The sequence below is a fragment of the Haliotis cracherodii genome, unplaced genomic scaffold, assembly GCF_022045235.1.
Source record: "Haliotis cracherodii isolate W230 unplaced genomic scaffold, xgHalCrac1.p SCAF_8, whole genome shotgun sequence".
NCBI classification, from domain to species: domain Eukaryota; kingdom Metazoa; phylum Mollusca; class Gastropoda; order Lepetellida; family Haliotidae; genus Haliotis; species Haliotis cracherodii.
In genome coordinates this window covers 48,128,107-48,272,285 of record NW_027266341.1, presented here as the reverse complement: position 1 = coordinate 48,272,285, position 144,179 = coordinate 48,128,107, and the positions used below count along the sequence as shown (strand labels likewise).

At 40.9% G+C, this 144,179-nt stretch overlaps 1 protein-coding gene and 1 pseudogene across 2 annotated transcripts; both read right to left on the bottom strand.

Moving 5' to 3' along the window:
* Nucleotides 1-19,582: 19,582 nt before the first annotated feature.
* Nucleotides 19,583-32,771, bottom strand: LOC139451028 (serine/threonine-protein phosphatase 6 regulatory ankyrin repeat subunit B-like; annotated as a pseudogene).
* Nucleotides 32,772-50,657: 17,886 nt separating this feature from the next.
* On the bottom strand, nucleotides 50,658-113,718 carry LOC139450480 (Krueppel-like factor luna). Of its 2 annotated transcripts, XM_071232190.1 has the most exons (9): nucleotides 113,564-113,718; nucleotides 113,145-113,184; nucleotides 105,948-105,987; nucleotides 77,348-77,917; nucleotides 69,574-69,682; nucleotides 63,773-63,863; nucleotides 61,742-61,923; nucleotides 56,260-56,434; nucleotides 50,658-53,452 (listed from the first exon to the last, which is right to left on the bottom strand). In XM_071232190.1, exons 1-8 carry the CDS (start codon nucleotides 113,685-113,687, stop codon nucleotides 56,262-56,264), a joined length of 1,329 nt encoding a protein of 442 aa, XP_071088291.1. In that variant the 5' UTR covers nucleotides 113,688-113,718; the 3' UTR covers nucleotides 50,658-53,452; nucleotides 56,260-56,261. The 2 variants fall into 2 exon arrangements, with proteins under 2 accessions (XP_071088291.1, XP_071088292.1); XM_071232191.1 differs by lacking the exons at nucleotides 105,948-105,987; nucleotides 113,145-113,184; nucleotides 113,564-113,718 and adding an exon at nucleotides 79,945-80,208.
* Nucleotides 113,719-144,179: the final 30,461 nt, after the last annotated feature.

The window sequence follows — 144,179 nt, the reverse complement described above, 5'->3', positions numbered from 1 at the left end:
GTAATATTAGTTTGGTGTTGGTGCACCGGAGCACCTGGCCCAACCCCAGCTAGGCTAAGGGTGATATTAGTTTGGTGTTGGTGCACCGGAGCACCTGGCCCAACCCTAGCTAAGCGAAGGGTAATATTAGTTTGGTGTTGGTGCACCGGAGCACCTGGCCCAACCCCAGCTAGGCTAAGGGTGATATTAGTTTGGTGTTGGTGCACCGGAGCACCTGGCCCAACCCCAGCTAGGCTAAGGGTGATATTAGTTTGGTGTTGGTGCACCGGAGCACCTGGCCCAACCCTAGCTAAGCGAAGGGTAATATTAGTTTGGTGTTGGTGCACCGGAGCACCTGGCCCAACCCCAGCTAGGCTAAGGGTGATATTAGTTTGGTGTTGGTGCACAGGAGCACCTGGCCCAACCCCAGCTAGGCTAAGGGTGATATTAGTTTGGTGTTGGTGCACCGGAGCACCTGGCCCAACCCCAGCTAGGCTAAGGGTGATATTAGTTTGGTGTTGGTGCACCGGAGCACCTGGCCCAACCCTAGCTAAGCGAAGGGTAATATTAGTTTGGTGTTGGTGCACCGGAGCACCTGGCCCAACCCCAGCTAGGCTAAGGGTGATATTAGTTTGGTGTTGGTGCACCGGAGCACCTGGCCCAACCCTAGCTAAGCGAAGGGTAATATTAGTTTGGTGTTGGTGCACCGGAGCACCTGGCCCAACCCTAGCTAGGCTAAGGGTAATATTAGTTTGGTGTTGGTGCACCGGAGCACCTGGCCCAACCCCAGCTAGGCTAAGGGTGATATTAGTTTGGTGTTGGTGCACCGGAGCACCTGGCCCAACCCTAGCTAAGCGAAGGGTAATATTAGTTTGGTGTTGGTGCACCGGAGCACCTGGCCCAACCCCAGCTAGGCTAAGGGTGATATTAGTTTGGTGTTGGTGCACCGGAGCACCTGGCCCAACCCCAGCTAGGCTAAGGGTGATATTAGTTTGGTGTTGGTGCCCCGGAGCACCTGGCCCAACCCTAGCTAGGCTAAGGGTAATATTAGTTTGGTGTTGGTGCACCGGAGCACCTAGCCTAACCCTAGCTAGGCTACGCGTGTCAGACTGACCCAGAGACCTTATAGTTTAACCCTAGATAGGCTAAAGATGGTACCTCTTTCTCTTTGTTTCTGAACTAAGGCTTATATACTCTATATAGTTGAACACTAGTATTGCCATGGTCTATTGACCTGGGTCTGGTCCCCTTATATCACGGTAATGAACTTTCATGTAAAGCTACCAACTTTTTGTTTGTTGCTTAGCGCTGCACTCACAAATATTCCAACTACACTCTTCAAAATAAGAAACGCACAGGTACGTTTATAGTAAATTTATTGTGCCTAATAAAGGTACATAAGTTTTGGGTGTGTTTGGGCGATTGATTCTCAAACCTTTTGTAACAATATTCGGGATTGAAACCAACGTGTCCGTATTTCAATGTTATAACGAGTCTCTTGTTCGTCAGTTTACATCAAAAGTTAGGTTATTTATGTCTATCATCGCCAATCTTAATAATTGAAAAGTACATTCCTCTCGCAGTTGTGAGTAAATTTTAACATTGTTTCTATTGGTTGAATTTGACATGTGACATAAATAAAATATGTTATCTCAGAAAATGAAGAAATAAACAAAATGACTCTAGCAAACCAACTAACCCCAACCCCGCCTCCCTGATATCAAATGGTACGCCCCTTAAGATATGCCGTGGGCGAACTGGGTGAATGGGGTTGTCTCCCTTCATTAACAAAGTCCAACAACTTGCACCTTGTTTCAGCGCCATGGCAGACCGGGTATTGAACGAAACTGATATATTGTGTTTTAGCTTTGAATGAAACAATTACATCTTCATAGTGTATTTTTTTTATAATAAATTAACATTCAATGCAATGCAAAAGTACATACTAATGCATCCCACAGGTAGAATAGATTATTTAATGTATTTATGACCGACCTTGCTGACGAGTCATAATACGACTAATAATGTTGATCGATACTATGAGAGAGTGAGTGAGTATGGTTTTAGGCCGCTTATAGCAATATTCCTGCAATATCACAGCGGAGGACACCAGAAATTAGCATCACACATTGGACCCATGTGGGGAATGGAATCTGGGTCTTCGAACGAGCAAATGCATGCCAATCCGTGGCATTTAATTGGTTAACCAAGCAAATATTTTCCACGCCCACTAATGGGTACTGTTTACTGATCGGCTGAAAATTGGAAGGGCGGAGCTTGTTGCATGATTGTGCTGAACGATGTCACTGACTTCGTCATGTTGTCTTTAGTGTTTTGTGTGTTTATGAACAAAATGCAGTCTGTGAAGTTATTGCTGTTGATGTAATTTTTTTTATAAGAATTGACTTCTGTATGTTATAAACGTAAACACCGACGTCCACACTTTGCGTTATTCATCTACGATTACAAAGCCTATACACTGAAGTACATTAGTCGCGTTCAAGATTATTTCATTTACATAACGACTTGCATGCAAGTGTGTGTGTGGCTGCTAGACTTACTCCGGTTTTATGGCGCTAGCCCACGGAGATTCCACGCTGCAATTTAACCTAGGTACGCAACTTCGACACAGTATACGGACTCCGAGCCGACCAGTTCTTGTTTTATCCCCGTAATGTCGAGCGCCAGGCAGGGTAACAACAAACACCACGTCGTCTGGCATGATTCACCCAGAATTCCGTGTCTCAGTAATCTGCGCACAAGATCAGCATCAGCTCTGTTCTATGGTAGTTGCTGTATGGTTTGTCGTCCGTGGCGGTAGAGGGCGGTAGTCACATTGGAGACCCGTGAAGATCCGGGTTAGAATTGGTCTTTAGCAACCCATATTTGCCATAAAAAGGCGACAATGCTTGTCGTAAGAGGCGACTAACGGGATCGGGTGGTCAGGCTCACTGACTTAGTTGACGCATGTCATCGTATCCCAATTGCGTGGATCGATGCTCATAATGTCAATCATTGGATTGTCTTCTCTAGACTCGATTATTTACATACCGCCGTCATATAACTGGAATATTGCTGAGTGTGGCGTTAAACAACAAACAAATATAAGCCCCCTCCGGGCAGGACCCTTAATCCCCATCGCTATCCATGAATGTCAAATCACATCTCCTTACGTCGCCGGATCTAACGTATGTTCATGACGTGGGTCACTGACGTTGCACCACTATACATAATACCTCTACCTACAAAACCATGGACATGGTCAATCAGAGAGAGGGCCCAGGTCAGCGATGGAAGCGGACGGATTGAACGTCTAGTCTCTCCAACGATTATGTCGAGGACGTAGAATCGCGGTCCGACTTCGTGCTGTGTTTTAGTGAAAAAATGGGTCTCCGCTCCTCCTGTGTTTTTGTGACAGAACGGGTCTCCGCTCCTCCTGTGGTTTAGTGACAGAACGGGTCTCTGCTCCTCCTGTGTTTTAGTGACTGTACAGGTCCCCGCTCCTGCTGTGTTTTAGTGACAGAACGGGTCTCCGCTCCTCCTGTGTTTTAGTGACAGAACGGGTTTCCGCTCCTGCTGTGTTTTAGTGACAGAACGGGTCTCCGCTCCTGCTGTGTTTTAGTGACAGAACGGGTCTCCGCTCCTGCTGTGTTTTAGTGACAGAATGGGTCTCCGCTCCTGCTGTGTTTTAGTGACAGAACGGGTCTCCGCTCCTGCTGTGTTTTAGTGACAGAACGGGTCTCCGCACCTGCTGCGTTTTAGTGAAAAATTGGGTCTCCGCTCCTGCTGTGTTTTAGTGACAGAACGGGTCTCTGCTCCTCCTGTGTTTTAGTGACAGAACGGGTCTCCGCTCCTGCTGTGTTTTAGTGACAGAACGGGTCTCCGCACCTGCTGTGTTTTAGTGACAGAACGGGTCTCCGCACCTGCTGTGTTTTAGTGAAAAAATGGGTCTCCGCTCCTGCTGTGTTTTAGTGACAGAACGGGTCCCCGCTCCTCCTGTGTTTTAGTGAAAGAACAGGTTTCCGATCCTGCTGTGTTTTAGTGACAGAACGGGTCTCCGCTCCTGCTGTGTCTTAGTGACAGAACGGGTCTCCGATCCGGCTGTGTTTTAGTGACAGAACGGGTCTCCACACCTGCTGCGTTTCAGTGAAAAAATGGGTCTCCGCTCCTGCTGTGTTTTAGTGACAGAACGGGTCTCTGCTCCTGCTGTGTTTTAGTGACAGAATGGGTCTCCGCTCCTGCTGTGTTTTAGTGACAGAACGGGTCTCCGCTCCTGCTGTGTTTTAGTGAAAGAACGGGTCTCCGCTCCTGCTGTGTTTTAGTGACAGAACGGGTCTCCGATCCTGCTGTGTTTTAGTGACAGAACGGGTCTCCGCACCTGCTGCGTTTCAGTGAAAAAATGGGTCTCCGCTCCTGCTGTGTTTTAGTGACAGAACGGGTCTCTGCTCCTGCTGTGTTTTAGTGACAGAACGGGTCTCCGATCCTGCTGTGTTTTAGTGACAGAACGGGTCTCTGCTCCTGCTGTGTTTTAGTGACAGAACGGGTCTCCGCACCTGCTGTGTTTTAGTGACAGAACGGGTCTCCGCGCCTGCTGCGTTTCAGTGAAAAAATGGGTCTCCGCTCCTGCTGTGTTTTAGTGACAGAACGGGTCTCCGCTCCTGCTGTGTTTTAGTGACAGAACGGGTTTCCGCTCCTGCTGTGTTTTAGTGACAGAACGGGTCTCCGATCCTGCTGTGTTTTAGTGACAGAACGGGTCTCCGATCCTGCTGTGTTTTAGTGACAGAATGGGTCTCCGCTCCTGCTGTGTTTTAGTGACAGAACGGGTCTCCGCACCTGCTGTGTTTTAGTGAAAGAACGGGTCTCCGCTCCTACTGTGTTCTAGAGACAGAACGGGTCTCCGCTCCTCCTGTGTTTTAGTGACAGAACAGATCTCCGCTTCAGCTGTGTTTTAGTGACAGAACGGGTCTTCGCTCCTGCTGTGTTTTAGTGACAGAACGGGTCTTCGCTCCTGCTGTGTTTTAGTGACAGAACGGGTATCCGCGCCTGCTGTGTTTAAGTGACAGAATGGGTCTCCGCTCCTGCTGTGTTTTAGTGACAGAACGGGTCTCCGCTCCTACTGTGTTTTAGTGACAGAACGGGTCTCCGATCCTGCTGTGTTTTAGTGACAGAACGGGTCTCCGCTCCTGCTGTGTTTTAGTGACAGAACGGGTCTCCGCACCTGCTGCGTTTTAGTGAAAAAATGGGTCTCCGCTCCTGCTGTGTTTTAGTGACAGAACGGGTCTCCGCTCCTCCTGTGTTTTAGTGACAGAACGGGTCTCCGCTCCTACTGTGTTTTAGTGACAGAACGGGTCTCCGCTCCTGCTGTGTTTTTGTGACAGAACGGGTCTCCGCTCCTGCTGTGTTTTAGTGACAGAACGGGTCTCCGCACCTGCTGCGTTTTAGTGAAAAAATGGGTCTCCACTCCTGCTGTGTTTTAGTGACAGAACGGGTCTCTGCTCCTGCAGGGTTTTAGGGACAGAACGGGTCTCCGCTCCTGCTGTGTTTTAGGGACAGAACGGGTCTCCGCACCTGCTGTGTTTTAGTGACAGAACGGGTCTCCGCACCTGCTGTGTTTTAGTGAAAAAATGGGTCTCCGCTCCTGCTGTGTTTTAGTGACAGAACGGGTCTCCGCTCCTGCTGTGTTTTAGTGACTGAACGGGTTTCCGCTCCTGCTGTGTTTTAGTGACAGAACGGGTCTCCGATCCTGCTGTGTTTTAGTGACAGAACGGGTCTCCGCTCCTGCTGTGTTTTAGTGACAGAACGGGTCTCCGCACCTGCTGTGTTTTAGTGAAAGAACGGGTCTCCGCTCCTCCTGTGTTTTAGTGACAGAACGGGTCTGCGATCCTGCTGTGTTTTAGTGACAGAACGGGTCTCCGCTCCTGCTGTGTTTTAGTGACAGAACGTTCTCCGCTCCTGCTGTGTTTTAGTGACAGAACGGGTCTCCGCACCTGCTGTGGTTTAGTGACAGAACGGGTCTCCGCTCCTGCTGTGGTTTAGTGACAGAACGGGTCTCCGCTCCTCCTGTGCTTTAGTGACAGAACAGGTCACCGCTCCTGCTGTGTTTTAGTGACAGAACGGGTCTCCGCTCCTACTGTGTCTTAGTGACAGAACGGGTCTCCGCTCCTGCTGTGTTTTAATGACAGAATGGGTCTCCGCTCCTGCTGGGTTTTAGTGACAGAACGGGTCTCCGATCCTGCTGTGTTTTAGTGACAGAACGGGTCTCCGCTCCTGCTGTGTTTTAGTGACTAAACGGGTCTCCTCTCCTCCTGTGTTTGAGTGACAGAACGGGTCTCAGCTCCTCCTGTGTTTTAGTGACAGAACGGGTTTCCGCTCCTGCTGTTTTTAAGTGACAGAACAGATCTCTGCTTCTGCTGTGTTTTAGTGACAGAACGGGTCTCCGCACCTGCTGTGTTTTAGTGACAGAACGGGACTCCACTTCTGCTGTGTTTTAGTGACAGAACGGGTCTCCGCACCTGCTGTGTTTTAGTGACAGAACGGGTCTCCGCTCCTGCTGTGTTTTAGTGACAGAACGGGTCACCACTCCTGCTGTGTTTTAGTGACAGAACGGGTCTCCACTCCTGCTGTGTTTTAGTGACAGAACGGGTCTCCGCTCCTGCTGTGTTTAAGTGACAGAACGGGTCTCCGCTCCTCCTGTGCTTTAGTGACAGAACGGGTGTCTGCTCCTCCTGTGTTTTAGTGACTGTACAGGTCCCCGCTCCTGCTGTGTTTTAGTGACAGAACGGGTCTCCGCTCCTCCTGTGTTTTAGTGACAGAACGGGTTTCCGCTCCTGCTGTGTTTTAGTGACAGAACGGGTCTCCGATCCTGCTGTGTTTTAGTGACAGAACGGGTCTCCGCTCCTGCTGTGTTTTAGTGACAGAATGGGTCTCCGCTCCTGCTGTGTTTTAATGACAGAATGGGTCTCCGCTCCTGCTGGGTTTTAGTGACAGAACGGGTCTCCGATCCTGCTGTGTTTTAGTGACAGAACGTTCTCCGCTCCTGCTGTGTTTTAGTGACAGAACGGGTCTCCGCACCTGCTGTGGTTTAGTGACAGAACGGGTCTCCGCTCCTGCTGTGTTTTAGTGACAGAACGGGACTCCGATCCTGCTGTGTTTTAGTGACAGAACGGGTCTCCGCACCTGCTGTGTTTTAGTGACAGAACGGGTCTCCGCTCCTGCTGTGTTTTAGTGACAGAACGGGTCACCACTCCTGCTGTGTTTTAGTGACAGAACGGGTCTCCACTCCTGCTGTGTTTTAGTGACAGAACGGGTCTCCGCTCCTCCTGTGTTTTAGTGACAGAACGGGTCTCCGCTCCTGCTGTGTTTTAGTGACAGAACGGGTCTCCGCTCCTGCTGTGTTTTAGTGACAGAACGGGTCTCCGCACCTGCTGTGTTTTAGTGACAGAACGGGTCTCCGCTCCTGCTTTGTTTTAGTGACAGAACGGGTCTCCGCTCCTGCTGTGTTTTAGTGACAGAACGTTCTCCGCTCCTGCTGTGTTTTAGTGACAGAACGGGTCTCCGCACCTGCTGTGGTTTAGTGACAGAACGGGTCTCCGCTCCTGCTGTGTTTTAGTGACAGAACGGGTCTCCGCTCCTGCTGTGTTTTAGTGACAGAACGGGTCTCCGCACCTGCTGTGTTTTAGTGACAGAACGGGTCTCCGCTCCTGCTGTGTTTTAGTGACAGAACGGGTCTCCGCTCCTGCTGTGTTTTAGTGACAGAACGTTCTCCGCTCCTGCTGTGTTTTAGTGACAGAACGGGTATCTGCTCCTGCTGTGTTTTAGTGACAGAACGTTCTCCGCTCCTGCTGTGTTTTAGTGACAGAACGGGTATCTGCTCCTGCTGTGTTTTAGTGACAGAACGGGTCTCCACTCCTGCTGTGTTTTAGTGACAGAACGGGTCTCCGTACCGTGAACATATGGGCCACTCGGTCCCGGTGTGCGTTCCGTCACGTGATTGTCATTACTTTATCTTTTCGACCGATATTCCCCATCAACTCTAAATATGGCGGCTGTCGTCTAAATCTCACCCCTGAGTTTTTGTTTTCCGTCATCCCCCTGAGCTACCACCCGAGGGCAAAACGTACGCCCTTGGACAATAACTACTAGAGCAATGAGCACGAGTGTTGATAATCTATAATCTTGACCATCTTTAACTGTACTGATTCAGGGTAATAACAATCTCATTAAAATAAGATCTGAGTTCTTGCTACCGCTAAGATTTGTCTGAGACAGAACTGAGATCAGATTTTGATGACATTGAGGTAATAGTATCCTATAATCCAAGTATGGTTCCCAGTTTTTTAAGTTTTATATTAAGACACAGTAACGGCAGTCGTATGCAAAGATTGCTTAAGGGAACGATAGCTGCTAAATCGTATCAATCACTGGTTTTTGTCTCCATTATTTACAGGCACCAATAAAGCGGGACTACTGCCGAGTGCTGTGTTAATTCGGGACTATGCTCCGTCTTCTGTTGTCATTTCCAGTCTAGATCTAGACGTCATTAGTCATCAGTCAGTGCCTGCATCATCAGTAAAAACTGCTACATTGACACACACAATACATTCTGAACTAGCAGACAACGTGGTGTTTGAAGGTCTTGAATCACATTTGCCGGACCCGATCTAACGCCCCCTTTAACAATAAAAATAAACTTCAAGTTTACCAAACGGTTCATTTGAAAATCTATTTGGTCAAAAGTAATAGGTATCAGTAAGTTGAGCTGCTGGTTACTATTCCGCATGGGGAAAAAGGTCCGGCGGACTCATGAGATCGTCCTCAGGACGGTCAGTAAGACCACGTGAGGTGGAATGGGGTTTAACGGCGTCCAAGGTTATTGCACTTATACAGCGACGTGTATGCACGTGTGTGTAGCTGCTTGTACTAGTCCGGACTGATGCCGATTTATAGTGCTAGCCCACTGAGATACCATGCCACAGTTTAACATCAATACCCCACTCAGACACAGCATACTGACTCCGAGCCGACCAGTCCTTGTTTTAGCCCCTTAATGCCGAGCTCCAGACAGGGTAACAACAAGTGCCATCTTTTAACGTCTTTTGGTATGACGCGGCCGGGGATCGAACCCGAGACCTTCGGCTCTCCGGGCGGCCGCTCTACCACAAGACAATGGAGGCGGTAGTAAGACCACATACATCCGTATACATAACGATTCTGTTAAGAACGTCTAGACTATGATTCTGTGAGGAACGTCGAAACAGTGATTCTTTAATCTGGGCTTTCTTTATCCAGGATACTACACCGTCCGGATAAACGGGTCTCACTGATTATTCATCTACAAGCAGTGGCAAAGATAACACTGCATCCGGGGGAAAGGTTGAAGAGTCGAAGCAGCATTTGACAAAGTATCTCCTATATTCTACCGACAGAAATAAGGGAACTAGTGATTTCAATGTACTTATCATTGAGGTGCACAGTTACAATACCGTGGCGCTGCATCTGAACGCAACATCTAATCACGTACATGAGTGTAGTGTGGCGCGTAGCATCCGTGAACGGCACGTGATGCACGTGCACACACAAGCTAAAGGTTAGCACTTATAGTGAGTGAGTGAGTTGGGTTTAACGCCGCTTTTAACAGTATTCCAGTTACATCACGGCGTGTCAGCTTAATGTGGGAGGAAAGCCCGAAGTGATGCAGGTCTCAGACATTTACCACTCCGGTGAAACCCACGAGCACGGGTATGGTGCTGACAAACCTTGAAACATAATTGGGGCGAACCGGGATTCGAACCCACAATCATAGGTTTCTGGCGTGCCCAAGGGACGCAACTCTGCACAGCGAATCACGGCGCCTTAGACGACTGGGCCACCCGTGCCCCCTTAGCACTTATAGGGGAACTCACACTCACTAATGCACTTGGGCTAAACACACGCTTAAAATGCATCCGAGACAGTATCTCAATGAACAGGGAAAATGGTAATTGTGGGTACGAAAGAGAGGAGAAATATAGAATACTAAACGAGCTCCCGTGCAATACCAATTTAATGAAATGAGTGACTAGTTGTGGTATCTGATGAGCGAAAGCGAGTCAGATACCACAACTATTCATGAGTTTCATAAAATTGGTTTTACACGGGAGCGAGTTTAGTATTTTATTTATTACTTGCCATTTATAACGTTTTTAGAATTATACTGTTGAGCATGAATAGGAGGACACCTACACGATCCAAGGCATAGTCCAATTGTATTTAACAGAATAATACTTCAAAAGCGTCAAAAGTTGAAACGTATTAATTTAATACCATACAACGGTCCATCTTTAGAATTCAGGGGTCCGTTCCACAAAACTATCGTAGGGCTAAGACTATCGCAACTCACATACTTTACTTAGAATAACGACTGTCGTTGCGCTACAAAACGATCGCCTTGTAGAACGAGCCTTGCACCTCAAAGTTTACAATCACGATGACGTAAATTGTGGAATTTTGTTTCAAGATCCATCGGCGAAACAATGCCATGTGACGTCAGCCTAGCAACAAGGTTGCTGGGGTCATCGAGTGTGCATAAGCTCCTCTCAGTGATCTATCAACTCCACACGCAATGTCGTTGAATAAGCCAAGGGATGTTGAGAGCTTTCAATATTTGTTCGTGAAACGATATCTTCACGGGAAAGTAATAAATAGAGAATCTCACCCGAGTGTCTTTTGATATCAAATATATCAATACGAGTTGATAAAAGTGTAAGAATTCCGAGGCATGCCGAGGATTTTTGCCACTTTTATCAACGTGTGTTGATATATTTGTTATCAAAAGACACGAGGGTGCGATTTTATTTATCATCCAACATCATTCTTTCAACTTTTTCAATTTGTAGACAGTAATTAGCAGTGTCTTAAGTGTAAAAAGTACTGCAAATAGCTTCAATACCAGAGCCATTAGTGATGTGATTTGATTGTGACGTCATGGTAAACAGTGACGTCCATGTAATTTCATTGCAGCGATATCTATAGTGTAGATATCGCTTGATCTCATCCAAGCGATATTTCCTGTGGGAGCCAGTTTTGGATGATAAACGTCAATATCTCACGTTGCCCGAATGCTGGCTAAGCAAACGGTGTAATCTTTCCACTGTAGGACAAGTACCTTCATATGGGTGGGGCTGCAATGAGATCTGGGCGTGACTGGCCTAAAAGACACCTAGACAAGATCGTCTCATTACGTTATTGCACTAAGCAATAGATTCAAATTTGTCCTGTTATCAACTGAGAAATCCGTACAATAACAGGAAGGCAAATATCAACCACTGAAGACTGGCTCTGTGCAGCCCGCCTGAAAGCAAGGCGCCCTGGGAAGAGTGCCACCCGAATAGCTAACCAAAGGCAGCAAAGATTTGGGTTGACCAGGCAACCGTGTCGTGGGACGTGTCGTGGACCACTGGCGTTACACCATGTTGACAGACGAAACACAGATAGCAGAAGACGTCACTGGTTTGTCAAGGCAACAATTCTTGACTATCATTGGTATGTGGGCGGAAGTGTCATGGCAGGCGAAATGTGAATGTACACTGACTGAACGCACGATATGTTGACGAAACTTTGCGTCATGTCGTTGTTCCATTCGCAAGAATTATCGACAGAAATTATGAACTGAAAAGAGACAATGCCAGACATGGTTCCCAGGTCGTCTCGATTATCTCCGACGAGAAGGCATACGCACATATTGCACAGGTCCGCCGAGTTTCCTGACATGTCCCCAATAAAGTATATGTGGGGTTTCTTGGGCGGAGAGTGTACACTGTAAGGGTACAGGCGGTCTGTAAGTAATCGGGTATGGACCAGACAATCCAGTGATTCACATCACGAGCATCGATCTACGCAATTGGGATGCGATGACATGCATCAACCAAGTCAGTGAACCTGACCACCCACTCTTACGACAAGTATAGTCGCCTTTTACGGCAAGCATGGGTTGCTGAACCTATTCTAACCCTGGTCTTCACGGTTTCAAGTATATCACTGCAATCTGGATTCCGAATTCAAGCATCGTCAAATCTACAAGTATTAACCTGGCAAACCATGGACTGAACACATGAGCAACGAACCTGGCAAACCATGGACTGAACACATGAGCAACGAACCTGGCAAACCATGGACTGAACACATGAGCAACGGTCCTGGCAAACCATGGACTGAACACATGAGCAACGATCCTGGCAAACCATGGACTGAACACATGAGCAACGAACCTGGCATACCATGGACTGAACACATGAGCAACGATCCTGGCAAACTATGGACTGAACACATGAGCAACGGTCCTGGCAAACCATGGACTGAACACATGAACAATGATCCTGGCAAACCATGGACTGAACACATGAGCAACGGTCCTGGCAAACCATGGACTGAACACATGAGCAACAATCCTGGTAAACCATGGACTGAACACATGAGCAACAACCCTGGTAAACCATGGACTGAACACATGAGAAACGATCCTGGCAACCTATGGACTGAACACATGAGCAACGGTCCTGGAAAACCATGGACTGAACACATGAGCAACGATCCTGGTAAACCATGGACTGAACACATGAGCAACGATCCTGGCAAACTATGGACTGAACACATGAGCAACGGTCCTGGCAAACCATGGACTGAACACATGAGCAACGGTCCTGGAAAACCATGGACTGAACACATGAGCAACGATCCTGGCAACCTATGGACTGAACATATGAGCAACTGTATTTGTACACAATCAGAGTCTGAATGCACACAATCAGACAAGTCATAGATTTATACTGAGGACCTAGGGACCGCATCTCCTCCGGTTCCCCTGACATGGTGACAAGCGCCCCCCAAATTGAACAAATTATATATACTGAACAAAATAAGTTATGAATCATGACTCCTTTGTAGTGAAGACTGAGCACACAATTTGCTTGCTTGGTGATTTACTTTCAACACTTCACTCAGCAATGTTTCAGCTTTTTCAAGGCATCTGTAAATGACTAAAGTCTGGACCAGACAATCCAGTGCTTGACATGGCAATGATCCACACAGTTGGGTTACGATGACATGCAATCAACCAAGTCACCTAGTCTGACCACTCGAGCCATTTAGTCACTTCTCAAGACAAGCATAGGTTGCTGGTGAGCTTTAGTCTTACCCGAATTCCTCACTAGTCTTCACATTTGGTAAGGGTATAGAAGAAAATATCCTCATGGAATCCGCCTCTAGCAAAATCACTGCCTTTATTGCATGAAGAAATATGTGTTTACTGTGCATACTGAGGAAAGACCTGTTACCTGTATACAGATCAGAGAGAGTGCATGGGTAAAACTACAGGTGCCTTGTGTCAATATTCCAATCACATCTTTGCGCTAATAATACGACAATGGGTTTCACATATTGTCCAACATACATCAAGCAACGTCTGACACTATGTTCTAAACGCATTCAACTTGAAATATTCTTGTATCCGTTAAATATTCATGAAATACATTATTAATGCAAATAATGAAATGACTCAAAAGGCATTCAGATCAACAATTTATTTTACAGAAAATACTTGAAAATGACAAATAATCAAGTCTGTGACACACAAGCCACACAACAATAAGGTGTGTGTTGGGGGGGGGGGGGGGGGGGTGTGTGCCATCAAACAAGGCTCCGTGCCTGACCACAAAATAATCCATTTCAAAATCTTAGTATTTAAATTAAGTGGAAGGCAAAGGTCATCTAAGGTGCCGCAATTTGCTGTAAAGAATTGTGTCACAGATGATAGTGAGTTCCCCCAATTATGTTTCTAGTTTTGTCAGCACCATACCTGTGCTCGTGGGTTTCACCAAAGTGGTTAACGGATGAGACCTGCATCACTTTCCTCCCACATTTTGCTGACACGACTAACTGTTCAAAGCAGCGTTGAACGTGACTCACTCACTCACTCAAATTAAGTGAAATACATTCACTTTAGTGACATCTTTCCAACAAAACGGCATACATATAGATATAATCCTGCTAAAAACAGAGAATTGTAAATGAGGGAATGCTGTTGAGCGCCGAAGTCATCATCAGTCCAGGCAAAATAAGGTTTCACTTGGAACAAATTGCAACAGAATTTATTTTACCACAATACATTTCTACAAGGTCCCGAAAACAACATACTAAAAGTCCTTAGCAATCCCAGTTTGGGAAATATGTATAATTTGCATAATCCAATATGGCCACCAATTATCAATATATCTTCCATATTTTAGATTTGGTTTGAATTCGAGAAATGCCCCAATAAGGATCTTTGGTTTTAAACAGAAGGTTAAATGGATACCCCTCTATCACTTCCACACTCAGTAGACTGTGATTTAACCAAGGATTGTTCAGGACTCACTTATTCATGACTCACAATCAATCACTGGTTTGTCTGGTACAGCAACTTGGAGTATTTTTGACTGGTGTTAAACAACATTCACTCAAACCAACAAAACAAATATTATCATCATACTAATATATATATATATATTTATAACATTTCAACTTTGACACTGAACAATCCTACATGCACCATAACCACACTATTCAATGCTATATACGCCACTACAACACTTTACAATGCTATAAACGCCACTACAACACTATACAATGCTATATACACCACTACAACTCTACACAATGCCATATACACCACTACAACACTATACAATGCTATAAACGCCAATACAACACTATGCAATGCTATTTACACAACACTATACAATGCTATATACACCACTATAACTCTATACAATGCTATATACACCACTTCAACACCATACAATGCTATTTACATGGCATTATTCTTATCAATGCAATGCAGGTTAAATGAATAAAATGCCTCACACAAACACACAATTTTACATCTTTCATATCAAGTAAAAATAGACATATATTTGGTCATCAATACTACTTCACTAATAGTTATACAAGGTAACATATACCATACACCTGAATTCACACTACAAGTATGTCTAAACCATGTGAGGATATATTCACTATCATAGTATATTCACTATCATAGATCATGATAGACAAAGTAGAAAAATCAAACATGTGGTATGCTGTCTACATTACACGAGAAATACGACATCATATGGTAATCCAGATGAACCACCCTATCTAAATATATACAGCTGATTAATAACAGGTACATCAATCTAGATGGTGCTGTGGTATATACAATATATAGAGGTTATCACGCGAGTGTGTTTGGGGATGGTAAATATCCTGCATTAGGAATAAACATTGTATTTAGCGAGCCTTGGGATAGTGTTTATTCCTAATACAGGATATTTACCATCCCCAAACACACAAGCGTGATAACCTCTTTATCATATAATGTCATTCTTTAATTCTGTGCTTCAAAATTGCTTTCCCTCTCTCACAAACATTACCGAAACATTGCGAGTTTTCCTGGAATGCGCGCATTAATATATATTACGTCATAGGGTAAGTGATGTGTCAGTCGGACAGTGACAGTAGCCAATATAGTTCCAACTGAAATCTGTTTCTTATACAGTGGCGAAGGAACATATACGCAAAACAACAATTGTTTTTATTTGCCTTGTGCGGCAATCCATCGGTCTGTCCACTAGAGTAACTGCCCTTTGTCAAAGGGAAGCTACTCTAACCCTTGTCTATGAGACGTCATGGCCACGGTCAGACGTTGTTGACCATCGGTCTGTCATAACGTTAAGAAGTGTAGTCAGATGTACACACAGCGACAAAACGAAACAAGGTAACAATTCAAACATATTTGGTTCCAAATCCAACTATTTTAATTTGTGGAGCCGCAGAGGTTTTACAAGCACAGATATGCCTACTGATCCCGCTTGGCTAGGCCTCGTGCCCTCGCAAAATTGTTTTGAAATTTATATCTCCAAAGTTGCCCAAACTTATAAAATGCCTTAGCTACGTCACAGATAGACACTGATTTTCAGAATATTAGACTGTTCTTTGGATAATGATAGCAATTATCCCTGTAGTTTATCCAGATTCCCGACGGTTAATTCTGACTCGATCGTCAAATGACGAGGGCGACGCCATGTTTGTTTATAAACAGTGAAAGTAGTCCCTACTTGACCTTTGATATTTGCATCTCTATCCGCATATGACCCCAACGGATATCGTTTTTATCCGTTGGCTTTATCCTGCCGAGAAACCTACTCATTATATGATAAATGGCGTTATCACTATTTAACATTATAGCTAAAATGGATAGAATTGTCATTAAACCGCCCGCATGTTATCAGAAATGAGCGGGCCACTGTAACTTGATAATGCCCCCATATTGCTTGACGACGGGCCATTATCACACTCGTTGTTAGGTGACGTCATAGGATAGGGATACGTGACGTCACGTTCAATAGTGACGTCATCTGGTTTGTTCTTTGACGATTCCACATTTGGAAAAGTTGGTCAGTGACATTCGTATTGATTGCAGGAAATGTTTCAAAAAAATATTGTTGTTTCTTTCTATTTGATAACAAATTCCATTCCAGTTTAGCTATAATAACGGTAACGCTATTTTTCAGGGCATTATCATTTGCAGAGGCCCGAGGTCTTCCATTAACTGCCCGACGAAGGAGGGCAATTGAAAAGACCGAGGGCAATTTAATGCCCTGAAAAATAGCGTTACCCTTAATATAATCCATAAACACATGCTTATGATATAGTTGGAATGCAATATATACCACTACAACACCAAACTGCAGTAAACACCACTACAACACCTTACCGCTGTATACACCACAACACCTTACTGCCGTATACACCACTACAACACCATACTGCTGTATACACCACTACAACACCAAACTGCTGTATACACCACTACAACACCTTACTGCTGTATACACCACTACAACATCATACTGCTGTATACACCACTACAACACCAAACTGCTGTATACACCACTACAACATCAAACTGTTGTATACACCATTACAACATCATATTGCTGTATACACCACTACAACATCATACTGCTGTATACACCACTACATCATACTGCTGTATACACCACTACAACACCAAACTGCTGTATACACCACAACATCATACTGCTGTATACACCACTATAACACCTTACTGCTGTATACACCACTACAACACCTTACTGCTGTATACATCACTACAACACCAAACTGCTGTATACACCACAACATCATACTGCTGTATACACCACTATAACACCTTACTGCTGTATACACCACTACAACACCAAACTGCTGTATACACCACAACATCATACTGCAGTATACACCACTATAACACCTTACTGCAGTATACACCACTACAACACCTTACTGCTGTATACACCACTACAACACCAAACTGCTGTATACACCACTACAACACCTTACTGCTGTATACACCACTACAACACCTTACTGCAGTATACACCACTACAACACCTTACTACTGTATACCCCACTACAACACCTTACTGCTGTATACATCACTACAACACCATACTGCTGTATACACCACTACTTCACCATACTGCTATAAACACCACTACAACACCTTACTCCTGTATACACCACTACAACACCAAACTGCTGTATACACCACTACAACACCTTACTGCTGTATACACCACTACAACATCATACTGCTGTATACACCACTACAACACCAAACTGCTGTATACACCACTACAACACCAAACTGTTGTATACAACATTACAACATCATATTGCTGTATACACCACTACAACATCATACTGCTGTATACACCACAACATCATACTGCTGTATACACCACTACAACACCAAACTGCTGTATACACCACTACAACATCATACTGGTGTATACACCACAACATCATACTGCTGTATACACCACTACAACACCAAACTGCTGTATACACCACAACATCATACTGCTGTATACACCACTATAACACCTTACTGCTGTATACACCACTACAACATAATACTGCTGTATACACCACTACAACATCATACTGCTGTATACAGCACTCCAACATCATACTGCTGTATACACCACTACAACATCTTACTGCTGTATACACAACTACAACACCAAACTACTGTATACCCCACTACAACACCTTACTGCTGTATACACCACTACAACATCATACTGCTGTATATATCACTACAACATCATACTGCTGTATACACCACTACAACATCTTACTGCTGTATACACAACTACAACACCAAACTACTGTATACCCCACTACAACACCTTACTGCTGTGCACACCACTCCAACATCATACTGCTGTATACATCACTACAACACTTTACTGCTGTATACATCACTACAACACCATACTGCTGTATACACCACTACTTCACCATACTGCTATAAACACCACTACAACACCATACTGCTGTATACACCACTACAACATCATACTGCTGTATACACCACAACAACACCTTACCGCCGTATACACCACTAAAACATCTTACTGCTGTATACACCACAACAACATCTTAATGCTGTATACACCACTACAACACCTTACTGCTGTATACACCACTACAACACCAAACTGCTGTATACACCACTACAACACCTTACTCCTGTATACACCACTACAACATCATACTGCTGTATACACCACTACAACACCAAACTGCTGTATACACCACTAAAACACCAAACTGTTGTATACACCACGAAAACATCATATTGCTGTATACACCACTACAACATCATACTGCTGTATACACCACTACATCATACTGCTGTATACACCACTACAACACCAAACTGCTGTATACACCACTAAAACACCAAACTGTTGTATACACCACGAAAACATCATATTGCTGTATACACCACTACAACATCATACTGCTGTATACACCAATACATCATACTGCTGTATAAACCACTACAACACCAAACTGCTGTATACACCACAACATCATACTACTGTATACACCACTATAACACCTTACTGCTGTATACACCACTACAACACCTTACTCCTGTATACACCACTACAACACCTTACTGCTGTATACACCACAACATCATACTGCTGTATACACCACTATAACACCTTACTGCTGTATACACCACTACAACACCAAACTGCTGTATACACCACAACATCATACAGCGGGTATACACCACTATAACACCAAACTGCTGTATACACCACTACAACACCTTACTGCTGTATACACCACTACAACACCAAACTGCTGTATACACCACTACAACACCTTACTGCTGTATACACCACTACAACACCTTACTGCAGTATACACCACTACAACACCTTACTGCTGTATACACCACTACAACACCAAACTGCTGTATACACCACTACAACATCATACTGCTGTATACACCACTACAACACCTTACTCTTGTATACACCACTACAACATCATAGTGTTGTATACACCACTACAACATCATAGTGTTGTATACACCACTACAACACTTTACTGCTGTATACACCACTACAACATCTTACTGCTGTATAAACCACTACAACACCTTACTGCTGTATACACCACTACAACATCTTACTGCTGTATACACCACTACAACACCATACTGCTGTATACACCACTACAACATCTTACTGCTGTACACACCACTACAACACCTTACTGCTGTATACAATACTACAACATCTAATGCTGTATACACCACTACAACATCATACTGCTGTATATACCACCACAACACCTTACTGCTGTATACAACAGTAAGAGTCGTATCTGCACCCTGAGATACAAGGAGATTATAAACATCATAGTGTCCTCTTCCCAATGTCATCATTACTGGTGGTTGTTTCAAATATCCTCCCAACCTGTTTCACACTGTAGATATGTACCTCCCGTAAATGCCATCAGCCAGTCGCTGCTGTCATCATGAGTAATGGTCAGATCTGCACCCTCAGACACAAGGAGATCATAAACATCATCGTGTCCACTTTCCAATGCCATCATAACTGGTGTTTCTTTATAAGTTCCTCCCTGCCTGTTGATGTCGCATGTTTTCATTGACAAGACATGTTTCACTATAGATACGTTACCTCCCTCACATGCCAACATCAGACAGTCTCTGTTGTCATCAGCAGTAACGGTCAGATCTGCACCCTCAGACACAAGGAGATGATAAACATCATAGTTTCCTCTTTCCAATGCTATCATAATTGGTGAATTATTAAAATATCCTCCCTGCCTGTTGATGTCACATGTTTTCATTGACAAGACATGTTTCACTATAGATACGTTACCTCCCTCACATGCCAACATCAGACAGTCTGTGTTGTTTTTATCAGTAAGGGTCAGATCTGCACCCTCAGATACAAGGAGATGATAAACATCATAGTGTCCTCCTTCCGATGCCATCATAACTGGTGTTTGTTGCAACACTCCTCCCCGCCTGTTGATGTCCCATGTTTTCACTGACAAGACATGTTTCACTATAGATATGTTACCTCCCTCACATGCCAACATCAGACAGTCTGTGTTGTCATCATCAGTAAGGGTCAGATCTGCACCCTCAGATACAAGGACATGATAAACATCATAGTATTCTCTTTCCAATGCTATCATAATTGGTGTTTGTTGCAAATTTCCTCCCTGCCTGTTGATGTCACATGTTTTCATTGACAAGACATGTTTCACTATAGATATGTTACCTCCCTCACATGCCAACATCAGACAGTCTGTGTTGTCATCATCAGTAAGGGTGAGATCTGCACCCTCAGATACAAGGACATGATAAACATCATAGTATTCTCTTTCCAATGCTATCATAATTGGTGTTTGTTGCAAATTTCCTCCCTGCCTGTTGATGTCACATGTTTTCATTGACAAGACATGTTTCACTATAGATATGTTTCCTCCCTCACATGCCAACATCAGACAGTCTCTGTTGTATAGATTAGTAAGGGTCAGATCTGCACCCTCAGATACAAGGACATGATAAACATCATAGTGTTCTCTTTCCAATGCCATCATAATTGGTGTTTGTTGCAAATTTCCTCCCCGCCTGTTGATGTCACATGTTTTCATTGACAAGACATGTTTCACTATAGATATGTTTCCTCCCTCACATGCCAACATCAGACAGTCTCTGTTGTACTTATCAGTAAGGGTCATATCTGCACCCTCAGATACAAGGAGATGATAAACATCATAGTGTCCTCTTGCTGCTGCCTTCATAGCTGATGTTTGCATTAAATATCTTTCCTTCTTGTTCACATTAAACATGTTCAGCGAAATCAAAAACCTCACAGTTGACAGATTGCCATTTTCACTCGCCAAGTGCAAACAATCTGACATGTTATAGTCGGTAAGCGTTAAATCGGCTCCTTTTTGTTTCAGGAACTTCAGGATCGAAAGGTGATCTGCTTTGGCACAAAGCATTGCAGGTGTTAAACCCACAAAACTTATGGAATTTAGTAAAACAGGATGCTTTCCAACCACCTTTCTAGTCAACGCCATACTTCCTGATTCACAGGCATAATGTAAACAGGTGTTTCCTGTCCAGTCCGTCACTGAAATATCAGCACCCTTCTGGATGAGGAAGTTGAACACCTCTGACTGTCCTGACTGGGCAGCCATGATCAGAAGGGTTTTCCCGTCTATGGAAAATTCAACATCGAATTCTCCATGTAGACTCATGATTGTAACGAGGTGTTCCAGGTGTTTCAGTTTGCCGTGAGTAACACAGGCTGCCACACAGTCATATAGATCAGTTGATGTGTCACCCTGTCTTACAACAACTTCTAATGACTTAGAAAATAGAAAGTAACTCTCAGATAGGGAAGCTAAATACAAAAAGCATTCACTTGAGTCCCTATCCTTTTGTTCAACAATTTCAACAATGTTATCTTTAATCTCTGTCCATAGTAGGGCGGCAATCCTCTCATCACGGAGAACTGGATGTTTCACTGTCCAAATGAAGCATCCTTGTCGAATACCTTTCCCCAGTCTGTCCACTACTGTTTGGTGTAGTTCGGGGGTGATGTAGATCATGTTTGTGACATCTTCAATGTCTGATGACTGTATACCTTTACCAAGCCTCACTCTTTCATACATGAATTTCAGGGAGCAGTGTTCCAGCAGCAACACGATATTGAGATGTCCTACAGCACAGGCTGCAGCATCGTATATGGAAGGGTGAGAGAAAGATGCGATGTGATCCTCGACTTTACAGTAGACCCCAGTAAAGTTTGCGATCTCCTTGGCAATCCCGGTGCTTGTACAACAAGGAACTACGTCTTTCACAGCATCAAACATGACATGTCCAGCTTTCCGTGACTGCAAAGAAACAAGGTTCAGGTTTCCATCACACAGGATGAGGAGGAGGATGGCTGCTGATCTATTGCTTTCTTCCCGTACAATGGCTTCAAGGTCACCTCTCAGGTAGGTCAGAGGATTAATGAAGAAGTTTACATTGTGCATCTGGAAGACTGCATGAGTGAAAAAGAGTCTGCTGATAAGAGGGAATCCAAATATGTTGTGTTTTGAATCTGTGATGCTACAAATATCCTTTTCAGAGATATCACTTTTAGGATGTTTGCTCTTGTAGGAACGTAACATACGTTTCTTTTCTTCAACCGTGAGATGGTCTTTAGTCATATCAAGCATAGCTTCTGTTTTAAGTAGATCCACTTTGTACTGATGTAGTCTTGAACACCCCTCCTTCCAGATGTATGTCCTAGAGGTAAAAACAAGCTTCAGTCTGTAGATGGGGGTTTCTTCATTGGATTGTTCCTTACCTTTTGATTGTTTATCTTTCTTCTTCTTGGAATCCCGCTCTTTATCAGCGGCAGTTTTAGCAAGATCATCAACCAAGGCACTGAACAATTCATGTTGTTTTTCCAAATTCGAACTGAATGTGACAGAACCAAATATATCATCAAAAACAACCAGCATGTGTGATTGTCGTTTAGAAATTGTATCAACGTCAAAACGTTCAATGTTTTCCACAAACACTGTTTCATATCTCTTTTGTTCATATGCCTCACAGATCTTCAGAGCAATGCTGGTCTTCCCATCTCCAGGAGCTCCACAGATGCTGACATGGCCATGCTTCTCAAGGAGCTGTTGGGCTGTCTGGAGGGCATGTATGTCCACAAAATACTCCTTGAGCAGTTCCACCTTTTGGCAGTAACGTTCTGTGGGAAAAGGGGAAACATTGATTGTGTGAATGTTAACTTGGTCTACATATAATCAAATCTGGACCTGCGGTAGAAAGCATCATTCCAGTCAGAATAGACAACACAAAAGCAAGGCAGAGTTTAAATCAAGCCACACATTTTTACCACTTGGATCTGATTCAGGCTTTTCATACAATTATCACAAAAAATTTAAACCTTGTGCTGAGTTTTTTCTTTGCCTGCCTGGTATTCACCATTAAGGGGATAAAACAAGGATTGGTCAGTTTGGAGTTAGTATCGGTGGACATCCGTATTGAACTGTGGCATGGTGTCTCAGTGGCCCAGCACTATAAAGCCACAATATGCCCAGACTAGTACAAGCAGCCATACAGACACATGAATGCCCATCGCTATGCATGTGTAGTAATCTTCAACATGACTTTAAGCCCAATTTCACTGTCATTCTGAGACAGTGCTGCTTACCAGGTACAATCAAAGTGAGCTGTATAATAATGGTCCATAAAAAAAACAAATAGCATTTTATACACTAAGTTTCAGCTTTGTCTATGCTGAGATAATAAAACATATTGTATGTTCAATCTAAAGATGAATCACAATCTTAATCTCATTGCCAATGATTAAATGTGCATCCCATTTCACGTGATACATATCCTACCAAAAAGTCGACTTTCCCAGCATTTGCATTTTTGAGATGATCATGCTTAAATATGTTTCTCAATTAAGAAAAATATTTTTGTTCTACAGAAAAAAACGATATGGTCCAACACATCATCCTACACACATGAATCTGAGAAGAAACATTCAGTCAGTGAAACCACAGGTACAGAAGCTCACCTTTATTCAGTGATGTAGCATTTAATGGGTGAAGATGTGCCGAACGACTTATTTTGCACAAAAGACATAATTCCAAATAAATGGTTAGTTTTATTAATGAATAATTTAAGTTATTAAGTGATATGTTTTCTTAATGACTCTATATCCTGTTTATAAGCTTGCAAAAGAATGATGACTACAAAGTCATATTTCTCTGACAGTATCTATGAAAGTCATTGAATATCAATTCTTCTCTCTTTCTATCATAACCTATAGTCTCTGGGTGATGACACATCTGCAGGATTACAGCTACTGTTTACACATCTCAATTCGGTTGACGTCAGTTGCTGCATGAATCCCTGAGAGATGATTTGCTAGAAACGTTTGGAAGCAGGTTTTCTCATTGGAGATATCTGATCACTGATCACTGCCATGCTATCTGTCCAATAATATACAAATGATATACTCTTAAAAAACAGAAACGCAAAGCCAGATTTGTGTGAGGTAGGGAAATATATTTATGCGAGGAACTGTACAAAGCTTTGAGCCAAAATGTTGTGGAGAGAACACTTGGTGATTGTAGTCATCTCAGTTATCAGTACATAGGAAAAGTCCAAGGTGAAGGTCAGCTACCATCAATAACGTGTATGTCCCCCGTTGGAATCAATAGTGGTATGACATCTCTGGCCCATGGAAAAGACGAGTAGGCAAATCACATCCTGGGGAATTGTCCAACTGCTGCAACGTCTGGGGTTATGGTTGACATCAGCGTAGCTGTCTATCCAATCCAATTCATCCCACAGGTGCTCCATCTATAACGCTACCCTCACCAAACCTGTCCACTTCCTGTACACAGTTTCCGGCGTAACGTTCTCCCCGATGTCTGTAGGCCCGTGCTCTTCCATTCCCTCGACGGAGGAGAAATCTTGATTCATCTCTGAACCAGACATCTATCCATCGCAGTTGAGGCCACACCCTGTGTCGAGGACACCAATGCAGTCGTTGTTGACGATGCTGTCGACTCAGTATGACCCGTCGAACAGGACATTTTGCTCATAGACCTGCGGATCTGAAACGGTTTCATACAATCTGGTCAGAGATTCTGCCCAGTCCGGGTATTTGGGATGAGGTTGACGTGGCTGTGGTCATCTTTTCAGATAGGTGGCGCAGTTGGATGTTGCAATCTTGGGCGGGGGTGGTTACTCTTGGTCATGCCGGTCTTGGCTGATCTATGTGTTGACCCATGCTGTTGAAACTGATCCCATCGCCTTGTGATGGTGCTGGGCGGTACATTGAAAACCTTGGCTACAGCTGATCGGGATTCCTCTTCCTGCAAGCGGCCTATGACGTTGTTTCTTTGCACTTCTGTTAATCTTGGCATGTTGTTAACTGTCAGTGTTCGATTGACACAGATGCCAGGCAATCAAAAACCCTTCACTTTAATACCGTTCACCGTTCATAGTGTTGTTAATGCACTGGGTGCTTTTTCAGAATCATAAGTGTTTCCCATATAATGGTTTGCTGTCCTTGTTGTGATCATTTTGATTCGTAACATTTGTCACTGACACTATAACACTTTAAACCTCTTCACTCTGCACCTCTTAGTTTTGCTTTTGTGGCCAAAAATATCCGTTTTGCTTTTCTTTTTTTGAAGAGCATATTTAGAGCTCTATCTCTTAAGAGTCATGGTACTAGTGCGAACAGTGAGCATCGCTGCGGTTAGTTCCATTCTCATCTTTCCGAGCAGTTTACTGACTTTAAAAGTCCAGGGCCTAGATTTTCGAAACGATCTTAGCTAAGATGAATCTTAACAACTTACATTCAAAGATAAGATATCTTAAGGTTAGGACAAGATAGATTTTCGAAACTCTCGTAAACCTGTCACAGATCGTTTAGAGCTACGATATCTATCGTAACTCTGACAGAGAACTCATTTGTGTTAGAGATCGAAAAAGTGGTTGTTTCCCAATGACGTCATGGGGATTTCCCAGCTGCTGACAATAACAACAACATAGATAAATGACACGGAATTCATGATCACATTGTCAGGTCACATTGTTTAACATGCACATATTTGAGTGAAATTCTGTACAATCCTACATATGTCCTACATTTAGACGTGTTGTTCTTATGATAAAAGATGCCATGACTAACCGAACACAAAAAGCATTCGTGGGCCAAAAAATGTTATAATCAATTAGTATAGTGTTACCACACTTTACCTATTAGATTGGAAATAATGTGCCAAAAGATACTTCACTATTTTCCCTTCAAATGGTCCTCTCGTGACCGCGCACAACTTTATGGTATAAACACATCGCGTACAAAGTCAAGGATGAAAGTAAGGGACGTTATTCTAAATGACAATGACGAGACCTTTGATCGAACTGCATATGCGTTCAGCATTTAACATACGTGTTAAGTGATGTATACTATATATATGTTTGTGTTTATGTCAAAAGTCAAGTTTATATTAGTGTAAACACCACCATTATACGTGGAAACACTCAAAACAAAAATTGTTCAGGAAGCAGCGCATCCCCAGGCAATTTTTTTATAATAATCTAAGTTTGTTTTGTTATTTATGTAGCCAATATATTTCACGAATTAACAAAGCTATAAGTATTTAGATGATGAAATTATTTTTTATCAATCTAGATCCATAATTCTTTTCTAAATATAAAAGTGACACTAATTTTCATTCGCAAAGAGAGATAATTTCGGAATTGTCAAGTTATGTTGTCTCATGGAACACGCCACAAGTTAACGTAAACATACATATAATGTAGTCATTTTCTATCCTTTTAAATTAAGTAGAGCTAATAAACTGATTTGTCTGATTTCATTTAAATCTGACTAAGGAGCGAACTACTTTGTAATGTGTCAAATCTATTCCAGGACGTAGTTCAATAATGTTTGGCTTGTCGAACAGAATTGCTGAGAATCATTTACTAATATTTGTCCGTTGAACCTATAAGTTACAACGATTTTATTGTCTCAAGTATATCTATATTTTTTTCAAACATAAAACGGGAAGATGTAGACTTGACTATTAAAAAGACGCAAATGTTTCAAAACCGGTTTATTGAATGCTAAAGCGCTCGGTTCAAAATTATAATAAAGAGGTATCTATTCTACAGTGGGACTACATCAAATTTCAAAACACAGTAGGTTTATCTCCTAATTGATCAGTAAATTTCATTCAATAAACTTTTTTTCTGCGAACATATATTGGAAAGTGAAATTTGGACACTGTGCAGTCTATGCTACATTTTGACATAACCCAAACGAGCATGGGGACGATTTTTTTATTTAATTTGTCAATACGAAAATCTATGCTTAACTTTTGCTATCAAAATTTCAGTTAATTGTTATATTTAATGGAATACATGCCGTTAATCACCTGTTTGTAAAGAATGCAATTGTTCAACAGACAGTTTGTTAATCACTTTGTATCAAATATTTGTCTTTCAAGAGGACATAGATAACATAGGTATTGAATTTAAAACGAAATACATAATTACAATTACTTTTGCAAGAAAAATATTAAATATTGTATACAAATATTTGATCACATGTATTTCCTTGTTAAGTCAATAAATACTACACTGTATAGTCAAAATTAAATTATTAAAACCACCCGTCCCACACGATTTTAGATGTAAAAACTTATGCGAAACCTTTATGGGTTTTTTATACATATGTATATTGATATAATTTTATAAAATGCTAAATAAAATAAAGAATAAAGCATTTACACAAATGCGATCCAGAATAGAAAACAGCGGAACTCTGCGCTTTATGAAAACTGTAACATTGAGCAAGGTGTCCCGGGCGAATACAAAGGGAAACCACTCTCAACGAGAGTTTGAACTAAGATTAGCTCCCCCTGAGTTATCAATCAGGTCACGGTCATTACTGTAGCCTGCCGACACCTTCCGTTTTTATCCTTCCCAAATTATCGAAAAGGTATGCTGTTTCACCCTTTTTCAGCATAGACTCGGATAGAAATATATTGTAAGCTATCGACTCCACAGTTATGTGCGATTAAGAACATTTTTGGCGTGAAATCCTTGATGCGTTCTTTGTGTTTTCGAAGCGTCAATTTGAATCACTCAGTTTTACAAAATGAAATGTCAATGTTTGAACGTAAAGCAGACTAATAGTTTGTCAAAATATCTATGGAACAGTATGCCGCCATCTTGGATGAAGATAAAATAAACTTACGACAGGTATAGGGCTATCTTAGCTTTACGACAAACTTAAGATATCTTAGGGCTACGATAGTTTCGAAAATATGCTACGAAAGCCTACGATTTCCTTACGATAACTTTACGATAATCTTAGGGCTACGATCGTTTTGAAAATCTAGGCACAGTTTTCACCCTTGCCGAACTTGGCTTTCAGTTGCAGGTTCATCTTGTTCAAGATTTAAACTTTTCAATTCCTCTGATTGCTCTCCTTTTGAAATTGTGGCCATGACTGAGTAAATGTTGCTGATCCATTTTGTTAAATGGAAGCCACCTTACTGGCATGGTTCACCCACATTCTTTACAAGATGTCTCCCTCATCTGTAGGCCCAGACTTGAAACAATCGTCCACATAAAAGCTCTTTCTTATCACTACTATTGACTTCTCTGAAAAGTCATCTTTATAATGATTTGCCGCTTTCAAGCAGCTTTGTGATGATATTGAGCCATACAAATGTGCCACCATTCCATAAGATGTTGGGAATAGATGTACATTGCCTTCCGGACACAGGTAGTATCTGAAGAAATCAGTGTCATCTTTTGCTACTCCCACCTGGTGGAACATGGCTTCATTATCTGCCATCATGGCTGTATGTCCCTGTCTGAAACGCAGAAGGACGCCTGTGAGATCATTTGTTAAATCTGGTCTCTGCAGCAGCTGACTGTTTTGGGATATACCTTCATATGCTGCCGAGCAGCCAAACACAACCCGCAATGTATCAAGTTCCCGAGGGTGGTACACACCATGGTGTGGCAAGACCGATAGTACCCATCACCTCATCTGCAGGTATATTCTAAGCATTGCCCTAGTCAACAGGTTTAGACACGGATCTTCATATTCTTCCAATAACTTAGGATCTCTCTTCAGTTTCACCTGCAGTTATTCTAGTTTCTTTAGGACTTGGGTCTGGTTGTCTGGAAGCTTCACCTCTGCTTTCTTGAATGGCAGTTTTATGCTGAAATGACCATTCTCCAATGTAATGGAACTGTTCAAGTTTTGAATGAATATCCTATCCTCCTCTGAATTCTCTTTCCTGTCGTGAATAGATCTTTCTGGGAAATGAAGATGGATTGATTGTTTCACAAGTCTTTCCAGCTCGTTCAGTTCATCTACGGCTACTACTTCGGTCCTGTTCAAAAAGGTTTGTCGCCCAACTCCACTTGACCAGTCTTCCACACTATCCATCCGAGCCTAGTTGGTGTCGCATGTGGACTTCCACTTGACCAGTCTTCCACACTATCCATCCGAGCCTAGTTGGTGTCGCATGTGGACTTCCACTTGACCAGTCTTCCACACTATCCATCCAAGCCTGGTTGGTGTCACATGTGGACTTCCACTTGACCAGTCTTCCACACTATCCATCCCAGCCTGGTTGGTGTCGCATGTGGTCTTCCACTTGACCAGCCTTCCACACTATCCATACGAGCCTAGTTGGTGTCGCATGTGGTCTTCCACTTGACCAGCCTTCCACACTATCCATACGAGCCTGGTTGGTGTCGCATGTGGTCTTCCACTTGACCAGCCTTCCACACTATCCATCCAAGCCTGGTTGGTGTCACATGTGGTCTTCCACTTGACCAGTCTTCCACACTATCCATCCGAGCCTGGTTGGTGTCGCATGTGGTCTTCCACTTGACCAGCCTTCCACACTATCCATCCAAGCCTGGTTGGTGTCACATGTGGTCTTCCACTTGACCAGTCTTCCACACTATCCATCCGAGCCTGGTTGGTGTTGCATGTGGTCTTCCACTTGACCAGTCTTCCACACTATCCATCCAAGCCTGGTTGGTGTTGCATGTGGACTTCCACTTGACCAGTCTTAGTCTTCCACACTATCCATCCAAGCCTGGTTGGTGTTGCATGTGGACTTCCACTTGACCAGTCTTCCACACTATCCATCCCAGCCTGGTTGGTGTTGCATGTGGACTTCCACTTGACCAGTCTTCCACACTATCCATCCCAGCCTGGTTGGTGTTGCATGTGGACTTCCACTTGACCAGTCTTCCACACTATCCATCCCAGCCTGGTTGGTGTCGCATGTGGACTTCCACTTGACCAGTCCTCAAATCAATCGTCCTGCATGCATGTCCCCAATCAACAAGTAAATATCTGCTGAAGCTTGTGGCATCCGAACGTCATGAAGATGCGGCCAATGACAAATGACTGCATGCATTGGGATATTACACCGCGAGACAGTGATCTTGTCCTTTGTGTAGACCCTGGATGGTTCAATTACATTCTGTGCATCAATATCACGCACTTCTTTTCACACTGATTTAAAGTTGAAGTGAGTTGAAATGGGGATTAACTTTGTGTTCAAGATTCTTGCACTTACATAGCAATGTGCATGCATGTGTGTGTGTCACTGCTTGTTCTAGTCCAGACAAATGCCGATTTTATAGTGCATGCCCACTGAGATACCATGCCGCAGTTTAAAAGCAATACCCCACTCAGACACAGTATACTGGCACCGGGTGGACCAGTCCTTGTTTTAGCCCCTTAATGACGAGCACCAGACAGAAGAGCAACAAGTACCATCTTTTAGCATCTTTTGGTGTGACGAGGCCAGGGATTGAACCCCCGACCTTCCACTCTCCAGGCGGACACTTTTCCAGTAGACCACTGTCAGGATCTTTAAACTTTTTGTAATATTTGAATTTTTAAATGTTAAATATACTTCATACAAAAAAACATGCAAACCAATTACACCTACTTATAATAACATAAGAAGTCAAGCAGTATCAGACGAGAAGATCTCTAAAAGTATTCTAAAAGGGCAAGGATCCGTCTACTGCAAAGGTCATAGTTGGGGTCATCGGGCGTCACAGGGTCATGTACCCTTTTAAGTCCTCCGTCAATAGAAAGTTACCCATCTTTGAAGTACTGTGGGACTTAGCCCTTGACTCAACAGCTGAAGTAATTGGCAAAAACGTTTGTCTGCCATTCGTGGACAATTTGGTCCTGCTTGAACTTTTACTATTCATTTCCTACATCAAATTGTGCATGAAACTTAGCCTGAGCCACCCTATCAACTGCTTCTCCCAAAGTTGCTGGAACCATTTCCTTTTTTTTAGTTTGCTTTCCATGAACAGTATTCCAGATATAGCATGGCTTAGTGTAGGAGGAAATCCCACAGTGAGGCAGGTCTCAGACATTTACCACTGACGCCAACAAGCACGGGTCCCATGTGCTTCCAAATGAATGCAGATAATTTGATGAAACATGATGGCATGCTAGAGTGCGGTGGAATCTAGGATATGGTTTCCAATTTTGAACCTACTTTTGATTTTTATTGCCCATGAGAGCGTCTTCACTTGCATGACACTATTTTCATGATAATGAAGTAACCTATTATGACTACGATTGACAGTCATATTGAAAAATATCACATCAGGATTCTGTGATCAAAATTCAGTTCAGTGGGATCAGTTGGCAAAGTTTCAGTTCATAGGTATTGTCGTTTCTGGGATGTAAAAAATACAGTAATACTTGAAAATTGGGAATGTAAAAGTGAAAGGTCATAAGTGGGTCAAAAATATAAATTTGTCAAAAAATGCATGTAACTCCAAAAGATACATACTTGCTGCATATCAAATTTCATAATGATACAAGCAGAAATGCTGAAATAACACCAAGGACATTTTCAAGATGGCCACCTTGGGGGCCATGTTTCATAAAATCAGATTGAAATCATATGAGCATATTTTAGAGATAACATAGCTAGGATCATTCATACAAGTTTCCCATTTTATTCTTGGACAATTTGTTTGATACATTTCCAAGCCCTCTCCCAAATAACAATTGGTTGCTCCTGTAGCATGTTTGAATCATGCTAAATTATCCTCTCTTATTTCATATAATAATAGTTGTCCTCTGCATCAGTTTATCAGCATGTGCATGCCGGGTGGCATCTCACCTTGTGACAGACATCCTCTAGCTCCTTGTTCCCCCACGGAGACGGAGGCATTGGTAGAATTGGTCAAGTCCACATGAGACAATGGACCACCTGCAACTAAGAAAACCTCTGGTCTCATTATTGTCAGATACATACAAGCAACAAAACCCTTCCACAATCAGGAGACATCTCTTACATGGAAAGTTTTAAAAAGGTAGGGCTGGGACGAGTCCATATTTACTACCCGGTGTAACCATAGAGTTCTAGATATTTTTTGTCATTAAACAATATATAATGTGACTAACCATGGATCCAGGTAGTCCTGTGGGTACCCGGATCATACTCATTACCCACCCGAGTAACCCGAAAGGGCATACTTATGGTGTGTTTCTTTTTATGTTTTACATATATCATTCCACATGTCATGCATATGACTTCCTGTAATTTGTTGGATATCAGACAATCTGATACCGATCCTACTCCTTCTGTTCTAGCTGTATGCATGACTGTACAGGTTTGAAATGCTCACTGTAGTTGTGCTGTATTGCAGATGTGGCAGTAGGTTGTCTCCCTTGTTCAGTTCTCCTCAGTAAATCAGCTGCTTCCTCTGTGAGGCGTCTGGTAATCTGATGGCCCCCTGAGTCCGGATTTCCTTCCATTTCTCACTGTTCTGAAAGAAGACCATAGTTACTACCATCGATACTTATGACTCGGGACATTGATCAAGCAACACCAAATTCCCCAAAGCACAATAAAACGTTTTCAACTGTTATCATTTACCAAGTCTCAGGATTCTACACATAAACGTACAAGAGTAACTGGCAATGAATGATACAACGTACAATCTTTCACAATAACCTCAATGATGACCTTGGCCTTTGACAGACTGTTGGAGAACCTTGATAGATAAATTGTCAGAGTAGGATCTCATCCTAAAGAAGATGTATGTAGAAGTTTAATGATAACTGCATTTATACTTTTTGAGAAAGAGCATCCACAATGTTGTTTCAGTGAGATTTTCGCATACCCTTGACCTCTGATTCCCAAGGTCAACGTGGGATAAGTTAATTGTAGGCAATCCTTCAATACTAATACTCAGGGGTTTTCCAGCCAAGCGGTAGTCACGTCAGAATAGTATATATTTTTATGGACCTACATGTAATATCATTCATTTATTAAATCTATCACATTTCACAATGTCTGAATTTCATTTCAATTGATCATTTTTATCGATAAATTAAAACATTATTCACTATTTCCCGCGATGTTATTGAAAATAAAATTCTCGTACACACATTTCGACAACGGGTCCACATCGAACACGTCAGAGAGCAAAATAAAGACGTTTTAAACAAATCTTTAAATATATTGTACAAAGTAATATATCAAATCAACAAAAATATATATAAAAGTAATGAAACTTACATCTAAGTTATTATTTCCATCTTTTCGTGCGGTCGTGTGTAATTTAAGTCAAATGACATCTCCGCTTTCGTCGCCTTGAATTCTCGGCTCGGACACGATGTTTAATGCAAAAATATATGCATGAAAAATCTTTGTCACAGCTCGTAACCTAGCACGATAAATTCACGAAGTTCCATATTTTTTATATATATCGTGATTTCCTGCTTAAAACGTTTAGAATAACACGATTTAACAAAAATCTTTCGCCAACTTCTGAAATTTATCAAACACGAGCTTAGTATCACAGCTGTAATTTTATTGGCTGCCTGATGTCACGTGCTCAAAATTGACCAATCACGAAACTTGTAGCAGAATTCGGCAAGAAAGCGTCATTAGAAACCAATTTTAATCCAATGAAATCGCTTGTTTTACCTACGAAAAAAAATAGGCGATGTAACGAAAGCGCGAATACGAAATTTCTCTCAGCTAATTTATTGTACCATTTTACCAGTAGTTAGACATGTAGACAGTGATAATAATTTCCAACATTTACTTGCCTCCGGACAAGTTAAAGAAAGTGTTTTTCTTGCCCGACCTCGTATTTCTACTTGCCCCGGGAGTCGGGAAATGGCAAATTTCCACCCCTGTAATACTCTTTACAAGTGAACGAATAATACAAAGTTAGAACACAGTTGTAATACAGATCCATGATGAGGCTAGAACTTGGTTGTAACACACATCTAGCCTGGTTGAAAATACAGGGCATTGATCTAGACCAGGAAGTGGTTTATCTTTTCTGGCTTTAGAGTTTATACTTAAAAATTACGGTAGGCCCAGCATTACGAACGTCCTGCTCCCGTGTTTTCCAACCAGTCTGTTAAACGTGAAATGTCACGGACGTGCATATAGCAGCAGTTACAGCATCCCCCTCAGCGGTTTTTGTTTTACATCCGAGTTCGAACTACTTTTGGAATCTGAGACACTCCTAAACAAGTCATGGCACTGTTTTACACCCATCGTGTTCTAACCTTGTCATGACACCGTGTTACAAGCACCACATACATATAAAACGCTCACATTTCGTCAGTTGAACATGCTGAAGGGGCTGTGTGAGGCTTGTCTCATCGACTTGCATCAGGAATTTAGGTGTAGGAAATATCAACTTTCGTTCTCGCCTTGGCAAGGGATGTAAGTATATAATATACGCCATTAGTGGTATGCACATTATGTAATTCTACCATCAGTGAGGATTACCTCCCATGCTTTGTCTCATGGCAAGCTTGCATTCGTCACCACTCGCCCCTTTCCGTAACCTGCTTGTCCCGGAATAACACGAGTTGGTCACGAATGGGCAAGCTTGGTCTCATGGCAAGCTCCTCACAGCGATAGTACGTTCCCGTAGCTCTCTATACTGGAGTGTAACGAAGGTGTCACGCGCAGGGAAGGAGCTTGGTCTCATAGCAAGCTCCTTCCCAGCGCGTGACACCTTCGTTACACTCTCAGTATAGAGAGCTCCGCGAACGAGATATCGCTGTGAGGAGCTTGGTCTCATGGCGCTTCAACAAACATAGATACCCAGCTAGCACACCTACATCGGGCCGACGTTGGCTTTACATCGGCAACCGCCGGCAATATCGGCATCGGCAAACTGCAGCGGTCCGCTGTCGGGCCAATGCTGTTGATTGGCACTGACATTGAACCTGATATATAATTTGATTTTGTTATGATAACATAAAAGAAATAACACATTTGTCGATTACAATGTGACAAACCTTAGATCAAATATAATTACGAACAATACAATAATTCTATTCGAACTCAAAATATTAACTTTATTTTTAATTTTTAAATGAAATAGATCAAGCACATTCACTGACCATTTTTGGCTGCACAGATACAACAGAAAGAGAATATACAGACGGGATTCGTCACATCTTTCAATTCATTCAGCAAAATACAAGATGTTGGCAAAAGTTTGGAATATCGCGATCCGTTATGTTCCGTTGGTCCAACGTTTTCACAACATGCTTCAAGGGAAGCTACTCTTGTAATAGAGGGCGCTGTTACTCACGCGCGTCTTTTCAAGCAGACGACGAAAGGATGATGCGTGGAGGACTGAGGGAAAACCTATTTTGCGGTAAGTGTTTACTTCATTTCTGTATTTACGAGGGGTTAATTTCATTTTCAAACCTTACAAACAGTGTTCATTCAAAAGTGTCAACGTGAGTAGAGAAATCTAGGCATGTGTGTTTTGAAAGTTCGAGAAACACTGTCTACGTCAGTGACAAAATCCGTGGAATATGTCGTGACACTGCATCCTCACTAGATTCTCTATTTATATTTTTTAAACACCATATACATATTTCTAGCAAAACGCGGGGACAAGGGCAAATACAAAACATGACAAGATATGTTTTATTTCCATGTAGATTCAGCGATGTTCAACCAACGAGTCGCAATCTTGGAGTGAGAGATATTACAGCGGCAAGCAAATGAATAGCCAAACAATTACTTACATTAGTATTTTTGAATGAACATTGCTTTATTTGTCATTGTCACAGGCGTATTTGTTAAGTGTGGGGATGGATGAGGTTAGGAAATTGATTACAAACTCGAATTTACAAATCAATGTTGTGATTGCTGTCAGCGCAAAAAGCAGTGAACATGAAATTCATAACGAGGCTTTCGGAAACTTTCAGCATTGCGATCCAGCTAATGTTCCTACTGATCGACGAACGGAGCTACACTGCGGAGTTCGATTTTCGATCACCCAAAAGTTGAAATGAAAAAAGAGTAAAATTGATGTGTTTTAATGTCATAATTACTTGCGAATTTTGAACATTTTCTGGATAATGGGCGAAATGAAAGGACAGCTCTTTTTGTAAACGATCAATGCGTATTACAGGTGTGGGCAATTTTATCAAGATCTACTTGGATACCTCACATAGACATAGACCTATATATTGATCAGAAATCTTATACCGATGTATGGTATCTGTATCGATCGATTAAGGTTTTGAGATATGGCTAATTCAGAATGGATTTTATTTTTTTATTTATTAATCTTTTTTTTTGGGGGGGGGGGTGTGGGGGGTGGGGGTGGTAGTATTATCTACTTAAGTAATTTATGATGTACATTTGTGATGAAATACTGAATTATAAATTTATTAAATGTACTATTTCAAAGGTATGATGCTAAATATATATTACAAGACAATTTAGAATGTCATTTATTTAATCAAAATTCAAAGGCAACTATGCTTGTCGTATGGGATGAGGCGACTAATGGGATCGGGAGGTGAGGCTCTCTGACTTGGTTGATGCATGTCATCGATCCCAATTGCATGGATTGATGCTCATGATGATAATCACTGGATTGTCTGGTCCAGACTCAATTATTTACAGACCGCCGTCATATAGCTGGAATATTGCTGAGTGAGGCGTTAAACAACAAACCAAACCAACTGATACATGTTTCTGCTTGAAATATTTATAAGCATATATTTAATATCATGTTTGCCCTATTAAGGGCCCCTGACACTTACTATGGTAATCTTCCAAATGAAATTTCATGCTGACTTACTTTTGATGGACATACAAGAGAGAATGCACACCTAAAACTGTTCTCCAGCAAGATTGGAGGAGGGGGGTTATCATGTGGTTATTGGGGATGTTTATTGGGCTAAATTAATAGGGTGATATGTCAGTCATAAAATCATTTTTAATTGACATAAGAAACAGATTAGGGATCTACCATGCAATATTGTGAGGGGTTATGTTATTTGCGTATATAATTACACATAATTCAATTTACTTATTTACACATATTATAAACTCATCAATTTACTTACTGGGATTCCGATAATTCTAGGGTGGGGCCTTCTGCTTTTAGCCCCTAAATTTGGAAAAAGGCTCACATTTTCAAATACAATGGGACATTTTAACATTGTGCTGTATGGGCAAGTGCATGTGTACCTAGGGAATATATGAAATTGTCACATAAAGGGCCCATGGCAGAAAATTCCTTGAGTGAACCCTGTATTTATTAACAGGTGTCAATACTTAAAATAATATATACACACATATGTAAGGTGGTGCATGTGAACAGGGTATTTCTTATTCTATTATTCCATTACGTTATCAATAGCTTGTTTTGACACACTTGTGAAGTCCATTACTCGTAATTGTGACTTATATCATGCTTTTTTTGCTATCATTTGTAAACAGAAGCTGAGGAGGAAGCCTGCAGCTGGGCTCTTACAAGCCACTGACAAGTACATGGTGACCTGTGTAAAAGAATGGCTTCGAGTTCCAGGAGCAAGGCTTAGAAATGGCATAAGGAAAACGCGTACTGAAAAACAGATGTGTAGATTGAGAATCTGCAAACAAAAGTGCTGAATTGCAACGGAACAAAGAAATCCAAAAAGCTGGTGTTGACAACATATTTTTCACAGGGTTATGACCCTTGTTTTTGAACTTGGAACATATACTGCCAGCTTCTCTTGGACACTACTGAAGTTAATAAATGAAACTTTCCGTGCTTATCTAAGGTACAAACTCCAGAAGATGGTTATAAGAACTTATTTTGTATGGAGTTATGGCCTTTGCTTCATGTTTTTTTAACTTGATGAAATAGGAGGGAAAAGTTTGTCTCGCAAACGAATTTGAAGCCACATAAATGAAATTTTGCAGGCCAATATGAGGGGTATATGTTTAGACTGTGTTTTAAAACCGGTTTTGAGAATATATGTTTCACATCTGCCTTGTTGCAGGTAGTAACACTGTTTTCTTGTAAATAATAATTAATTAATAATAAAGTTTATTATTCTATTTTGCTGTTTGTGTTTATTTATAAGTATTAACTACACATGTATTAGGGTACATAAAAAATAGTACTGTAACTAGTGTAATCATTTCGATTGTTTTGTATAGCTAGAAGTATATATATTACTTACATTTGGTTTTCAAAGTATTAACTATGATAAAAAAATATTATCTTTTTAAAAATTCAGTATTGTTAGTTTTACCTTTTATCTTTGTAACTTTAACATCACAGCTAGGTTGCAGCTTTTAGAAATGTTTAGTTTTATGTACCCTAACACTACAATTGGAAAAGTTCTATTGTGGCATCATTTACATGAAATATTAAGATGAGATGTTGTCAGTTATGACTTCTGATGACATCGGCCTATTTAAAACAATGGCAGATGCTGCGCTGATAATTGTTGTCGACATTGGGCCGATGTCCATCCGATGCTGATTCCATAACAGTTGCCTATTTCTGTCCGAAGGCTGGCCAGATAACTATTTACGACGTTGTGCCGATGTCGATCCGATGAGCAAAACTTCATCGGCCCGACAATGTTTGCCGTCGCTGAGCCAATGCTGGGCCGGTGCATTGCCGATGCAGGGCCGATGATGTTTGCCGGCGTTGGGCCGATGTCGATCCGATGAGCAAAACTTCATCGGCCCGACTTTGTTTGCCGACGCTGGGCCGATGCTGGGCCGGTGCAGTGCCGATGCAGTTTGCCGACGTTGGGCCGATGTCGATCCGATGAGCAAAACTTCATCGGCCCGATGCAGTTTGCCGACGTTGGGCCGATGGTGTAGCCGACGTTGGGCCGATGCAGGGCCGATGATGGCATGCTACCTGGGTAGTGATTAAGTAAACTCCTTAGTCCTTACTGGCGTGGTGGCAGCGACAAAGGGCCCATACGTCGCCACTCTTGGTGCTTATTTCTCCGTCACATACCCCTGCGCACCTGAGGACATATTAATTTTGTCAGTCGAATCACCGGAATAATAGGGTGAATCACTGCAATAAAATATCGCAATAGCAACAACACACAGATTCTCAAAGCAAGTGGTGTCTCACTTGACAGGAAACTGGACGTCCTTTGAGAATTGGCGCCAGAATCTATACCGAACAGCAAAAGGAATGCAAGCTCATATTTTGTTAATAATGACTGTATACACACCATTTTGTCTGAATACATTGGAAAATGCCGAAATGACGTATCAACTTGCGTCATGCAATGTGGCGTCCATTACACACATACACACAGACACAACCAACCAAAACCATGAATTGTGCATGTGCTGGCATAAACCGGGGTAAAAGCGCGAGCAAATATATTTTTTATAAAGGTGAGTATCAAGGTTTAGTAGTATTCAAACGAGAAGGTCTAAAGTTAACGTCAACGATGCCTAGACTCCCCTCTGTGCAGAGAGGAATGGCTCCCTGGAATGTTGTAGGCCGGTAACTCAGTAACAGTTCTAGCCAGACAGTTTGGATGTCAACACACCACTACCACAAGACTTGCACAACGTCAGCAGTTAAGGGTCCGTTACTGACCGACCACGTTCTGACGACCCAGAGTTAGAACACCTGCACAATATGGCGTTCCCAGTCCTCAAGCTGCAACAAGAACAGCAGCTGTAGTTCAGGAGCCACGGGGCTGTCAACGTCCGTATGTCGGACCAAATTTGACACTGCAACTTCAACAACGTTTACAATGGGTCCGGCAACATCAACGTTGGTGACGTGCTCAGTGGTGTCAAGTCTCGCCACCATCTTTTTCATGCTTACGGTCGTGTATGTGTTTTGCTGAATGTTACGCTGATTGCTGTGTCAGTCAGGCCAACAGATGGGATAAATCAGCTACAACATTAGGTCGCCATGTCCCCATTGGTCTTCATGCATTCCTTCAGACCCATGTCTACTCGACGAGGCGACGTTGTACCGCCTGTGTGCTAGCCCAGCTATGGGGCATGGTACCGAACCCAGATCTGATGCCCTTGCCTCTATCAAACCTGAAATGTCACAAGCTCTAGACTCTCTTCTGGATAAAGTGCAATCATCAGAGGGTGCAAAAGTAATGAGCGCGGCAACATTTCATGTAGGCAACTCTCACATAACTCCCTACTCAAGTCAGTAAGGACTTGGTAGTCAATGTTTTCAGAAAACATCTTGAGTATGTTTCTTGTGTGACGTTCCAACACATACCACTATCTGAGTGGTGGTTTATTTCTGCCTGAATCTCACTGGAAGTACATGGCCCGCGCTCGCCAAATCTCTCACAGTCTGACGAAGATGCTGTTGGACAGACTGTTCCGTGTGAGACTGCAGCCAGTGCAACGGAGTCTGTCAGTACTTCCCGTTCCGCTTCCACCCTCCGCGGGACAAATATTCGAAGATCCATGTGAATTTTTAGGTACACTTGCTGCTGACATTCTGAAATGTGAGACAATTAATTCTTAAGAAATGACTGTCACTTTGTGTGAGTTCATTGGATTATGAGTGTGTGAGAGTTGGGTTTAACACCGATTTTAACAGTATTCCAGTTATATCGCGGCGTGTCAGCTTAGATTTAAAAATTTAAAAATTCCTAAATAAGCAACCACTAAACTTCTTATATGTTTTACGTTACTGTTTTATACCTCGAGGGATGTTTGAAATTGGATAAATAAGATTATGTTTTGTAGAGTGGTAATTCTTTTTATGAATTGTTTAAAGTAAACGAATGTCGGATGTATGTTGCTTAAACCAACATGGGGATTATCCCTTGGCTAGCTGCTGGACAAGTAGAAAGTCGCCGTTATTGGTACCCAAACAGAATGTTAGACATAAAACATATCTCCTCACTTTGCCACCACCCATTGTTCCCAGTATGACAATCAGTCAGGCATGCTAATTGGTTAAACAATAGAAGGCACCAGGGGTCATCTCAAAATTTTGATATATGATATGCACAAAAATTTCATTATTATATTCTATATAGCACTTCATATCATAGCATTAAATAACATTACATTTAGCATTTTTATACATTCATACACATATTTACAGTCCAATGAGATGTGACACTGAATCGGCATACTCAATGGATGTTTGGGTGCCAGCTAGAAGGAAAGTCCTTTTCTCTTTGAAGATGCTGGTCTAGTTCTCTGTATTTCTTCTTACGTGGATGCTGACGTCCACCTGCTCGGAGTTGGCTGATGATCATTTCAGTATTGGATTGTTCTTTCTGGATGATGTTGATGAACTTGAACAAGTTGGGGCGGGAATGTCCAGTTTTATTCATTTTGGCATGCCAGCCCTCAACGTTGTTAGTTGTTCTGGCACCGTCGTTGTTGAAGTGGTTCCACATGGAGGTAAGCTCAACTCATGCATACCATTTAACTCTGAGAGGTAAATTGAAGGAATGGATCTGCTGTCCTTCTTAACCATGTTCTTCACTGATCGACAAACTTATCAACAGCAATTTTGGTATGGTTTGCGTCATGGTTGTGGATGCTGATTTGTGGTGATGAAGTCGTTCGATGTGTTGATGGTAGCTGGGCATGTTGATAAGCAACATTTCCAGTGGATGCTGGTACCTCTTCTTGCAGTGAATGAACTGAAAATTAACCTTCTTATATAGCAGGATCTACAAACTGAACGTTGATCGTTAATCAGTAATTTATCAAGAAATAAGAAAATTCGCTCAGCAAATTTCAGCACCTTCACCTGGACATTGAAATGCTTTCTACGAATGTTATGGGGATTTGACATAATATATCTAGGACAATTGATATTTGCATCAAAATCGTAATATGTGGCCTTCATTTCCCTGCAGTTGATATGAAGGTTCTTCTCTCCAAGATCCCTGTACCGTATATATATGGGTTCCCCATTCCGAATCTGAAGCGTCTGTGAATAGATGGTTTTATGGCATCGGAGAAGTCAGTGCGATGCCGCTCATCACTTGCTCTCTGTGAGTCCTCCAGTGAAGGTCTCGTACTAAGCTGGGAGGCAACTGAGTCTGGAACTCTAGGCTGTTGGATTGTATAGAGTTGATCCATGTCTGTAGAGGACGTAACATCAGCCTTCCTCTGAAGGTCATATCGTGTAGTACGTGCTGCTTGCTTGGGATCCGCCGGTTGATGGAGATCATAGGTAAGCCCAGTGGCTGGACGGTCGCCAAAGATGCGGCGAGTCATGCTACGTCTCCAGTGGCGACTCCTCTTGTAGCTGGCCAAGTTCAGCCCACCTGGTCTGCTGTCTATGACGTTGACGCACACATCTCCCTATCATGTCCCGGGGGTGTTTTGTAGGGAAATGGTCTGGGCTCTTTGCTGGGAGGACGTTGTGCTGCTGGAGGTGAGCATTGACGATTCGTGCACGATGAGATCGGGCGTTGTCTTCCCGAAAGACAAAACGCCACCCACACACCTTGCAACCAGGACAACAAAGGAGTGAATGAGTATCGTTTAACGCCGCTTTTAGCAATATTCCAGCAATATCACGGCGGGGAAATGGGCTTCACACATTGTACCATATCGGGAATCGAACCCGGGTCTTCGGCGTGACGAGCGAACGCTTTAACCACTAGGCTACCCGACCGCTCCTGACAACAAAGGATGTCATGATGTTAAATGATCGTGAACTCTTGTCATTGACCTGTGACACCCTGAACGGGGGCGGTCGTCAACATTTGGGTTGCTTGGTACCTATTCCATAGTCTGTTCACCGGAGACGGTGAAACTGTCCTTGCTTGCACGGACCGCCTCCGTGGTCTAGTGGTAGAGCGTCCGCCCGGAGAGCGGAAGGTCCGGGGTGCGATCCCCGGCCGCGTCATACCAAAAGACGTTAAAAGATGGTACTTGCTGTTATCCTGTCTGGCACTAAGGGGCTAAAACAAGGACTGGTCGGCTCGGAGTCAGTATACTGTGTCTGAGTGGGGTATTCATGTTAAACTGCGGCATGGTATCACAGTGAGCTAGCACTATAAATCGGCATCAGTCCGGACTAGTACAAGCAGCCACACAAATACACACACGTACATGAACATCTTGGACGCGACATTAAACCCCATTTCACCTCACCTTGCTGGCACAGTATGGAGTGGGGCTCGCTCAGTCATTGTGATGCCACCCCATGCACACCATACCCGATTCGCCGCCATTATTTAATGTCCTTATAGATTATGTTGACATTGGCTTGACGTCCATCTCGACGTCATCAGACATGACCACGCTTATCAAAGCAGTTCAAAGTTAATCGGAGTAATCTGAAAACATGACACGTGACGGGCGACGACTACTCCCGTTTCGACGTTGTCTACACCATCTGTGGGTGATAGGTCTGGCGATCGTGCTGGACAAGGCAAGGTGTTGTATGGGGCCTTGTGTTATCTTGTTCAAACAGGGCCCGGGGACACTGTTGCAAGAACGGTAGTACAAGTGGGTTGAGAACTTGGTCAATGTATAATTGTGATATCTCCTTCCAAAATCACCAGACCTGTCTTGACTTTTCCATAGATGGTGCCCCACACCTAGCCCTGTCTCCAGTCTGCACATTCTACAGCCACACCTCATTGCGACGTATCGTACTAACGGCTTGTTCTCTCTGTTTTGGCATGCTTTTTGTCACTGTTCAACCGTTTGGGAGTGAACAGCACCTCATTCCTTTTATATTCGTAATTATGTAGGTTGGCTTGCTGCATCTGTAGAAGCATTTTTTCCTTCAAACTCAATTTCCACTGGTCTGGATACACTGGCATGTGCATGATTAAGCAAATGGTGTAGTGTTTGGGCGATTGATTCTCAACCATTTTGTAACACTATTCGGGGTTTGGACCCAACGTGTCCAAATTTCAGTTTGGTAACTTTTTTTCTGGTTCGTCAGTTTACATCAAAATGTTATTTATGTCCATCATCCCCAACGTTATTAATTGAAAAGTACACTTCTCTCGCCGTTGTGAGTAAATGTTAACATTCTTTCCACAGGTTGAATTTTAAATGTGACAAGAAATATCTTATCTAAAAACAATGAAGAAAAAAGACAACTAACAATATGGCTCTACTATGGAATACTGTAAGGGTCATTCTCGAGATCTCGAATTCTCGATTTTGGGGCATATTTACCTCGTTTCCAAAGGTCGAGATCGCGAGAATGTCCTTTACAGTATTCCATACTCTACCAAACAAACTGGGGGCACGGGTGTCCAAGTCGTCTAAGGCGCCGCGATTCGCTGTGCAGAGTTGCGTCCCCTGGACACGCCAGAAACCTATGATTGTGGGTTCGAATCCAGGTTCACCCCGAGTATGTTTCTAGGTTTGTAACCACCATACCGGTGCTCGTGGGTTTCACCGAAGTGGTTAACGCCTGAGACCTGCATCACTTCGGGCTTTCCTCCCACATTAAGCTGACACGCCGTGATATAACTGGAATACTGTTAAAAGCGGCGTTAAACCCAACTCACTCACTCACTCCCAAACAAACTTCCCCTAACCTCCCCAATACCAAATGGTGAGCCCCTTCAGATATGCCCGGGACGAACTGGATGAATAGGGTTGTCTCCCTTCGTTCATAAAGTTTAACAATTTGCACTTCATGGGAGCGCCGCTGCAGACCGGGTATTGGATATTGTGTTTTAGTTTTGATTGAAACAATTACATCATATTAGTGTATATAAATTAACATTTATATTAATGCAGTGCAACAGTATATATACGTATGTAGCCCACAGATAGAATGGACCTGTTAATTTATTTATGACCGCCCTTGCTGACGTGTTATACAATTCATTTGTTAATCGATACCCGGAAAGAAAAGTAAACGTATAGAGAATCTCACCCGATTGTCTTCCGAAATCACAAATATTTCCAAGCAAGTTGATAAAGTAACAAATAACCGAGGTTTTCCGTTTGCCATCTTTTTCAGTTTCTAAACCGTAATGAATAAATTGCATGTGCATATAATTGTTTAACCAAGTAGATATTTTCCACAACCCACTAATGGATACTGCTTCCCGATCGGCTAAAACAGGAAGGGCGGAGCTTGTTGCATGATTGTGCTGAACAATGTCACTGTAAAGCCTATAGTGTGTTGTGTGTTAATGAACAAGAAACAGTCAGTGAAGTTATTGTTGTTGAGATATTTATTTATAAGAACTGATTTCTTAGAAACTTAAACAAGTTTGTACACTGTAGTTGATGTAGCGTTCAAGATTATTTCATTTGCATTGCGACTTGCATGCAAGTGTGTGTGTTTGACTGCTTGTGCTGGACTTACACTGAGATTCCATGCAACTTATCATGGATACTCCACTTTGACACAGTATACGGACTCCGAGCCAACCAGTTCTTGATTTATCCCCTCACTGTCAAGCGCCAGGCAGGGTAACAACAAGTACCACCTTTTAACGTCGTTTGGCATGACTCGCCCAGACTCCGTGTCTCAGTGATCTTCGCTCAAGTTCAACATTGGTCCCGTTCCACAAAGCGATCGTAGCGCTACGATTGTCATAAGTCTATGTTATAGTATGTGAGTTACGATTGTCTTAGTGCTACAATCGCTTTGTGGAACGGGCCGTGGCGGTAGAGGGCACTATAGTCAGAATGGAGTAAGTGGTCATGAGCAATACCCGGTCAGGTTTCTTCAAGAGGATGCAGTGTTCCTTGATATATATCTTAAGGTTGAGATGTCCTTCAACAGTACCTGTCCTGTACCTCGCCTACTATGAGATCAGTGTAACATATACTCACCTTCCCCTAGCCCTGCCCAAGTCATGAGGGAGATGCACTCGAGCCGACACCACTTGTCCACAGATATAACCATAACAAGTTTTGTTTACCTAAATGAGTTCCCGTGGGTAGAATGTGTTTCCAGCACCCCATTGCTGGTCGCAAGATGCGACCAAATTGGGCTGTCCATGAAGATAAGGTTAAAACCGATCTTCAGAAAACCATGCTCCTTGTAAGAGGCGACCAACAGGATCAGGTGGTCAGGCTTGCTGATTTGCTTGATGCATGTCATCATATCTCAGTTGCATAGATTGATGGTCATGATGTCATTCACTGGATTGTCTGGTCAGACTCCATTATTTTCAGACCGATGTCATATAGCTGGAACACTGTTGAGTGCTACGATAAACAAACCTAAATGTGTCAACTCATTTGTGTCAGTCTTACTCAGATTAGTAAATTAGCTTAACTGACCCAATTGCTTCGATATATACCTTCCATAAGAAGTAGGGGATCATGAAATGTAAATGTGATAGTTTGTCGGAAGAGTGAGTTGGGTTTAACACCGCTTTTCCAGTTATATCACATTGTGTCAGCTTAATGTGGGAGGAAAGCCCGAAGTGATGCAGGTCTGAGACGTTTACCACTTAAGTGAAACCCAGGAGCACGGGTATTGTGCTGACAAACCTAGAAACATAATTGGGGCGAACCAGGATTCGAACCAAAAATCATTGGTTTCTAGCTTGCCAAAGGGACGCAACTCTGCACAGCGAATTGCCTGGGCAACCCCCCCGCCCCCCCCTACCATTTCATTTGGCCATAAAAGGGATATGTTTGATTATGATGTCCAAGATGTCTAAACACCTTGTGGTTTGAAAAACAAAGAGGATTGGTGGCAGCAGTGGCCGTAATTATGCTAAAACAATTCCTAAAGCTCAATCACCATTACATCAAATTACTTACTTTAACACCTTACACTACGGAAAGACAGTTTGTCTTGAGTACAAGGCGTAGCCTTAAGTGTTCCCTTGTTAAGCCAAAGGCCTGGTTTCAAATCCCCACATGGGTACAATGTGTGAAGCCCATTTCTGATGTTCCTTGCAAGTCTATTGCAGGAATATTGCTAAAAATGGCATAACACCATATAAGGACATTTCCTCACTCACTTGACAGGCCACAAGGTCTCTTCCCAGATCTGTCAAGTAGCTGTCAGTCAGATAGCCAAGTCACACACTCAGTCAGAAACAAGGAGAAGGTTTGGGCAAAACTGTGTTTATTTCTTGGTAACTTTATGGACAATGTTTATGTACAATGGTATTCAGATGGCAAGAAATGGATATATAGAAACATATAGATGTGGGAAAGTAACAATAGCAATGTTCACAGTATTTCACAATTCATGAGATCATACACTATCAGATGACGTTCTACTTCAGATAGGAAATAATAAGCAACTGCAATCCAGCACAACTCCATGGCACACACTTCCCAGCACGGCCCAGTAAAGGAAATCGTGAATAAAAAAAATCCTAAAATAGTCAAATCTTGAAAAAATTCCAGATAATCTTGATAATCTTCTATGTCCTCAATTCCATTTGACCAAAGTATCGGTTATAGTTTTTCACAATAATAAACTTTATTTTTTCATTATTGACTGGACTGGGTTCACATTCAGCATCTGCATTGTTTCTGCCATGTAATGATGACGACAAGTTGTCAATAGATCAAAGTTATATTCAAAGCAATCTGTAAAACCCAGTTTATCACAGTAATATAATTAATAATTCTTGACAGGATAAAAATATCAAAAACAACACTGAGCCTACATAATGTCATGCCATGGAGTTGGAAATTAATTTAGTATTTTATCTTCTTGAAAAAATATAATTCCTTTGGAATTTGTCCACGTACAGTGTGAAGCAGCCTTGAGTTCTATTGGGAACACAGAGTGCATCCAGGTTTTAACTCCCAACACTTCACAATCTTATTTTCATATAATGACAATTGTGATATAGTAAGTACTTCGAAACCTTTCAGAATTTACATATTGCACATTTGGTTAAGTAAATCTAACGATATTCCCACGTTGTCCATCAACTTACCCATGTCGTGACGACATTGTTAGTTCCATTCATAAATCAATCAGCTCAACAAACGTAAATAATTAATTTCACAATGGCAAATAAATAATGTTTCGGAACGAAACCAGATTATTAGAAAACTGTAGTAAAAAATAACAACAAACTGTTCAAACAAAGAGGACCTTGCAGCAGATTTGTAAGCATATATAATGACATGTCATAACAACTAAGGCTGGATAAACAAAAACTAAATTGGTTGTCAGGCAAGGACATCTGAAAAACGTGTACCCTTTTTAAATAAGGCTATCCATATATGTTCCTCATCTCCAACCTGAACCAGTTAGACAGCGGGTGGGCAACAATAATAAAAAAGAATTAAAAAAGAATTTACTAATAGTGTAACTTATTTGATGACATTTTGAAACTTAGACTCAATGCCATTTTTTTCATGATGTAGTTAGAAATTCTTTTGAAAAAACGCAACTGAAGAAAGATCAAGCTGAACTTTTTTTTAATGAGTGTGCAATGGTTGGAGTATTTTTCCCATCACATCAGGGCATAAATTTCCTCAGGAATGGGGAAAATTGAGGATAGAAAACCTTTTATCATTTCCCATGGGAATGAAAGTTCTAAGCGTGTGGGAGATGGGAAACACAGACACAAATATGGACAGCGTAAAGGATGCTTTCATTAGGAGTGATGTCATTATGCAACAGTGCCTGAGAACCAAGGGTGTTTTTTAGCCTAAGAAAATTGAATATGTTTTCTAAAGTTATTGTTAAACATGATACATCAAACTGTAATGTTTAATAACAACTGGAAGTGGCTGATTCAACATGTTTTGAATCCTTAATCCAGTTTCAGTATATGATACTGGAACAAATAAATATTTCCAAACAAGAAACTGCTTATAAAAGAAAGGACTGTCAACTTAGAATTCTAAAATGAATTTTTCAACTCAAAAAGAAAAAAACAACCTTACTGAATGTTACCATGAGCCTAGAAGATGTCATTTTTCAAAATTAAACCATGTTGAGTTTTCAGCCTCAATCAACAGTTCTTGGTAAAGGGAGACAACTTGCCAAACCTCAATAAAACTGGTGTTCGAGGAATTAACCTGTGGTAAGGAATCATCCAGGAGACAAACATCCTTACCACAAACTAAATATTGACAATCCGCTTGGCTTTGAGACGGCACAGCTATCCTGGTCAGGTCGGGTTGTAGAGAACTGTATTCCCGGTGGCATGCAAATATCGCTTGCTTCACAAATAGGTGCAAGAGGCAATGACAAATAGTAAGCTTCTCGCCCAGCTTCCGGCATGGGGGCTAGCCCTAATGAGCTGTTTGATAGCTCACCTTGGTGGGGACCAAATCATAGAAAAATTCACAAATTTTACAACCAAATTAGTACCGTATAAAATTCACTATCAATAGGATCAAAAATTGTAAATTCACATTTATTATATATACGAAACTAAAATAATCTGTTACCTCTTAACATGTTCTCATGAACAAAGATTTTAATTTTAAAATAAAATTATTGTTTATACCAACCCTGTAAGATAAGTAGGGCCCTGCCTTTTTTCATCTTGTGATATTTTCAGCACAGCTTCTACTATATGCTGCTACCTCCCTTTAAATCCCAGACCACACATTTACAAATTATAGCATTGGGTAATTGATACCTGCTTTGTTTAAACTGAAGTCAATTCAGTGAAAGCTTGACTCCATTTTCTCCTCATTGTACAACCTAGGCACACAGACTTGGTGAGTTTAGAATGGGCGCGGCATCATTTGCCGAAGTGACAGGATATGTCGATCAAATACACACCCCTGGAGGAAATCTTCTACAAATTTGTTCAGGGCCAAACCCACTCTTCTCACAGGTTTTTCAGAACATTGGATGAAACCTGTCAATCTGCTCTGCCTTCCTCTTTGCACAAGTCTGCATGTCGGTGTAAAAATATAAACATTCCTCATGCCAAATATTTTAGCGGAATTAACAGCTTCATTGTGACATGCACAAAATTAATAGATCACGTCGTGATATTTTCAGTGATAAATACAAATGGCAAAAAAATATTTTCACAGAGCCTTTATCCTGAAACTTTAACCCGTTTTAGTTAATTTATCCATAAAACATCTTGAATTTTATATGAATACATATATATATAGCAGCAGTAAATATTCGGAAGATTTTTTGCAACCATCACAAAAAGAAGGTTTTGAACAACAGTAACATACGCAAACATAATTTTCCTTGTCTTAAAACATATCTATCCACAAAACAGCAGAAATATGTGCAGAGGTTTTGTGGTTGGTAACACTTTATATTCATTAGTCCATAGTGTAAGAAATAATGATATAAGCACGCATCAGCATCTGAACATTGCTCTGAACAGTTATGTAACTTAATAATATTAATCTGTCCACCACATTGTACACTGAAACTGCAAAAAGCATAAAGAAAATCAAACAGGGAAGTCTTATTTGTCAGCAGAAATACACTTGGCACAATAGTTATCTGATTTTCTTAATACATGTATACAAACTGTCTTAAAGGGAGATAACTCTGTCCTCCATATCTTCAAAGGAAGCCTGCAAGTTCGGACAGCTCTATATGCAAAATATTGATTGCATAAAACTACAAAGCAAGAACTGACTTTAATCACCATGGCAAGATTGTATGAGACAGTTTACCATGTATCTTTTCATTCTCAATCATAATTCATCCTTTAAAACCACATCCCATTAAGGAGTCCCTGTTCCTAAGAGCAATAATGGTGGTTCCAACATTTGAGTAGTTTTGATTTGATGAAGCAATTCATGAAATTATTAAAGTAAAATCATTTCAATTATTTTCATATACATTTTAATAATATTAACAATAATATTATACAACCGTTAATTTCAGTCAGTTGCCATCATAATGTTGATAGAATGTCAAATATCGGTTGACATCTCCTGTGCTGAATACATGTACATATACAACCCTGTTGGGTTAACAGTTTGACTAGCGCACTCATTACAATGATACAAAGTTTAACTTAATATCAAAAAGGTAGTATTTCTCAAGGTGACTATTTTACAATTCTGTCCAATTTCACATTTAAAACCTCCATGCAAACCTACTTCAGAAGTTCAAAATGTGAAATATTGTCTAGTCTTGCACATTTTCTAGATAGTTCTTAAAACATGCTGTTGACAACGCAACCATAATGGTTATGACCACTAAATAATCCTTGTTAATCTGTAAAAGCACTAAATGATCGCTAGTATTTATCTTTTGGGTTTAGTTACACTTTTCTGTTTTTCTTTAGTCATTTGTAACAATGAACATTCTCTAATCTGAGCTAATTCAAGCTTCTAAATTCCAACTTAAAAGGAAGCATCTGCAATTAAATTATGGATACAAAAAGTGGTATAAAAAGTGGACCAAACTGTGTACAACCATGAACATTTTGTAACATATCACAATAGACAGATATATATCTACATTGTATACAGATATATAACAATGTTGTCATGGTTTGATTGACAGGTCAGATGTCAGCACGGAAATGTACATAACCATGTGTAATCACATAACACACCCATCAGAAATTAGACAATACACAACAGATGATGTATTACATGTATATATCAAAATATCATCCCTTGCCCCTTTAAGTACATCAGATGAAGGACACAGACACGATGCTGAAGCCTGTCAGTGGTTAGAGCCAGGACCTTGGCTAGTGAGTGAGTGATTGAGCTGTTTTTCGACTTTGACTGGTATTTGTGGTCTTATCATTGTTGGCTGAATGTTGGAGGAAGCCCAAAGTAGAGAACGTTATAGACATTTACTACTATGGTGAAATCCTTAAACATGCGTTTTCTGCCAACAGACCAAGGATCACTATTTGGGCTAATCGGGGATTCATACCCATGACCATGGATCCAGGCATGGCCAAGGGACACAACTCTGCACACCAAATTGTGGCACTTTAGACCATTGGGATATCTATGTTGTTGTTTCAACACAAACACACCGTACATAAACATCTCACTTTTAGGATACAGACGTTACCATCCAAGGAACATTATGTCAAAACATCTAAGGAAGGGAGTGCATAAGCCAAGTTCTTGGTTCTAAACATTAACAAGTCGCATCAAGTTCTTGTGAGACTTTAGACATATGATGGATTATCATAGATGGGTGAAATACAGGTGTTTAGACAGGTTCCTCAAGCTAAGTTCATTCCAAATTTTACACAGTATCACAGCTGCACGTGACATTTAACATGGGGAACATGTCAAAGGCTATGACGACAATTTTGCTTCTGCCTTATAAAAGAATCCATCTTTAGAAGGAAACAGCTCTTAAACCATTTTTTGCAAAGTGAAATCTCCAATCAATAATAAATAAATTCACCTTTCTAGCCTTTGATACAGTCCTCTATTTTCAACGGGCATATGAATGTGATATTCCATTGTATCTTTTTCTCACTGGGTCAACATATTCAGCATCAATATTGGTCTTGGCGAGTTCACATGGTTCAGTAATATCTCAGACTCGAAATTTCAATGACATCCGAGTTCATGAACTTTCTCTTTGGCATCAATCTAGCTGGCAATATGTGGTTACTGTTAGTCTTAAGCAGTTGATATATTGAGCAGTTTGTATAATTTCCCATATTACCATTACCTGAATATGTGGCAATGAATTTTTCACCTCTACACAAAAGAATACATTAGTCGTGAGACATTATAATGCCAATGTACAAACTATCCTTGCTCCCAATAAGACAAAACTCAACTCCAAATACAACAACTTACTTCTTCAAAAAACAGGCTGAGGTTAGAAGATGATGTCGATATTATCTCTGCTTATATACTTCAACAAATAGATTATCAAACAAACTGGTTAGAACTATCCTTGTGTAAAACTCAAATGGAAGCAACCAATCAGCAGCAGGGTCAAAGGTCACTCATGTCAGCCATTTGTCTTTCATGGCGAAAAAAGCAGGCAGTGTCATCACAAACGATAGCTGGTCCACCATCTTGGAATCACAGACAGCAGTAGATAATGTTTTCCTCATGACTAAGTTCCAGCAGAAGAAACTACTTTCTTGATCACTAATCATAGGGGCTCTGGACTCCAGTAGAACCTGGCAGGTGGTCCAGTGAGGTTATCACGCACGGATGACACCTAATGTTGACCATCCTCAAAGTTGGGTAACAAAGTCTCGATTCATCGATACTATGAGAAGAGGAGGCAGCCATTTTGTTGCGGTCATCCTGGGCAACAGACTGGTAGGTCTGGATAGGGGTGATGCACAGCCAACAGGCTTATTTACACAACCTGAAACACAAATAATTTAATTAAATACTAAGAAGGAACAGATCAACAAATTGAATTTAATAAATATATCATATCTATTTCATGGATTACAGGGACATTATTAGTACTATTTAGTGTGAGTCTGGTTTGATGACACTTTGAACATGATTTCAGTTACACCATGGTTCTATTGACTACCGATGAGGATATTACATATATTGTACCTGGCATAAAAATGTACAGATCAGCAAATAACAATTTAGATGTATTTAATTAATCAGAATTTTTCGTTTATTGTTAGTTGTTATAAGGTGAGAGGTTTTCAGATTACGCATAAGCATACAACTTCATATCAAACAACGCGGCCTGGTTAGTGTAATAGAAGGTAAGGGAAATCAGAACTCTAAAGAGAAGACCTCAGGCCTATTCTGCTAAAAGGTCACTCAAGGAACAGGGGTCAGGTCACCCAAACACTGGTCAAGTCCTGAAATGGGGAAGTGTGTTGGTTGAGTGGGGAAGCCGCCTGATTAAATCTGTGCACACTGGATAACAGGGTGTTGCCATCTAGTCTGTTGTCTCAGAAGGGTGAAGGCTATTGTCTGGACGTGTCCGCAACAGTGGTCATCAACAACTGACCTAATGAGCTGTGCTCAACTCCCAGCACCACTGTCAACATTTGGACAGAAGCACGCACCTCCACAAATCGCCTAAGGCAAAACCTTCACTGCCCTACAGCTTTCACACAATGCATTGTGGGTGGGGAAACGTTGGACTAAACATCAATCAGGGACCAATTATAATCACTCCAACGCTAATTCTAAACCAATTATTTATCCCAGGAAGATAAAACAAACAGGATCAAAGCCAAGGCAGGGGAAGGTAACTCTCTGGGTCAAATAGGGAGGGACCACCATGCTGGTCCAAGAAGGGTGTGACGGGTGAGTTTGCATCAATGAGTACAACTTGGCACACCTGCAGTCTGCTGCTCAGATTGTAATTAAATGCACACAAATTCCGGGCAAAAAACAAACAACAACTCGTTGCCTAAACCATGTTTCATTTAGACCTGCCATGTTCGTCTTCCCATTCTAAGTCTCAACATGATTTCTGGGACATTTTGACACAGCCGTATTTGAACATCCATCACACCTGTGAACATCTGTGTATATCCGAGACACATGTCTCGTAAAAGTTCAACAAACATGAATACATGGATACATTTTTTTCAATGTGCACACTAATACTGATCTTATTCTATTTTTCAGTCATTATTTAACTGTGTTAAACAGCATGAGGGTCTAATGATGGTTGGGTGTGGTCCTGGTCTAAAAAATGTCTTAAGAAGCAAAGAAAAAGCTATGAGATTAGAACACTTAGTTGAGTTGATATCTCATGAGCTAACCCAACGTGTTAGTCTTTCATTGGTTGGTTTGTTGTTTAACGCAGCACTTAGCAATATTCCAGCCATATGATGGCGGTCTGTAAATAATCGAGTCTGGACCAGACAATTCAGTGATTGACAACATAAGCATCGATCCACGCAATTGGGATACGATAACATGCATAAACCAAGTCAGCGTGTCTAACCACCTGATCCCGTTAGTCGCCTCTTACAACAAGCATAGTCGCCTTTAAAGGCAAGCATGGGTTGCTGAAGACCTATTCTACCTCAGAGCTTCACAGGTCTCGTTAATACCAACCCCAGAGCACATTTTTAAAAAAAACAGTATTTTTTAATACTTCAGTCTGCAATGTCATGCCAAGTTTAATTCTTGCACAGGAAAACCACTCTGAATATGTTAAGCCACAAGATCAGTGAATGATAACAAGCAGCAATCAAGCTGACTTTATTCATGATTCAGTTGTGCCCTCTCAGTCCAACAAGATGCATGGGGTACAGGGGCCGTTGTGCCCTCTCAGTCCAACAAGATGCATGGGGTACAGGGGCCGTTGTGCCCTCTCAGTCCAACAAGATGCATGGGGTACAGGGGCCGTTGTGCCCTCTCAGACCAACAAGATGCATGGGGTACAGGGGCCGTTGTGCCCTCTCAGTCCAACAAGATGCATGGGGTACAGGGGCCGTTGTGCCCTCTCAGTCCAACAAGATGCATGGGGTACAGGGGCCGTTGTGCCCTCTCAGTCCAACAAGATGCATGGGGTACAGGGGCCGTTGTGCCCTCTCAGTCCAACAAGATGCATGGGGTACAGGGGCCGTTGTGCCCTCTCAGTCCAACAAGATGCATGGGGTACAGGGGCCGTTGTGCCCTCTCAGTCCAACAAGATGCATGGGGTACAGGGGCCGTTGTGCCCTCTCAGTCCAACAAGATGCATGGGGTACGGGGGCCGTTGTGCCCTCTCAGTCCAACAAGATGCATGGGGTACAGGGGCCGTTGTGCCCTCTCAGTCCAACAAGATGCATGGGGTACAGGGGCCGTAGTGCCCTCTCAGTCCAACAAGATGCATGGGGTACGGGGGCCGTTGTGCCCTCTCAGACCAACAAGATGCATGGGGTACAGGGGGCCTATTCACACACAGAACTATCTGGAGACCACACTGAGGCAATCAATAAATGGACAACGATTTAAGAAAAAACAAAGTGATACGTGAAGTGAAATGAGGTTTAAGGTATGCTGTTCTTATAGTGCTAGCCCACTTTACCATGTCACAGTTTAACATAATATCCCCTTCGATGTATTATACTGACTCCAAGCTTGCTAGTCTTTCTTTTAGGCAGGGCAACAACAAGTGCCATTTTTCTTGTCATTTGGCATGTTCATAATAGATTAAATTCCTTCAGAATGGCAAAAAAAGAATCTGAATGTTCTTACCTTCAGTGTCTCTTCATATGCAGTGAGAGGTGATCTGATCGTGAAAATGCTCGGTCGCAGACTTGACATTTAAAGGGTTTGTCTCCTGTGTGTTTTCTGTAGTGCCTCGTCAACTCATCAGATCGGGCAAACCTCCAGGTACAGCCCTCCCAGTTACACACATACGGCTTCTCACCTGATGGAGGAAGACACATGATATAGTTACACATCTGTCCAGAAAGACCATGGATGTCAACTGACAAATCAATATAGTGAAGACACAGTTAACATGGGTCTAAACTGCTATATTATTTTTGGGACATCACAATATAATGTATGATCTTTGTTCACGATACGATACGTATCACGATAAGCCGCTATTTTGAGGGAATGTTTACATTTCATAGGGCATACAAACTTTGGAAAAGGCTTGAAACTTTCTGAATGTCTGGTCTAATATTTGAAAATAAAAATGTGTCATTTCAATGAATACATTATTACAGATATAACTTGATTCTCAACACAATTAGGAAAAAGACTAAAACATTTATTAAAATGTATGTAGAACCCATTGTCCCAACAAAGTCATTCTATTGCTGTTTATAAATGGTCCATGTGTGAAACATCACAGGTTTAAAATAAGAATAGATGCAGGTGAGTGTGTATTGCATATCGTATCGTCTGAGAAAACTGTTAATGCATTAATTGATATATTGGTGAATCGTGACATCCATTTATTATTTCAATGCAAATCTTCGGCAGGGCTGATGCTAGTATTTTCATCAAGCAAATTACCAACAAAGGTACTAGCATCTGTACCAGCATGTGATGTTGATGAAGTGAATTTATAAATAACTTCATACATAAAATTTATCCTCAAAGCACTACATTACTGGGACGTAAATTATGTAATTTATAAAAGGAACATTATTTACAAGCAATAGGAGAATTTTATCAGATTGTAACAGACACTACAGCCTATAAAATGCCACCTAAAGAAAGAAGCATATTGTGTGAGGTTTTATTTTAAAAAAAGCCAGGGCATGACTGAGAGTTGGGTCTTCCCAGTGCACTGTAGGCTTTCTATCCATAGTCAGGGACTAATCCAATCCCTAATCAAGCCTTCACTAACATGACTGGTCATCAGGTTTAACACCACAGTGAACAGATTTCTAGTCCCCATGAAGCTCGAGGTTAGAACTTTAGTTAGATGAAAATGGCAAATATGCTGGCCACAAGAGGCAACAAATGGGATCGGGTGGTCAGGCTCACTGACTTGGTTGATTAATGTCATAGTATCCCAAATGTATAGATCTATGATAACATTCTCAATCACTATATTGTCTGGTCCAGGTTGGAATATTGCTGAGTGTGTGGCCTTAAACAAGAAACTACAAAGAGTACTTCTAGTTGGAAAGGAAAGCCCAAAGAAAGGCAGATTGCAGACCTTGACCACATTAAGCCTAAATCTAGTATTTGAATCCACCATCAGCAGATCCTGGCATAACTAAGGGATGCAACTCTGTACAGTGAACTGGTTCAGTGAGGTGTGGTGAAGATGAGTTTTATATAAACATCTTGTTCAAGATTATTGCACTTATATAGTGATGTGCATGCAAGTGTGTGTCTGGCTTGTTTGTACTAGTCCGGACTAATGCTGATTTTATAGTGTCAGCCCACTGAGATACCATGTTGCAGTTTAACATGAATAACCTACTCAGACAGAGTATATGGACTCCGAGCTGACCAGTCCTTGTTTAAGCCCCTTAATGCCGAGTGCCAGACAGGGTACCATCTGTTAATGTCTTTTGGAATGACTCAGCCAGGGATCGAACCCCAACCTTCCACTCTTTGGGCAGACGCTCTACCACTAGACGATGGAGGCGTTCACTAGAACAGTGGACAACCACGTTCCTACTTGGGGACTAAACTGTGAGGGATCCACAAGATAGGGGCAGGGAGTAACTCACTAAAATACAACAATATTCTGTTAGCACACTATGTAACTGTCACCTAGCACCCGACATCAAGTTTACATTTGAGCCCAACTCAAGCTCTTAAAGTACATAGGGTGCGGTCAAATGAATACTTCCTTTGGGCCTATTTTGGGGGCTGTGTCAATGCAAGATCTGGATGCATTACAGAAATCATGACAAAGTTGAGGCAAATGTGAATAAATACAAGCACCAGAATGTGACCCTACTTGAGTGAACACCAATCTTAACAACTACTTCACTCTTTTTCCTTTCAGCTGACAAAATCTTCACGAAAATGTTTCTCCCTCAGCTATATGCAGTGGAGATGAATGTGTACGAAATGAAGACATGATTGAATGTTAAAATGGTAATTTGTACTTGTGGAGGCGTCAGAAGACTACACATATTCAGTGTCTATTTGAGTCTAATATTTACTCAGTACACAGCAATACAGGCGGTGCTTAACTAGGGAAATTATAATTCAACAACCTTATCCCCTTAAGTGTTTAAACTACGCGCAATGAATCATGTTCGTTATAAAATGCTTTCAGTTGTGGATTTATTTCAACTGATTCATTTGGTAACTCGAATAAATAATCAATACTATTTGGGTTTAATAAGTAATCATGGTAAGAAGTATTTGAATACCACTAATAAATTATCAACATTTATTTTGTTTTATATAACACAAAAAAGGAATTGATCTGAACATACTGAATGCAAACTTTGGTTTTCCTTTTCAAAACACTACTTGTAACTAATGCAAAGTTAAAAGCTAAAAATTGAATTTTTGAAAAAAGATATTTTGTTTTCTGAATTTTTTATACAAGTACTACAATCAAAGAACTTCCATTCCTACAAACATGCATCAGAGTGTTTGAAATTGGGCCTGTATGCACAAAGAACATCATCATAACATATTTCTCGTCACTGGTGAGTGGTGACACATGTAGGTTTGGAATACTCTGTGGACATGCAAGATATAACAAATCAATTGCTTTCCGTTGTTGGCAATGGACAATAACAAGTCTGCTTTGGTAAATTAAAACCTTATTTCAACACAATTGTTCATGTAAGATATTATCAATGACACAATTTTCATATTGTTAATTATTAATATTTCTTCCCATCCACAATATTTCTGATTATTGATCTTTTTAGCAAGCCCCAATCACAGCTGTTGTAAATCTATGTCAAAGCCCAGGCCTGACAATAGTCTTAACTCTAAGATTGTTTTGTGCAAGTGGATGACTAATGTTTGGTGTGAGTTAGAGTATAAGGTCCTACATTGCAGCTGTCTACGTTACACAGACTGTTACTTGTTCTAGGCACTGAGTCCGACCCACGCAGAGTCATTGAGTTGTAGTATCACAGCTGGGACAACTGGTGTAGGAGTGACATGTGTAAATCACAGGGTGTACAGGACTGTGCCACCTGAATGGATGATACACCACGAGACAGAAGGTTAGGAGGTGTACATCCACAAAACTCCACACACTCAGCTATTGGCACGTCAATCCAAATTGGTCATCCAAAAATAGGACAATCATTAGCGGAGGGTCATTACTTTCAGTACATTAGTGCATCAAAAATCGGTGACATTTTCTTCATAGTCAAAAAACTTATTTAGGCCATAATTAATAAATTGTAAGACTTTCATCCCCGACCACTTCAAAAGACAAAAAGCTGCCTCATGTAATTTTATTCTTCCCAAGTCCCTACTGATGAAAATCACAGTATGTTGATTTCTTTCTTTACTTGATGACATACACCTGCCCATAGCCCACCATGACCAAGATGAGAAAAAACACCTTCCACCAACCTTGAAAAAGTTGGATGAAAATCTAATAATTCATTGTGGCCTTCGACTCAATTTTGGATTAAGTGTTAATACTATGATGATACTGCTACATTTGCTCATTGAACCAGTGCTGTATGTATCTATTTGTCGGCGAATATTCCCAGGGCTAACTAGGTCCTCCAACCTCCTGTTTCTCTCCAACCAACTACTCCTTGTCAGGGAATACAACAGAAAAAAATTGAAATTCTGTCACTCTCTTCCCATCTAACGGAGTCTTCCTTTGACTGTTTGTATAACCAGTTAATAATTTACAAACTAACGTCAAAGCCTTCAATTGAGTAGACATCTGTCATTCTCACTGCAACTGCTGGGGGCGTAACAGCACACAACCATCGTTACACCTTGACATTCACAGTAGATGGCTGCACAAATACATTCAACAGATACAGGGGGACCAATTCAATACAGGTTTTTTCAAGACCGCCCCTGCATACTGGCATCATTGTTAACTTGGCTGAATACCCCCTTGAAGTTATATCACACACAACACTGCTATGTACATGGGTAAAGTTTCATCTCAAATGTGGACTTGGACTTGGACTAGGTCAATTCTCAAGTTGGATTCAAAGGATTCAAAACCTGCTTGTTGATAAACTACCCTAAATTTATTGATGTGCACAACAATGTTTCAATTGCACATAAGTCACTAGTTACAAAACCTTATGGTATTTAGCTCTGAAAGGAGTATTGAGGGGCAGTAGGGTAGCCCAGGGATTTAAGTGTTCACACTTCACACTGAAGGCCTGGGTTCAATTCTACATACGGACACGATCTGGGAAGCCCCAACCATGACATTGTTGGAATATTGCTAAAGCAGCATACAACCCAACTCACTTGCTCACTTGAAGTCACACAGTCATCACATATTATACACATTCAGAATTCATAATGATCATTATTATTTTGTATTTCTCAGGTAACAAACAGAAGTCAGATATATAAGGACATCAACAGTAGGCCGCAATCTTTGAATTATTGCATTTTGAATAAAGCGACTGACTGAGTAGGTTGAGTCTAACTCTGCTTTCAACAGTCTGTAACTTTTATCACAACGTTTCAGCTTGATGTGGGTGCAAGGACAGGAATAATGCAGGTCTCAGACATGTACCAGTTTCCATGAAATCAATGAGCAATAGTGCTGGCAATCCAAGAATCACATTCAGGGTGAATCTGGGATGAGGACCACCATCATAGGATTCCTTACGGCTAAGGGAGAACTTTGCACAGTCTCTGAAACCAGATCAGGAACATTGCAGACCATCCATGAAGATCCGGTTTAGAATTGATCTTCAGTATTCCATGCTAATCGTAAGAGGCAACTTAAGGGATTGGGTGGTCAGGCTCGCTGACTTCGTTCATGCAAGTCATTGTATGTCAAATGTGTTGATCGATGCTCATGTTGTCAATCACTGGACAGTCTCGTCCAGATTTGATTATTTACAGACTGCCATCATATAAGTGGAATACTGCTGAGTGCGGCGTTAAACAACAAACAGACACAGCAGACAATCCAACATGACCATTGACATATTTAGCAATTTGCTCTCCATGACAGTTGTCAGGCGCAAATTTGTCATCGAAATTATGAAATATCATCGTCATTGCAAATTGAAAACACTATGATATCCCAGACAAACATACCGGTAATTAAAACAATGTTGCTTACCTGTGTGTGTTCTTCGATGTGCTTTTAAGTGAGAGCTCTTTGTGTACACCTTCATACAGCCCTCGAAGTCACATCGATGGACTCTGCGTTTCTTCTGACTGTCTGCGTAAGGATCAGTCTTACCAACCATTGTCACCGGGTAGGAACTCTTTGGCCCACCATTTTCTAAATATTTGAATTGCCTGAAAAGAAAATTGAAGTTTAAACACTGCTTTTGAAATTGGAGCTTATATATACCCGGCCTGCCAAAGCAAAGATCTAACAGTAATCAAAAACAAACGTGTATTCTATTTCTCTGTTTTGTTGATCAAGAGACATCAGTAGATTTTACACATAACAATTATTCGCTGGGTTTAGTACGAGTTGACAATGTATTCACTAAACGATGATTAAGCATCAACTGAATAGCATATTTTCGTTTTCTGAATACATTGTCGACTCGTAATCAACTTGGCGAATAGCTGTAAAGTGCCAACTCTTTTTTGGGGGCAGGCCTGAATAGTGAACAACTTACTAAATAAAACAGTAGCTCAGTCCCCTTAAGAACATTTGTTCAATTGCTATTCTGCTGCTGTCTTTGAAACAATACCATTTTTGTTGTGTTTTTATTGTTAATTGTCATTTTCCATTTCAGAAATACATCATATTTATAGATATTATGCTTGCAAAACAAAATATTGCCAGGTAAATTTAATGTCACATCCACTATTTGATGAGCATAAAATAGACATAAACAAATAAGAACATTCACACACAATGAACAAATGTAGAAACTTTCTTATCAACTGCCAGCCATCTAACTGGTATTCAGTGAATGGTGTCAAACCAAAGCTGCACACGTTTTTCACATATTACTTGCTGTCCTGTGACAAGGACGGATAAATCACTCATGTAATGTGTTATTTTCCTAACAAATGCCACAGCAAGACACAAATACTGCCTACCACACCTGCTTTCTTCTGTACTTGTTCACCTCATCGTTACTACACTGAACAAAATTACTTAGGGATTGGAATTGTTTTCTGTCTGTGCCTAAAGCTTTTGAGTCCACTCGCCCAAACTTTGCTCTCAGCATTATTTCCAGCAAATTTCACTGTTATCATATGGCATTTATGAGCTGATCTTACCAAACCGAACAGAATTTGACTAGACTCAGGCTTCGGACAAGTCGCTAGTCTCAGACTGTTTTTTTATTACTGAAGACTGAGCATACAATTCTAAAAAAATGTCTCCAAAAATAATTATGATTCCTTACTTTTTTTGTTCTGTATAGTTGTGTAGACACATACTATTTCTCAAATCGAAACGCTGAGAATTGTTATGACAAATCTAACTGTATTTTGAAGAGACTTCACATATTTTCATATTTACTGGAATCAGAGTAGGAAAAACAGTATTAAAGCAAAACGATTTTTTCATAATTTATCATTCAGCGTGAATCAAATATTTATCAAAAACTTTCTTTGATAGATCTGTGTAATTTCAAATTTAGCATATGCACACAGCACTGGCCACACATTAACTTATTGTGAAAAAAGGAACATTAATTCACAGTGAGAGCATATCCGTAAATTGATGTTCACTCTCTCAATGATATGTATCACAAGATCTTTTTTTAATGTCTGGTACATCGAGTGATTTCAAATAGCAATTTATATCATGTGTTTATTGTTATACACTTGCCATATAACCAGAGCGTGCATCCGAAGCATGCATCAGTGCGTTTTTATTGAACGTGTAAACATTATGTTGTACCAGCATCTTGTTTTGTTCAATTCATGAACTTCAATTCATACACTGGTGTTTCAAATTGCTTCTGAATTCAAAATTAACAATTATACAATGTATCGTGATTCGTATTGCAACAGGCCTAGTGTATCGTAAAATCCCTGTCTGACAGATGTGGTAAAAGTCAACTTTTCAGAGTTAAAACTACCTAAATATATACAAGCTTGGCTGGACTCTCTTTTCATTTCCTCTTGCACATCCACTAACTATACTGATCTGAAGAACGACAGATTTGTCACTTACTCGGATGCCTCTTTTATCCTCCTCAGAGACAGAAGAGCTGCTGAGCCGATTTTATTGACAGATTCGACAGAGACATTCGGGTGATCTTCATCTGCAAGACAATTTAATCCCAGTTACACAAAAGACTTGGTTCCATACACTGGAAATGCTTCGCAAACATCTTACAACCATTGTGTACCATATTCAACCTAATAAACACTCAGCTGTCATAAGCACTCTCCATTCAGAATACAGCAAAATGACCCTCTCACATCCAGGACAGACTGGCTTCAAGCCTGCATGCATCAGCTATGGCCCTTTATATTTCAACTGGTTTGCAGTTTTCTGTCAATCCACTAAAGTTTGGTGATCAAAATAAAATTTGGAACGCAATTAACATGATTTAAGGGTTTTTTTGTCTTTTACAAATATATTTTCATTATGACATGAACAAAAACAGACTGGGCAAGAAAAAGAAAAGAAACAAATTACGATTTCAAATCATAATTTTTTTCCACATTTGTGAAATTGAATATATTACACACAATAAAAGCCTAATAAATGCATCCAAACAGAGGCCCGAGAAATATAGCATGAGTGAGTGAGTGAATTGGGTTAACGCCATTTTTAACAGTATTCCAGTTATATCACGGCATGTCAGCTTAATGTGGTCTCAGACGTTTACCACTTCGGTGAAACCCACGAGCACCGGTATAGTGCTGACAAACCTAGAAACATAATCAGGGCGAACCGGGATTCGAACCCACAATCATAGGTTTCTGGCATGCCCAAGGGACGTAATCTGCACAGCTAATCGCGGGGCCTTAGACGACTGGGCCACCCGTGCCCCAAAATAAATCATTTAACATAATGACAGTATGATTAACTGAAGTGCACATTCACACTGTTCTGTATATTCCTCAAAAGTAAGCACTCCGAATTCTTTCCAAATCGTCATTAAAATATCACACAAGACTTCGCAGGCCCCGTTTGACAATGCTGTCAACTCTTTAGATACCCCCTTGCCACTTACCATGCGAAATATACAATAAAGAGGACATTCAAACCACACTGTCATTATATCTTTCCATACATCCTCGTATTTCCCCACACTGTATGTAATAAATGGTTATATACATGCACAAGGGACACACTTCCCTTCTATTTCAAATAATATAAGGGTCTTTTATCACATCTCTATCATAAATATCTTCAGAAGAACTAATGCACATTTGTCAACTACAAATATTCAAAGGGAATATTTCTAACAATAAATACAGTGTATATGTTCCATCTCGATCTTTTGTTCAGATCTTGGGATATTTGAAATGCAGGGTAGAGTCATGATCACTTAACCATGACAAGGAGTGGGGAAATCCTGGAGAACTGTTTGAAACCCACTGAACATCATTTTATCATATAAAAGTAGTTCCACATTTTGTATGCAGCCAATTTGAGCAGTCATTTATGCAGTCCCACGGCTGTATTAGTTCAACCACAATGACCCTTTTCATCTATAGGTACTTACTTTCAAACTCAATAATGCTATTGTTACTTTAATATGCCAAGACTGGATACAGATACATAAAATCTGTTAGAATCCGTAATGTTCTTGGTAAAACATATAACTTAAACTTGCATGTGACGTCTGACTTGTGTTAAGTTAAGGATAGTTATCTGACACTTTCAGGTATGTGACATATATCTCCCAGCCATCACAGTCAGGTATATGACATATATCTCTCAACCAACACGGTCAGGTATATGACATATATTTCCAAGCCATCACAGTCAGGTATATGACATATATCTCCCAGACATCACAGTTAGGCATATGAAATATATCTCCCAGCTATCACAGTAAGGTATATGACAAATATCTCCCAGCTAAAACAGTAAGGTATATGACAAATATCTCCCAGCCATCACAGTCAGGTATATGACATATATCTCCCAGACATCACAGTTAGGCATATGAAATATATCTCCCAGCTATCACAGTAAGGTATATGACAAATATCTCCCAGCCATCACAGTCAGGTATATGACATATATCATCCCAGCCATCACAGTCAGGTATATGACATATATCTCCCAGCCATCACAGTCAGGTATATGACATATATCATCCCAGTCGACACAGCCAGGTATATGATATATATCTCCCAGCCAACACAGCCAGGTATATGACATATATCATCCCAGTCGACACAGCCAGGTATTAGACATATATCATCCCAGTCGACACAGCCAGGTATATGACATATATCATGCTAGTCGACACAGCGAGGTATATGACATATATCATCCCAGTCGACACAGCCAGGTATATGACACATATCATCCCACCTGACACAGCCCTGTGTGTCATGCCTATATGAAGAGATGAAAAGGAAAGGTTTTCCTTAAATTTCACCACTTAACTTCTGTTTGAGTTTCGAATTGATAATAATTGCTAGTGCCCTGTCTACCAAATAAGATCATAACTTCCAACCGGTGACTGTACTAGGAAAACATTGTGACTATATCAAAAATAATTTCTAATTTATTAAAGTGAATTCTACGTAGTGATTTAAAAATCCAATGAAAATATATTAAATTGCTCAGTTTTACATATAAAACAATTTGCATTTACGACATAAATTTCATATTATCTTTGAAACTTTAATAACATAACTAATCTTTGCAACTAGTCAGTAATGATTCTCATGAGTGTATCTAGTTTAATGCCATTTTGAACAGTATTTCAGATATGTGACAATGTCAGATTATTATGACAAAGTTTTTGAAACTAGACGATATGCCACATAAACTTAAATAAAATGAAACAAAAGTACAATGTCTTGCCACAACAACCTGCCTTTCACAATTCCATAAAAATCAATCATCATTAAACAAAATATGAAAAAACATAATCAAGGGAAGTCAATTTATACCTCACAAAAATTTCAATTAAGGGAAAAGAAAAGTTTTTGTTTGTGTTTCAAAAATCAAATCAAAACAGTCTTGCCAGGAGGACAAGCAGGTGGAAGTGTTGTTTACACTGCCCAAAATAAAGATGTTTTGCTTGGACATGTTGAAAATCTTAGTCCCAATTCGAGTAAATATGTCAGGCAGTTGTTGTCAACTTATTTCAACAAGACCCTCCACTGTGAACATGCAGTCACATGCTGAACAAGCCTGAACCTAGTTCTAGATCCCTGGTCGTTCGTTCGTTCGTTCATTCGTTCGTTCGGTCGGTTGGTCAGTCATTTGTTTGTTTGTTCATTCATTCATGAGTGAGTGTAAGTGAGTGAGTGAGTGAGTGAGTGAGTGAGCATGTTGGATGAGGCTGCTATCATTGATATTATGCTAGATCATGGTGGCCTGTAAATAATCTAGGCCAGGTAATTAAAACCAGTGGTTGATAACATGAGCAACAACGAATACGCAGGAGTATGAAAAGATACAATCATGAAGAGCACACATGTCAACCACCTACTCCCTATCATTGATCACATACATCTGATATAATATCTTTATTCAATGAGGCATCATATAATCCAGGTATGGAAACATGATCCTCCACACTTTCTGTACTGGCCATACCCCAATAACTCCCAGACCAATCTGTATGTAATCCTTAAAAGTGCCTCCTTTCAAGACCAAAAATGTCCTTGACAATCTGTATTTTCCTGTATATAATGCAGATCATTTATACAAAACAGTGTGGACAAGCTAGAATGGGTATATCACCGCCTAGTAACTTTTATAAAATAAATCTGTTTCATCAACGTTGGACTAGGTTTGTTCACTACCGCATGATCTCGGGAACACATTTGACTCCTCCTCGTCCAAGTTTTGCATAAGCGCCCCCTTTGTGACTTTCAAAGCAGCCAGGGCACTTATTACAGCAATTACAGCAATTATAGTAATTATTCTTTGTGGGGAAATCCAACCAGGCATTAGCCATGAAGGATGCTTTAGCCACTAGGCTACCCACCTGCCCTCTAGACTTAGGGAGTTAGTTTTTCAGTCTATTTCTCAGTCAATAACAAAGTTATTTCACCCATAGTGACTCTTATCTGGTTGAAATGGCATTTGAAATGTACAGACAGGTGTAATAACTGTGAAGGACTACCACAGACTCTTCCAACATACCAGCTACCCAGTTGTATAGTGAGTGAGTGAGTACTACAACTACAACACCATACTGCTGTATACACCACTACAAGTGAGTGAGTGAGTGAGTGTGGTTTTACGCCGCTTTTAGCAATATTCCAACAATATCACGGTGGGGGACACCAGAAATGGGCTTCACACATTGTACCCATGTCGGGAATCGAACCCGGGTTTTCGGCGTGACGAGCGAACGCTTTAACCACTAAGCTACCCGACCGCCCACCCAGTTGTATAAGGGGTACCAAGGTGGACAATATCTATTTCAAGTTCTAGCTTCCCTAAACATGCTAAAAGGAGGTAATATGGTAACCATCAACGTTAACTGCTTCTTTAGCAGAAAACCAGCAATCAGCATCTGCTTATCCAGTCACCAAATTAACATTTCAAAACTACTCCTAAAATGTTAAAAAAACCAACCAATCTATGTCATGAAAAGGCATCACCGATATGGAATAATTCTGGGATGGGACATAGCAGTAATTTTAAGTTCCTCATCACCAAACAGTGTGAAGGGCTTGTTGGCATCAATAGCGACGGGACGGGGTGAATGGAGTAGGTGTGGCCCAGCAAGGAAGTTAACAAGCTCGGGCCGTAAACACTAGCCACTCCTATAACCTGCATCACGGTCAAGTTCCCCACTGTTCTACTGCCTCGTTTCCAATATCAATTTTCAACAACCACACACGGGACAGTTTTAAGGAAAAAACTACCAGGATTCTGCCTTCTTTTTGATTTTTGAACGAAAACTTGTTATCAACTGTTCATTAAACATGAGTAGATGACGAGTGTCTACCCTAATGTGTTAAAGTGTTACTGTTATGCAGTAATAGCAAACGATTCTTAACTTCACACAAAGTCTCACTAATCTCACAACAAAAATGTCCTTCAAGAAATCAGAAACTGTACGTTTGTAATCAGAAGATACCTGTTAACATACAAAATTTCACAGGACGTTTGGTGATTTTCAATCCACTTTGTTAAGTATTGTTAACAATCATGAATAAATTATAACTATTAATAACTAAATATGTCTAGTTGTCACATATATATCCACTTTCTTACCTACAGCGAGCTCCTATACAGATATATATCTCTACTTTGTCAGCTACAGTTACTTTTTATACAGACATATCCACTTTTAAGACCTACAGCCAGTTGCCATAACGACATATATACACTCTTTGAAAACACTGCAAGTTCCCATACAGAATTATATCCACTTCTAGAACAACTATTTGCTATAGAGATATATCCATTTTATGACCTACAATGATTTGCTACACAGAGATATATATATATACTTTATGACCTACAACTATTTGTTATAGAGACTTATCCACTTTATGACCTACAACGATTTGCTATACAGAGATATATCCACTTTATGACCTACAACGATTTGCTATACAGAGATATATCCACTTTATGACCTACAACGATTTGCTATACAGAGATATATCCACTTTATGACCAGTGATTTGCTATACAGAGATATATCCACTTTATGACCTATTCCCACAGATATACACAGTCCCACAGCTAGTTGGTTATCAGATACATGGCGTCATTATAACCTAACGCCACATTACACAGACCTACAGTTAGTTCATATACAGATAATTAACATCGACCTTAGTGTCACAGATGAACAGATAACCCACCTTTTCTTCCAACACGTAAATCCAGGCCTTGATGAACATGCATATCTGCCACAAACTCTGGAAGGCCCAGCGTTCTCTTGACAGACAGGTCGACAGGTTCGGTTTGTGGCTGCAAGAAAATAACTAAAGTTAGTTCATGCACAAGTAACAAACGTCCCAACTTCAGTCACAGACACAACACTCAGGAGAGACGAGGTCGTCTCAGAAATAATCATCATATTTATATACCATGTATGCTCACATCAGCTAGCCATGCCGGAGCACAACCCTCCAGTGAGCTTTATATTTACATGATATATTGTAGAAAGTAAGTTGGGATTGTGATAGTCACACCACAGGGGACAATGTCAACTCACATCGGCCATGGACAGTGTCTGGCGGCAAGCACACCGAGGTATCACCATGTCGGTGTGGGCAGCATATACATGAAATATTGTATTGAGTAAGTCACTCCAGGACGAGTTAGTCATTTGACAGGAAAGTGACGACAGCACAAGTGGAGCGTGATACACTTCACGGGTCGGTGGCCAGCGAGCAGCCTGCAGACTTACAGCTCCTGCTGTGCTGTGAATATGGGTTTTTTCTGCTTGAGTTTTCATAAAACTTCATAAAACTAGCACTATCAAACTCTGAGTCCTGCTGACAACCCATTACTGTGATGCAATTCCTATTCCAAGGGAATTTAAGTTAATATTTCAGTTATTTTTTATTATCCTATTTAATACCACAAATTAGACATCTAGGGCAAGGTTAAGATTTTGTCCATCCTGTTCATCCATACTATATGAGTGATATTTTATTACATAATCACCATATAATACTTAAGCTATTACAGTAAAAGTAACACTCTACCACATTTCTAGCACGTCCTTTCACACTTTACCTTTATCAAATATCAAACCAGTTCAAACATAATTCATTAATTATATATCAAAAATATTCAGTTGCAGTATAACCATTTTGAAAAAAAAAAATCACCAAAACCTACTTTTGTCTGTTGTTCCCAGTATAACCAGGCAAAATCGGCGGCTGTTGCATTAGACATGTGCATCCTCACACTTCCCTCTCGCCCTGTGAATAGGCGGTGGAAAGGTAGCCACACCTTATACATACACTACAACGGTGCAAGCGTGGATGGTATCCAAATTTACAAGGGGAGAGGCTTGGCTGCTATTAAGCGAAAACCTCGGCAAACTTCCACACACTTTTCAGAGAGCCCGACCAATCAAGCAGTCCGAAAATGGGTATCGTTGCAAAGACAAATTTCAAGCGTCTAATCAGAGGACGGGTGGTGTTGTCCCAGCCATCATGTCAACAGAGCGCGCCCCAACTGAAGGAAGTGAGCGTACAGGATGCTTGACTCGATGAAATTGTAAAAAGTTTCCCAGGATGTTATCGTCTATGACCGTTAAACATCAGACAGGGAATTGGTGAAGGTGTCAAATTGTTGTCAAACGCTTATCAAACACCAGAGAGGGCTGGTTTGACTTCTTGCGACCTGTCAGTCCAATCATGCATGACTCGGAGATCGAGACATGCAGGGGTAATATAGCTGATCTTTGTAAATATTGTAACAGGTATAGGCCCTGGTTGTCCATTACGCAGCGGTGAGGGAGTGAGGGAGATGGTTTAATGCTAAATTAGCAATATAATACCCACAGCTGGGGGTACAAGGAAGTGGTTTTCCACTGTGTAACCACACAGAAGTTGAAGCTGGTTCTATCTGTCCCACAACCCTCAAATCTAACTGAACAACTATGAGTGGCGAGTACCTAAATATACTACAGCTTGGAAGTTCATAAAAAGGATGGACAACTATTTTACTGAGGTGCTGAAACAAATTTTCATAACATTTAGTCCCAGACACAAAGTCATCTTATTTTAAAATATATACCTACACGTTAAATGTAGCATCCAAATAGAACCCAGAACAATGCTTAATTTCAGGTTTGCTAAATGTTTCTAGACTTGAGTTGGATTCATTTTTTAATTCATTTTCTAGGGACTGGGAGAAAGACTAGTATTTTGGCATCACAAGGGCATGACTAAACTCATTCACCCTAAGTCCTTTTGATGAATAGGAGCAACCAAGAGTCTAACCTTTATTTTTATCAATTCAAACAGGACAATCGCCTTTTCGCAGATTGCAGCCAATTAATAACTTTAAAAAATCAAGTATTCCTTAACAATTAACAAAAAAAATGAATTAACATGATTATTTAATCATGAGAATAAATTAATAATTAGATTATCTTGATGTTTGAACAAGAAAGGGGGTATTTATGTGCTATTTAGTTTTCATTTCTTCTATCAAACAATTATCAAATTTGTCTTGCTTGCACACATTTTTTAAAATGAATCTTAGAAATGTGTGCAAGACGCAGCCAAATTACAAACTGAGATGAGGTTGGTGGGAGGTGTAACAGGTGGGTGGGTGTGGTTGATAAACTAGTGATTTATTTCCACCGGCCTAATGTTTCCGCAATGCTATCCCATGGAGGACTGTCACTGCAGGCAACATGACATGTACAATGAATGAAACTGAAAACTCCCAGGCTATTTCCTCAACCTGAAACTACGAACCAACCACTTAACTTGTGTAGTCCTGATTCCTGAGAATAACATTAAAACAACAAGAATAGGATTAATGATATATTTAGTTGTGAAACTGATTTTATTTTTACAATAGCTAAAATTAAGATGACGGAAATAATAGTGGTAGTTAACAAGTTACAGTTTCCTTTAGTGTGTGTGAGTGAGTGAGTGAGTGAGTGAGTGAGTGAGTGAGTGCGTGTGTGCGTGCATGCGTGTGTGTTTGTGTTTGTGTACCTGTGTGTGTATGTCCATGTGCATCTGTCTGTCTGTCTTTCAAGTATACATATAGCGAGCCTGTATTTTGTTTTCTTTGATAATCTTGTCTGGAACAGACAATACAGTCAGTGATATTACATGTAATGACCCACACCGTCAGGGTAAGATGACACACAATTCACCTTTCACCGAGCCTGACAATCTGATCTATTCGCTCAGCTCTTACAACCAGCACAGGTTGCTCGGGACCTACTTCAACCAGATCCCCCAGGGCACGAACTGACTCACTAGACCTAGGCATCAGGCCGCAGACAGAGTCGTCTCACTCAGAATAGCTTAGCTGTGTGCACAAGATCTAAACCTGGTTTATATTTGAGGCAGTTTATTGGGATATATATGGTATGAGAATTTTGTAACGTTTTCATAGATGTCAAACGTGGCCTACCAGTACATTAATGCCATATGTGATAACCCACTAATCTTAGGGAACGGATGAGCTTGAAGATGTGGTCTTATGTTATATATCCAACATTTACTTGATTGATAGGTATATTACAGCCTAGACCTGATAATTTTGCAAAACTCCTGACAAGGAATTCTATTAAAGCCATTTTCCACCCAACGGTTAAAAAACACCATCTTAATGAAATCAACATGGCCTTTATATTCTGGTATATATAAGATGCTAATGCCTTGTTTCTGAGTCATATATTACTATGCAGGCGCTGACATATCACATATTCTCTAACCCACCAGTGTTTAAAGAAATCCTCACTCAAACATTTCTCATCGAGGTGTGGTCATTTTTATACAAAAACATCTCAGTGAAATGTTTGAACTGGGCAGTAGTCTTTGGAACTCCTCTGTGACAAAAAACAAATACAGGAAAGTGTGACGACCGAGTCCAGCTCCTTCCCCTGGAGATAAACACTGCATATGTGAAGTAGCCGCAGGCAGCAAGGCCTCTTGTCGTTCGTCAGCCCGTGTCGTTGTTGGCACAGCGCTGTTGACGCCGTGGCGACCACAGTTAGCGGTGGACGACACACTGACACATCGCCTACTGGGAAATGTAAGTACTAGGATCAAACACTTGAGACGAATGTCAGGGCGAAACCGACTCCCGGAGGAAATGTGTTACCGTAAACTACACAAAAACCTTGATCAATATTACAAACTGTACTTGTAACATATCAAGCTTACAACAGCAACTCATTTCACGGGGGTAAACTTGATCAAAGACGCAGAACATGATAAATAACACGGAAAATAAAAGGCAAACATTTTATGACAAAATCGTTGATGATGTCATTTTTTCATTATTGGAATGAGGCTGGTATTTGATGAACTGGTTCCTCGACTAATTGGAGACAACTGACAACGAGCCCTCTCATCACGTCCTCGTTAGGGTTCCCAGCATCATCAGGTGACACATCAAATGATGTGAAGTCCCCGAACGGCCAAGCCTCCAGGACTAGCCACAGCCAGCAAGTATGTGAAGGACGCTTGCAATTGTTACAGTCTGATTGCACATGAAAAACCCATTTTCTGGTCAACAGTTGTGACAAGTGGATATTTTTTTCTCTCTCAAAAATGAAAATGATTCTACTTACGATGCATGGGGACTAATATGCAAAGTTTCTTTTATATCTAGCATTTCACGATTATTGAGGATTAAAAAATTACCATTAACTAATAGTTCTGATAATATATCGGTTTATTTGTTTCAGTTGATGTTGGGAATCTAATATGTCAAAGTTTTCATCATTTCACAAGGTCTTTGACTTGCTCAACCCGCTCCATTGTCTACCTCATCTCTGATGCAACCCTACTCTCAAACAGATCTACTTATTTCACCTATATTTTGCCAGCTTGAGTCACATTTATTGATTTCAAGTCAGTTTTTTCACAAGCATGTGCTTGAATGAGCTGCACACTATACATGCATCTGAATATCAGCTGTCTCCTGACTACACATAGTCACACAACTAGAAACCTAATCAATCAGTGGTTGACAACTTGCTATTAAATCAGTGTATGATGCAATAGGTTTAACTCCAGCACTATGTCATGTCTTCATGGTTCTGAGCCTGGAGCAAGAAACCCATGTTGATCCACTGCACATGGAGTGAGTGAGAATGGTTTTACGACACTTTTAGCAATAGTCAAGCAATATCACTCCGGGGGACACCAGAAATGGGCTTCACACATAATACCCATGTGGGGAATGGTGTTTGTTTGTTGATTAACTTCACACTCTGCAATATTCCTGCTGTAAATATTCCACTCTGGACCAAACAATCCAGTGATTAATATTATGCGCATTAAGATCAATGCTGTGGCTGTATGATGTCACCCCATCAAGCAAGCCTCGGAGCCAGCCAACCAATCCTGGCCACCATCTACGACCAGCAAAGGTTGCTGGAGCACCAACAGGTTTAGTGTGAGTGAGAATTGTTTTACTCTTTCTCTTAGCAATATGACAGAAATATGAGAGACTAAGAAGAAGAAGGGAGATACTATTAGTGTATCAAGGGGCGGTGGGCTGCTCTAGTGGTTAAAGAGTTCGCATGTCACACCGAATACCCGGGTTGGATTCCCCACATGGGTACAATGTGTGGAGCCCATTTCTGGTGTTCCCCATGGTGATAATACAGCTAGAAGAGTGCGCAAAAATGTACTCACTCACTCGGTGTCTGAACTTAGTTGTGGATAGTTGACTGTGAAGAAGACTTCTGTTGAAAATCTTAAGATTTTTAGTGTTCAATGACAGAATTCCTGTACTTCTGGCAATGATTTAAGAGAGGTATTGTATTCGTAGGTATTATGAGGGACTAACAAGAATAGGCCACTAAGATCTGAAGGTGGGGAATAACAGGGACCGAGTGAGTGAGTTAAGTTTAAAGTCGCTTTAAACAGTATTTCAATTATACCATGAAGTGTCAGCTCGATATTTTGGGTTGGTTGGTTTGTTGTTTAACGCTGCACTCAGCTATATTCCAGCTACATGATGGCGGTCTGTAAATAATCGAGTCTGAACCAGACAATCCAGTGGTTGATATCACAAGCATCAATCCACGCAATTGGGATCGCTGACATGCATCAACCAAGTCAGCGAGCCTGACCACCCGATCTTGTTAGTCGCCTCTTACGACAAGCATAGTCGCCTTTCACGACAAGCATGGGTTGCTGAAGACCTATCCTCCCCCGGATCTGCACAGGTGCTCGATATGGAAGCAAGCCCAAAGTGATGCTCATCTTTTACCACCATTGTGAAATCCATGAGCATGGGTGCAGACAAACCTAGAAACATAATCAGGGTGAACCGGGATTCAAGCTTACGATGAAGATTTTTGGCACGCCTGAGATATACAACTCTGGATAGCAACTTGCAGCACCTTAGACAATTGTGCCACTTGTAACCCGACCAACAGAGGACTAAGGCAACAAGTAAAGAGGTTGCATTCATGTAATTGGGTCAGGGGTGTTCGGTGTGATGAGAGAAAGCCTTAACGGGAGGCTACTCCATTGCACACCTGGGTATGATGCTACATTAAACAACAAAGTAACAGCTGGAGTGAGTGAGTGAGTGAGTTGGGTTTAACGCCGCTTTTTGCATTATTCCAGTTATATCACGGCGGGCCAGCTGAATGTGGGAGGAAAGCCCGAAGTGATGCAGGTCTCAGACGTCTACCACTGCGGTGAAACCCACGAGCACGGGTATTGTGCTGACGAACCTAGAAACATAATCGGGGCGAACCAGGATTCGAACCCACAACCATAGGTTTCTGGCATGCCCAAGGGACGCAACTCTGCACAGCGAATCGCGACGCCTTGGACGACTGGGCCACCCGTGCCCCGAGTGTGCACCGTGCCCCATGCCTCGTGCCCCGTGCCTCGTGCCCCCAGCAACAGCTGGACCCCCTGACATAACCAGGTCACTGACATATTTGTCTGTCCTGGATTTTCCCAGTGAAGATTTCTAGGCTACAATCACACATTAAAAAAGCCACAGCTGGGACTCTATGGTCACTGACATATTTGTCTGTCCTAGATTTTCCCAGTGAAAGATTTCTGGGGTATGATGACACATTAACACAACCAGGTCACAGACAAATGTATACCCTCAGTTTTCTCCAAGGATAGTTTTAGGATAACGCATTCAAATATGTCCAGCCATGATTTTCCCAGGAATGACCTTGGGGCCTTGGGGACACTATAACATCAGGTCACCAGTGAAAATTGATTTTCCAAGATGGTTGCTCATTGTTGAGCCAGTCTCACTGACCAATAACAACTGGTGACACTTTTCCCCCATTTCTGTTGCATGTTATGACAAGTATGAATGAGGTGCTGCAGTCTACTCACAATCTACAAATAAAGTTTTGGGTATAAGGCTGAATGCTCTCTTTTCATGCCTGACTTAATGTCAGGCAAGGTCAATCTTGTTCCAAAAGTTACAAAAAATAATAAATGTTTTGCTTGATTTATAATCAGTTTCTTAAACCAACTTCAAATCAACCCTTGAGTAACAAATCTAATCTTTTTCTATATTTTACCCGATAGGATGAGATGGCAATATAGTTGTTAACCTTCCAGCGCCAACAGGCAGCTTGGGTTGTATACTCCCCAGGGAGCTGAGAATGATTGTTGAGGGCACACTGATCCTGTAACCGTGGTAGAAGCTCTTTGTGCATGCCCCTTTGTGGGTGGAAATATGTGCAATAAGAATGGCCTATAATTATCATCATCATCGTCGTTGTTGTCGTCATCGTTGTTGTTATCATCATCAAACTGACCAAGAAATAATCAGGCTTAATAAAAATGCATTTGGAAATCATCTCATTTTCATTGTCTGTTAGTTTCACCACACAACATGGAAGCACAATAGCTCAATAGTCCTGACAGACACCGTCTAGTCCTGAAATAAACTACAATCTGTATAAAAGTGACCTAAAGTACCAACCTTTCCATCTTTATTTCTCTTCACTGGACCATTAGTAACCGGGATATGGACGTGATCCATTTCATCGTCCATTTCATCATCATCTTCCTCATCATCCTCATCGATCGGCTCCTGTTTTATCACTACATCATCAGCACCATTTGAATTTGAGCAGTTAAAAGCCACCTCGTAGTCCCCATTCACTGCTTCCGTCTTGATGCGTTTCTTCAACGCAAACATCTGGCCCACAGTTCCACTATTGGAGTGATTCGGACTGCGGTTTGCAAACGCAGATTTGATCTGACTTAGCTTAATAAGGTTGTATCTTGCATCATTTTGATGAGATGGTCGATGTAAACTTTTGTTTAAGTTGACTGTGTTAATACTGGAATCGGCCTCGATGGGCGTGGGGGCATACACTCCCTCAGGAATACTGTCTATTGGGTAGGCGGGGTCCTCCAACCCCGGGGATAGGGACTGGGGGGTGCTGGTGCCACTGGAACCATCCATGTCGCAGTGAATGTCGGGGTGATTGTCTGGATGGGTGTGGGCGGTGGGACGGCTGTCTTCCGTCATTGTATCAAGGGAATGCTGAAAATGAGGAAAAAAACAATCAATAACTTGGTTTAAAAAGGGTCAAACTGACAGATCACTTGACTCTGATAGTTGCTATCAGTAAATGTGTAAACAGTTTGATGCATCACAAGGAAGCAAGTAGGTTATGCTTTATACTACTTTCAGCAGTATTCCAGCCATATCACACCAGATATGGGCTACACACATTGTACTCATGCCGGAAACAAACCCAGATCTTTGGCATCCACTGACGGTGATTCTGGTGAGAAAACGGGCCCCCAGCAACCTATACTTGTCATAAAGGAGATCGGATGGTCATACTCTGAGACATGGCTGATTGCATGTCATCGTTTCCCAACTACACGGATTGACATTCATGATATCAATCGCTGGATTGTCTGGTCAGGACTTAATTATTTACAGACCACCGTCATATAGCTGGAATATTGTTGATTGCTGTGTTAACCATCAAACAGACACATCTGGTTATTGTCCCTTGCAGTAGAATCTATAAATCTACAGTATGGACAGTCGATTTGAATAGGCAGGAATCAGTAGACAATAAAACTGACTACACACATAACTCGGGGGTGGGTGGGGTGGTTCCCCTTGTGTGTGTGTGTCGGGGGGGGGGGGAGTTGCAAGGAGAAGAGGTTGGGGAGGTCAGTGCTTACTGTGAGTAGGTTGTTGAGTTCTATCTGGGTGGGGGTGGGGTGGTGGTGTTTCTAAACTGATTTATCTCTTTATGAGCGGTCATATACAAGGACACTTATCTCTGCCACATATATACAGCACACTTGAAACAATTTATCCTGAAATCATTTCTCAGCCATTTCAACAATAAAACAATTATATAATATGCTTAACAGTGTACTTATACAAGGTCCTCTTTCTACAAGACTGACACACTGTCTCTTGGCATCATTTTCAGTATGTCTTAGTCCTTTATATGGACATTCTTTGCTGAGCGTACATGACCAAACATATTTTACTAGGCTCAGGCTTTTGACTAGCGTCTAGCCACTTAGTACATATGATATATCAAGGTTTTAAATAATTGACATATTTCTCATTAACAGCCTAAGAAAAATCCAAGTATTCAAGCACATGAATTCATACTATGTCAAGTTGGATGTCATATCAAGTTCATTTCTTATTCTCTGGCCTTCTGTAAACACAATTATGTCGCAGAAAATAGAGTTTATAATAAATTTATTGTAATATTTTACTAGTATCATAAACTACCACACCATATTAAAATGACTTTTTTGGAAAGTCGTCTGTTACATATATTACAGAAAGCTTTATGTTTTATCATTTTTCATTTTGAACATCTGCCACCAATAATAATTCCAAAATCAATTGCAAAAATAATTCATCAAACTGACACACAAAAAACAACATTATTTTAAGGCCAACAAACACTATAGAAACATGAATATACTTTTGAACTGTCATACGTTTTCATTTTTATTACAAAATATTTTTAGTTCATAATATTAAAGTTTAAGGTAAGTGTAAATAGATACATAAGTCTAAAATAGCTGTTTCGTACTTGATAAAAATAAATAACCTAACGAGACACACCCATTTCTCTCATTAATAAATCAAATGTGATAAAGCTGTGCTTCATCCACACCCACTCAGTATAATTTACAAAAAGAATATATAAAAATAATGAAATTATTTTATTTGTTGAAGAAATATTATGATAAATGCTTCATAGAATGTATGTATCCACTCCAACGTTCTCGAGAGGTTGACAATAATGGACAGTGTTTACATGCAGTTGGCCCTCAAACATGGGGACCCTCAGCTTTTCAAAATCTTTACCAACTAGACAGTACATGCGTTCTAATTGACAACCGTTAACTTTACAGAGGTGGTAGCGAACGTAACATCTGTTCAAATAGGCACTGAATACATAAAATCTTGCCATAACAAACGATATAAGGCCACTCCCTTGCCAAGATTTTTCATCAAGGAAACTTAAACAGTGCTACCATATTCCAAAGAAAAGCTATGTTTGGCAATATACTCACAAAAAGCATCTCTGAATAATCTCCTTCCACTAGGTATTCCAGTACAGCTTTTACACACAAATCCAAGTTTTAGTATTCAGAAAGGCTAGTGAAGACAGTGAGGCCCAGTTACGAACTGAGGTAGAGCTATACTAGTGGGACGTGCCTGCCTGTGGCTGTATGTTGTCCTCAATAGCTTAGGGGGGTGAACCAGTGAGTCAGGCTACAGTGCTGGCATGCTTGCTTGGAGAGGGGAATTGTGGGAGTGGTTGGGAGCGGCACGGAAGGCGATCATATTCACATTACATCAGAGTCGTGCCTGATGAAGTAGGGCAGATGATTGGTCGATAGCTGTGTTTACATCTGAGTGGGTGAGGCCCTCTATAGCAGGAAAACATGGCCACACAGTGCTGTGTTGTATTCGGTGCAGTCTACGCCTACTCCTCGTTATTACGCTACAAGGGGATGTTTACTTCAAATCCTTATGTCAGTGTGTTAACTGAGCCTATTAAAAATTGTTGTGCTTAAAACGAGGTAATAATGGGTTTTCCTGCCTTGCCCTTAATAGCCTAGAGTTAATATTTGACTTTAATCCATTTTAAAAGGTTAAAGAGATGGAGATTCATTACTAGACTTGAAAATAGGCTTAAAACATAAATAAATGTACAATATTCAAATTATATATGAACAAGACAGCATAATAAGGATTTAAAAATTTCAATTGTTCATAACATAAAATTTCCAAAACTATAACAGAAATATGATATCAGTGAGAGAAATGAATACTTGTGGTTGATAATGACATGAAACAACCATGGAATTATTGAGGATGTGATCATTGATCTATATTAAATGTAAGGCAAGGTTATAATTCAAAGATACACATAACGATTATATCCACTCTATCAGTGTTATCTCACTGATAAAACCCAAGGGGATATTGTGAACTCTGATGAGCGTAAACAGCTTGGGGGTGGGTTTGGGGTGGGGCTTGATGTGTGGGGGTGATGGATCTCTAAACAGGGTATGACCTGAGGGTAAAAGGAACTTATTCAGTTATTGCAGGCCTCATTGTCTAGCGTATGTTGTATGAACAGTAGAAAACCCTGTTCAGGAAGTTATGGTGGGGTTACGGGGAGTCCATCTTCCCGAGGCAAGAGAGTTAACTGACTTTATAAGTCCAGTTTCCACCCTTGCCGAACTAGGCTGGAATTCCTGGGCTCGATCATAGCGCCACCAGTGGCTATTACGAGTTATGTCCTTTCTATGCCTCTCCTATTGACCAATCAGATTCAACCTTGCATTTGCTTCAAACAAAACGGTGGCGCCCAGTCAAGACGGTCTGATCGATAATGAAGATCTATATTGTGATAAAACGAGTCTTACAATGCGAAGTGCATCAAATCACGTGAGCACCTTGATTAAAAACATGAAAAGATTTAGAAAATATCTGTTGACAACGAGTTAGCGGTGCACATGCTTTGCAAATCCTGCAGTCGACCGAAATCTGCATGACACTTTACGAACCTGATTTCAAATTTTGGTGCGCGATTTTGATTGGACTATGCATAGACTCGTTAGTCCAGCCAAAATGTTACTCCATAATACCAGCCTAGTTCGGCAAGGGTGGAAACTGGACTTTTATAGTCAGTTAACTGACTTGCCTCGGGAAGATGCAGTGTCATAAAAGGGGAAGATTTAGCTCTAGTAAGGAGGTTGTAAAAGGTATTGTGGGAGGAGGGGACAAATCCAAACTGACTCTCCCAACCTAGGGCATTGAACAGATGATCTGCCAGGTGGTGGGGTGACGGTAGATCTGGGGGTGAAGACTGTGATAGGACTGGGGTGGGGTAACGGTAGGACGAGGGTGAGGTAATACAGGGGCAGGGATGATGGTAGATCAGGGGGGTTAGGACAATTGTAGTTCAGGGGTGGGATAAAGACAAATCAGGAAGATGGAGGTGGTGGTAGGTCAGGGGTGGGGTAATGGTAGGTTAGGAGGGTGTTGATGGTAGGGCAGGTCCCTGAGGGAGGGGGTGTCCATGATGGCAGATCAGGAAGGTGGGTGTGATGGGAGGTGGGGGTAGAGGTATCTCCAAAGGAGATATTGAACCCTGGGCAATCTGAACTCTGTGACAGGTTGAGGAAGGGGTGGGTAAGGGATGTTAATTAGAAGATGCCCCTCAGGCACAGACTGTCATCTCTATTGAACTCTACTGTGAGAGGGGATGGCTTGGGACTAACTTTTTGACCATACTGCTCTTGGCCCCCTATTCATCCTATGGTGGGGTTGGAGAGGAGGAACCTCACCCAATACCCTCCAAGGGTGTATTGTTGCTTATGCCACCAAGCACTGATTGACTGGTCCAGGTTTGATTATTCATAGGCTGGTGTAATCTGTAGCTGCAATGCTGTTGACTTATAAGCATTCAAGCAGGGTTAGAAATTGGCACTAGTCCTGTAGTCCTTGCCAAACTGCCCAGTACTTAAGGTATCATAAGGACTAGTAGAAATAGGCCATTTTTAAGTGTTTTTTTATTTGTTATCATTATAAGGACTAGTGGACTAAAAATATTAGTTTCCACCTCTGATTTAAGACTATTCTCTGGCTCACCCGGTGTCTCAATTTTCCTACAATGATTTTACTTCAGTTCCTACAGAAGCATTTAGGTCATCCATGTTTTACAGTGACAATTTAACCATCAACAACATAATTTGAATATTCCAGTTGTAGCATGCCAGGGACACCGAACAAGTTAAAGTTCTTAGAGGACACCAACCTGCTTTTGGAATGTTGGATGCTATGGCCTGTTAAGTGGCATTCCTGATGCCACATAACAGTCAGTGGATGCAATGAAATGTTTATCAGGTATGCCGATTGCCAATATTTCAATGTTGAAGCGTATTTTTCGTCTTGTTTTTTTTCTTGAAAAGTGTGACAATTAATGAACTATTCAGCCCCTTGCTTATGAACTCGCAACGTCGTGCATGTGAAACTCCCAGTCCAATTTACTTGTACCAGTTGTGTGCACTGATACAATTCAAAAAGTTCTTACACTGAATGACAGACAAATGAAGTGGAAAGCTGGATGCCTTGAACTGGCACCTCTCCTTGTCCAACTCATTTGTCCCATGAACATATCAATGTATATATTTGAGAACAATTAGTCATGATTACTAATTGTTAAAACAAAAAAAACTTCTTCTTGCAATCCTAATTAAACAACAATGATTCTTAATATAGCTCAGCTGTAAACAATAGGACAGTTTCTGACATTGTTAAGGAATCAATGAAGACATCAACATGATCAATATGAAACAGGCCAACACACATGGCATTGTGGACTTGCTGTGAAAACAAAATGCTCCCAAACAAACATCCAGAAAGGGCATTGCCTGACTAGCATGGCACAGACAGTGTTGTTTAAAATGTCCAAAACATCCAACAGAAGTGTGAAAAAGTTTACACCTCTAGCAGTCTAGATTTGTTAAATTTCTTAAAATGAAGAGATCTCAGGGCTCCAATGCCACCTAAGTTATAAAGATAATTACAATAATAAAAACAAATTCTGGAGATTACCAGTAGACATTGATGATCCAGTAAGCTCCAGCAGAGTGTGTAGGGTGCGAGGGCTGGGGTTTGTATAGTGTGCATGGGGAGATGTGGCCAGGACCACTTAAGGATAAATACATCAATGAAAAGTTCCACTGCATAAAAGATGAACAAAAGAACAACCCTTAGACTAACATCTAGTCTCTGAAATGAACATATCGTCCAGAAAAAACAGTTGTTCAATTATCTTAATAAAAATATAACAAGAGTTTGCCACTAACGTGGCTATATCCCCCGCCCCTGTTGCAGAATTAAATCTAAACAAACCCTAGCCTTTTTTAACCGAGGTGGAACTTGTCATGGAAATTGTTAAAAAAAGAAGAGTTTGGAACCTAGGTCCATTTTGCTGCCATGGAAACGTAAAAAAATAAAAATTTCTAAAATTTCTAAATAGTCCATCTTGCTGCCAAGGAAACATAAAAAATTAAAATTTCTAAAATTTCTAAATAGCAAAAGGGACCACTTCAGCATGTACCTGACAGACATGCAAAGTTTGATGAAAAAATATTGAACAGTTTGTGAATTATGCTCCAGAAACGAAACGTGACTGACTGACTGACTGACTGACTGACTGACGGACAGACGGACGGACGGACGGACGGAGCCCGTTTCTATATCCCCCGCCATCTTGTTGGGCGGGGGATAATAAACGGGAGCCCAGAGACTCTCTTCATTTCCTGATATTGCAGTTATCTAGACTTGACAAACATTATAGTTGGTTGGTTGGTTTGATGTTTTACGCCGCACTCAGCAATATTCCAGCTATATGACGGCGTTCTGTAAATAATTGAGTCTGGACCAGACAATCCAGTGATTAATATCATGAGCATCGATCCACGCAATGGGGATCGATGACATGCATCAACCAAGTCAGCTAGCCTGACCACCCGATCCCGTTAGTTGCCTTTTACGACAAGCATAGTCACCTTTTACGGGGTGCTGAAGACCTTTTCTACCCCAGACGAGTCGACAAACATTATAGACTTGCATGGGCTGTATTTGATATACATATTTGTATCAGGATCTGTAAGACAGACTAAACAACCCTTTCAGAGAAATTGCCTGTTATTTTTGGAATATTGTCCATGATGGCAAGTGTTCTCTGTCAATGCTGATACTGACACAAATGTTTGATAGTCAATGGTGATTTAACATCAGTTACATATAAAATTTCAGCTGCCAGTGCCTTGTGAAGTCAAGTTTTGTTAACGTCGTCTGAATTAGATTTGAGATTTCTATCTATCAAAAGCTAAACCAGGAATCTTTGAACCAGTCTGAACACCATTCCACGGCTACCTATCTTCTTAAAGATTAGCATCCAACCCTTGTGGCTCCTGAGATAGAAAAACTCAACAGTTTCAAAGTAAGAACTGTCTTCCATTTTCCTAATGCCATGAAGAAATTGGTGCTAGACTTCCAATATAACTTCCATCCATTCAGCCAGCCATTTTGGAAAAGATGTAATTGTAAACAAAAGTCGGAGACACCATGAAATAAATCAACCTGCATACAATTCATTTCAGACTCGTGGTTTATGTAACACAAATGGAGTTTGAGAGGAAGCAAGAAGCTGACTGAGAATGTCCCTCATCTCAGGACTGCAGACTCTATACTCTATCCCTAATGACAGACTACAGTGAGTTTGATCAGTAAATCACAATGGTAGTCGGCATAATGTGATTAAACTTCACGGCTCCCAACACTGTAAGTTGTCATCCATTTTCAGCTAAAAACAAGTTAGCTCGATCACTTGAGGCACTGCTTTAGCATGTACAGACAACTGTTGACAAAACAGTGGATTCAAGATGGCCACGTTATAAATATTTTCAAGGCATTTCATGTAAATTTGTATTTCTCATTCTGTGATTTGTATGTGTGTCTGTTGTTCAATGCCACAATATTCCAGCTATGTGATAGCAGCCTGGAAATAATCATGTCTGGACCATACAAGCCATGATTACAATTATTAACAAGGATCCACGTCGTCAGGTACAATGACACACTATCAACCCAGTCATCCAGTGTGACTGGCCTGAGCCTTTACCTCACCTCCTACAACCAGCACCAGACTATCGCTTAGTCTCTGAAAACATAGAATTTTGATCGAAACAAGCAACAACATTTAAATTGAGATGTGAGATTCAGAACCAGTGGAAAATCTAGACTTGCTTCACTTAGGGCTGTAGCATTACAGTAAGGGATGGGCAGAAGGGAAAATAATATGGACTGTGAGACAGGCTAGACCAAGATAGGTTGAAACTAATCCTAACCTGGAATCCTGGTTCTGTGATTTGACACATTGTATCAATATATTGATATTTCAATTTTAATAACAGCCCTAATGGCTGAGGCGGAGGCTGAGGCAGAGGTGGAGGCTGAGGTTCAGTGTCGTCCTGTCAGGCTACATGAACCTGGGTTCAAAGAATAAACTAGGCCTATTGTACTCCACATCCAATGTACAGATATAATTCACTAGAATTTAATTGTCAAATAGCATACACAGCAGAAGAAGATACTCCTTAATGCCCATCACTAATAATCAATACGGTTGAATGATTTCAATGAATGTTATTTATGAGGAGGCTGACACGCTTCCAGGGATCAATGTGGAGTATCCCATGTAATAAGCCAGAGCTGTGACACAGCAGTCAGTGTTCAGTGCCTTTATATAAGCATGCATGCAGTCATGAAAAGAATGCTTTGGGGTTGTTTTTTCTTTGTTCATTTGTGCTTTGTCTGAAAATAAAGATGCAAGTCTTCACAAAATGTCCCACTAAAGGGGTTCCTTTGACTAAATACAATAATACCAGCACAAATATGAATGACTTTAGACCCTTAATTTCTACCAGTACAAATGGAATTAATTTACCACCAGTAACTGAATAGTGTAGATTATCCTAGGGAGACAAGGCTTGTGTTTGTTTGTTTGTTGTTTGACGCTGCACCGAGTAATATTCAAGTTATATGACAGTTGGATGTAAATAATCAAGTCTGGGCCAGAAAATCCACTGATTGATGTCATGAGCATTGATCCATGCATTTGGAAAATGCTAACCAAATGCAATGAACCAAGTCACCAACCCTCAACAGCTGATTCATTTAGTCTCCTCTTCCCATAGTTGCTGAGCGAGTGAGTTGGGTTTATCGCCGCTTTTAACAGTATTCCAGTTTTATCACAGCGTGTCTGCTTAATGTGGTAGGAAAGCCCGAAGTGATGTAGGTCTCAGACGTTTACCACTGCAGTGAAACCGGCGAGCACGGGTATGGTGCTGACAAACTTAGAAACATAATTGGGGCGAACCGGAATTCAAACCCACAATCATAAGATTTTGGCGTGCCTAAGGGATGCAACTCTGCACAGCGAATTGCGGCGCCTTAGACGACTGGGTTCCCACATTCCCACAGATCAAAGATCTAGACCAGTAAAAAGGCATGTGACTGTGGACCAAGGGTAGTTAACAAGAATCTGTTCAGCAGTAGTGTGGCTGTGTAGAACCCTGGTTGGCTAAGTAGAGAATAGTTTTACGTCACTTTTAGCAATATTACAACAATATGATTGTTGTACCCACGTGGGGAAATCAAACATGGGCCTTTGGTGTGGTGCTTTGACCACTTATAAGGCTTCCCCACTGCCCCTATTTAACTCCTCAAAGAACTAACTCTAAGACCTTGCCTGGCTGTCTTAGTGTACTTTCATACTCCGACAGCATGTATTAATCACTGCTCCTCATCACTGTTTAATTTTTCTCTACTAATTTTCACTACGAATTAGTGTTTGGTGTAACAGCCATTAAAGTAAACATTAAAGGTATGAATTGATATTTTTTTACTTAGTGTGCGACTGTGATCAATACTTGTATTGTGAAGTAAAATATCGCGATCCACCGATGCATCAGTGTATCATCCCACCACTACTGATCATCTTTCACTTCTTCAACAACATTTTCACATGATAAAGCAGAAGGCTTCCTAACTGTAATGGATAAGAAATATAGCAGAACCAAGATTTTCTAACACAAAATAAGTCGAAAGTATATCAATGCTTAACACATCCAATAACTCATGGATCTATTGAAGCTTTGTATATCTCTAATTTACAATGGCTACTGTAAAAACAGAAAATTATTTTTGTCATAAGGTGCGTCACAGGAATCATATCCACATCCGCGTAGCATGACTGACACATCCTCATTCAACAACACTACACTGTCTGACACAGATGCTTAGTAACAATGGGATTCCAGGTTGTACCAGGAAGGATATTCACACCTACACCAATTCTACAAATGTACATTTCTAATGTCATGCATGTGTTGTCATTTGACAGTAATTAGATTGGACAGAAGTACATAGAAACTCAAATTGATTATAATAAGGGCTGTTAACATCATGAATTCTATTTCAGGTAACATTATTAGTATGAAATTATAATGTCACTATTATGAAAATATTCAAATTAAATTCAATCAGGATTGACACATCTTCCCGAGACATGGGACTTAACTGACTGCAAAAGTCCACTTTCCACCTTTACCAAACTAGGTCGGAATTTCTGGGCTCAATCATAGTGCCACCAGAGGCTATTACAAGTTTTGTCCCTTCTATGTCCCTCCTATTGACCAATCAGATTCCACCTCCACCAGATATTACCTGCATTTTCTTCAAACATAATGCATAGTTATAGTCAAGACGATCTGATCGATAATCAAGATCTATATTGTAACAAAATGGGTCTTACTTTCACAAAGTGCACCTTGACTGAAAACATGAAAAGATTTGGAAAATATTGGCTCTCGCTTCGTTGACAGTAAACATGCTTTGCAAATCCTGCAATTGACTGAAATCTGCATGTTGATTTTCGTTTAGTGATGTAAATTGGACTATGCATACACTCATTAATCCAGCCAAAATATAACTCCATTATTCCAGCCTAGTTCGGCTTCATAAAACATTGCTAGAGATGATGATTTACAATTAAATGTAATAATTTCTTCATCAGCTATGACTGTAACACAAATATAAATCGGACCAGACAATCCAGTGACAATCCACTTTGTCGGGTACGATGACAAGCCATGAACCAAATCACAGAATCTGACCATCCGATCCATTAAGCTACCTCTAACGATTAGCATAGGTCGCCAGTAGGGCTGCAACGAATACACTATGAGGCGAATATGATCATAGGGTAACGAATAGGAATAATAATTCACAAATACAATAACAAGTCACCAGTTGATGCATCATTTGTCATATTCAGCATGTTCAATGAGGCAACAACAACATGAATTATTTGACATGGTATGTTAATTTTTAATATATTATTAAATATATTATTAAATTATATACTGCACTTATCCAGGTACTAGTATCTGCTCAAATACAACAATGACCAGTGACCACAGTACTGTCAAATTAAATAGTATAAGAATGTTGTCTTATGAAGAAATCTATGCATAAAATATGTTATGGGTATTTTTTTATGTAAATGCATATGCTTTCATATTCATAAATATTTGATTCTAGTGGTCAAGAATAACAAATTCAATTCATGAATGGATACGGTTCGATTCACCGAATACGCAAGTGAATCGTAACAGCCCTAGTTGCCGGTGACCAATTCTAAGCTGAAATCTGACCGGGTGATTACAATACATAACAATGAGAAAAAAGAAAGATGTGAAAACAACATTTGTGTTGTTCAGAATAACCACGACCAGTTTGTGTTGTTCATAACCACGACCAGTTTGTGTTGTTCATAACCACGACCAGTTTGTGTTGCTAGCCTGGGACCTACCACTTCATAATGGGTTTATCGTACAGCAACTAATGAGTGATACCCACATCAGTGACCACAGTTCAAACAATATATTGTTTGACATATTTTGTTTGATAATTTATAGCCTTCTCTCATCCTCACATCCTGCCAACGTGTAAGCTAAGTTTCTGTTTCACCTAACAAATCAACCCTCATGCTGTTGTTTCGGGTATCAAATCAAAAACTCAAACCAGATCACTACATGAAACCATTCAGGCCTCCAAGTTCACAATTTTACAAATTGACCTATGTCAGCTTTTATCAAAAGAATCACAAAAATTGCAATGAAAAATACCTGTTGTCAAAATAATATGTTGTTTAAGGTGATGTACAATGAGGTGAAATGGGGTTTAACAGCACATTAAAAATAACTGCACTAATAAGAGATGTGCATGCACATGTGTATATGTACAGCTGCTTTTCCTAGCAAGTGTCGGTGTTATGGTGCTAGCCACAGTTTAACATGGATACCCAACTCTAACATATTATACAAACTCCAAGCTGACCAGTCCTTGTTTCATCTCCTTAATGCTGTGCATCAGGCTGGATAACAACAAGTACCATCTGTTAACATCTTTTGGTATGATGGGGCCAGGATCGAACCCTGGACCTTCCATTCTCTGGGCAGATCACCCACTACACCACAGACGCAGTTTAACTGAGATTGTCAGCGTGACCACCCGATTTTCATTTGTGTTGGCTAACTGTGGCTGCTGTGGAATCAAGAAAACTAAATTCGGTTTAATCTAATCCACGATTGCCTTGGCTTTTAGTAGAAAACATTTTTTTCCACAGTCATGGCGTAGAACTAGTCCTTTTCGTAATACATAAGGCTCAAGTTTTCCTTCACTCAGACTCTCAGCATGACATTTTGATTGCATATTAGCAATCAGACACGCATCTTCAGTGCTCTACGCCACTATGATGAAGATAATGTCTTTATGGAAAACGATTATTAACTGCCACTGTACGTTTCACAAGGTGCCAAGGGGTGACTTGTCGCTAGTCCTAAAATCAAGTCACGTTTACAGCCACTTGGTGGCCAGTCATTTGTGCTGAAACTTTTAAGATAAGATCAGGACCATAAAGAGGGGTTGACATTGTAACCTTTTCCATCCCGACATTTTACAAGCGACTGATGAACACTGTGTTTATTATGAGGAAAGGTGAAATGGGGTTTAACATCGCTTACAATGTTCATAGCGACATGCATGCATCTGTATGTATGTGTGGCTGCTTATACTTATATAAGTCCCAACCGGTTATTTTGCAAACCCACTGAGACACTGTGAGGCATGGTACTCAGACACATTATACTGCCTCTCTGCTAACCAGTCTTTGTTTGATCCCCTGGGGCAGGGTAACAACAAGTGTCATCTTTTAATGTCTGCAGGTATAACACAGCCAGGGGATCGAACCACCGACCTTCTGGTGCTTATCACAAAATAAGTATGGACATAATTCAAGTACGAAGCAGGACTAGGGCTGAGGGCTTCTGAAGGTCACCTTGGAAATGTCACAGAGAGTCAACCGATGATGTCAGAAGGTGTTGAGAAGGTCAAGCATACACTAACTGACTGTATTAAAACTAGGATGAACAGTGAGTGAGTGAGTGAGTGAGTAACGTATTTCAGGACTGAAAACGTGATATTGATCACTGGACCATGATTCTCATCCAGAAGCAGTTGTTGTCATCTAGTCTTTGTACAGCTACATGAGTGCTCAATATTAGGAACAACGATCCTGATCTATTTAATCACGTTGTATGACAAGCACATGCTTGTGAGGACAAATGTGAAACCTAGACATTAACTCCAAGTCATTTAGGTAATCAGTTATTTCTAGCTTAATCACAATCAATAACAGTGAGAGAATATTGCTTTAAGCTCCTTTTAGCAAAATACCAGCAAAATCATGGCAGGGAAGATCATAAATGTGCTTCATGCATTGTACCAATGTGGGAATCAAACCCGGGTCTTCAGCATGACAAGCGAACGCTTTAACCACAAGACTACTCCACCACACCACACAATCACAACAGATGTCTTTTAGTAAGGTGTTGTTGGAATGTTTGTCTTCAAACTTGCCCTATCCAAGCTTTTCTCTACAGATTGAACAGCGCTTTGATATAGAAATGTCCTTTTTGACCTTCTTACAACATAAGCAACATGGTTTACCATTCAGGAGGTACAAAATTTATTTTTGTGTTGTGATTAGAAAAATTTCTTTTTATACCTGACACAAAAAGGATTTTTGAAAAAAAAGGTAAAGTATATTTGTTCTGATTTTTTTCCTCCCCATCCAGAAAGTATGCTTGCTTGTCTCCATTAGCTGCCAGGATTACGTGCAGCATGTACCGTCTCACATGTCGCACCGCCTCACACATCTTGCAGTCTCACACATTGGATGCTGATGCTATTCGCATGCTTGTGTGAAGGAAAATAGTTTTCTTTTGCAGAGCAATTCCTGTTTGTAGAACTGATCGTACACATCATATGTTTGAATGCGTTGTCATTGCATACACCAGAATCCATCCCTCGTGCCTTGTAATACTACCATCACAGGTACGCATTAAAACAAGTGAGTATGGTTATAACCTGCTTTCAGCAATATTCCAGCAATATCACGGCTGGGGACACCATAAATGAGAAATCGAACCCGGGTTTTTGGCGTGAAAAGGGAACACCTTAACCATCAGGCTACTCCAACATCCTCCATATTAAAGAGAGAACGTACACGATGTACCAATCTCATTAAAATCAGATCTTAGTTCTCGCTATCACTAAACAAAGATCTGAGGACATCACATTACGGGTCACGTCAGAACGACCTTTCATCCAACAAATCAGAGCGTCGCTTACCAGATCATGAAAGTGACAGACAGAATGTGTTTTCTGATCATTCAACCTCGAAGTATTTAACAGCGGGTATTCCGAACGACAGTTACAGGTTTTATGATTATATCCACACAATCTAAGCCATCTGTAAGCCATTCCAGAGTGTTCTTTTTATCAGTTTTAAATTTTTTAACCGAGAATATGTCAACATATGTTTCGAAGCGTAGTTGCCAGTTTGAAACTAGTGTCGTAAAGCTCGAGAAAGCTGCCTTCTGATTGGCTAATGTCAATTTCTTGTCAGTCATGTCATTGATCGGTCAAAGTTTGCGGGAGGTCATTCTGACGTGACCTGTAATGGGATGTCCTCAGATCTTTGTTTAGCGGTAGCGAAAACTAAGATCTGATTTTAATGAGATGGACAATGTACTAATTAAACATGAAAGGCCAGTGCTTTTAATTCAAAATAAGTTGATCAAGTATGAAATATTTATGACTACCGAGTTCATGTACACAACAGATTTAGATGATATGTAATAGGGCTGGGACACGTCCAAATTTACTACCCGGGTACCCACCCCGCTATTACCCGACCCTAACTGGGTACCCGCTACAGGTCTCAACAGATGGGTACAAAATATCCGATTGGGACTAGTTTGACCATAGCCCTCGCAAAATGCACTTAGATACACATATAGAATGATCTGGTCAATCATACACTGAATTTGACTGAAGCTTTATCTTTATTCAAACATATGAAAGTCAGAAGGATTACGTGCATAGTCAGAATGAAATGTGGACATTGGTGACTTGTAGTGTAACCATAGAGTTCTAGATAACTTTTGTCATTAAACAATATATCTCGTGACTAACCATAGGTCCAAGTAGTCCAGTGGGTACCAGGGTCCTGCTCAGTACCCACCCGACCTGAGTACCCAATTTACCTGTATATAATGAATATAAGTAATGAATGTATACATTTCACCTCTAAGTGTGTGATAGGTTTAACACATCGTAACTGGTGATATTATTCGGGACTTAGCTAGACCGTCTGGTGGACCCAATTTTGAGCTCAGTTGAAACCTAGAAACATATGAATAAAAGGATAAAAGGAAGTAATTTACTTTGCAAGTGTATGCCTGAAAATGATATCTATGAACGGGTTTAGGGAGAGTAGAAAAGAAAATGTCATTATACAAGAGCAATAAGGATAGTTTTGGAATAGGGACAGTCATGCTGTGGTGATGTGCCTGGGTTTGTTTTCATGGGAGGGTGTTTATGATAGAACTGAAAAACTCTGCTGAATGATTCACCAAATGAATGCAATCAAGAGGAGTTAAACGCTGGCACAATGAGCAATAATACAGCCATTTGAATGTAGCCTGTAAATAATTGAGACAGAACTAGATAATCCAGTGAGTGATACTATGAGCAACGATCCACTCTGTCAGGTTTGATGACACACAAAAAAAAATCATTATGTCACCGTTAATGACCAGCATAGGTTGCTTTGGATCCAGAATCTAACCCAGCCAGGTGATTACAAGACCCAGAACCCCACAGGGCAAAATCGGCAAGAAACACAGTAATTATCTTGAAGATGCCTGAAAGTCTAAACAAAAGTCACTCGTGTATTGATTAACGACCCATACTACCCTATGCACCAACAGGTACGCCACGCCACGCCACGCCACACCACGCCACGCCACGCCACGCGTGGAACCAGGGAGGGGAGCAGGGCATCAGACCCACCCCTGTATTCTGACACCTTCCAAGTCAACCTCAATCAGTTCCTCCATCAGTTATTGTTCATTTTAAGACTTGGGTAGTATGCACCCTCATTTGTCATTTTTTAAAACCAGACCAGCCAATAATGAGCAGTGGTGGTAAGTGTGCACCAGTCCAAGAAGCTACCATATGCCGCACTCCTGAAGGACCGGCAGCATTATTAGAAGTCAGCCGATCCCTGAATACCGATAGTCACTTTCTGATAGGGCTGAGGCATGCACTGAACAGGGCCTTGGTGCCAAAATCTACTAAAATTTTGGTCTAGTAGGCTACTTTGCTGTTGTAGTCCATACAAGCTCAGACCAAAATCTATTGTACAGGAGCAAAGACATCGAATGAAACTGTTTAGCACCCACAGGCTGCTTGGGTTGGATACTCCCAGGGAGCTGAGAGTAAACATCGAGTGCTCACTGATCCATTGACCAGGTAACAATAAGATCAATCATGTTCTAAGCACATTTGAGCTGTTATAAATTGGAAAGTGCACTATACAAATTCATAATTAACACAATAATTAGACACAAAAGTAGTTGGCAAAGACTGAGAAGACGAAACAAAGCATCTCTATGTGTAATAACAATACAGACAGGGTTACAACACTGCAAACAAACTAAGCCGAGAGATGCCCAACCTACCGGTATCTCTGCTACAGCAACTCTAACCATCAACATCAAAGCCTGTGACAGACTCCTCCCAAGGCAGCTCCACCCCGCCAAACTGACCCAAATGACCAAGTTTGCTCCGTCTCGAAGCAACATCACAGTAATACCGGTGATGCTGAGGAGTGGAGACATGCATCCTGGTCTGACATTCCGCCGAGAAGGTGGACACACCAATGTTCCATGTGGTAATGCAGAGAGGGCCAGGAGCTGATAACACAGCCAAGGAAACTTTGATAAGGGTGGATCCACAGGGACACTCCCCTGATTACTTCCGAAATCTGTCCCAAACAACAAATTTTACCTCTTGTACATGACGGAATGTTTGTACAGTTTGGGCAATTTGTATTTCATTGAACTCTCAATGCAAATAGCATTACTGTAATTACAAAGAAGTATAGACACTCCTATACCGCCACAGAGGTTTCAGCATAATCATGGACAAATTAAGCAAACTGAGTCATGAAACGGAGCAGAAGAATTAAATTTAGCCACAGCAAGTTGTTCATAATGTTAAGGGGCCTATGATGGGTTCGGAAATGTCATCAACTGGTATGTTTTGTTTTTTTTATTGCACTCAGCAATATTCCAGCTATATGACGGCGGTCTGTAAACAATCAAGTCTGGATCACACAATCCAGTGATTGACATCCTGAGCATCAATCCACAAAATAGGGATCTGACATACATCAACCAAGTCAACAAGCCTGACCACCTGATCCCGTTAGTCGCCTCTTACGGCAAACACGGGTTGCTGATGACCTATTCCTACCCGGATCTTCACGGGTCACCTGGTATGTAATGAGTGAGTGACTGTTGTTTTATGCCACAGTAGCACTATTAGAGCGGCCAAATCTGGACCAAACAAACCAGTGGATTACAGCATGAGCAATGTTCCTTCTGTCACGGCATAATGACACAGAATGTTCCATGTGACATTGGAACCAAGGTAACCATCTGATTATCATTCCGGTTTGCAAATTGGCAGCTATGTTTGGCTGCTTTGTAAACCACATGCAAAGACACTGTAAAACTTATCGATGAAGACAAAATGTTGGATGCAAAACTGCCAATTATCAGAAGAACATAACATTTCTGGAACAGTTTTAAAGAATAAACATGCAAGCATCAAACTACTAGTGAGAGTCACTGTCAATTGTCTAGGTCTGTTTTGGGCAATATTATTTCACAAGGTTTTGGAAAAAATTTAAGTTAACATAGCAACGTGATAATTGAGGGCAATACTTTTGAGTAGTATACACATGGTACAACTTCTTGTAGTGAGTGAGTGAGTGAGTGAGTGAGTTGGGTTTAAAGCTGCTTTTAACAGCATTCCAGTTATATCACGGTGTGTCAGCTTAATGTGGGAGGAAAGCCCGAAGTGATGCAGGTCTCAGACGTTTACCACTTAGGTGAAACTCACAAGCACGGGTATGGTGCTGACAAACATAGAAACATAATCTGGGCAAACCGGGATTCGAACCCACAATCATAGGTTTCTGGCGTGCCCAAGGGACACAACTCTGCACAACAAATCGTGGCGCCTAAGACGACTGGCCCACCTGGGCCTCCCAACTTCTTGTAGATATGCATATTATTAATATATGAGACATGCAAAGATGAAATAATCCACACATTTAAAATGAATATACTTATCAGGTTGAAGTCATAGTCATTATTTTCATCAAACAATATCAGTGGTATGTCAAGACCAACATGATAATCAGTACCTCTGAAATAAAAGGGCAACACGGCCCTGAAACCAAATTATGAAGAATAATGACGGCCATATTTAAAATCAGATCTGTATTCTGTGAGAAGTTTTTAGGAAAACCCTAGCTGGGATCATTCCTACAAAGTTTCAGCTTGACTTTCAGTCAGGTGAGCTAAACATATTTGAGAATGATGAGATCTGATTGGTTCACATGATCTTGATAAAATACTGAGTAATAAATTTCTCAGCGAGGGAATAAATCTTGTATACCCCGCCACGAGCACTACAGGTCCATGTGCATTTCTGTGAGACAGAATAAATCCTTTATACCCAGCTTCAAAGCAAAAAGACGCACACTTTTTCCTGGCCAGTGGATGTCATGTGACATAGCGCAAGCTAACCTCAGCTCAGTCGAGCAGCTGTTTTCTATCAATTTAGAATTTATTTGAATTATTTTACAATGTCATATTAAAACATGGCTCGTGCTTTAAAACCTAACGCAGGACGCTTAAAACCCCTTGTTCCCTTCATGACCCTGCTACAACTTATGGTATAAAGCCTTGATTCTTGTGGTTTTGAGAACTATACTTATTATACTAACAAAAATTCCAAAGAGCATGAATCAGGGTTGGACACGTTGCACAAATGTGCGTCCAGTATGCACAAATGTATAGAATGGACATTGCATTCATTGTACCAAACACATGACAAGAAACATACCGGTACAGGTACAGGTCCTGTAATTACATAATTATCAAATCATACAGTACAGTACACTACAAAATATGATCACCTTATAGGACCCTCATATTTCGTGAAGGATCATTAAATCAAGGTAAAATTCTGAATCAATATAACAACAGACAAATAATCACTGACAATTTATATAATTAAACTCAACGCTTGGTACAATGAACCATCCCCTGCTACAATTTTGTGACAAAACCATATACATATATATATATATATAGATATATATGAATTGGCACGAAAAAATGAATATCTATGTAACTCACTTCCAAAGCTTCCCGTGCTGTTTCTATAGCCAACTTCAACACATCTGACGGTCACTGAAGTCACTGACCAATCATACTGTGACCTTGTCTACACTTGAATTAACTTCTGATACTATTTCACAGTCGTAACTTGACTATTCCACAACTGAAAGAAGTATGTTTTGTCTACGAAGTCTTGACAATTTGAACTACACAGTGCAGCTTTCAACGACACGCAGTCCAGGGTGTTGGCCTGATCAAGCATTGGCGTGATAAATAACGTTCTCTTCTAACATCCAAATTTCTTTGTTTTTATTCCATTTGCACAAAATAACACATCTCATTACAGTAAATCACACATAGATGGCACCATCTTGCAAATATAGCTTAATTACTACTGAAACACTTAAGATGTCAAATTAATCTCATATACATTTAAAGCCCAATGCCCGGCAAACACTAGCTTCCGAAACCAACGAGATCTTATGTTAATAAGGGCGTCCCCTTCATCCTTGCCTGTCTAGCGACTCACTAATCATGGGTTATCCCGAATCACAACCTCTGAGTTTACCAAGGCACGGCAGGGCAAATAAGCTTGGTGTTTCTAGGGGGTGGGGCAGGTTTGCCAAAATCCAACGTTTCCTCGTACACAGGCAACACCAGAAGTGCTTCAGCAGGAAGCCCAGATGAAATAGAGAAAGGGTGTGACTTGACAATGTTCAAAATACATGGGGATACTTTTACAATCTTATCTCTCAAAGGCATATCGTCACTGGGATGATTGCAGACTTCAGCAACCAAAACCTAAACACTGGGGAATTTGATAACAGATATGTCACATTTATCTAATTAATCCTATAATAAGTTGTGTTAACATGAAATATAGGACATATTTTGTCTCTAATAACATATATTTTCATATGGTATACATGACATATATGCATTATCACCAATAATAACTTCATTATATTTTTACAGTGGGTGGGGATAAAAAGATCTGATTAAAGAAAATTTTCATTATTATTATTGCTATGTTCCTACTTATCATAAACATTACATTCTACTCATTCTATTAATATTTTTTTATGAAAAGATAATTTTTGAATAATTCCAACTTGAGCAGATCAATTTATTTAATTTCACTCCTGTTCACACATCCTATTTAAATAATCAGTCTCTTTCATCATTATTGGATAAACATGCTAAATACCTGAAGATATAACTATTTGATCACACATACAATATTAGAAATAAAATTATAAAAATTCACAAAAAGATGTGATGAAAATAATTTGTTTTACAGTTTTTAAGCATGTTGATTTGAAGTTTGTTAATCAAATATCTTTAACATTGTTGAAATGAATGGGCTTTTTTACAAAAATACAAACTTCAGTAATATTTTGATCAAACATCACATCTCAAAAAAGACAAATGAAGTCTTTTAATCAAATATCTTGAAATGAATACTTTTTTTTACAAAAGTAAATGAACATCAACACGATCATGATGATCAAATATTACATCTTAAAGAAAACATGATTCAATTTATTTATTTTTATTCCTGCCGAATTTAAGTTTTGGCCATTTTAATAAATACAAACTGAATGAACATTTGAATTGAATGCTAAGTCATGTATGTATCTAACCCCTAATTGAGGGCAGATGGGTCTGAAAGCTGTTGACAGGGGAACAGTAGGGAGTGTCCCATCACAGCATGACAGCAGGCGTCCATTAAGTGCAACTTCCTTGTGCCAGGTAGTCGGCAATGGGACAATGTCTCCTCTCAAACTGGTCTCGATAAAATTTATTGGACCTGAAAAGATTGATTGATTGTGGAGGATTTCTTTATACCTTTCTTACTGTCGATAAACATACTGATAAATTAGAGTAAACAAATAAACAATGTCTAACATGAAGCGTAGGTGAGCAAGATATATAATAACAAAGGTGTATTGATAAGGTGGGCACGGCGATGTGTATCTAATCTGAACATGTGAGATCTCTCTGTGTGTGTTGTGATAATTTAAAGTACATTGTGTGTGGGATTGCTGAGGTGGTGTTTACGAAGAGGTGCGTGTGTGCATGGCTGCAGATGGGTGGGAATCTGTGTGTGTGTATGCTGTTCGTGTGTGTGTATGTGTCTGTGTGACTTTTAGTGCATGTGCTGTGTGTGTATGTACGTATGTATGTATGTGTCTCTGTGTGTTTGTGAACGTGTCTCTGTCTCTGTGTCTTAGTGTGTGTGTTTCTGTGCGTGAGTGCGTGTGCGTGTGTGTGTGCGTGCATGTGTAAATGTGTGTTTAAGCATGTCTGTGTGTTTCTGTGGGTGAGGGCATACGTGTGCACGTATGTATGTGAGTGTGCGTGAATGTGTGTGTTTCTGTCTATGTGTGTGTCTATGTCTGTGTGTGTCAGTTATTGGTTTAACTCCACCTGAAAGATAAACTCCACCACGTCTACATACATGTTGTCACCAATATATCTGCTGGAGGCAGCAGCAAGGACTTGACACCTCTCTTGCTCACTGTTACATTCGGTCCCCACAATTACATTGCTCAAGCTCCCTGTCTACTGTTTTTGTCTCCTTTGACTGTACAAGTCAGATTAAGTTCACACAAAAAGCTCCCTGATTGCCAGAGTCCTCCCACAGCCTCCTCACACTGTCAGCCCAGTGTTTTCTGCTCATGACACAATGACCTCGCAGGCCGCCTATACCTCCATGTCTTAACACAGACACAACTGTTCTTAGTGGCAACGTCTGGATTAACAAATTCCCAGATTCATGAAATATTGTTACCATGGTTAATGAGTAATGTCCTTCTATATACATACCGGATCCAGGATTCTGCTTTTTCAAACAGAGTGAATGAGTACGGTTTTACGCCACTTTTAGCAATAGAGAAATGGATAGACTAACATTTAGTCTCTGAAATCTTATATTACACAATATCCTTCTTGACTCTAAAAATATTTAAAAAAAACCTATGCTGATTTCAGAATAGAATAGAATAGAGCTAGCTTGAACTGGCTAGACTTGCTTTTGTATGCATTTCTAGATTATCTTTTTTAATAAAATAAATATATTCCACGGCCATGGTGCAGGACTAAGAAATGGGCTTCACACGTTGTACCCATTTTCAGAAATTTAGTTGTGCTGTACCTCATAAAAAGGTGCATTGCAATTTACAGTGTGAGCACAAAGATAACTGGGAATTTTGTAAATTCCCACGATCTTAAATCCCAAATAACTATACCCCATTTTTATTCTGAAAGCCTATGGAAATCGTAACAGTGGTCACACATGATCTTAATAAAATACTGTCTTACCCGCCTTGGAGGGTAATAAATTTCTCAGCGGGGGAATACATCTCGTATACCCCGACACAAGCACTATACAGGATGCATGTGCATTTCTGTGAGACAGAATAAATCCTTTATACCCGTTCCAATATTTTTAAGGACTAATGGAAACCTTAATTCGCTGGTCCTCAGTGTCAAATCCGTGTTTAAGCCAAAATTCACATTTGCTTCCCCATTCAGAAATGAGACTATCAATGATAAACTCTTTATCATGCACTTACACGCTCAAAGACACAATTGGCAAAATTCGCACCTTTGACCAATACGTGGTCATATTGATATTTCAATATCAACACATAAACAATCAATATCTCTTGATGCATGTCAAAATACCAATATTCATTCATCTTAGTATATGCACACATGTTCGGCTGTCTGCACTAGAGTCAGGTGGCACAGGAGGCCCAGTCATCAAAGGCACAGCCAACAAACCTAGGATCATAGGTTTGAATTCCAGATTCAACTTGATTATGTTTTCAGGTCTGATTCTTCAATTCACAAAAGTGGTAAACAGTGAGGACATGCATCAATAAAGCCTGTTCTCCCACATCAGGCAAACATGCTGTGATGTAAGAGATTCAAAGCAGTTTTTAACGAAAGTCACTCCCTCACTGTAGCAGGTCAAGCAAATCAGGCACAGTGTTTCCACACCCATTTATTTGTTATACAAGCGCTACACTGAGCTCTAACACCGCTGTCAACAACATTGTGTGGTATTTATATCATTGGCAATAAGTACAGCATACTCGACAGCCTCTTACAAAACACGCAACCAAAGTCATACAAATGGCATTTGAACCCTGTATAATGCATTGCAAGATACCCGGTAGAACTGTGAACGATAAACATATGGGTTTGCCTCAGTCCTATCTCGTGGCTATTTTGGCCTGAAAACATGTTTCTGTTCAGGTGAGCTGAAGTATCAGATTTGTTTGGACATTATAATTACAACAATTGCCTTTAACCGTAGAATATTTGTATATTTTAATGTTCGGCTAATCTCGTCAACATTCGCCAATAACTAAAGGAATGGTGTAAATCCTGCTAGGGAACCTTGTAGGTAGCTAAGGTACTGTAAGTCCCCTTGGTCCCTAGTATGGTGGCCTAACTTTAGTTGTTGGTGATTAATAGCCTGTTTTTATAATGTGTCGTCTGTTGTAATCAAATCATTTTATTGCTCTAAAACTAGTTTTACACTTATGATCTGTGATATATTGCTGGTTGTTATACTGTCCTTCGTTGACAGCTTTTATATAAATCTATAATATAACTGCATAACTTGTTCAAGTCACGATATGGCTGAAATATTGCCGATGTGACTTTAAATTAACTCACTCACTCACTCACTCATAGGTTCAGTATTCATGTGCAAAATTAACCCTAGAGAACAACCAGTCTCGATAATCCGACGAAGCAGCTTCAATTGGGTGTAACAGGCAAATTAGCAGTGAAAGCTTTATGAATGGATCACTGAAAATCAGTGTCGACACCAGGTGTTCGCAGAATGGACAAGTATGTACTGCTCGAAACGCAGATTGGCCTTAAGAGCTATTCTAAGATGAATTGTTTCATAGGCATTACTTATGCATGGATCGATGCGCATGATATGAATCATTGGATTGTCTGGTCCTGACTTGATTATTTGCAGACCGCCATCATATAGCTGGAATATTGCTGAGTGTTAAACAACAAACCAGACCAAACCAAATTCTTAGAAGTTGACGGATGACAAAGTAGAGATAATTTATGGATAACTTCTGTATAAATTTACTGTAAAGGCGACGTTTCGGTGTAGATCCTTATACCGTTGTCAAGCAAGCTTTCTATGATGCTTAAACTTAAGACATTTAAACATCAAATTTCTACAAGAAACATTATACAGTTACCTTTTAGAACAAGAGCCCGTTGCCACCTGTCTGTGAGACAGCTACCTGATGCCTAGACTCACATCTTGGGGAAAGCCACAAACTGAAGTCACTATCGTATTAGTCACTTCACACAGTTAAGTTCAGGTAGTCAAGAAACTCAGGTATTCTAAAGGTTAGAAACTGATACCATGCAATACAATGACAAGTTGATCTGTGTGAAATCTGTACATGAAAGAGGCCTACAAAATGTTCAAGAAGCAAATGTCCTTTACGATCTAGTACTGAACTGATGTTAACATGAGCAGGACACCAATATCTATATATATACTCACCGACAAAAGAAATGTGAATACCATACATGTTGGTTAATATATGAAGAATTACTCATATATGAGAGATATTAGATTGTTTCGATGCACAAACGACAATATTGTCATGTTGTGTGAACGCTCATGAACGCATCACATGTGATGTCATAGATTCATGACTTGAGATGCACCATTTGTCTCATGCAGGATTAGCGGGTAAAGTTTGGAAATCACATGCAGCATATCATGATAAGAAAAAAGACACTCTGTGGTAACACTTAACTGAGTTTTAGTTTTGTCATCAATTGTGACAACATCTCTTCTAAACGTACATACTTCTCAAAATGTTTCTATGGTACACATTCTTTTGGCTGTGAGTATACATTCATTTATATAAGGAAATAAAATTCTTATCTCATTATTCCAGACAACCCATCTTCCAAACAATCAATGACTGACAATCCTATTTCTGTATGCATTACCAGCTGAGTACCTTGTTCAACCGGGTCACTAGCCAGCTGGCATGAGGCTAGTGACACACATCAAGGACTAGAGAATATACTCAAAAGAAGTTTGCTATGCTGTGACTGATCAATTTTAGTAATATGGAAGAGTCAGATGTTATAAAACATGAAAACCACCAAAAAATATTATGCTGAAAGTTTTCACCCCAAACAAAGTGAATTACATTCTATTAAACTGTGTGACTGACAAGACCAATTTAAAAAACATGGCACCATATTAACATAATGTCTTGTAGAACAAAAACTTCATGTGAAAATATTTTTGTTCAATATATTTGCCACCTACAGACCAGGTCTTTCCAAAACCACATCCGTAAACATCAAAAACTAGGTCGGCGAGAGAATCTGTCTGGCACATCACCGATCAGGAACCAGTCCACTGAATTCTTCCTTATCCTCATGGTAGGGTAGATGATGCTTGTGTGGAGCTTTAGCATACTGAATTCAAAATATTGCAACCATTGGCAATGCATGTCACCAGTCCTCAATGAGATGAGGACTATGTATGTTTTAGTTTGGAAAACGTAGGCCATCAAGCCTATAATTCCCAAACAATATGTTGATAAGAGATCCACCTTTATACATTCAATACAGTAATATCAATATAAGCATGATAAGTTGTCAACAATTGCTATAAAGTCACATCATAGTGGGTTGAGCTGAGGACTACAGATGTTTGGGTTCACTGAGCACATGGGAGACTACAAGAGAAGATTAACCATCGCAGGCATTATCAAGGTTTCTCTGCGCATGAAATCTATAGACTGTCCCTTAGGATGTGGGATCCCCTTGCTGTCAATATTTGAAGCTTAATGGGGTGAAAACTCATACAGTTAAATGAGGTGAAAAGAGCCTCCGGTGCCATGAAATAACTTTTCACACTGGCCCATTCTTGAGTCTGTTCTCATGATATGTAAATATCTTCCCGAGGCAAGGGATTTACCTGACTATAAAGTCCAGTTTCAAACCTTGCCAAACTTGGCTGCAATTATGGAGGGTTTTTTATATTGGACCCTCTACATTACAAAAACGATTTTAATTACCGATCAGATCATCTTGACCGGGTGCTGACATTTTGTTTGAATCAAATGCAAGTGATATGTGAGGTGGAATCTGATTGGTCAATAGGAGGGATATAGAAGGGACATAACTTGTAATAGTCCCTGGTGGCACTACAATCAAGCCCAGAAATTCCAGCCTAGTTCGGCAAAGGTGGAAACTGGACTTTTACAGTCAGTTAACCCCCTTGACTTGGGAAGATGTATGAATAAGAGTGAGAGAGTGAGTTTGGTTTAAAACCGCTTTGAACAGTATTCTATTTATATCACGGTGTGTCAGCTCAATGTGGGGGGGAAGGCTGAAGCGATGTAGGTCTCAGACGTTCACCACTACATGTAAATCCCACAAGTACCCATGTCCCCTCAGTTGAATAAGACGTATCCTACTAGGTTAAATACATGCACTAAGTCTTTGAGGTTTACCACTTTGGTGCTGACAAACCTAGAAATATACGCTGGACATCAAAATGAGATTTGGACCCATCTGAATTCAGCTGCAGACTTTGGGATCAAGGTGCATAATAGGGGTGTCATTGTATCAGTAAAATTGAACTGACAAAGCTGTATTAAGGCAATGTATGAATTGTAATACAAAATGAATAATTAATCATCACAGAAATGTTAACACATTAGATTACCATGGTAACAATGGACAATAAGAAAGCAGAAAATTCAATTCAAACATGTGATGGATCTGCCCCGTTCATAGCTGGCAAGTTAGCATTTATCAATTGCAGGTGTACATGGGTATATTTATCTATGCACATACAGAATAATGAATTGTAATATTTATCGGCATATCAATATATCAAGATACTTCTGAGAGGATGTATCGATACTCAAATTTCCAATTAATGATGCCACTAGTGTTGACTCTTGTGAATCAAAATATCTGACATTACAGTCAGAACTCACGGTGTTAATGTGTTTATTAGTTTATTGCCGCACTCACAATATTCAACCAATATAACAGCCATCTGTAAATAATCAAGCCTGGGCCAGACAATCCAGTGATTGACATCATGAGCATCGATCTACACAATTGGGATACAATAACATGCATCAACCAAGTCAGCAAGCCTGTTACGACAAGCATGGGTTGCTGAAGATTAATTGATTTTATTTTAGCCCGGATCTTCACGGGTCCATAACTGATGTAATGGTTGGTTGATTTGTTGTTTTATACCGCACTCATCAATAGTCCAGCTATATGACAGCGGTCTCTAAATAATCGAGTCTGGACCAGACAAACCAGTGATTGATATTATGAGCATCAATCCACACAATTGGAATCGATGACATGCTTTAACCAAGTCAGCGAGCTTGACCACCCGATCCTGTTAGTCGACTCTTATGACAAGCATAGTCGCCTTTTACGGCAAGCATGGGGATGTAACAGACTATCTGTGGTAGCTGCATATCAACAAACACCTTGTATCTACATGTAAGTTTATCCATTAAGAACAAAGAGTCAGCTCAACTTACAGTGTTGTTGACTTGAGCATTTGGGTCAGTTCCTTCAGAGCTGAAATAGAGAACAACATGGTTTATTCAAAGGGTCAATATCAGCACTGTCATCATAACACAAATAACTTATAATGAAAAGCAACAAAACTTGTAAAAGATTTCAAGATGTTTTAGTCTTTAGACATGAATCAGGTAATTACTGATTCCTACTTGGGGGCTTTGTCATGCATATGGGTTCCCACCACTCGTTATCAATTCAAATAGGTGGTTCATTAGTACATACGTATACCTCATCAGGCTGATGACAGATATGCAATAATTACTAACAGATTTGCAAAGCGCCTTGTTTCCATGATAAAGGTGCTCGACAGTGCTAATAATATATATAATATATACAATATATTCAATATATACAATATATACCAGTCCCAGATACATTCTGCAGTAAAACTACCAACTTTCTGCAGCAAAAATTACAATATTCAGAAGCAAAAACATGAACATTTCCACTCTAATAATTAATACAAACTTCTTTTTCCCTTTAGAGATTTTAATCTCTTCCAATCAGACATTTCAGAATTATACTTTATGTAGTCATAAGAAAAACATTCCAACATTCAAACGTAAGAACTATTTATTTCAAATTTCATTTTATTATGATTTTAGGATTCATATTTATTATGTTTGAATTACATGTTAAATGTTTGGGCTACATTCAAGTGCAAAATTCAATCAAAAAGCTTGAAAATAATGAAAATTAGTCTATTGATTGATAAATAAAGGCAAATGCCTCTGTTTTTCTGCAATTCTGCAGAAAGATATATTTTCTGCAAATGTTTCTGTGATTGCAGAATTGCAGTATTTGATTTTGACTGATATTCAACTAAATTCTACGTAATAAGCATAAAGGACACATAAATATTTGGGTTTCATATTGATGACAGGAACTATTTCCTCTACTTCATTACACCAAAGTATAAACTTTGAGACAAAACTGCACAGAGTGAGTCAGAGAGGGGTCTTAACTACCCTTTGAACAGAATTTAAATTATATCCTGGCATGTCAGCTTGATGTGGGTCGAAAGGCCAAAGTGATGCAGGTGTTAGAAGTTTATCACGCTTATGAAACCTATGAGTATGGTGCTGACAAAGCATATTTAGGTTGAATCTGGGGTTGGAAGCCACAATCTTAAGATTCACACATGCTTGAGTGATGCGACCTCTGACCAGCCATGCAAGGTGAATTAGATTATGGATCAATGCAAGCACTAAACAATGTATAGAATCCTTTTTATGTCATCTTCACAAAATAATACAGATATAGAAAAAGGAGAGCCTAACTACCAAACTCCTCATTGACCAAATTTCATTAAATTTTAAAACAAAACTAGCTTTCAGTATGATCAGTGTGATTACTATTTGTCTTTCTCTACCACTAGAGGCACTCTTATCAGCCGAGAGTTCAAATAGGATGGGGGGGATGGGGGGGAAGGATGTTGCATATTTTGCTGCCCCACACCCATTTCATTTTGTATGCAACATATGGTAAATACTAAATGTAAGAGCAAAGCACAACATGTACCATGATGCATATTTATCACACAGTCACTGTATTTCAACTGGGCCAGTCAGACTCAGGAATCTACCTTTTAGAAATTGAAATCCAAAAGTAATTAAAAATATATTGATTTAAACGTCCATTATAATCAACTTTGATTTTACATTTAGCCTTAAGCCTTCTGCGTATTTATCAACATGCACAAGTATGCATAACACGAAATGAATTAGGTCTTTCTGTATAAATGAATTCAAACAGTATGTGACAAAGTGCACATGTATAAACATGATAAAGATAGAAATAGATACATGTAAAGTCAAATAAATGTGTGTCAAAAGCTTTCGAAAATGAAAACCTATTCACAGTTGCCATAAAACAGTGTTTTAGTCAGTGAGTTGGGTTTTACGACACTTTGTCAATTTTGAACAGTCAGTGCTCGATTTAACAACATAAAACATGCACCAGTGCAACCTAATATATTGAAAAACTAAAAACTTATTATTTATCTCTGCATGCACTAGCGCATGTCAAAATTGTACAAATTTATCATTGACTTCCTAAGAAAGTATTCTACACAACATCAATCTTTGAACTCATTACACAATATTTACCATACTACATCACTATTCCCAATGTTATGTGTAATTTCAATTCATTTGACATATATAAATGGGCTTGACGTCATCAAATGAATCTTATCAGGTCAATCTTATGATAATGACAAGAAAGCAAGCTCATTTTCGGGATATAGAAGTGATTCCATTCAAAGCAATATTGTCCATGAACTTTTCAAAATATTCACGACACTCACCTGGGAATATTTTCCAAATTATAAACATCTATTGTTAAAAGGTTTCGTTAAGAGTGCAACCGGGTTTAGTCTGGTGCAACAAGGTTGTGATATCAACATGCACCAGTGCAAGCTATATCCAGTTCTTTAAATCAATTGCTGACAGCATTTCACTTGCATAAAACCCAGAGTCAGCTTAATGTGGGGCAAAAGCCAAAAGTGATGCAGATGTTATACATTCACAACTTTGCTGGCACTCACAAGAATGGGCATGGTGTTGATAACCAAGGATAATCATCAGTGTGAACATGGGATTCAAACCCATAATCACCGGATCCTGGCACACCTAGGGGCAAAAGGGATGTCAGGGATGTCGGCATGTCTCGACCAGGCATGGTGATTTATAAGCCTCTACGACAGCTGGAATATTGCCTACTACAGCATTCAATAACATGATTTACACACACACTCACCATACATTCCCATGCATATATACTATTAGAAATGTAAGGACCACCCGATTCTTTCATATTACAGTAAACTATGGTTATAACACACTCAAAAGGATAACTAATTTTAGTTCGTAATAACCCTAGGTCGTTACAAGGTTATATACAGCATATAAACAGTAAATGGCCAGGATTAAAAAATTAGTTATATCGGTCAGTTTGTTATAAGCGTGTTCGTTCGTAGTTTACTGTTCTACACCGGTAAATTAATCTGTCATGTCATAGTACAATGAAAGAATAGTAGGGATGTCACTATCTCCCTATATGATACATATTGCGCTACTTTGTTCACAACAGGACACATGTCGCATTACTTCATTTACAGCAACTCTTGCGTAAATATTTATATTTCATAGGGCATAAATGCTATTAGCCTGAATATCTGGTCCCATACTTGAAAATATTAATGTCTCACTCAATCAATACTTTAAAAGCTTAATTCAGATAAAACTGAAGTGCCAACATAGGTACTACCCATTATGAAATAAAGCAGCCAATTCCCTGCTTGCACCTCAGATATGCTCCCCGAAAATAAAACAATCATATGTGAATAAATGGGTCCATGTGTGAAATGATACGGGATTAAAATATGAATCGATACGGAAATAAAATATGCTAAGTGTGTATCACGTATCGTATCGTCTGAGAACATTATTGATGCACCGATGTACAGTCATTGCCCGCAATAACACCCTTTGTGATATCCTTGGACTCAGTTAAACCACAGCGTAATTCATGGCTCCAATAAATTCAATTAGTTTCACCACAAACACACACCTTCACATCATCGGAAATAGCATATCAACAAATACATACACGTAGGATTAGTTGTGTAATTCGCTATGGATAGTAACAAAATAGTGTTCATTGTATACATCTGGACTTGGGATTTATGTTAATAATCTATTTGATTAGTTTAAGTCACATTAATATTCAGTAATATTATTTCATTTTTGGCGAAATAATGTGTGAAACAGCATGCTAAACACTTACGACTTCAATTTACCCTGTTCCATGGGGTCCGCTTTACCCTGTTCCATGGGGTCTGCTTTACCATATACTGTTAGAGCACTAACTCACTAATCCCAAGCAACCACGATCAGATAACCGCTCTTGACGCCTTGAAGTGAGTGAGTGAGTAAGTATGGCTTTACACTTCGTTTAGCAATATACCAGCAATATCACGGCGAGGCGCCAGAAATGGGCTTCACACATTGTACCAATTTCTTGAATCGAACCCGGCGTGACAAGCGAACGCTTGAACCACTAGGCTACCCGACCACCCCTTGACCCCTTGAAACGAACCTTAGTTACCATATAATAGATACATATATCTTAACTGCCATGCTTTGACAGGTTAAAAGTCATACTTGTTTTAGTTTGACTTTTATACGTCAACACTTATTTTTCGCAATGCAAATAGCGGAAGACTTGAGTGAGTGAGTATTGTTTTACGCTGCTTTTAGCAATATTTCAGCAATATCACGGCGGGGGACATCAGAAATGGGCTTCATACATTATACCCATGTCGGGAATCAAACCCGGGTCTTCGGCGTGACGAACGAACGCTTTAACCACTAGGCTACGAGACCGCCCCGCGGGAGACTTGAAATGATAAATCGTCACGACTACTGATGTTTACTGTTTAATCACAATTTTTAATGACAAAGTTTGTTATCTCTTTTTCGTTCACTTGAGGCGATTAGGGTGTAACGACTGATCAAACAGTTGGTGCATTAGAATTGTCCAGGACCCAGAGTCAATGCATTGATGAAAAGGGAAAAACACCAACAGCTGACATCAATACCGCACTAGAATATTCAAAGCGTCAATAGACAGAATGAAATTAAGATAATACTCATAATCAACAACATGTTTAAGGTAATTAGCTATCAATTCAGAGTGAGTGAGTGAGTTGAACTTTACCTCACTCACTCTCACTCATATATATAGTGACAAGAATCACATCTACCTTCCATTAATCTCTTACAACATGCCTACAAATTATCTGACCCAATGAATGGTTTGTCTGTTTGTTGTTTAACACCACACTCAGCAATATTCCAGCCATATGACTACGGTCTATAAATACTTGAGTCTGGAACAGACAATCCACTGATTGACATCATGAGCATTGATGGACACAGTTGGGTTACATGCCATGCATCAGCTAAGTCAGCGTGCCTGACCACTCGATCCTCTCTGTCACCTCCTGTGACACACAGAAGTTGCTGAAGGCTAATTGTAACCAAGATCTTCACAAGGACAAGGAATGGCAGACACATGAGGACTTTACCCAGAAAACATTGGGGGAAGATACAGAAACCTTCTCATCACACAACTACAATACCATTGCAAACAGTGATGCAAAACTAACCTCAAGCATTAAAATGCACAACCTGAAATAGTGATAACATACCTGGACAACCCCAAAAGGCCTGAAATTCTACTGTCCCTATGGACATGATGGACACCTTTAACATCAGACAAACTGACTCGGCTTGCACCAATCTGCAATCTTCCCTACCAGTACAACTACAGCAATACCAGTACAACTATAACGATATCAGTACAACTATAACGATATCAGTACAACTTTAGCAATATCAGTACAACTATAATAGTATCAGTACAACTATTGCAATATCAGTACGACTATAACAGTATCAATACAAAAAAAACTACCGTATTCAAAGTAATAAGCGCCCAGGGCGCTCTCAAAATTAGAAATTGGGGGCTCTGACTAGAATGTTATTTTGTTAAAAAAAACCTGAGTTGAAAGATAAATTTTGTTATTTATGCTGAAATATTTATGTACGACAGATATATTTTTCCATAATTCAATTACCCATAATTAAGGGTGCATATAACACATGAGTGCTTATTATACGCTAATAAATAGGTCTTGTGTACATTGATCAATCGGAAGGGGTGCTAATTGGGATTGTTCAATATCTTAGCAAATGTCTCCATGGGCGCTTATTAGAGTGAGGCAATTATTACGTCGAATACGGTATATCAGTATAACAGTAGCAATACCAGTACAACTATAGCAGTACTATGGCAATAACAACCCATGCCCAAAAGGTTACACATACTATCTTGAACTTATCCCACATCATTTTCACTGAATTTTAGAGTTATAACACAGGCCTTTATTACAAGAATTTACTGGACCAAACATAATTTTACTTGACTCGGGCTTGGGACTAGTTGCTAAAGTTGCAGACTACAGTAGAGACATTACTGCACTACTATGGTGATAGTCCAAATGTCCACAACAGTAACACCAGCCAACCATCCACATTGAATATTCCATGTTGGGATTATTGTAATCACCTGTGTGACCTGAGCTGTGTATGTCAGTCATGCTGACCCACTGTGCGTTCAGACCACACCTACTTGACAGCAAATCAACACCCGAGTCAGCGACACTTCAAGAATTTGAAAGTTGTAATAACTCCAAATTAATCGTAACAAGGCTTACCATCTTGCCCCAGGCCTACATGGCAGTAGGAAGAGAAATTTCAGTCATGTGAGCTAGTCAATGCTGTGCCACGCCTACTTTCAAACATGTCCCCTGGCATGATTTATGTGCCCTAGGTTACCGGACACACCTGAGTGAACCCACAAAATGTGGGTGGGGCACTTGACATCCCCAGGCTCTGCTCCCCTTGCCTGCCAAGAAACCACAATAACCCTTTGTGCATTACAAGTCACCCTGGCACAGGGCCAAAACACTGAGCTTATTGGCCCTTCTCACAGCTAGGGCAGGGACAGGGTGAGGAGGGGAGGGGAGGGGAGGGGGGGGCGATGTGAAAAATACATAAATAACAAAGATGTTTTATTATTCTAATATAGTTTTACACAGGGATGAGATTTTATATTAACATGTCTAGCATTGAATTGATATCTCAAGGTATTTATATTGAAATGAATATTTTTCAAATGACTCTATATCAAAATTATATTTGCTGGGAGAGCACATATACTTGTACTAAACCATGTTAATATGACAATTTCATCACTACTGCATATATATGACAATAATTAATAATCTTCCCTTTTCGGCTTCTAAACGATAAATTTTGAGATTCAGAAGTTCTGCTGATTCAAAAAATTACCTTATTCTTCATCAGTTACCAAAAAGAAGTGTTATACAATTTGTAAAAGACCTACATATTACTGCCGTGCCAGTGCCCTACTCGCATGACCTTTGCACTATTTCGGTTCAATGAGACCCACTTCCGCATCAAAACTGACAGCGGTCGAGGTTTTTTCAGCATGCAATACTTGACAGAGAGCATGCACACATCGAAATGAAGAACAAAAAACAAAGAATATTAATGGAAACTTACTCAGATTCTCTGTTTTCTGTGATGTAGTAGGTTTCAGCTTCTGTAATAGAACAATAATATATAAAATACACGCGTATGATTGAAGACGAATCCCTGCTGACGGCGTGTGTATTCAAGTAAACAAATGACCGGCTCAACAAAAAGTGATCAGCTGATTCCGTTATGAGTACAATTCACACGTGTTGTGAGATGGGAGGCCTTGCTGAAAAAAACATAGATCTGCACGATACATGCTCCGTGTTTTGGCACTGTGCCTGTGCTTCACGGGGCTGGCAGACGAGCCACACTTGCCACAACTAACACGAAAACGTAGGGCGAGATCGAGAACGACCGTGCAGTGTTCTGCTGCAGGGTTTGTCGCGAGAAACGCCCACCTCTGCCGTGGCGCGATACTCGTTGAAAATTCAATCAGTACATACCTTCTATTCTTTCGCGGACTTTTCGGGTTACCACAGATCTTTTACGTTTCCTCTGTTTGGAAGAAGTATTGTTATTCGAGCCCCTACTACCCGCTATGGATGTCCTCGCCACACTATCCGCCATGTTGATATGAAAGCCACGCCTGACATCCGGGCATCGCCTTGGACACACCCACATCGCGCTCGGCAGCCGGGCGGTGACGTCACAGCAAGGTGCTGGCATGACTTTATCTAAACTCTTAGCCTTTCTACTTTGCGCACAATAGTTACCACTATGCACTTACCTAATGATTAAGGTGCTCTCATTCAACGTAGTACACATATCTTGCTATTGGATATACACGAAACAACTAATTGCCTTAGAGGCTCGTGAAAGAAATCCCCTACAATTAACTTTAATTGAAATTGACATATTAATGACATACTTACGAAAGAATGAACTCACGAATAAAAGATACTTATCAATACCTATAATATGATATACTTAATGAAACGTCTCATAAATGTGACATCAATGTGTCTATAGGCAGTGTAGCTACAACTGATTGTTGATTTGGTCACAGAGAAACCTCTTCATTCTTCATTAGTTTCCATTTTTGCATAACTGCTGCTCTTCAGCATATCGTCCCGCTGTGTGTCAAATGTCATCGATGTGGGTGCAAGTACGAAGTGAAATAAAACGCAGTCTGTGTGGCTTCCGGTTAGGAAAACTATGACATAGTCAAGCGAAAAGTAAACTTTCATGTAATTGTGTTCTGTAACCCCAAAATAGTCGACCAAAAAGCATGACACTTAATATCAATGAAGATAACGCTTCTTCAAACCCGTAACTTTGTACATACTAAAAGTAATATAGGCGGATCACTCAACTGCCTGGTCTAGACTCGATTATTTACAGACCGCCGTCATATAGCTGGAATATTGCTGTGTGTGGCGTAAAAAAACAAACAAATTAATAAACTTTGTTGTGTCGAGCTACGTAAACGTCCGTTAGCCGTTTATATCTGCCAAAATCTGCCTGTACTGGGTTCGAATCTCAACTCCTTGATTACTCCTTGATTTATAGGCACCATACTCATGCTCGTGGGATTCACCAAAGTGATACATACGTCAATATACCAGCGGGATGGATACAACATAGTACTCTACAGTCATGACGTACAAGCTCTCCCCTTCCTCTCAACCCCATGTACAGTAGTCATCCTCATCCTCATCGTGCAGGAACCCCCCCCCCCCCCCCACACACACACACACACACAACACACACACATACACACTACCACCAAACACACACACACACCCTTCTCTTAGTGGTTTAGACAGTAAAATTGTTCAGTTCAGTTAATGTGTGTGTGTGTGTGTGTGTGTGTGTGTGTGTGTGTGTGTGTGTGTGTGTGTGTGTGTAGTTCATCTGAACAACACAGTTCCTAGTGGAATCGTCCGGATTAACGAATTTCCAGCTAACGTCCCAGATGACAAGGCTTTCGGATAAACGGGATCCGGGTTAACGAGGGTTCACTGTACGGAGAATGATATTGACACGGCATGCACGTGTTGGTGCGGAAACACGCACTTGCCGTAAATTCCTTTAGATTTGGTGTTTCTCTTCCCCATCCATTGTCACAGGTTACACAAAGATGTATCAATTACCTTGTTATTTGGCACGTCACATCATACGTTATCAAAAACCGACCGTGATAATAATTTCCTCGTGTTACAACGTGTGTTTTAGCTGTACCTCAACTCGGTCCACACTCTAAATGTCACCCCACAAGAACATCCAACCATAACCCACGCGTAGCCCCATCCCATAGTCACCAGTAACTGAATTTAATATTTACTTTTCATGTCCGTTACATACATGAAAAAATGTAAGTTAAAATAAGAACAACAAAGGCGTGCATTCGGCAATCATCGGTAATTTCCGCGATTGGTTAAATTCGACCCGCCAGCAGCATGCTGTAAGAGTATATATCCGAGTACATATAGAAAGTACTGTTGAGGTAAATGAACTTGTGATCAACGAACCGTGACCTGATGTAAGCTGGAGTTACTCGACTGACTCCGCTCCTTGCCCATATATATGTATATTTACACAAGAGTTTATAACAAAATCTGAAGACCGTGGAGGGCCTCAAAAGAAATATGACAGTCTCTTGGAGAGGGCCAAAGTGAAAAATGCACAAATTCGGAGAGGGTCATGAAAAATGGATATTTTTACAATAAATTATAAAAAAAACTGTTGCATGTTGTCTTGACGGAGAGGGACATGAAACAAAACGTATACACAGCCAAGAGGCGGGCCATCCAAAAGGGATCCAAAAATATGACAAGCATCAGGGGAGGGTCATTATTTTCGGGGGGCGGTCGGGTAGCCTAGTGGTTAAAGCGTTCGCTCGTCACGCCGAAGACGCGGGTTCGATTCCCGACATGGGTACAATGTGTGAAGCCCATTTCTGGTGTCCCCCGCCGTGATAATGCTGCAATATTACTAAAAGCGGCGTAAAACCATATTCACACACACACACATTATTTTCGGTACATCAGAGCATCAAAAACCTGTTACCCACCCCAAATTATCGGTCCCTAGAAAGATTAAATGTCTTGTTTTCACCAATATGTTTGTTTGTTGTTTAACGACGCACAATATTCCAGCTATATGACGGTGGTTCCACGAATATGTCAAAACGGATGTACCCCGACTCGTAACTCCTGCCCTAAAGCTACTCTTACTGTTACTATGAGGACCCTCGGCATGCATGACAAGTCAGACATACATCCAGGTGTCTCAATGAGCGAGTGGAGTTTAATATGGGGCTTTTGCAATATTCCAGCCATTTTCCCGCTGACAACATATAGAATGAGCTTCGGCAAATGTCTACATTATGGGAATCGAACACAGAACTTAGGCATGTCGGGCAGACGCCCAAACAACTATAGGCGATTCACTTCCCTCGTGCAGCGCATAAAAGTGCTTATAGTTAATGGAAGACGCATGTTCACCCTTGATTCACGAGGATGTTGAGTTCGATCAATTCAGATCGATCAATGTGTTCAAGATCACAGTTGTTGCTTGAACGAGTGCTTGATTTTTTATCAGTTGACTTTTCCAAGTTTGTGACCTGTCGACGCATGTGATAAATAAAGACTTGGTGCTTCGGAGGACCAACGGAGAAGACGCAAGCTGTGTGAGATCACATTCAGCGACAAGCGTGTCTGTACGTTTCCAGTGAATGTCACGTCGATGCTTCGCAAGGAACGAAGAAGGAGCAGGCAACGATTGTTACCGAGCGGAGCCGAGTGGTGCCTGGGTCGGGAGGGGGCGTGGCTGGGCGCTGTCACATCATGTTCCCGACTGTCAGTTCGTGATGCCATGTCTGGCAGGCAGACTAGAGGTTGTGTTTGGACGAACGTTTAGAATCACGCATTCATAATCTTAATCTATGCACTTTCTGGCGACGTGCCACGGTTCAAATACTGATGTGTGTAACCACCTCCAGTTATCTTTAAATATGGTAGATTCAAGTGCAATCTATTATCCGATTATCGAAACCGTTTCTCGTGGGTAGAAGATTGTCGTGTTTTCGCGAATGTTTCTGTTCATGGAGAGAAGTCTTCTCACTTGGCACGAGGCCAATTCTCCGATTATCTATATATTTAATAAAAAACACGTGTCACGCCTGTGCAATTCCTATGTGATCCTCCTTAGAGATACTGTATGTTTTAAAAGGGTTCCATCTTAGTCTCCTGTTGAATTTGAAAACGCTGGTATTTAGTTTTTTTAATATATTCGAAGGGGAAAAAACACTTTAGCAATTTCGTCTGCAATATATGCTCGCAAATGGAAGACGCGTCTCTCACTCTGTTTACAGGGTATAAAACAGTGAAACCTTGTAAATCCGGGCGGCACCAATCCTTCATTTAGCTTCATTTAGAGCTATAGTTTTACAGTGAGGGTTGGGCGGAAGACACATGATATGATTCAGGGACTGTGAGACTACCCCCCCTCCCGCTATCACGCCGGACCAACCGAACCGTGCCGGCAACCCTATGACACACTTAGCGGTGAGCCCCGTGTGGAGTCCCGGCAAGAATATAGATCCCAATAGCAACCTATGCTGGTCGGAATGTAAATGGTGGTCAGTTGATCAGGTGGTCAGGTTCGTTGATTGTTTATCCTCATGATGTCAATCACTCGACTGCCTGGTCTAGACTCGATTATTTACAGACCGCCGTCATATAGCTGGAATATTGCTGTGTGTGACGTAAAAAACAAACAAACAAATCAATAAACTTTGTTGTGTCGAGCTACGTAAACGTCCGTTAGCCGTTTATATCTGTCAAAATCTGCCTGTACTGGGTTCGAATCTCAACTCCTTAATTACTCCTTGATTTATAGGCACCTTACGCATGCTCGTGGGATTCACCAAAGTGATACATACGTCAATATACCAGCGGGATGGATACAACATAGTACTCTACAGTCATGACGTACAAGCTCTCCCCTTCCTCTCAACCCCATGTACAGTAGTCATCATCATCGTGTAGGACACCCCCCCCCCCCCCCCCCCCCCCACCACAAACACACAAATACACCCCTTTCTTCCCATCCCTCGCTGCTGTGCCTAGTTCTGTTATCGCAAGCCCTTCCACCTTCTGCATGCCTATCCCTGTCTATCCCTAACCATCACGCCAACTTTCCAGTTATGTATAGCCAACAGTGTTGTGGGGGAACATGAGTGTGTGTATGTGTGCAACGCTGGATCCGTGAAGATCCGGGGTAGATTAGGTCTTCATCAACCTATGCTTGCCGTAAAAGGCGACTATGCTTGTCGTAAGAAGCGACAAACGGGATCGGGTGGTCAGGCTTGCTGACTTGGTTGATGCATGTCATCGTATACCAATTGCGTGGGTCGATGCTCATGATGTCAATCACTGGATTGTCTGGTCTATATTCGATTATTTACAGACCGCCGTGTTATAGCTGGAATATTGCTGAGCGCGGTGTTAAACAACAAACAACAACACTCGCTTTCCTTCTAAAGAGTGAGTGAGTTGGGTTCAAAGCCGCTCTGAACAGTTTTTCAGTTATATCACAGCGTGTCAGGTTAATGTCGCAGGAAAGCCCCAAGTGATACACTTCTCAGACTTTTACCACTTTGGTGAAATCCACGAGCACGGGTGCGGTGCTGACAAACCTGGAAACATAATCGGGGCGAACCGGGATTCGAACCCACGATCACTGGTTTCTGGAGTGGGAACGCCACCCCGCCTTTAGACGCCCTGATGATGTAAATAGTTGACTTCGCTTGTTGAGCAGTGCCGTAGCCAGCCGTTGCCCACCCACCCCACCCCCACCCCTGGATTTTTTATAGAAAAAAAATTTCTTTGTGAAAGTTGATACTTGTACAAATATTTGTCAAAAAAAAGTTAACTACAGTCTTGTTGATTAACATTTCATTATCGCCAGCATCCAAAATACCATATAAGGGCTGTTCATTTGCTATTTACTGATATTAAAAATGCACAGATTATTCAGCAATCTAAAATGTTTGACATTATTTGTACTTCATTCAACCCCTACCCCCCCCCCCCCCGCGTGGTCCTAACGTTTGGGTGTTTGAAGAGGTGAACACGACATCCCTCCCCTACAGCATCCCACTTATATGCTTGTCACACATTAACGTCATTATCATTCAGCCACCCACACACACACACCCGAGTATGCAGAACGGCGATACCAGGATAAACAGTATTTATAATCGGAGATATTTATATCTTTAAGGCCCCGCGTCAGCGTAAAAGCAGAGCTTACGTGCTGGTGAATATACAAACAGACATGCTGTCAGTGGATAAAGACTATTTTCACACAGAGACATGTACGCATGGTTAAAAATATTTAATGGTTATGTGAGTGAGTGAATGTATGCGATGATGCTCCTCCATGATATGATTTGAATATTGCTAAATACGGCGTCAGAACATGCAGCCTCACTTGGAGACAAAGTGCTACCTCACTTAATTATATCCGTCGGTTGGGTAGGATGACCTCCCGAGACACACGTTGTGCACCCAGAGAGGCAAAAGGATCTCCAGTAATCGAATCCCTCGAAGTAGGAGGCGTGCGGCTGTGAACAGTGTTACGAGTATCAGAGTTTGTATGGGGGAAAAGCAAAGTGATGCAGACGTTTAACACTTGTAACAAACGAACGCGGCCTGGTGTTGACAAACCATGAACAAGAAGAAGGGTGAATCTGGGATTCGAACCCACGATCATAAGATCATGACATCTCTAAGGGACTCAACTCTGCATGTGCAGTAAATTGCGTCCCCCTAAATAAAGTTGACCCCAGTGCGCTTTGGAATTTCGACCTCTTGCAGGCGCAAGGTCATCTTCCCGAGGCAAGGGAGTTAACTGACTATAAAAGTCCAGTTTTCACTCTTGCCGAACTAGGCTGGAATGTCATGGCTCGGTCGTAGCGTGACCAGTGGCTATTGCGAGTTATGTCCCTTCTATGCCCACCCTATCGACCAAGCAGATTTAAACTATCATAATATCACTTGCATTTGCTTCAAACAAAATGTCGGCGCCCAGTCACGACGATCTGATCGATTAATCAAGATCAATATTGTAATAAAACGGGGCCTTACCTGCATCAAGTCACGTGAGCACCTTAATTAAAAATATGAAAAGACTGACATCCATGTTGTTTAAGAATCGGATGTCTTGTTCGTTACGCGATTTTGATTGGACTATGCATGGACTCGCTAATCCAGCCAAAATGTAGCTCCATAATTCCAGTCTAATTCGGCAAGGGTGGAAACTGGACTTTTATAGTCAGTTAACTCCCTTGCCTCGGGGAGATGGCCCAAGGGCTGCATGGTCAATCGAGATTTAACATGGAGCCGCCACCTTAATCTAGCGCTTAGTCTCTGAAAATACACAATTTTGACAGAATCAACTCAATTTACATTGAAAAGGAGCCCCTGTGAGATGGATCCACGCTGTCAGGCACAGTGACACACTATCAACTATTGATGACACAAGTCACCACGTGTGACCACCCGATCCATTAACTCACACCATATGACCAGCATTAGAGTAACGCTGTCTTTGAAAATATGTAATTTTGATAGAAACAAGCAACTACATTTATGGGAGATTCAGAACCTCTAGAAAATCTAGACTTGCTTCATTTAGAGTTATGGAATTACAGTTGGGGCAGGGCGGAAGGGAAATACTATGGTTCAGGGACTGTGAAACAGACCAACCCTTAATGCATGGTTAACCCGCGTCGATAAAAAAGTATGATCCTAAACAGACAAATCCTTGATGGCAGGCATTTTGACCTGGTGAGCTAAACATCGGTTAAATTCGAGAGCAGTAAATACATTTCTCAGCAATGTCACCAATATTGAATTTGATTGATCATTATATATATCACGTAATACCAAAGAATATTTTGTTTTAAAAAAACCAGCACTGTTATAGTTTGCATCCCCATACAAAAGTACTGTAATATGAATCTCCGCACGACGCCCCAGGTGAGCTTCAAGCCACGGCCCCGCCGTCTATTCTGGAACCAAGCCCTGAACGCCGCTGTGCTGACATGTACATAGTTGGCGGTTGGACTGCGAAACCCCGGCGTCCTGGCGGCGACGGAGCATGTCCATGAGTATGACGTCGGCAGAGCAGTCCACTCCCCTTTCCCTCCCGACAGCAACCTCGTGAGATGGGCAAGTGACTACCGCTACGTGACAGGAACGCAGTCTGTTGTCGTCTGCTCGCAATGGCGAAGCAGCGCGAGCTGTCTGTTACCCCGACTGGGATGCTAATGTCCGCCGCACTCTACTCACTGGGGTGACAGCCGACACAGAATCTAGCTTGTACATTGACAGCGACAGCTGAAATTCATTTCTAAGCTTTCTTTGAACCTTGAATTAATTTCCTAGCGACATACACATAGCGAATTATGTTGTGATACGTGTTATATGTTTTGTTCTTTGACAAGGCTATGCCTTGTTCAATTTCAGATTTATATTTCAAATGAATTATAGGAAGGCGTGTTATATTGATATTAGAAGTAGAGTATACTCTCAGTCTTTCAGTTTAATTTTAAGACGAAACACGTATTTAACGTATATCAACTGCATTTGTATACAAAACGTTTTTTTACAATGATTAAATTAACTCTATACACGCTTGAGCCAATATATTAAGCATATTGAATCCATACTTGATTACAAAGTAAGACACAGTTACTTGGACAGAGTTCGAAGAATTTGACGACATGTGGCAAATTCTACCGTATTCTTAACAATCTAGCAAAGAGACATTTTCAGGTGAAATTTATTGAACAAATACTTATAAACAACACATATGTATTTGACAATGCCTTGATCATTTCAATTGGAATTTATCAAACATGTATGTAGTTCTAATTTAGGCATAAGTTTGTTGACAATGTAACGTCACACGATAACGTTAAATCTTTTGGATTGACGTCAGCATGTCTTGGGTCGATTTCTTTTTGCTACCTGAATCCAAACATGGTCTCGCCCCTAGCACTCGGCTGCAACTGTGGCGCCCGGCTTCAACTGAGACAGCGAGCATGACCAGCAGACGATCAGGCGCTGCAGGGGGTCTCGACTCACGCGGCGAAAACCGCCAACGAATTATGTGTGGTGTTCACGATGAGAGAGCTATATGTACCATGTTATGATGTGGTTTGTTAATCCAAACGTCATATGAATAATTACCATACCTCATCACGTTAATCACGTCATGTGACGTCATCAATAGAATGTACCACCATGGTCGGTCGGTCGTTTGAATTATTTGGAAACATAACCCGTCATGTCTGTCCTCCGAGCTCGTTTGCGTGATGAGAAAACCATACGCGTGCATTCATTTCTGGAGTTACCCCCCAAAAAGAATTACTTGGAACTCGCGTGTCTACCTCCTCTATTGTTCGCTACATCCTGCGAGTGATGACGGGCGTTGCGTGGGGTCACATGCGAGGTTAACGAAGCGTCATATAATCAATCATTCATTTCACGAATGAGTGAGTAGGTTTTCATCAATTCAGCAATGTGTCAGTCGTATTGCGTTTTTGGTTGTTTGTTTGTTGCTTAACGCCGCACTCAGCAATATTCCGGGTATATGACGGCTGTGTTTCAATGATTAAGCCTGGGCCAGACACTCCAGTGATTAACATCATGATCTACGGCATCTGCGTAACTGGGATACGATGACATGCATCAACCAAAGTTAGCGAGCCTGACCACCCGATATCGTTAGTTGCCTCTTACCACAAGCATGAGTTGCTGAAGGCCAAATCTAACCCGCTACCTCACGGGAGGGTCAAGGCTGGGATTCACATATTGTATTGTGGGGAATCGATCCCGAGTTTTGGACAGTCCGAAAGAACGTTTTTTGTCTGACCTACCACCCCTTCTTGTCACAATTTTTCGATTTGGGTTTAATCGATGTTCATTTTGCCTACTGGGGTTTTAAGGGCACAAGGTCAGACGTTCAACTCAATGATTTTAGTCTTGTTATAGAAATTTCCAGTCTGCCATTTAATCCTGTTCGAGGACACCGTGTAAATGGGCACTCCCAACGCACGCGTATCGGATTAAATAGATTCATCGGAAGAGTTCAATAATGTCTACATACTTATCACAAAGGTGTCGCAGCGACAGAGAACACACAAACCAGTCTGTATTGTGGAACTGCAGCACATGACACATTTCCTTTAAAAAGCTTTCAGGTTGTCATGTAACTGTGTAGAGTTTGAAGATATATACTTTGCTTGTTTTGTTGTCTAACGACTCCCTCAGCAATATTTCAGCTATATGATGGCGGCCTGTATATTATCGAATTTTGACCAGACAATCCAGTGATTGATAGCATGATAGTTCACGTCCTCAGCCTCACACACGCTCCATGAAGTCGCCTCCTACGCCCATCATGTGTTGTTGATCAATACTAATCCAGAATCCCCACGGGCCTAAATACGCAAACTGCAACCCGTGCTTGTTGAAAGCTGGATCGCCTTGTCAGGCTCGCTGACTTGATTGACACATGTCATCGTATCCTAATTGCGTGGATCGATGCTCATGATATGAATCACTGGATTGTCTGGTCAAGACTTGATTATTTAGACCGCCGTCATATAGCTGGAATATTGCCGACTGCGGCGTTAAACAACAAACATGTGATGTCACGACCAGTAGCGCGTCATTAAAACGAACATGTTCTTAAACCACATTTATAAGAGTTTAGATTGAATGTTGCTCTACATCAGTCAACGAAATCGTAAACCTTACTCCAATAATGAGACCCGTGAAGATTCCGGGGTAGAATAGGTCTTCAGCAACCCATCCTTGCCGTAAAAGGCGACTATGCTTGTCGTAAAAGGCGACTAACGGCATCGGGTGGTCAGGCTCGCTGACTTGGTTGATGCATGTCATCGATCCCAATTGCGTGGATCGATGCTCATGGTTATTAATCACTGGATTGTCTGGTCCAGACTCGATTATTTACAGACCGCCGTCCTATAGCTCGAATATTGCTGAGTGCGGCGTTAAACAACAAAGCAACCAACCAACCAACCAACCAATACTGAAGCACAATACCTCCGTGTGCTTGTTTGTGATTAAAGAGAGTTTGCGAATTCCTTGATAATTACAGTCTCAAACAGGCAGCGTATGAAAAATAGTCACCGTAGCATGCGACGACACCAGCCCGGCCCGATCCCCTCGCCCAAAGGATTAACGTTAATAAATGTTTATATCGCGTCTTTTATGTGTTCGACATATGTCCCCGATGCCTTATTCCGCTCGGATGAACAATCAAGATAAAGATGGGAAAAAACCCGTCAGCGTCAGTGCACAGAGGCGTGACCAGTAGTTCTCGTGCATCCATGCTACACGAAACACTGCTTTACCTTGTGAAGAAATTAAAATCCCAGGGGCGTATGTTCTTTATCTGATGCTGCAGCGTGAATAAATTGACGTGCAAAACGGTATTGTAATCCCAACATGTTATTTTTTGTTGATTTCCAAGTCTCGACCTAACCTGTGATTAAGGTCAAATCAATGCACTTGTATACAGCTCAATAGTTGGTGTGTTTAGTCCAAGGTTCGATAACTGATTTATATCAATGACCTGGTCACAACGGTGAATTGGGTGTTGTTGTTCAAAACAACCTCAGCACAACATAAGTCTATGTTAAGGTAAGGGAGTTACGATCACCTTAGCGATACGACTGTCGTAAGTCTATGTTAAGGTATGGGAGTTACGATCACCTTAGCGATACGACTGTCGTAAGTCTATGTTAAGGTATGGGAGTTACGATCACCTTAGCGCTACGACTGCCGTAAGTCTATGTTAAGGTATGGGAGTTACGATCACCTTAGCGCTACGACTGCCGTAAGTCTATGTTAAGGTATGGGAGTTACGATCACCTTAGCGCTACGACTGCCGTAAGTCTATGTTAAGGTAAGGGAGTTACGATCACCTTAGCGCTACGACTGCCGCAAGTCTATGTTAAGGTATGGGAGTTACGATCACATTAGCGCTACGACTGCCGCAAGTCTATGTTAAGGTATGGGAGTTACAATTACCCTAGCTTAAGATTTTGTACAACGGTACCCTGTTCGGCTTGTTATCCTGCAACATAGTTCCCTGGGTAGGATGTGCTTGCGCGCAGCCAACACAGGAAACAAGGCTGGTTTTCTGAACATTCCAATACATGTCACTCGACACTATTATAGGTTACAATCATTTTATCACTCAGAAACGACAAGTTTGTACAATCCAATGCAAATGTTTACGGCAAAGGAAAAACACATTTGCACGTCAATCATCTGGTTCTTTTAAGGAAAAAATGTATTTAAAAGTAATAACCAGTTTGTATGTTAAAGCCAAAAACAACCCACAGGTTTAAACGTCAATTAAAAAACAAGGTGAACGTCCAAGGACCAGTAAACAGTGGGAGGGAAAACAGTATATTTGACAAAAGTAAAATGATTGTGATCCTATGTTGTTATCAACTGCATACAGACTATGTGAAATTGTTCAGTCAACATGATACAAACGTCAGGAGGACGTTGAAAAATGGTATTGTAAGTGTGAGTGAGTGAGTTGGGTTTAACGCCACTTTTAACATCATTCCAGTTATATCACGGCTTAATGTGGGAGGAAAGCCCGAAGTGATGCAGGTCTAAGACGTGTACCACTTCGGTGAAACCCACGAGCACGGGTATGGTGCTCACAAACCTAGAAACATAATTGGGGCGAACCGGGATTCGAACCCACAATCATAGGGTCGCAAGGGACGCAACTCTGCACAGCGAATCGCGGCGCCTTAGACGACTGGGCCACCCGTGCCCCCTGTATTGTAAGTAAACCGTTTAAGTACTTACATAAGTCTAGTATTTGCCTTCCCTGGGTCTTACTGTGGATACCATCCGTAAAGATCCGAGAAAGAATAGGTCTTCTGCAACCCGTTCTTCCCGTAAAAGGCGACTATGCTTGTCCTAAGAAACGACTAACGGGATTGGGTGTTCAGGCTCGCTGACTTTGTTTATGCATGTCATCGTATCCAAGTTGCGTAGATCGATGCTCATGATGCCAGTCACTGGATTGTCTGGTCCAGACTCGTGATATCTTCCCAAAATTATGATAAATACCCTGGAACCATTCGCGACCATAGCTTCGTTGTGAGTCCGATTCGAATAGCACGATTTCTAAAAATGGCCGACCAGTCAAATTACTCTCCTGAGCGAGAGACATTGTGTGCGAAGTTAGAGATAGGATCGATAAATGTGGTGGCTTCGCTTCCAAAACGAAGCTATGGCAGGGAATTGGTTCAGAATGTGTATCATAACGGAATGGAGAAGACCCATGAAGATCCGGGTTAGAATAGGTCTTCAGTAACCCATGCTTGCTGTAAAAGGCGACTATGCTTGTGGTAAGGACGACTAACGGGATCGGGCTCGCTGACTTGGTTGATGCATGTCATCGTATCCCAATCGCGTGGATCGATGCTCATGATGTCAGTCACCTGAATGTCTGGTCCAGACTCGATTAATTACAGACCGCCGTCATATAGCTGGAATATTGCTGAGTGCGTCATTAAACAAACCAGAAACATATTAGTGCCCGAATGATAAAGACTTGTTCCTGATAAGAGACACAGCGAGGAAGATAAGACAGACTGGAGATATAGGCTACATCGGTGTACTTAATAAAACGGTTGAAGCAAATCGCCCAAGGCTTATCTCCCTCCATTTGTAGACAGAGGATCTACAGAAGTCAACATGCCACAATTTGAAAAAGAAATGCTAAACTTTTCACAACCGAAGTTTATATCTTTTATATTTCCAAGCACCTATAATGCATACTATTTTTTTAACCCAGTGCTGACAAGGTGCTATATATGTCGTAGTATATTATGTAAAAACCGCCACTTGAGTAAGTAACAGCTCGTCACAGAGTAACGTCTGGACGAGTTTAATGGCAAGATTGTCGTCAGAAGGTCAAAGTGTGTGTCTCCCTATGCCCTATTGTTTCCGATGACGTCAGGGATTTAGCACTAAACTAGAAACGAGGCCAGTACAATGTCGTGACGTAAACCAATAATTCCTAGGACAGCAGCATGTTATGGCATACAGCGCCAACGATGCGCGTCCATATAGGACATGCGCAGTGGCGAGTAGATGGGAGCGGCTGGGAGTGGTTTGAGCTGGGTCAGGTCGGTGCAGACGTGTCAGCGGTAAAATGTATGGCAATAACGAGTCAGGTGATTGATCCCAAAGCTGTTATGTTATCTAGTGCGAGAAGTTGGCTTTTGTTATATAAATAAAGAACATACAACCTTGAAACGGAAACCTTTCGTTTTACAGCGTTGACTAATTCTTGCCTTGGACGAGGAATTTGATTTGTGAGCAAGACAATGGCTAACTCGTGTACCGTAACCGATAGCGGCGGAATACCGTCTACCCCGACAACCTTCGCCCGACGTATAGAAGACTGTTTATATGGTCATAATATTCGCCTCGGGGAACTACCATAAGATGATTATATTCTGTGTATGCCTTAATCTAAATATATTATCAATGCCCAGTTTGAGGTGAGTCCAAGCGGCTTAGAGTAAGCGGCACCGGTCTGATACCTCTGTCATGTTGTGATCTAGGCTGCTTGATAAGTCCCTTATATGAAATTGGATACTGACAAGGTGATGACAATGCATAAATCGTTACGTTCGCTGTATTTGTTGGTGACGGTATGGTATGAAAAATGGCAATTAAACCACGTTAGGAAAACATCGTTTTGTTTGACTAGATGCAGTTTATTCAAGCCAGTGACACATCAGTACACAATTAGGTAAATATGTTAAGTTATTCAAATTGAGACGTTTTGAATAGCATCGGTCTGCATCCTTACAAAGTTTTACACTAGTTTCTGAATATATAAATATTTACTATTACATGAATTATGAAATGCATGCAACAAGTGTAATCGGATACAATGACCACATCATGGGACTTTGACCTTTGTACTAAAAAACCTTCCGTCTAGGCTGTTTAATGAGTTCCTGGTATGAAATGTGGTAGCGTGTTGCCATGGTGGTGATGCATTATGTGCATGGCAGTGAGAAAAAGCAATCAACCCACGTAAGAAAATGATGGTTTTGTTTGACTGATGTCTGTATTTGCTTGGAAGGTGTAGCTTATTAAACCAAACACTTGGTCTGCGTCAGCACGTGGAGGTTTCAGAATCATCTCACCCCGCGTAGGTTGTGTCTGGGTGCGTCTTGCATTTACAATGTGGGGAAACTTTGAAATGAACTGCAATTTTAAGATACACGAATCACAGCTATAGAGGAAACTAGTGATGGATTGAAAACCCCTCAAAGATGGTTCTCTTGCCGGGTGATGTCTGGCCAATCCAGTCGATATAGGCATTGTACTTTGCATCATTTGTGATATTGATGCCTTGATTGTGTAACAAGGGGAGTCAGTAACTGCAATAGATTGATCGAATTCATAACATTTGATTTCATAAACGATTACTGTATTAATAAAATCGAACTGAACTTGTCGCCAATTGTTCCGTGCATACAACGAAATCATGTTGAAATTGTATTTTCCTGTCGTTTATAAACTGCCGGGGAAAATGAAGCACACCAGAAAATCATAAGACTTACTTGGCGCGTGTAATATCGTCCATATGATATTATCCACATCAAATACATCACCATCGAATAACACTCGTAAAGTTTCTGGTTAGAATTGGTCTTCTGTAACCCACGCTAGCCGCAAGAGGTGACGAACAAGATCAGGTGGTCAGGTTCGTTGACTTGGATGATGCATGTCATCGTATCTCAAACCCCGTTCCACGAAGCCATCTATCTTAGCGCTTAGATGATCGTAACTGCTATACTTTAACATAGGCTTACGATAGTCGTAGGGCTAAGATCGCTCAGTGGAACGAGGCCCTGTTCGCTATGGCTTTAGTAATGGCGGGTTTCTGCTCTTGTGGATAGGAAACTACGGATCACTGAGTCGTATTACAATCTTCACATCATCAATAACTGATAAGGGTGGAATTCCGCATCAGAGTTCCGTAACATGGCACGGTACCCGTATCACACACGACGTAATTCTGTACTATTACTGCAACGGAATACCGTATATCATGTTACATACCGTATCCCCAGCTTTACCTGTGTACGTGACATACGACGGAAGCCGTATACCATGTTACATACCGTATCCCCAGGTTTACCTGTGTACGTGACATACGACGGAAGCCGTATACCATGTTACATACCGTATCCCCAGGTTTACCTGTGTACGTGACATACGACGGAAGCCGTATACCATGTTACATACCGTTTCCCCAGGTTTACCCGTGTACGTGACATACGGCGGAAGCCGTATACCATGTTACATACCGTATCCCAAGGTTTACCCGTGTACGTGACATACGACGGAAGCCGTATACCATGTTAAATACCGTATCCCCAGGTTTACCCGTGTACGTGACATACGACAGACGCCCGTATTGTACGTATCATGCGATGGAAGCCCGTACTGTACGTAACGGGACGAATGGCGTAGAATGTGTAACTATCACTCACGTGCGTGCAACGGATTTACTTATTAAACGTAAAACACGTCGGATTTCGTACTTAAGATAACATATAGATTTAACACATCTCTGTAATTATATGACATAACGCGACATCATCTATATCACAAATAATGTCGTGTGTATTTATGGCATAAATGATACAACGACGCATCTTCAAGATAAGAACGGTTTAAGGATACATGTATCTTAGTAAGAACCACACACACACACACAAAAATACTCCACAACATAACGCATATACGTATGGCGGAAGTAAAACATTTGAGCGTATTACGACTACACCAAACGGAAACGGAAATTTGTCTTGGAAGGTTTTGACATTCCCTCTTGGCATGTGTCAAAAGAAAGTATACCGAGGTTTTTTTTGTGCAATTGGAAACTTAAAGAACTGTTGATAAATTTGATGAAGTCTATATAGCCATCACTTATTCCTGCAACAGTCTGAAAAAAGTAATCTGTTGGTGGGTAGTTTTGTACAAACATAAATTGGTTCAATGAAGCACATGACCCCTACCATGTTCTTTCATTTGTGTCGAAAAAAACCAACAAATTTATTGATGATCAAAGCAGTTGAGTATTATGCAAAAACGTTTTTTGAAATTTTACAAGTTTTAAACCAAATTATATTTTAAAAAGTAAAACCCTGGAGAAGCTTTCTTTAAGTGTTGACTCAGCGCAAGCGCAGTTCATCTTTTTTACATAACATCGCTAACATGAGAAATATTTAATTGAAAATCAAACATATGTTAAAATCAACAGAGAAATAGTGACTTTTGCTCCTCAATTATAAGCTGAATTAATTGTAAATATGGATTGTTTCTTTAAGAGATTACATTGGCCCACATTTCATGATAGATAAGTAGTTGAATAACGATACCATTCCTGGTTAAAAATCATCACCAAAATAGTGTGTTTGTTCATACAAATCATGGATGTTGATAATGAGAAGTACACATCGTATTCATTACATTTGTCCATTACATTTGTCCATTACATTACAACTCAAAACTTCAAAACCATGATCGGTTTGTCCAGTGTATTATATTCTCCATTGTATATAACGGACATATAATAGACTGAATAAACGAGGCGATGCGAGACCGTATCTTATTCTGACCTTGGCACACACGTTGACGGGGATCTTCAATGGTTCCGAGTCCCCTGTGGTGATGGTGGGACAGAATACGTTGACCATTGGAGAGAAGGTGCCCAGGCTCTGTCAGTTGGTGTGGATTGTGTGTCATCGTGCCCCCAGTCATCCATGCGTGTCATCGTGCCGCCAGTCATCCATGTGTGTCATCGTGCCCCAGTCATCCATGTGTGTGATCGTGCCCCAGTCATCCATGCGTGTTATCGTGCCCCAGTCATCCATGCGTGTCATCGTGCCCCCAGTCATCCATGTGTGTCATCGTGACCCCAGTCATCCATGTGTGTCATCGTGCCCCCAGTCATCCATGCGTGTCATCGTGCCCCCAGTCCTCCATGCGTGTCATCATGCCCCCAGTCATCCATGTGTGTCATCGTGCCCCTAGTCATCCATGTGTGTCATCGTTCCCCCAGTCATCCATGCGTGTCATCGTGCCCCCAGTCATCCATGCGTGTCATCATGCCCCCAGTCATCCATGCGACTTCATGCTTCACTTGTCCGGTTCAGTTTCGATTGGGCGGCGGGGTAGACAACTGGTTAAAGCGCTCGCTCGTCACGCCGTCACCGGGGTTCGATTCCCCACATGGTACAAAGTGTGAAGCCCATATCTGATGTCCACCCCTCCCCTACCAGCCGCTGTGATGTTGCTGGAATATTGCTAAAAGAGGCGTAAAACCATACTCACTTACTCAGTTTCGAGTATTAATATATGGCCGTGTAATAGAGTGCGAATATTGCTGAGTGCGGCGTTAAACACCTTTCACTTACTCAATCACTCTCCCAGAGCTTTGGATGTGAAATGTGATACAAAATGCAGTTATGAGAAAGATTTCTTCACGATGCTTTAGCTTTGTAGAAGTGAGTCATTAACGATGGGTCTTTTCACCCATGTCACCATTTTAACAGCTGTGCATGATAGTGCTCCTACCCGAGCCCAGAATACAAACCAGTGGTTGATAGTATGAGTAATGACCATGTTCCCGGAATACAATCAGTGGTTGATAGTATGAGTAATGACCATGTTCCCGGAATATAATCAGTGGTTGATAGTATGAGTAATGACCATGTTCCCGGAATACAATCAGTGGTTGATAGTATGAGTAATGACCATGTTCCCGGAATATAATCAGTGATTGATAGTATGAGTAATGACCATGTTCCCGGAATACAAACCAGTGGGTGATAGTATGAGTAATGACCATGTTCCCGGAATACAATCAGTGATTGATAGTATGAGTAATGACCATGTTCCCGGAATACAGTCAGTGGTTGATAGTATGAGTAATGACCATGTTCCCGGAATACAATCAGTGATTGATAGTATGAGTAATGACCATGTTCCCGGAATACAATCAGTGATTGATAGTATGAGTAATGACCATGTTCCCGGAATACAAACCAGTGGGTGATAGTATGAGTAATGACCATGTTCCCGGAATACAATCAGTGATTGATAGTATGAGTAATGACCATGTTCCCGGAATACAGTCAGTGGTTGATAGTATGAGTAATGACCATGCTCCCGGAATACAATCAGTGGTTGATAGTATGAGTAATGACCATGTTCCCGGAATATAATCAGTGGTTGATAGTATGAGTAATGACCATGTTCCCGGAATACAATCAGTGATTGATAGTATGAGTAATGACCATGTTCCCGGAATACAATCAGTGGTTGATAGTATGAGTAATGACCATGTTCCCGGAATACAATCAGTGGTTGATAGTATGAGTAATGACCATGTTCCCGGAATATAATCAGTGGTTGATAGTATGAGTAATGACCATGTTCCCGGAATACAATCAGTGATTGATAGTATGAGTAATGACCATGTTCCCGGAATACAAACCAGTGGGTGATAGTATGAGTAATGACCATGTTCCGGGAATACAATCAGTGATTGATAGTATGTGTAATGGCCATGTTCCCGGAATACAGTCAGTGGTTGATAGTATGAGTAATGACCATGTTCCCGGAATACAATCAGTGGTTGATAGTATGAGTAATGACCATGTTCCCGGAATACAGTCAGTGGTTGATAGTATGAGTAATGACCATGTTCCCGGAATACAGTCAGTGGTTGATAGTATGAGTAATGACCATGCTCCCGGAATACAATCAGTGGTTGATAGTATGAGTAATGACCATGTTCCCGGAATACAATCAGTGGGTGATAGTATGAGTAATGACCATGTTCCCGGAATACAGTCAGTGGTTGATAGTATGAGTAATGACCATGTTCCCGGAATACAATCAGTGGTTGATAGTATGAGTAATGACCATGTTCCCGGAATACAATCAGTGGTCGATAGTTGAGTAATGACCATGCTCCCGGAATACAATCAGTGGTCGATAGTTGAGTAATCATCCTTAGAGTATTATGAACCAAATCTTCATCCGATTCTCCACGTTAATATTTTAAAACAGCGTCCATCGTTTAACACCACACTCGACAATAATCCAGGCGGCGCCTTGAAATAATCGAATATGGACGAGAGAAACAAGTGATTGATATTATAAGCAACGATCTAACCGTCTTGGTATGATGACCCTGGCCACCCGATTTCATATCAGTGACAAGTGTGTTTAGCTTGCTGATGGCTATTCTTAACATGTATTTTACAAGGGGGTAAGAACACTGACATAGATCATGCCGTACCATAATTATATGTGTTCAGGTTTTCCATCCCTACAAATCATCCAGTGTTTGTATGTGTAAAAGATGTCATTTACTGATCAGTTGAACTGCTTGCTGTTACACAGCGTTGCTGATTTTACGTGCGCTTGTTTGGACAGGGAGAATCTTAAAGATTTAAACTTCACAGTCAAGAGTCTTATTCGAGTCTCGACCTAGGCTTTACCAAAATAACCGAGACACTGTCTCTGTGCAAGTGCAGATAATCTGCAAGCGCTAGACTGCTCTTTACAGCTACAGTTAGCAGGTACAGCTTTGGGGAAAAGGGGTTATGCACTTTATGAATGGCAATGCTTCGAGAAACATGACACTGATTTTTATACGTCAACATTTATGTCTGTCTGTTTTAACTGAGGGGCAAAAGAAAGTATACCGAGTTTGTTTTAATGTAGTTGAAAATTGAAAGAACTGTTGTTGAATTTGATTATGTTCATTTAACCATCACTCATTCGTGCGACAGGCTGTAAAAAGTAATCTGTGGTTGGCTAATTTTGTGTAAATACATTGGTTTAATTAAGAATGGGGCAAAAATGAATTTGCAACAACATGACCCCTTCCATGTTCGAAAAGGTTAACTTTAAATTTGAGGCCAAAAAAGGAGCAAATTTATTGATTTTCAAAGATAAGATGTCTAAGACACATATCAGAAGTTATGTATTATGCGAATATGAATAGAATTAAAGTCTTAAATGAAATTATATTTTAAAAAATATAACCCAGTAGAAGTATGCTTTGAGTGCTGACTAAGCGCCACTACAGATCATGTTTTGGCTGTAATATCGCTGACTTTAGATAATTTTCAAACGAAATTCAAACATATGATAAAAACAGCTGAGAGGTATAGTTTCTTTTGCTCCTCCGTTTATGGCTAGTAATACAGGGGCGCGGGGGCATCACTGTAAACAGCCACACCCACTTTGTCAAAGGGAATACGCGCTTTGATAACTGCCCTTGTGCAGATGTCAAAATGGATAGCATCAAATATACAATTTACTTCTGTTGTACCTCGGCCAGAATATCTCCATAATTCACGTGGCGGTGTTTAAATCGTTAGTTAAACAGAGAAGCTCCTGAACGCTGGGTACGGCGTCTACTGACGACGTGTACAGCCCAGCCTCCGCACCCGATAGTTTCATACACTCTATTGATACATGTGCACTTAAACCGCACCCACCACGCGTCACAACATGTAACCCTTTACACGATAAAACACACTCAAGTGCATGTAATTATATAACAGAAAAAATATACGAATATTGAAAGAAACTGTAATATAACCCGTTAGGTAAACAACGAGTTTTAATGAAGCCGCTTCATCTTTCAAGGGCTTCAGACAAGCGCGAACAATAACGATGTTCAGTGTGGGTGTATCGAGTTGGGTGGCTTCCCCGCTCTAAAGGGATGGGTAACCCTACCCGAGCTGACAATATTTAACTTTGGATCTAACACAGCACTTATTGCCTCTTACGAAGCTAGAGCGTCGGATCAACGTGAACCACAAAGAACACTGCTTGTTCAGGTAAACGCCGTTACTCCGGAGGGGTGAGTGTTTGCTGACAACGAGTTAGTAAATGGCAACAGTTCTCACCTGGTGAAAACCCCGGGACGACACCTCGCTATGAACGGATGATTGTTAAAATGTCTCTTTTCATTCGGTCACGAACACCAAAGGATTATTCTATTGATGACGCGTACGACCACGCCTTGTACATATGTCACGTGCTTCCACCCGAGAGGCGCACGTGCGATGAAGTTTAAATATGTACTTGCCTCATTTGCAAATATTGCAAACTCGTCCAAGTGTTGACCTCAACTTTTGAGCGTCTTCTTTATTATTTATTCGTCAAAGTTCATCACAACGGTGTATATAGTGTTGCATGTTGCAAAGATGCGAAAGAGAGTGGAACGCGCTGTCATATATTTCATAAGATGCGTGTAAATATACCAGTCACTTTATACGATCTAATAACAGACATAAAACATTTTGCATATATAGATGCGTGCAAGTACACATATTAGTTTTTCTATCGTTTGGGTGCAGATAAAAAGTCTGTAGGTGTTCCATTTAATGATGTTAAGGATGTAACACTCCTCCTCGATTTTGGTTGAAAATGAAAACCGCGAGCGAGGGAAAAAACATCGGGATACCTTATAGTGAAACAATACAGAGTGACGCGGTTTAAAAGGAATTCGATCAAAGCGCGCGAGAAGAAAAAAACACGTGCAGCATGCACACAACTGAAGTCATGACATGTAAAATTGAACCACCTTTCATCACCTGCCCCTTGTGCTCAGTGGGAAAACAGTGGGTTACAAAACCTAACACGATACATGAGGTTGCAGGTTCGATTCACACCATGAAAGATTTTTGTGTGACTTATAACCAATCAAAAAAGACCATTATATTCATATCAAAAGGCCAGTTTATATAACTTCAATTTTATTGTAAAACCAAGGTATTACAATTCAAATGTAAAACTTCTGAGCAGGTCTCACTTGAAAGTTGTGCTTCTCACGGGGTAACTATGAGTTAGGAAATGATTTTGTTTGTTTCTTGTTTAACGAAGCACCTGGTCTTTAGTAACACAAATGTAACCTTTAACCACTTTTAACTACCCTACAAGGGAGGTGAGATGACATGGCGAGGTAGTGATCAAGACACTCAGATAGCAATATGCATGTACAGATATGTGTGTGTGTGTGTGTGTGTGTGTGTGTGTGTGTTTGTGTGGCTGCTTGTACCAGACCTGACTAATTCCGTTTTTTTAGTGGTTTGTTTGTTTGTTGTCTAACGCCACACTCAGCAATATTCCATCCAGTTAGATGAGAGCGGTCTGTAAATAATCGAGCCTTGACCAGACACTCAAATGATAGATAACATCGATCTACGCATCATAGCATCCATACTAGCTTCGATACTAGGACATGCATCAACCAAGTCACCGAACCTGACCACCTTTACCGTTAGTCTCTTCTTGGACGAGCATGTGTTGCTGCATATCATCCCATCCGAGGCCGCAATTCGCTGTGAAGAATTGCGTCCCTTTGGCACGCCAGAAACCTCTGATCGTGGGTTCGATTCCCGTTTCTCCCCGATTATATTTGTCAGCACCATACCTGTGCCTGTGGGTTTCAGCAATCTGGTAAACGTATGAGACCTGCATCGCTTTGGGCTTTCCTTCCACATTAAGCGGACACGCCGCGATATTACTGGAATACAAAGCGGCGTTAAACCCAACTCATTCACTCACTCAATTTAAACGGGCCTTCACCCCAGCAATATCATGGCGGGCAACTTTGGGAATGGGCGTTGTACCCGTGTTTGCATCGAACTTCAGCCTTCAGTGTGACGAGCCAGCTCTTTAACCACAAGGCTACCTGTGTCATTTCCCAGTAACAAGTGCAACATGCGCATCGCTTGTACCTGTTTACTGATGTAACCCCCGTTGTACAGAGTCAACATTTATGCTGCACCTCTGTACATACAGTTGTATAAACTTGTAAGGATGGAGGGCATGCACACTCGGTGACACGGCGTGTATACCTGTACTTCTGTAAACACAGACTTATAATATTGTTTAACTTGGCAAAAGTTTCAAAATTTTAAATATTAATGTCTAAAAACATCAGAGAAGAATTGCATGAAATACTGAAATCGTTAGATCCTTTTCCACTCCATATACAAATAAACTTCAGGCACATGCGTGTAACCGTACAATTGAAAGGTAATATACTGGTGCAAAATAATAATCATGGATCGTCCTTTTCCTACGGACGCCTTTTTGGGCCATTTGTATTTATATCTTTTTCTTGAAATTTCAAGATACTAACTTGATATTTCAAGATGTTATGTTGAAATTTCAAGATACATACTAAATTGAAATTTCAAGATACACAAGTTGAAAATTGAAAATAATGAGGGCACGCCTGAAACCTATGATTGTGGGTCCGAATCCCGGTTAGCCCCGATGATGTTTCTAGGTTTGTCAGCACCATACCCGTACTCTTGGGTTTCACCGACCTGCATCACTTCGGGCTTTCCTCCCACATTAAGTTGACACGCCGCGATATAACTGGAATACTGTTAAAAGCGGCGTTAAACTCACTCACTCAAAAAATGTTCTTAAAATTTCAAGATGATAAGTTGAAATTTCAAGATATTAAGTTTAAATTTCAAGATAGTAAGTTGAAATTTCAAGATAAACATAGTATCAAGATACTATCGAAAAAAGCCCTAAAAGGCTTCGGTATCTTCCCGTTAGGCAAAGTGGGTAGGGTGCCAAGTTGTTAATTGTAATATTCATGCAAAACCACGGTTTAACCACGAATGGGCTCTTTCAAACTGTGGATTGGATCTTTGGATTTATTCGAGGCAAGATAACACTTTTACCGTTGGGCTACCCATCCGCCCTTATTCATATGGAGAAAATACTGAGGCGATATTAAAGTACTTAGGGGATGTTTTGGTGCAGACAAAAAGTCTGATCGTTGTGAATAGTTACCCCTCTTAGCTGTGAAAGGATGCAGAGATCTTGGGTTCGATTCCAAGATTTTCCCGCTAATCATCCTATGCTTAACCGTAAGCACCATACCCGTACTCGTGGACTACACCAAACAGACGAACGTAGGCGTTAAAACCAACTCGTATACTTAAATCTTGGGCAGCCACAATGTCTGCTGTGGAGAGTGGGTGATGAGGGTTCGATCATACTAAGTAATACTGATTTGGCTGCAGCGCTGTCAACTGCGGCTTCAAATCCAATCACATGTCAATTACCCACTTACCGCTACACCATGGCGGTCTGGTGATCGAGTCTGGACCAACCAGACCAATGCTTCATGAAACCTTGGACAATTCATCGTCGCTTTATGAAATGAGTCCCGGAACCGATTTTTTCATTGGCCATATCCCGTGTGCTCGCACTTTTAGCCTCGCTCGCGTCAATGTCCCCAAGAGTATTCCACAGTGTGACGCGTTTGTTCAGGCATGTTTTATATTCTTTCGTTAATCCTAAAATTTCATTGTAGTTTTTGTGTGATAGATCGATTCTTCTGCCACTGAAAATGTACATACAATGTTTTTTAAGCTGTACCTCCGATTACGCGATTACGTTGAACCTCAGCCACTTGTTGCCTTATGAGGATAAACTTGTCGCACTCCGCTAAATATCATGATTACGAAGCGCGTGCTAGGGTATTGGTGTAATTTGTTATTATCTAAGAATTGACCAATTTTTCAGTTTTGGTAATGTAGTCCATTTAAATAGATACAGAAAGTGATATTCTGTTGAGTTATGAAACTTGACATCTCGAACTCAAGTATGACAGCGTATTGATTCCACTCCCGTTCACTGTTCAGCAACAGTTCAGCAACAGTTCAGCAATGTCACGGCGGGGAACACCAGAAATGGGACTTGTAGATACGGCCTGCAGTGGACAGAGTGCGTGAGTGAGTTTAGAAGCTGAAACTGACTTATGTTGTAGACGCTTTTTGATAATGTGGTTGAATAATAGTAGCGATAGTGATGACTGTGTTAGAAGAGGTAGTTGTAGTCGTGGTAGTCGTGGTGGTGGGAGAAGTGGTGGAGGTGGTAATGGTAGAGGTAGTAATGGGTGCGTGAGTTTGAACAGTATTCCAGTTAGATGACCGCGTGTCACCTTATTGTGATACGGGTCTCAGACGTTTACCACTTTGGAGAGGTAGTGGTAATGGTGGTAGTGGTGGAGGTTGTGGTAGTCGTGGTAGAGGTAGTAGTGGTAGTGGCAAATGTAGTGGTAGTTGGAGAGGTAATAGTTTGTTTGTTGTTTAACGTTGAACTCAGCAATATTCCAGCTATATGACGGCGGACTGTAAATAATCGAGTCTGGACCAGACAATCCAGTGATTGACATCATGAGCATCGACCCACTGAGTTGGGATACGATGACGATCTTCAACCAAGTCAGCGAGCCTGATCACCAGATCCCGTTTGTCGCCTCTTATGAGAAGCATAGTCACCTTTTACAGCAAGCATGGGTTGCTGACGGTCTATTCTACCCCGGATCTTCACGGGACAGCGGTAAAATAGATAGCTACAGAGGTGGTGGTAGAGGTAGTAGTTGTAGTGGTGGAGGTAGTGGTAAATGTTGTATTTCGAAGACTCAAAAAATTAAATTATTTACATCGGGCTTCGGTATATTTCGACAGAATTTTATATTTTACGTATGCTTCGAACAATCTGGATACACATTTAACATTACGAAGATTTGCACATATTTCACACACACACACACACACACACACACGCGCGCGCATATATCTATATGAATTCGGAATTTATCTCAGAAAAAAGGTTAATAAAAAATGTATATCAAGAACTCCTTTCTGCATACAATCAAGAATCTGCTATTTTCCGGAAGTTATACACCCGCCTCCGTGGTCAAGTGCAGTGCAGTGCTCGATATTGGAGTCAGTACATTGTTCTGAGTGTATCCGTAAGTAAACTGTGGCATGGTATCGTAACAGGCTTGCACTATAAAACCGGCATAAGTTACACTCACATACGCACGCGCACGTGCACACACACACACACACACACACACACACACAAACACGCGCAGACAGACACACACACTTTGCTATATAAGTGCAATAATCTTAAACGCCTCACCTCACCTTACACAGAGCATGATCTACGAAATCAGGGATTAGTTTCGAACATTCAGGGTTGTAAGCCCTTATTGGTAATGTTGGTAATGGCATAACTCATATTAATTCACGTAATATACTGCTAGGTTCATTGCATTTTAAGAAAATCATACTTAAACCTTAAACGCATTATCTTCAACTTCCTAATGCTTGATTCCAAGCTGAGAATGGAAACAATAAGTTGGTTAGTGAGTCATCGAGTGAATGAAGTTTTATGCCATTTCTAGCGATATTCCAGCTACATTACGACAGGGGACACCAATATTTGACTTCACACAAAGACCAATAAAGCGGAATCGAACCGGAGTCGTCAGCGTGACGAGCCAACGCTTTAACCACAAGGCTACTCTATATTGTTACCCGTCAAGATCCGGGTTAGAATAGGTCTTCAGCAACCCATGCTTGTCGTAAGAGGCGACTAACGATATCTGGTGGTAAGGCCTGCTGACTCGCCCAATTCCGTGGATGGATGCTAATGATGTTAATCACTACGTTGTCTGGTCCAGACTCGATTATTTACAGACCACCGTCATAAAGCTGGAATATTGCTGAGTGCGGCGTTAAACAATGAATGAGTGTATGTTTTGATATACTGATCATTCTCTACTTTGGAAATGGTAAGTATCAAATAAGCTCCTGAAGCTTTTTCCAGTCCAACTGATTGTCTATAAAATGCTCGCCATTAGGGACATCGATTTATTGTCTCTATACTGATCTATGGTCTATTTTGTACATTCATCAGTAGCAGCTAACTTTTCTTGATCAAAACCACATTCAGTCGTTAATTGATAACGCGGATAGCGTTTCACGTCGGATGCGGACATAAAATATCTATATCTCGGCCCGTGCACTCCCGTCCAGTAACAGTCACATGTGCCAGTGCGCGCGCGGCAACAGACAATAATCTTAATTCTAACTTGTCTTTGGACAAATGTAATATAATGATTATACGGACGGTGGTGATATCATTACGACTTTGGGACTTTTTTCTAGATTATTTCATGCTAGATGTTACTGCCTACACAATCTTTTGCAAACCATTTTAACGTCCTAATCAAACCAAATAAACTACACACTGGGCAGAAAAGAAAGTTCGACGGAAAATACTCGTGAACGCGGCTCCCCGAGGTAAGGGAGGTAACTGAGAACAGAAGTCCAGTGTCCAGTTCTATTCTATTCTTGGGTGAGGTGAGGTACGTGAAAGTGGGTTTAACGTCGCGTCCAAGATTACTGCGCTTATATAGCAGTTTTAACATGAATACCCCACTCAGACACAGTATACTGACTCCGAACCGACCAGTCCTTGTTTTAACCCCTTAATGCCGAGCGCCAGACAGGGTAACAACAAGTACCATCTTTTATCGTTTTTTGGTATGACGCGGCCGGGGATCGAAACCCCGGACCTTCCGCTCTCCGGGCGGACGCTCTACCCGAGGCGGCCCCAGTTCCTGGGGACTGACCATTTCATATTATGGGCAGGAGGGGGTGAAGGGTGGGGCAGCCTGGAGGATGGAAATGGATATGTTTATTTAGACTCGGGGCCGGGTGGTGAGAGGGTGGTACTCGTGTGTCCAACTCAGTCAGAGCTAGGACCCCCACCCGGCTATTCCATCGGGCCTTATTTACAACATTTGAAAAAAACTTACAAACACTGGTATGATGTATGCCAAAAATTACAAACAGTTGGTGTTGCGCAGTGATGACGAGGCAGTTCTATAGTGAATTCTTTATTTTAAAATCACCAACGACGGTGATGCAAGAGTATAAAATTATAACAATTACAAAACAATTGATACTATGATAACATTGGCGGTAAATTTTGACATTCAGTGTGATGGCAGGTTGCAATAAATTTCAACATTTTCTTTAGAATGGAATCATTTCTAGTATACACTGGAATTTCTAGTACTTCAGGTCAGGCAATTGATAATTAGAAACAATATGTTCCTGCCTCCATTCGTATCCAACTCGTGTTATTCCGGGACAAGCCGAATAGCGTGTTACGGAAAGGGGCGTGTGGTGACGAATGCACTGCCTCAAGCCAATCTGCATATCATGTGACTGGACCTTTTTCTTGTTTGCATAAACAAACGTTATTTGTCTGAAATCAGAACAGACCTGTCCAATCATTTCAGCGAGCTTTACAGAATGTTTGGCGCGATTATAAATATATACTAATAAAACCGCGACATTGAGATGTTATCATTACACATTACAGTGAGCGTGTGGCCAGCTGTCCATACATTTGTAGTGCACGGACTTGTATATAGGTCCGTGTTTAGTGTAAGACTATATTAATACAAGCTATGAAAAAGAAACATGTTTAACTTTAGCAAACACCAATAACGACTTTCTTTCCCCCCCTGAATCTAGTCGATCTAAGCATATTATTTTAGATTCGTAACTGTGTTTTGGAAATTAAAAATGGTCGTCTATATATACACAAGTGTAGTAAGGATTTACGAACTGTCAAAGAGTAATTGCGTTATGAAACAGTTCATATAAATCGACGTCCAAAGGCTAACATATGTGCGAGCCGGCTATATTGGCCTATCTATACAACTCCGGTGTTGTCACGCACTATTTCTTGATCGAAAACAATAATAATAACCTCAAATTGAACACAGAGCGCTTATCCATAACTACGATATCAATATCGACACCCAGTGTTTGTGATCCTGATCTATAATGACTGTTGACTGTAGTTGTTAACTGGAGCAACAGATGTCAAGCACTGGCAGCGCGTAGTGTAAATGGACGATGACCGATACTATTACACATACGACTACTGATTAGAATGGTCTCCATCGCGCAGAGCATCCGTTGTATTTTACTTGTAAAATCATTGACACTATACATAGTCCGTGTAAAATACAGTCATGGCTTAATTGGGCTAACGAACTCTCTGAACAAACAATTGCTGAGGATATGTGTGGACCCTGAACAACTCTTTGCCAATGCACGATGAATAATCACATCTACAGGGTACAATCTCATTTAAATCAGGTCTGATTTTAATGAGATTGACATGGTTACAAATAGTACCGCATTTCTTCTGAAAGATGCTGGTTCTCTAGAAGACACCGGGTTAACACAAACTAGAAAAATACAAGCCGCGGCCGATTTCTATAATACACTCAAAATATAGATAGATTATCCCCATTTAGAAGGCATCTCATGAACAATCCTCACAATGAACAAATAAACTTAGAGGCAAAAGAAACTATACCTCTCAGTTCAGGTTGCCATATGATTAAATTTCACTTATAAAAATCTTAAATTAGCGATATTATACCCAACATATGAACTGTACTGGCGCTTAGTTAGCACTCGATCTGTTTTTCCTGAACTGTAGGTCCGGAAGAACAAACACAGTGATTATAATGGGTGGGTGGTACAGACAGACAGATAGACCGATATATTTATGAGGTGAGGTGAAATGGAGTTTAACGTCGCGTTCAAGATTATTTCACTTATATAGCGACGTGCATGCACGTGTGTGACTGTGTGTGTGGCTGCTTGTACTAGTCCGGACTGATGCCGATTTATAGTGCTAGCCCACCGATATACCATGCCGCAGTTTAACATGAATACCCCACTCAGACACAGTATACTGACTCCGAGCCGACCAGTCCTTGTTTTAGTCCCTTAATGCCAAGCTCCAGACAGGGTAACAACAAGTACCATCTTTTAACGTATTATGGTATGACGCGGCCGGGGATCGAACCTCGAGCCTTCCGCTCTCCGGGCGGACGCTCTACCACTAGACCACGGAGGCAGTCGATATATTAATGAATGTCTCACTTGAAACAATAATTTACAACCAATCGCTTAGCGAATTTTGGGAGACACTCAAACAATATATATTCATATGAAAAATAGGTCTATAAATTATTTATATAAAATACCTCGTGTTA

What these genes read in the sequence shown, in the direction of transcription:
- LOC139450480 (XM_071232190.1), bottom strand. Translation starts at nt 113,687, where the DNA reads ATGGCGGATAGTGTGGCGAGGACATCCATAGCGGGTAGTAGGGGCTCG. An exon ending in AGTCCGCGAAAGAATAGAAG is followed by an intron (nt 113,185 to 113,563) that starts GTATGTACTGAT and finishes GTTCTATTACAG; the next exon opens with AAGCTGAAACCTACTACATC. An exon ending in AGGATAAAAGAGGCATCCGA is followed by an intron (nt 61,924 to 63,772) that starts GTAAGTGACAAA and finishes TTTTCTTTTCAG; the next exon opens with GCAATTCAAATATTTAGAAA.